Source organism: Leopardus geoffroyi, chromosome A2 (genome assembly GCF_018350155.1).
Source record: "Leopardus geoffroyi isolate Oge1 chromosome A2, O.geoffroyi_Oge1_pat1.0, whole genome shotgun sequence".
In the NCBI taxonomy this organism is placed as follows: domain Eukaryota; kingdom Metazoa; phylum Chordata; class Mammalia; order Carnivora; family Felidae; genus Leopardus; species Leopardus geoffroyi.
In genome coordinates, this window is record NC_059331.1 from 13,170,713 (window position 1) to 13,300,877 (window position 130,165).

Genomic DNA, 130,165 nt, shown 5'->3' on the forward strand with positions numbered 1-130,165 from the left:
AAACTGAGACCTATGTGTTGGGCTTGCTGAGTTGGAAATGCCTGCAAGGCACCCAATGGGAATACCCAGTGCAGGTGACTATTTGAGTCTGAAACTCGGGGCTGGCGATACAAATGGGATAGACATCAACATGAGATGGGTGTGGCCACCTGGGCCCAGAGGGTAGAGAGAGGGTAAAGGGCCCCCTGGCTCCCAGGACCAGAACTAAGACTTCAAACCCAGGGTCCACCTTCCCTATGTTTGCCCATCCCCAGCTGTAGTCCCTGTGACCAGGGCAGCAAGCACTGGTAAGTGCAGGGAACATGGAACTCAGAGCCCCTGGGACTGCCATACCGTCTCATCTCCCCCCAACATTTCTATTGTCAACGGCCTTGGGTACTGGGGTGGGGTGGGAGTGGAGGAGTACTGAAGGAGATGAAGTAGATACAAGTAGGTGATCGTCCATTCAAGGTTCTCCTGAGTGGAGAGGGAAAGAGAATTCAGGCGGTTCCAGAAAGCCTACTGCGTGCTTGGCAATGTCCCGAAATGCCTGACAGATGCTATTTCCCTTAATCCTTTGCAGCCTAACGTGGGAGCAATAGTATGCTCATTTTTTCAACGTTTATTTATTTTTGGGACAGAGAGAGACAGAGCATGAACGGGGGAGGGGCAGAGAGAGAGGGAGACACAGAATCGGAAACAGGCTCCAGGCTCTGAGCCATCAGCCCAGAGCCCGACGCGGGGCTCGAACTCACGGACCGCGAGATCGTGACCTGGCTGAAGTCGGACGCTTAACCGACTGCGCCACCCAGGCGCCCCAAGTATGCTCATTTTATAGACAGGAAGATCGAGTTCCTGAGAGGTTGGGAGGGATGGGAATTGAAGCTGCACCAACTGTCAGAATAGGCCATTTCCGTAACACAGATGCTCATGTAATCCTTCAGTCAATGAACGCGGCATCCACGCACGCATCGTGCCCAATATGGTGACTGCGAGGGGGTGCGGGGCAACAGGACCCAATCTCCAAGGTCAGAGGAGGGACAAAGGAAGGGAGAAGGGATTCTTGGGATGCTGCCAACAGCTTCCTGGAAGAGCAGAAACTGGAGAGTGAGGACATCTCACAAAGGACTGAGAATTAGAGGACGAGCGTTCCTGGCAGAGGGCATGGTGAGTCAAACGTTCGGAGGCTGTGTCACTTGCTGGGCCTACTCTGGGCCTTCAGGCCGGGGGTCACAAAGAGAAACCGATGCGGGCAGTCTTGGTTTATTACGTATAAAACGGGGATTGAAAAGGTAACTGTGACCTAAAGAACTAATGAGAAGAGGGCAGCGCGCGGCCCTCTGCGAGTTCCCAGCCGCGACCTGCACGGCTCTGACAAGGGACTAACTCAAGGAAGCGAAGCACTGGATTGGCTTGCGGAGGGCGGACAAGAAAAAGAGGACGATTGGATTGGTCAAGAGGATGAGGTGGCAAAAAGTGCGAAGAGAGGCGATAGGTCCAGGGGGAGTGGGGGTGTGGCTCCGGGCTCAGAGGCGGGGCTCAGCCTGAAGTCTCCCGAGTGACCAGCAGGTGGCAGTACTGGGCCAAAGAACGATCCCAAGGTCCGGCCCCGTCGCAGGCAGGAACCCTGTCCAGGAGAGCCAGACACTGCCCACTCGTTTAATCCCCTCAACCGAGTTTACCCACCGGGAAGCAGAACGGAAATGCAAGTCACGCGCCCAAGGTCCCACAGCCGGTGAGTGGCAGAGTTGGGATTCAAATCCAGGCAGCGCCTTGGGGCCCTTAACCCCTAGACTCCCAAATCCCCTAAAATGATAGTTAAAACAACAACAAAGATTCCCTCTCAACAATTACTGAGCTCTTCCTGTGTACCTTACACGCCATCCCCCAGATGGCTACATTCATTTCCTTTTTGCAGATGAGGTTTTCCTCGTCTGAAAGCACCGAGGAGGGGCTCGGGGCACCAAGCGGGTTCTGTGTCTAACGTGAGAATCCCAAGAGGATGTGAGGCTCGTCCACTGGTGGCCCTGGGTCCAGCTCAGGGGAGGGATTCGTAGGAACCTAAAGCCTCTGCCCTCTGCAGCCTCCAGCCCGCTGCTGCTGCCACTGTCCCCAACCAAGTCCCTCGCTGTGCCCCAGCCCAGGGCTGCACCCTCATTCATGCCACCCCTTCAGATCTTGCTTCCTCGCTACAGATTGGCTGGAGATCGGTGCCCTTGCACCCAGACTTGGGGAGGGGGAGACGGGTGCCTAGGAACATTCGACAAGGGGCCTTGATGCTTGTCACTTTCACCAAGTGGGAAAACCGCAGATCGGAGACGCCAAGGTATTTGCCCAAGCTGTGCAGGCAGGAGGAGGCACAGCTGGACTTGAACCCAGAGCTGCAAGCTCTCATGCTTCTAGAACTACCATCAAGGTACTGTCAGGCAGGGCCCTGTCCACCCCTCGCTTCTGGAGTTCCCCAGTATTCCAGCATCCTATGAAAATGTTGAGATTCAGCTACCCACACACTGGTTCAGAATGCAAAACACTGCCAGGTCCAAACAAATCGATGTTTAATTACGTTCAGGAACAGGATGTCAGCTTCACTGAGGTTAAGGTCGATGCATCAGAAAACAGGTCTGGGGTTGGATATGGTCTCCCTGGGAAGACCCCAGCTGGGTCACTGCCTCTCTTGAGTAGGCAGCTACCCGTGGCCGGTCGATTTCCGAAGCAAAATGATCAATTGCACGAATAGCTAACCAAGTGAGAGCTTAGCACGTGCAGGACTGGATCCTGCTCCATGTTGTAAATCATTTAATCTCCACAGAGACCCTCCTGGGCGGAAGTTATTATGATACGGTTTCAAGGAATGGGGAAACTGAGGCACGGGACAGTCACACAGCTGGAGAGGGACATAGTTGGAATTTGAACCCCACCAGGCTTGGGATATGCACCGTGACCCTCGTGCTGTCCTCAACCTTATGTTTCTCATTCGGTCATTAGCGGGATGGGAGATGCGGGTACAACTGTGACTTTTTTTTTACTTGGTTCGGGTCTGGATGTAAGGACATGGCTGGCGCTGCCTGGTGGGCCAGATGAGACGGGGTGGGAAACCAGGTGGGGACCTATCTCTGTCCCCTCTAACCAGCTTCCGAGACTGCAAGCCACCCAGGCAGGTCACCTCCTGTTCTGGATCTGGACTCCTGAAATGAGCAGCTCCACCTCTGACTACAACCCCTGTGGCCGCGCTGATTGGACCAAGCCGGGGGTAATTGCTAAGGCAGCTCTTCGTAGAACAGGGACCACCAGAAAGAAGGCTCATTCCGCCCACGAGCTCCGCCCACGAGCTCCGCCCACGAGCTCCGCCCACGAGCTCCGCCCACAAGGCTCTTCTGGCTTCAGTGATTCCGCCCCCTCCCACCCCCAGCCTCCGCCTTGGCCTCCCCATCTCTTACATCGTCCTCCAGACTTGGCCTCCCTGGGTGTCTTTAATTCCTCTGACACCCCTCGCCTGCTGGCTTTTGCAAGCGCTGTTTCACCGCCACGAACCCCCCTTCCCCTCTCTTCTCCTGGGTAAACTGCTTTCTTTCCTGCTCTCAGTTGAAAAGCCTCCTCATCCTGAAAATCTTCCCTGACCCCCAAGACTGGCTGGAGAATTCCCTGTGTTCTCCTCATGCCAGTTTTGTCTCTCTCCCAATCGGGTCAGCAAGCTCCTTAAAAGCCAGGATGGGATCTCGGAAAACGTCGTCTCCCCACTGCCTGGTAGGTGCCGAGGTGCTCAAGAAACATATGTCAAGCGTAATAATTACTGAATTAATCTGGTATTAAAAATTAGGGAGCCCTTGGCCCTTCTGAGAACACTGAGCTAGGCGCTCCTGAGGGCAGGACCGCTGCTGGCCCAGGACAGTCTGGCACACCGTGTGCACTCAGCACTTGTGTGTGGGAGGAGGGAAGGGACGTACGTCATTTCTGAAGATGACGCGTGCTCAGTACTGGCTCGTAGCATCATTTCTTGGTCCTCTGCAACCCCCAGGGACCTAAACCGGTCCAACCAGTCACCTCCCTCCCACTCGCTCTGGATCTAGGGCCGGCCCTCAGGCGGGGTTGGGCGTGGCCTGAGGGAGAGGAAGGGGCGGGAACTTGTGTCCTAAGCCATCATTGGGTGGCCATGGCGCTGTCTCGTCCAATCCGCCTTGGGGGTGGAGTTTGGACAGGTCCAGGGCAGGTGGGAAGAGAGGGAAGGAAATCGCCATTTCTTTTTAAATGTGTGTGTGTGTGTGTGTGTGTGTGTGTGTGTGTGTGTGTTAACGTTTATTTATTTTTGAGAGACAGAGAGAGACAGAGCACAAGCGGGGGAGGGGCAGAGAGAGAGGGAGACACAGCATCTGAAGCAGGTTCCAGGCTCTGAGCTGACAGCACAGAGCCCGATCCGGCGCTCGAACTCACGAACAGCGAGATCATGCCCTGAGTCAGATGCTCAACCAACTGAGCCACCCAGACGCTCGACCTACTGAGCCACCCAGGTGCCCCAGGAAATCGCCATTTCTGGCGGCGTCTTTGAGTTAATTGGGGAGGGAGCGGGAAGGGCTGAGAGTCCTCGCAGAGGACCGGATTATAAACAAACAAAATGCAGCCCCCTCCACGCACAACCCCCTTCCTTCCCGCGCGGCATCCTGGCGACTTTGCGGAACGAACTGATGGCAAGCCGGCCCCCGCCTCCACCAGCCTACTCCCAGCTAAGTGTTTAAGAGCCCAGCTCCCAAAAGGGAGGGCATCTGGATTCAAATCCTGGGTCTGTCACATGCTGTCTGTGTGATATTGGGCATGTCACTTAGTCTGTCTAGTCCTCAGTTTCCTCATCTGTACAGTGGGATGGGTAGTGACATGTGTTAATCTGTAAAATACTTGGAACCATAAAATGTTTGGAACCAGCTCGCAGTTGTTTTTATAGTTCACGTTCCATGTCCCTTCTTATCCCACACTCTCCTTGGCTCCTATGACCCTCAGAGTAAAATCCACACACCTTCCTGTGACCAGGGGGCCCTGTGTGGCCCAATCCCCACCAGCCTCCCTGGCCACACCTTCCTAAATCTCCCTGTCACACCATACAGCCTCTCTGTGGTCTCCGAGTTCTTCCCACACGCCCAGTCTCTTCTGGCCACAGGGCCTTTGCACATGCTGTTCTCCCCGACAGGAAGTGCTCTTCCTCCTCCAGGTGCTCCTTGTGCTGTCCCACACGTGTGCTCAACTCCTCCTCCTCCCTCAGGTCCTGACTCAAGTGCTGCTTCCCCCAGGAAGTCCTCTTAGATCTCTTCAGATCAGGTAAGGACCTCCCTGTTCCGGTCACAGGTCTCAAATGTCTCAAATGCATAGACCTCCATCAACAAGTCCTCCTCCATCACCATCACACCACCAGGCCCATAGGGAAGGGTTATATGTTTTTCCTCCCATATATCTCCCCTAGAGAGACATAAGTTCCACTGGTGGGAGGTGGCTTGGAGGAGGTCCAAGCATCTCTTTGAGGCAGAACCATGTCATCTTGGCCTCATTTAACCCAAACAATATATTCCAAGGCAAAAACATTCAGCACCTGCTGCTTCTGCTCTGGAGGAGCAAATTGGAACCACACCCTCCTCCTAGGAGACCCCTGTTGGGCCCCTGAAGAACACCCATGTTCCTTCCCTCCAGGGCATCTTTATGCTCTACCTCTCCTTGTAGCTCATCCATGACCTTTAGGGAGTCTGTGTCTGGTTCTGACTCCCCCAGCCCGGGGACTCCTTGGGACCAGGCTGGGGTGAGATTGGCACAGAGGTTTTGGCTGGAGGTGTTTGCTGAATTAACGAATACACCTTCTGCCCGGTGAACTCCTATGCACTCTTCAAAAGTCTAGTTCCAATGTCCTTTTTTTGAGGACACCTTCCCTGTCTCCCCAGACAAAGCCCTCACTCCCCCTACTCCTAATTCTTCCAGCTCCTGGCCCCACCCTCCAGCCCAACCCTGACTCCACAGGGCTAGGGGACATCTGTGGACAGCTCTTCCTCCTGCAAACTGAGGTCTCCTTGGGGACCAGGACTGAGACCTCTTAGGGGCACGGGAAAGTTGTCAGGAAGTATTTACTCAGCAGATCAATGAACACATGAATGAGTGAATGAATGAATAACTGTTTCAGGGCTTGGAGTCAGTTGTCCTGGGTTCGCATGCTGGCCAGGGTGCTGGACACTGAATCTGTCCCTTGACCCCTCTGAATCTCACTTCCCCATTTATTAAATGTGTTTACTCAGAGGGGCGCCTGGGTGGCTCAGTCGGTTAAGCATCTGACTTCGGCTCAGGTCATGATCTCACGGTCCTTGAGTTTGAGCCCCGTGTCGGGCTATGTGCTGACAGCTCGGAGCCTGGACCCTGCTTCAGATTCTGTGTCTACCTCTCTCTGACCCTCCCCCATTCATGTTCTGTCTCAAAAACAAATAAACGTCAAAAACATTTTTTTAATGTGTTTACTCAGAGACTTTGCCCCACGTTGCTGCAAGGATGAAATTAACAATACATAAAGCACACAGCCTCGGGGACCTTAGGCTTCCTCCAGTCCCAGCCCTGTGCACCCACGACCAGCAGTTTTGTTCCCCTCCCCAGCGCCCAGAACTAGCGTCCTCGACAGGCACACTTAATGGATGCTGAAGTACAGGGTTGGTGAGAGGGGTAGAGGAAGGAGGGAAGACAGGCAAATATTACAAAGGCTGAAACCTGGAGTGCCTGGGTGGCTCAGTCGGTTAAGCGTCTGACTCTTGATTTCAGCTCAGGTCATGATCTCATGATTGTGAGATTGGGCCCCGCGTCAGGCTCTGTGCTAGGCACGGAGACTGCTTGAGGTTCTCTCTCTCCCTTTCCCTCTGCCCCTGCGCCCTCGAGCTCTCTCTCCTTCTCTCAAGAAAATGCCTGAAACCTAAGGGTTGCTGACGATGGAAGTGGCCTGGCCTCCCTCACGGACCACTTGGGCAAGCAGTCTGGCCGTCTCTTACCCCATCTCCAAGCCATCCTTCCCCTAGGCATTTACTGGGAGAGAATAAGGTGTAGTCACCGTAAGACAGGTACAAAAAAGGCTCAACACAGGTTTATCCGTGATAGCCCCAAACTGGAAACAACCCAAATGTCCACCAACAGGTGAAATGAACAATTAGTGAGGCAATGAAAGTTTTATGGAGCTAGTATTAAGTGAAGGTTATACCACACTGGGAACTAAATGTACTGTCATTGAATGACAGACTTTAAAATCCTTAAAATGATAGGTTATATGTTTTTTGTGTTTTGCCACAACGTTAAAAAATGGTACCCAAGAATACTACAGAGCCATGAAAAGGAGCCACGCCAGCTTCTCACCGTAACATGGGGAACAAGGGAAGCCAGATCCAAGAACAGATACCCTCTGCGATCCCCTTTAATGTGAAGTTCGAAACCAGGTAAAACTCACCTATCATGACAGAGGTCGGGGCAGGGGAGGGGAGAATCAACTGGAGAGCCCCAAGAACTGCCAGGAACTGGGAATGTCCTAGATCCTGACTGGAGTGTCATTGCCCTTGTCAACCTCCACGTTTAACACTTGTGAACTTGACCATGTGTATGTTAAGCCTCAAGAAAAAAAAAAAAATGTTAAAAAGAGAAAAGAATTGCCAGGGTGAGAAGACAAGAATGTCCATCAGTCCTGAGGGCTAAGGGTTCCATTTTCCCCACAAATGCTATTATCTGATCCCTCTAGGGACTGATGACCTAGAAACAGGCCTGGAGCTGGGTGGGGACAAAGGCAGGAGGGCAGTGACCTTAGTCTTGTGCCTGGGATTTCAGAAATGATCCCCAGATGCTTCATCTCTGGGGAGTTGCTTCCCACATTCCCCATACGAGGGTCCCCAGTCTGGATGACATCATGAGACAGGAAATCCTCAGGACTCCAGAACACTCAGAACACCAGCCCCCAGAGTCCTTGGAGAGGACCTTTCCTCCCAAATCAGACACCCTGGTGAAGACACATTCTCACACTTCAGGGCCCTTTAAGACAAACTAGAACTAATTAGCAACAACCATAACTCACAGCCTTGGGCAGAAGGAAGAGCATAGACTTCAGTCAGAAGGTCCTGGGTTCAAGTCCTAACTTAATCAATACACGTGAAGGAATAAATGAATGGTGGAGAGATGGGCTTTTCATCCCCATTCCACAAGGCTTTATTATGCATTTCCAGGATGTTCAGCCTTGTCCTACAAAAGGCTGGGGTCCAGAGAGGCCTCTGCCTGGCCTGGCCTCCAACGAGCTCCCAGCCTAGTAGGGGAGACGGAGCCTGACAGAGACACTCCCATTCCTATTATTGCTCAAAGCAATAATACAAGAAATCACAGGCAGCCAGGACACAGGGGAGGCAGCTAAGAAGGAGGGACTAGGGTAGAGGAAGTATGCTAGGGCCAAAAGAGAGAGAGGAAGTGGAGTACTAGAACATTAGACAGCACGTGGCCAGTGACTGTTACACACTGACCGGGGAGGAAGTTGGGCTGAACGACCCCAGATAATGAAGGGCAGCAGAAGGCCAATCCTGCTTCCCAGGCCTTTTCACCTCTGTCTTGATTTGTTTTGTATACCTCCAGAGATGGAAGCCTCAGTGCCAAGAGAGACGGCCCAGCCCTCCCTGGGCACAGGCAACTGTCAGAAAGTTTGGTGCGACATGATTTTTTTTAAAGCCGTGACCACCGTAGTTAAAAGGGCTGTGTGCGATTGTTTGGGGAGGAAGGGTTACTACCGACGTGAGGCAGGCAGTCGTCACCTGCTGCAGACTGGATTTAAAATCAGACTCCCCTGGATTCAGCTCTCTGCTCTCTACTTAAGGGGCTCATGACTTCATCTCTGCAAGCCTGCTTCTTCTCTGAAACGACCATGATAACATCACCTACCTCATAGGTTTATTCGTTGAGCTAATGGAGTAAAATGCCTGACACATAGGTGCGAGCGTGTTACCCTGCGCCAGGGCCCAGAGTGCTCTGGAATGTGTCCCAACCACAAATGTACTTTCCTACCTCTAAAGCGTTGCACGTGCTCTAACTTGCCTCAAATGCTCTTGCCCCACCCACTCATACCTCGCAAACTCCTACACATTCCTTAAAGCCCTAGCTGTAAGATACCTCTCTTTTCTCTGTTCAAGCCCTGACCCAGGGACCTAGGGGCATGGGGCCTGGTTCTCACTGGGCCCACTCTCACGTGATGAGTTCCCTGAGAACACGTGGTAGGCATGCAGTCAAAGCTTCTCGAATGAACGAATGGATGGATGGATGGATGAATGAATGATCATTTGGGAAGGGTGGTCAAAGCGGAGGCCCAAGAGCCTGTCAACCACTTCGGTGCCCACGTCCCCAGCTCCCAAGACCTGAAGGGGCCAGCGGTGGCACACGAGGGGCGAGGGGGCTTCCGGGCGGGGTCTTCAGGTCTTCCGGTACGGCCCCTTTAAGGGGCGGGGCCAGTGGGGTGGGCGCTCGGAGCGTCAGTGCGGCGCGAAGATGGCGGCGGCGGCGGCGGCGGCGGCGGGCCCCGGGGCGACCCAGGCACCGAGCTCGCTGCTGCTCGTGGTGGGCGGCGAGTGCGGGTGCTCGGGGCTGCTTGCTTATGTGCTGGAGGAGCTCGAACGAGGTCGGGTTGGCCTGGGGCCACGGGGTGCGAGAGGCGGGCGCTGCCGCGCGTCTCGGCCCGAGGGTGGGGGGGGGGGGGCGGCGGCCGGGCTGGGGGCGGGGAGGCGATGGGCGGCGGCGGGATCCTGGGGGCCCAGAGGCTCGGTCTTCCTCACGGTTAGGCTTACGGCGCGGGCAGAAGCCTTGGGCGCGCACGGAGGAAGCGGTACCCGGGCCTGGATTGGGCTGCCTCGCCCCGCCCCGCCTCGGGTGTAGCCCGGGGACGGGACGGGGCCCGGGCTTTGGGACCCGCGCGATTGGGCAACACGGGCGACGGCTCGGCTTCCCGCCCAGTGGGCCCGCTGAGGGGAGGGTGGCGTCGCCTCGAAGCCCCGAGTCATAGCAGCTTGGATGTCCCGGAGGGAGGAGCTGGGATGGAGAGACTGGGCCTGGAGCCCCGGGGCCCACTTTCCGTTGCTCCACAAGGAGCGTGCTAATTGGGGTGTGGGCGGGCGCAGCCTGCCCAAGGGATTTGGCATCTGGGGAGATGAATCATGTAGGTGCACCTGCGAGGTTCACCTGCAGCCACTTGGCACAGGCGTCGTGCACCCCACACCGTGTTTGGAGGGCATTCATCCCCCCCCCCCCATTCAGATGGGCAGGGCCTTCGGTCTGGCGCCTGCAAAATGGAAAGGCAGCGCACATCTCTGCGTACTTGGGAATGTCGTCGTCTGTGCCCATGTCTTCTCCCACCTCCACCCCGCCCCGTGCGCAGGGATAGTGTGGAAACCACAGGTTCAGCTCTGCCCTCACGGTGCTAATAGTCTGATAGGGTGCAGGATCCAAAACGGGTGAGGACAAGTTTTAAGCTCGCAGGCTGTCAGGAGTGCTCAGAAGGATGCAAAGCGCTGAGGGCCTAAAGGGTGGGTCGGGAGACAGAGGGAAGGACCTCCTGAGAGCGGGAAGAGCTGGTGCAAAGGCCAGGAGGTGGGAACATTCCTGGCAGGGCTGAAGGGGCTGTGTGACAGTGGTGGGGGTGGGGAGATGACGGAGGGGACCAGGTGACTGTTCAGGAGGTGGGGGCTCTTTTGTTGATGTTGTGAATCTTCTCTGTGAAATGCCAAATTAACGCTTTGGGTCCCTTGGTGCGGATGCAGAGCACCTTAGGTGGTTTCGAGTCTGCAGGCTGTTGCATACAGGGGCAGGTTGAGGGGAAGGGGCTGGGATGGCTCCCACCTGCCAGATGCTAGTTAACTGAAACATTGCAGGAGCTGGAGAGCCTAGTTGACTTCCTGCCTCACTTCTCCGGCCACCACCCCCCTTGCCCCCAACAGGCATCCGGTCCTGGGACATTGACCCTGGCATTTGCAGCCTTGATGAGCAGCTCAAGATTTTCGTGTCCCGGCACTCTGCCACCTTCTCCAGCATCGTGAAAGGTGAGACTGGAGACCCCCCCCCCCATGTCCCAGCCGCTCCCCTTCATTGGGCAAGTGTTCTCTGAGTGCCAGCTGTGTGCCAGGCATGGGGGAGGGTTCGGATATGGCTGTAAACAACCACAGTAACAATACAGCCGAGATCTGTCAAGTTGGAGCAGGGCTGGGCCCCGACCAGCACTGCTAACTCCCTTGGTCATCAACTCTACACTTGGCAGGAACTCGTATTTTTGTCCCCGTTTTGCAGATGAGGCAGCTGAGGGGTGGGGGACAGGGAGACCTCCAGGAAGTGGGCTTTTTGGATGAGAGGCATCTGGGGGCTGATGTGTCAAGTGGAGGGAAGGGCCCAGGCAAGGTGAGAAGATATTTGGAAAGCGAGGGGCTGCTGAGTGGGCCTGGAGGGTAGAGTGTGGGCCCCGTGTGGCAGGGACTGTGTATGGTTTGTGGCTGTGACCCCTATACAGTAGGTGCTCAGTGGATGGGGAGCTGGGAGAGGAGCAAGATTGAGGGAGGGGTTGGGACGCCTGGGCCAGCCCCACACGGCCCAGGATGACCCACAGAACAGAGCAGCTAGTGGGCGGGTTCCGGGTATCACCGGCAGCCCCTCTTGCCTCAGCCAGCCCGTTGAGTCACCTCTAGGCCGCTGCAGGAGGGGAAGGAAGTGTCCTTCGCCTCATTGTCCCAGCGGTTCCTGGTGGCTTCCTGACCCCTCGCAGGATTTGGGGGCGGGAAGGGGCTGGAAATCCCATCGGTTCTGTGTGACCTTGGCGGCCATTTCCTCTCTCTGTGCCTTGGTTTCCCCACCGGAATGGGGCAATATCCGTGCATGATGATAAGCGTGTGATAAACTGATAAAGGTTGACCAGTGCCGAAAGGTCCTTGCCTCTCTAGCCTTAGGCCTGGTGCTCCATTTCCGAAACCTCTGGGCTCTGAGGGACAGACGAGGGTTCAGATCCCGGAATCATCCCCACTCCCCTCTTCCTGGCCCAGGAGGCCTCCCTGGCCCCATGCTCCCCCATGCTCCCCTCGCTCTAGCTTCTCCCGCCACTTCCTGATCCTCACTCGGAGCCCCGTCCTGCCTCAGAGCCCTTGCCCGTGTTTTGCCCTCCTCCTGGTGTACCTCGGTGGCCCTCCCTGGGCTCAGGCTCCTTACCTGTATGGGGTGACAGTGACGTCCCCCATAGGGCTGACTGCTGTGAATTGGGGCCTGTAAGCAGGGATGGCCTTGTTGTCACTGTTTCCAACGTGAGGCCTGCCAGTGCTGGTTTCCTGTTCTGGCCTCATCCTGACCCGCAGCTCTGCCACGTGCCTGTTGATTCTCAGATGACCCCCTGGCTGGGGTTTCCCGGAAGCAGAGTCCTGGAGGGGCTTGTGGCCGCCTGGGGTCACACAGGGAGGCAGGGCTCGACACCGGGACCGCCTGACCCTGTGCGCAAGGCCCAGCCCCAGACTCACGGAGCCCCATACCCCCACAGGCCAGCGGAGCCTGCACCACCGCGGAGACACCCTGGAGACACTGGTCCTCCTGAATCCATCAGACAAGTCCCTGTGCGACGAGGTAGGGAACAGTCATCCGCAGGGGGCAGGCTGTCGGGACCGGCACCATCCCAAGTCCTGACTTCCTGCGTCCCTGACTTTGTGCTGTTTGAAATTCTCTTGACACTCGGCAGCCTCACCCCCTCCTTCAGGAAGTCTCCCTGGATGGCCTCAGCTTCAGCTTGTCACCCCCTCGGAGGTGACGGTGGGAGGAACAGGTGAAGTCAGGAAAGACTGGAGTTTGCGAGGAAGGTCTGGAGGCAGGAAGGCGGGACTCGGCTGACGTTTGCATCTTGTGCCTCTCTCGCTAGCTGGGCCCCCCAGGAGTTGTCTGAATTGACTTTTTTTGTTGTTGTTGTTTTCTTTGTTTGTTTTTTAGTTTATTTATTTATTTTGAGAGAGAAAGTGCGTGAGAGCACAGAAGGGGCAGAGAGGGGGAGAGAGAGAATCCCAAGCAGGCTCTGTGCCGTCAGCTAAAACGAAGAGTCGGACGCTTAACAGACTGAGCCACCCTGGAGCCCCCGAATTGACTTCCTAATCCTTCTAATTCATGGACATCTTATGCCCTTCTCCTAGTTACCCATAGGAAAAATGAACAAGAGGAAGCCCAGGACGCCCCTCTAGAGACCCCGGTATAGGTAGATTCCTCTGATCAAAAATCCTCCGTTTTGTTCCCTCAAGGAGCTCTGAAGGAGATAGAGCCAGACAGAGATACACTCTTCTCCTTGGCCTTGAGGCTGGGCCAGAGAGAGAGTGGGCTCCAGGGAATCCAGAAAGGGTATGGGGGGCTTCTAGGAAGAGGAGGCCCCGGAGCCTGGCTTTGTAGGAAGAGCAGCAGGAATTTGTTGGGCGAAGGGTGTTGGGCTCAGCAGGAGGCCCGGAGGGTACCCTTCCAGCTTCTAGTTGAGTACTGGGGTGGGGACAGGGATTCGGGTGGTTGTATGTAGGTTTGGGGCTGGGAGCCCTCTCAAAGCAGGGTGTAGGCCTTGTCACGGCACAGAGTGGGGCCTTTAACAGTCTCCCCCTTCCTCAGCTCCGGAACCTTCTGCTGGACCCTGCCCCTCATAAGCTGCTGGTATTGGCTGGGCCCTGCCTGGAAGGGACAGGGGAGCTGCTGCTCCAGACGGGGGGCTTCTCGCCCCGCCACTTCCTCCAGGTCCTAGGGGACAAAGAGGTAAGCCATCTCCTCCTCGTCTTGCTTCCCCTGGCTCTGAGTTCGGGCTGTGTGGCCCTAGTGACCTGTCCCTCTCTGCACCCCATCCCTTCCTCTGTGGAGCAGCAGCAGTGACACATGTCCCTCCCATTGTCGGGCCCCAGTTCCCTCACCCACGACGGTGTGTGGTTTGAGGCTAGGCCTGTAGATCAGCAGACATCCCAGAGACCTCGAGTGGCACCCCAGCTTCCAGGTCCCAGCTGGGTAGGGTCCTTTCTAAAGTCCTTCGTCCGGGTGTGGCAAATGAACAAAGCCAGCCGATAAACCACCTTTTTCCGTTGTAGAGAGTGAGGTGACGACGGTGAGCTAAAAAGCAGAGGTGGGGAGCATGGAAGGTGTCCCTGGAGGGAGCTGTGCTGTAGAGAACAGCAAGTGCAAAGGCCTTGGGGCAGGGAGAGGGGGAGGGGAGGGGAGGGGAGGGAAGCAGGTGGTGAGTCAGGAGCATGTGTCTCTGCGACCGGGGTGGGGGGGATGGCTGGGTTTTGTCGTAATGGTGACGAGGGTCGGCCAAAGGACTCTCCCAGCCCCAGGAATCAAGATGGAGGGGCCCTTGCCCACTTTTCCCGAGGCGCTGGGTGTTGCCCGGCCCCAGGGGAATTCTTAACCGTCACCCCCGCCCCTCTGTAGATCCGGGATCTTCTGGCGTCCACACCCCCACCTGCAGACCTGCCGAAGCTCACCATCACCTGCCCAACCTTCGGTGACTGGGCCCAGCTGGCACCTGAGGTGCTGGGCCTCCAGGGCGCGCTCCGGGTGCAGTGGAACCCACCCGTGCAGCTGCCGGCTTCCGAGGGCCTGCGCCAGTTCCTGGAGTACGTGGCTGAGTCGCTGGAGGCCCCGTCTCCCTTTGAGCTGCTCGAGCCGCCAGCGTCCGTGGGCTTCCTCAGGCTCGCCCGGCCTTGCTGCTACATCTTCCCCGGCGGCCTCGGCGACGCCGCCTTCTTCGCCGTCAATGGCTTCACCGTGCTGGTCAACGGTGGCTCCAACCCCAAGTCGAGCTTTTGGAAGCTGGTGCGGCACCTGGACCGGGTGGACGCCGTGCTGGTGACCCACGCCGGCGCCGACAGCCTCCCGGGCCTCAACAGTCTTCTGCGGCGCAAGCTGGCCGAGCGAGATGAGGCGGCGGCCGGCGGGGGCTCCGGGGACGACAGGCTCCGCAGGCTCATCTCGCCCAACCTGGGGGTCGTGTTCCTCAACGCCCGCGTGGCCATCTCGCGTCTGGTGAGCGGCGAGGACGAGGCGGAGCTGGCCCTGAGCCTCTTGGCCCGGCTAGGCATCGCGCCCCTGACTCTGAACCGCGGGCCGCTCCCGGCCGAGCCCACCGTGCTCTTTCAGAAGATGGGCGTGGGCCGGCTGGACATGTATGTGCTGCACCCGCCCGCGGCTGGTGCTGACCGCTCGTCGGCCTCCGTGTGTGCCCTGCTGGTGTGGCACCCCGCGGGCCCCACCGAGAAGGTGGTGCGCGTGCTGTTCCCCGGCTGCACGCCTCCCGCCCGCCTCCTGGATGGCCTGGTCCGCCTGCAGCACCTGGGGTTCTTGCGAGAGCCTGTGGTGACCCCCCAGGACCTAGTGGGGCCTCGGCGAGCTGAGAGCAAGGAAAGCGTGGGCTCCCGGGACAGCTTAAGAAGAGAAGGCCGGACAACGGCACCGGCCAGGCCTGCCCCGGAGCGCCCTGTGGGGGCCCGGAAGGACCCGCCTCGAGTCGAGGCCCCCCGCAGGGCTGAGAAAGAAGCCAGGCTCCCCCGGGAGGTGAAGAAGGACCCCAAGCCAAGCGTCCCTCGGACCCAGCCCCAGGAGGTGCGCCGGGCAGCCTCCGCTTCGGTCAGCGTGAAGAAGGCGGGTGCCCAGGCCGCCCCCAGGCCCCGCAGGGCACCCAATATCGCCCGCCCGGGCGTCCCGCCGGCGGAGAACGGGCCCCACAGCCCCCCCAGCTTCCGCTGTGGAGAGGCCAGCCCGCCGCCGCCAGAGGCCTGCGGCTCCCCCGCCCCGCAGCTGGTGGCCACCCCCAGCCAGGAGAGCAGCCTGGAGCTGGGGCTGAGCCCGGCCGGGGAGGACGGCGGCACCTTGGAGGAGAAGACGCTGGAGCTGCTTTTGGGTGCCAGCACCCCCCGGCCGCGTACACCCTCGCCTACTGGAGCCCACCAGGGCCCGGCGGAGGGCAGCGGGCGGCTGTCGCTGAGCCCGCTGCGGGGCGGGGAGGCTGGGCCGGATGCCTCGCCCACGGTGACCACACCGTCACTGCCTGCCGAGGTGGGATCCCCGCACTCCACGGAGGTGGACGAGTCCCTGTCCGTCTCCTTCGAGCAGGTGCTGCCGCCGCCGCCTGCCTGCCGCGCGGGCGAGGCTGGGCTGAGCCTCCCCCTCCGCGGCCCCCGGGTACGGCGATCGGCCTCCCCGCACGACGTGGACCTGTGCCTGGTGTCACCCTGTGAGTTTGAGCACCGGAAGGCTGTGCCCGTGGCGCCCGTGCCCGCGTCCCCGGGCAGCTCTGATAGCAGTGCCCGGTCCCAGGAGCGGGCGGGGGCCCCGGGAGCTGAGGAGACCCCACCCACCTCCGTCAGCGAGTCCCTGCCCACCCTGTCTGACTCGGACCCCCTGCCTGCCGCCCCCGGCATCGCGGACTCGGATGAAGACATGGAGGGCGCAGGGGTCCCTCGCCGTGACCCGCTGCCCGAGCCCCTCAAGTTCCCCCCGCCGCTGCCCACCCCGCCCAGCATCTGCATGGTGGACCCCGAGGTGCTGCCCCCTGAGCAGGCCCGGCTGACGGAGGGCCACGGCCGCACCCGGAAGTCCGGGGTTCGCCCTCACCCCAGCACTGCCGCCTCCAAAGCCACTCCCGCGACCACTGCCAAAACCAAGGGACTGGCCGGTGGAGACCGGGCCGGTCGGCCCCTCAGCACCCGGAGCGAGCCCAGTGACAAGGGAGGTCGGGCACCCCTGTCCAGAAAGTCCTCGGTCCCCAAGACGACCACTCGGGGCCCATCCGGTAAGTACCCAGGGGCTGGAGTGCTACAGCAGGGTTACCGGCCCAAGTCATTGTTCCCTGTTTGCTGTGTGGCCTCAGCCACGCCTGCCACCCTCTCTGGGCGTCAGTTTCTCCTACAAAATGGAAGCTCTGGCTCGCTTGTAATTCCGAGGCATTCAAGCAGTGCCACCCACGGAAGCGTAACGTGAGCACATCTGTCATCATGAGGTCGCTAGTGCCACAGCGAGTAGAAACGGGTGAAATTAATTTTAATGGTATATGTAACCTGTTTGCGTAGAGATTCCCAAGCCCCCCACCACCAGGCTCAGTGTTGCAGTCAGGACTCGGGATGCAGTCCTACTCCTGGCTCAGCTGTGTTGGAGCAAAAGGATACAGAACAGAATCGGCAAAGAGAAGGGGCACGGGGAGGGGAGCTCCTGGGGGGGGGAGGGCAGGCACAGGCTTGTAGAGTCATCTCCCAGTGGGGTCCCACCGTGTGCTTAATGCCCGAGCAGCGTGCCCTGGTGACCCATACGAGGTGGTGTCCACCAGGGATGCTCGTTAGAGACTGAGCGCCCAGGGTGTTGCTGGTCGCGTTGGCACCCTCTGCCTGACATGTGCCAACATCCCAGACTCCTCAGCAAGGGTGAAGCAGGCGTTCAGCCTGAGCCACGTTGCTGCGGAGCAAACAGGTGCGGTGAGCCACTCTTGTCACTTAGGGGTGGGAACCTTTCTGAAATCCAGGCTCCCCAGACTCCAGCCAGGGCCACCCCGTAAGCAGACCTATCTAAGGATAGCAGTTTTAGGTACGCTGCGGTAACTTTTCTTCCCGGTTTTCCTTAGTTGTGATGAGATCTCTTAGCAGGACATTTAGCACCTTAGCCATTGCTTAACGCGTAGCGTTAAGTACGTTCGCATTGCTGTGCAACCAGCCCCACCAATTGGTCTCCAGGGCTCCTTTTTCTCTTGCAAAACTGAAACTCTGTCCCCGTTAAAAACTAATTCCCACTCCTCCTCTCCCAATCCCTGGCACCCTCTGGTTCTGCTTTCTGTTTCTATGAATCTGACTCCTCTCGGGACCTCCTGCAAGTGAAATCATACTATATTTATCTTTTGTGACTGGTTTATTTCACTTAGTATCGTGTCTCCATGGTCCATTCACGTTGTAGCCTGTGTCATAATTCTCTTCACCTTTTTTTCGTTTTTAAGAATTTCCTTCCTTTTTAAGGCTGAATAATACCGTGTTGCACGGATGGACCAAATTTTGTTTATCCGTTCACCCACTGATGGAGTCTTGGGTTACTTCTGCCTTTTGGCTACTGTTGAATAATGCTGGTATGAACGTGACTGGACAAATATCTCGTGGAGACCTTACTTTCAACTCTTTGGGGCATATTCGCAGAAGTGGGATTGCTGGATCACGGTAATTCCGTTTTTGAGTTTTTAAGCAACCACTGTGCTGTTTTCGACAATGGCTGCACCATTTTACATTGCCACCAGCCGTGCAAAAAAGGTTCCAGTTTCTCCACATCCTCGCCAGCACTTGTTATTTTTTGAGTTAGCCACCTGATGAGTGTGAGGTGACCCCTCGTGGTGGTTTCGATTTACATTTCCCGAATTAATGACGTTGAGCATCTTTTCGTGTGCTGTCGGCCATTTATATACCTTTTTTTGGAGAAATGTCTGTTCAGGTCTTTTGCCCCTTTTTGAATCGGGCAGTCTTTTTGTTGTTGGGTTATGAGAGTTCTGTATATATTGTGGATATTAACCCTTTGTCAGGTATATGATCTGCAAATATTTTTTTTCCCATTCTGTGGGATTGCCTTTTTATTCTGTTGATCGTGTTCTTTGCACAGAAGTTTGTAATCGTCGTAAAATCCAGTTTGGCTTTTTTTTCTGCCTGTGCTTTTGTTGTCACATCCAAAAAATCATTGCTAAATCCAGTCGGGTGAAGCTTTTGCTTTGTTCTAAGAGTTTTATGGTTTCAGCGCTCACATTTTGTTCCAGGATAAATTGAGTTAATTTTTGTCTGTGGTGCTGAATAAGGGTTCAATTTCATTGTTTTGTACGTAGACCTCCGATTTTCCCAGCACCATTGGTGGAAAAGACGGTCCTTTCTCCTCTGATGGTCTCGGCATCGTTGTCAGAAATCATCTCATCACATACGTGAGGGTTTATTTCTGGGCTTTCTGTTCCATTGGCCTATCATGTGTCTGTCTTTTTTTTTTTTTTTTTTTTTTTTTTTAATGTTTATTTACTTTTTAGAGAGAGAGAGAGAGGAAGGGCCAGAGAGAGAGGGAGACACAGAATCCGAAACAGGCTCCAGGCTCTGAGGTGTCAGCCCAGAGCCTGACGCGGGGCTCAAACTCACGGACCGCGAGATCATGACCTGAGCTGAAGTCAGACGCTTAACCGACTAAGCCACCCAGGCGCCCCTATCATGTGTCTGTCTTTATGTCAACACCACACTGTCTTGATTACTGTCCCTTTACCATAAGTTTACAGATCAGGAAGTGTGAGTCCTCCAACTTTGTTCTTCAACATTGTCTTGCCTCCTGGAATCTGTTGAGATTCCATATGAATTTTAGGATGGTTTTTCTATTTCTGCAAAAAGCCATCGCTGGCACTTTGATCGTGACAGCACCGAATCTGTAGTTTGCCTCAGGTAGTGTCATCGGCTCGGCGGATATTAAGTCTCCTAATCCACAAATATGGGATGTCCTTTCTGTGAATTTTTATGTTTTCATTTCTTTCAGCGGTGTTTTTTAGTTTTCGTGTATTTTGTTTTCTTGGCTAAATTAATCCCTAAGTACTTTATTCTATGTTAATACTATCGTAAAGACAGTTGTTTTCTTAGTTTCCTTTTCAAATCGTTCACCATTAGTATATAGAAGCATAATTGGTTTGTGTGTGTTGGTTTTGTGTCCAGCTACTTTGCCGAATACATCTATCTAACAGATTTTGTGTGTGTGTGTGCGCGCGCATCATCTTAGAGTTTTCTACACGTAAGAGCGTGTCATCTGTGATCAGAGATAACTTTAATTTTTTCTTTTCTTTTTTTTTAAATTTTTTTTAACGTTTATTTATTTTTGAGACAGAGAGAGACAGAGCATGAATGGGGGAGGATCAGAGAGAGAAGGAGACACAGAATCCGAAACAGGCTCCAGGCTCTGAGCTGTCAGCACAGAGCCCGATGCGGGGCTTGAACTCACGGACCACGAGATCATGACCTGAGCCGCAGTCGGACGCTTAACTGACTGAGCCACCCAGGCGCCCCTAATTTTTTCTTTTCTAACATAGATATCTTTTCTTTTTCTTGCCTGATTGCTCTGGCTAGCACTCCTAGTACGGTGTTGACTCTAAGTGGCAAAAGCCAACATTCTTGCCTTGTTCCTGCTCTTAGAAAAAAAGCTGATAGTCTTTCACCATTGGGTATGATGTGAGCTGTGAGTTTTTCATACATGGCTCATGTTATGTTGAGGCAGTTTCATGCTATTCATAGTTTGTTGAGGGTTTTTATCACGAAAGAGTGTTGAATTTTGTCAAATGCCTTTCTGCAATAGTTGAAATGATTGCGTTGTGTTATTCATTCTGTTAATGTGGCCTATTATATTGATTTATCTTTTCCTTTTAAGACTTTATTTTTAAGTAACCTCTACACCCAACGTGTGGGGCTCAAACTCACGACCCTGAGATCAAGAGTCGCATACTCTACCTACCAAGCCAGCTAGGCAGCCCATATGTGTGTGTGTGTACGTACACGTACATACTTTTTTTTTTTTTTTTTTTTAAGATTTCATTTTTTGGAGTGGAGTGTCTGGGTGGCTCAGTCGGTTAGGTGTCCGACCATGAGGTCATGATCTCATGGTCCGGGAGTTCAAGCCCTGCACCAGGCTCTGTGCTGACAGCTGGGAGCCTGGAGCCTGTTTCAGATTCTGTGTCTCCCTCTCTCTCTCTGCCCCTCTCCTGCTTGCATTCTGTCTCTGTCTCTCAAAAATAAATAAACATTAAAAAAATGGTTTTTAATTTCATTTTTAAGTAATCTCTACACCAAACGTGTGGCTATGTTGATTTTTCATATGTGGAACCATCCCTGCATCCCAGGGATTCCCACTTGACCAGTGTCTGATCCTCTTAATATGCTGCTGAATTTGGCTCGCTAATATCTGCTGAAGATTTTTGCATCAAGGTTCATAAGGGATATTGGTCTGTAGTTTTCTTTTCTTCATAGTGTCTTTGACCTTGGTATCAGGGCAACACTGGCCTCCTAGAATGAGTTAGGACGTGTTCCCTGCTCTTCAGTATTTTTGGAAAAGTCAGAGAGGGATCGATGTTAGTTCTTCTTTAAATGTTTGGTAGAAACAGGCTCAGGAGGATTTTGATTACTGATTCAATCTCCTTACTATTGATAGATCTGTTTAGCTTTTCTGTTTCTTTGTGATTCAGTCTTTGGTAGGTTTTGTGTTTCTGGGCATTTGTATGTTTCTTCTTGGCTATGCAGTTTCTTGTTTGTACAGCTGTTCAGAGTACTCTCATCATGCTTTTTATGTCTGTAGAGTAGGTAGTAGTGTCCCCCTCTTATTTCTGAGCTTATCAAGTTGAGTCTTCTCGCTTTTTTCTTAGTCTAGCGAAAAGGCTGTCAGTTTTGTTAATCTTTTTAATTTTTTTTTTTAACGTTTATTTATTTTTGAGACAGAGAGAGAGACAGAACATGAATGGGAGAGGGTCAGAGAGAGAGACACACACACAGAATCTGAAACAGGCTTCAGGCTCTGAGCTGTCAGCACAGAGCCCGACGCGGGGCTCGAACTCACCGACTGCGAGATCGTGACCTGAGCCGAAGTCAGACGCTCAACTGACTGAGCCACCCAGGCACCCCCAGTTTTGTTAATGTCTTTGAAGGACCAACTCGTGGTTTTGTTGGTTATCTTTTGTGTTTTTCATTCTCAATTAAAAAAAAAAATTTTTTTTAACGTTTATTCATTTTTGAGAGACAGAGAGAGACAGAGCATGAGCAGGGAAGGGACAGAGAGTGAGGGAGACACAGAATCCAAAGCAGACTCCAGGCTCTGGGCTGTCAGCACAGAGCCCGATGCGGGGCTCGAACTCAAGAACTGCGAGATCATGACCTAAGCCAAAGTCGGACGCTCAACTGACCGAGCCACCCAGGCACCCCTCTATTCTCAATTTTTAAAATCTCTGCTCTAATCTTTATCATTTCCTCTCCTCTGTTAGCTTCAGATTTACTTTTGTTCTTTTCTGGTTCCTTAGGTTAATAGTTAGGTTGTTGCATGGGGATCTTCTTTTTTAATATAAACATTTATACATAGAAACTTGCCTTTTATCTCTGCTCTCTCTCAAAGCGATTCTCTTTCAGCAGTTGGACTATTCGTGTGTCTCAATGTGTGTCATCCTACTTGGAATTTGTTGAGCTTCTTGGACGTTTACTAACGCCATTCATCAAACATGGGAAGTGTGGGGCCATTATTTCTTCAAATAATCATTCTGCCCCTTTCCTCCCGGGACTCCACATGTGTATGTCGGCCCTCTCGATGGTGTCTCACAAATCCCTCACGCTGCCGTTCACTTTCTTCGGTCCTTATTTTTCCCTGTTCCTCCAACTTGATAATTGCTGTTGTCCTATCAGTAATCACTGTTCACATCATGAATTGAATTCCTCTGGTGAGTTTTTCATTTCGGTTATTGTACTTTTTAGCTGCAGGATCTTCTTTTGGTTTATTGTTAAATTTTCTCTGCCCTTAGTGATGTTTCTGTTTTTATTCACACAACGTTTTCTTGCATGTCTTCCTTTCTGTGAGCATTTTTAAGTTGGTTTAAAGTCTTTGTTCAGTAAGCCCACCATCTGGCCTTTCTCAGGAGTGGTTTCTGTTGATTTTTTCTTTTCTTTTTTTTTTTTTTTTTTTTTTACCTTGGGCTATACTTTTCCTGTTTCTTTGTTCGCCTTGTGATTTTTGCTGTTGTTGAAAACTGGACATTTGAGTTTAATAATGTGTTAACTCCAGAGATCCAAATCTCCCCCTTCCCCAGGGGGAAGGTTTGTGTGGCTTCTTGGTTTAAAATGTTTTTTTTTTTTTAATGTTTGTTTATTTTTGAGAGAGACAGAGTGTGAGCGGGGGAGGGGCAGAGAGCGAGAGGAAGACACTGAATCTGAAGCAGGTTCCAGGCTCCGAGCTGTCAGCCCAGAGCCCGACGCGGGGCTCGAACCCACAAGCCGCGAGATCATGACCTGAGCCGAAGTCGGACGCTTAACCGACTGAGCCACCCAGGCGCCCTTTCTTTGTTTAATTATCATGTGCTGTTTCTGTTTTCATGAGCCTGCACCTTTCTGGGTATGTGTGGTGATTTTCCCAAATCTCCCATATATACAGTGGCTTTTTTTTTTTATTATTAAGTTTTTAATTTTTATTTTTTTTTATTTTTTTTATTTTTAAAAAAAAATTTTTTTTTTTCAACGTTTATTTATTTTTGGGACAGAGAGAGACAGAGCATGAACGGGGGAGGGGCAGAGAGAGAGGGAGATACAGATTCGGAAACAGGCTCCAGGCTCCGAGCCATCAGCCCAGAGCCTGACGCGGGGCTCGAACTCCCGGACTGCGAGATCGTGACCTGGCTGAAGTCGGACGCTTAACCGACTGCGCCACCCAGGCGCCCCAAGTTTTTAATTTTAATTCCAGTATAGTTAACAGCTATATGAGTTTCAGGTGTAGAGGATAACGATTCCATGCGGTGGCTTTTGATTTTTTTTTTTTTTTTTTTTCAACGTTTATTTATTTTTGGGACAGAGAGAGACAGAGCATGAACGGGGGAGGGGCAGAGAGAGAGGGAGACACAGAATCGGAAACAGGCTCCAGGCTCTGAGCCCTCAGCCCAGAGCCTGACGCGGGGCTCAAACTCACGGACCGCGAGATCGTGACCTGGCTGAAGTCGGACGCTTAACCGACTGCGCCATCCAGGCGCCCCCCATGTGGTGGCTTTTGAACGGCTTAGTCCTTACGTGTCTGGCTCCTTAAAAGGGGAAAAAGTGAAAAATGAAGTGGGGAGGGGTAGATGGGAGAAAAGGAGAAAAAAATGTTCCCGTTCTCTCGATCTCCTGGAAGTCAGGGAGAGGCTGCCAGCACGACTCTTGTCTGGAAGGGGAGACGGATTCCCGGTGCTTCCCAGCTGCATCGTCATCCCCTGGGTCCTCCTGCCGAGTTCATACTCTGTACGCGTGCTATGATCGCAGAATATTCCAACATGCCGTCGCTATGAAAGATGACTAGCTAATTCCCCTTCTCGTGGCCACGCTGAGTCTTAGGTGCCTGGTGTGTGCTTTGCACCGAGCCCCAGCTCGTGTCAGCTCGTCCCTGCCACGTTCCGGTGCTCGGTGACCACGGTGGAGGGCACTGCGGGCCTGGAAGTACCAGGGGTGGTGGGAAAGCAGCGGTGATGACTTCAGCTGGTGTCCCCGAGTGCTTGCTCACCGGTTGCAGGTGCCTTGGTGGCCCTGCTCTTCGGAAGCTGACCGATGTCCCAGGCTTCTCTCGCCCCGTGGTTTGTCATTAGTTCCCAGCCTCGGTGCCCCCCCTGAGCCGCCCCCTCTTATCCTCGTTGGGCACTTTCCGGGAGAGACACCTGATGGGCCCCTGTGAGCTTTAGCAGCTCAGGGGTCCCCAGCCCAGAGTGGCTACCCAGGCCTGTGGCCGAGGCTGGCACCTGGAGGCTGGGAGTCATCTGAGCCCCTGTGTGCCTGGGCGTTTGGCCCCTTGAGGGTCTCCTTCTCCCACTGCCTCGGACAGACTGACCCTCTGCTAGTGTCAGCAGACTGTGTCTTAAAAGTGCCAGAGGGTAAACGTTGCCAGCTTTGCAGGCCAGGTGGTCTCTGTCCCAACAACTCGACTCCGTGCCGCGGCAGAACAGCAGCTTCGTATGGAACCCAAAGGGCGTTCCGGTAAAACTGCGTTTACGAAAGCAGGCGCTGCTGTAGTTGGCCGGTCCCTGCCCCACCCCGTCCTCCTGTCCTGTGGCCTCTGCCCATGTTCCCCTTGTCTGGCTGTTCCGCCTCTGCTGCTCCTTTCTCCCTTGGGCTCGTCACGGCCGTGGCGGCTTTCTCTTCTTGAGACTTAAGATCCTCACCGTCACTGTTCCCAGCTATGAGTGAGGGATGCCGCCTGCCCAAAGCTAGGGGATTCACTCACCCCACAGATGCCGCGGCAGCCCTCTGGGCCCACGCCCTGAGCCAGGCAGTGTTTACTGTCCAAAGATGTCAAGCATCTGGCCGGTTTCCCGTGCCTCAGATCCCGATTTGTCCTCAATTGATTATGATTATGAGATACTCGCCTGGGACCGGTGGCCTCATTCCCCTTTGCGTAAGCTCTAGGTTCAGGGCCACGGATGAGGCTCTGAAAGCAATGCCACGTCCAGTCTCCCTCTTGCAATTCTGTCCTTCCCACACCCGCTCTGTCTCCCCATTGCCCTTGGGGGCAGGGATTTTTGTCTGCCTGGGTCACTGGCACGTCCCCAGTGCCTAATGCCCGGGAGGACTTGATAAATGCCCTTTGAGTAATTGAGCAGATGGATGCCGCAGAAGCAGCAGATTGTTCTAGATACTGGCTGCCTTGGGAGCTTAAGCTCTAAAACCCCGTCTTTCTGGAAGCCCTCCCTGTGATTGCCTCCTCCTACCCTCCTTACCTCTGGCCCTGGGTATGTCTGTGTCCAGGGACCAGCCAGGGAGGGTCCAAGCACTGAGGATATGGCCAGGGGTCTTTGCAGAGTTCGTTGAGTAACTTCCCATGCCAAGGAGAGCTTTAAGACAGTGAGATCCTTGAGGAGGGAGCCACTCAGAGAGATGTAGACAGAGGTGGGAGCCCCTTCCCAGGCCCTGGGTCCCAGGAGCTCAGGTCTGACCCTGTCCTTCTTGCCCGCAGGGTCAGCTGGCAGCCGACCAGGTGGGTCAGCAGCCCCTCCCGGCTCCCCCGTCTACCTCGACCTGGCCTACCTGCCCAGCGGGAGCAGCGCCCGGCTGGTGGACGAGGAATTCTTCCGAAGGGTGCGTGCGCTCTGTTACGTCATCAGCGGCCAGGACCAGCGCAAGGAAGAGGGCATGAGGGCTGTCCTGGACGCACTGCTGGCCGGCAAGCAGCAATGGGACCGTGACCTCCAGGTGTGTGACCACCCCGGGGCCCCAGACAGTTTTGGCACGAGGTCTGGCCGCACACCTCCTGGCGTGTTCCTGTTGAACTTAGTCCTGGGAGGTCTGTGTGACCTTCACCCGCCCACAGAAGAGGGAGTAGGGCTCAGAGAGCCCGAGCTGTGTCCCCAAGGCCACGGAAATGAAGGCAGGTTCACGGGTCCCACCAGCTCTCAGGACTCTGTTCCCGTTGTCCCCTCCGTCTGGAGCAGCCTGGATGAGGGTGCAGGACGGGCCCGGTTTGATCCGCTTCCCTGACTCCTGGGCTCTTAACCATCCCAGTCACGAGAATTGGCCAGGAGGAGTAGGCGAGGTGTCCACGTAGCTGCGAAAGTTGAGAATTGATCCTGTGGGCTGGGGTTGTTCCCCAAGGAGGCCTTGAAGCACATCCTTGAAGGGTGACGCAAGTCTGGCTTGAAGGTGCCTGGCCACCCATCCGGCGTGTGAGGTGCCGACGCCCAGCCTCTCAGGGAGCATGCGCAGCCCCTGTTCCCCCCCCCCACGCCCCCTGCCACCGCACAGCTTGTCGGGAGCCAGGACGGAGGGTTCCGGGCACCGGGCGGAGGTAGGGCAAACTCGGTGTGTGCAAGGGAGGAGCCGGAGAGGGGCCCGGGTCCTTTGGGTGCCGTGGGGACAGGAAAGGACCTCAGGGATGGGTGGGTACAGACATCCAGGTGAGAGCTAAGGGAAGCAGAGCAATTGTGGTCAGAGAAGAAGGGTCTCAGATGCCGAGGGTGGAGCAGGGCCTGGGCCCAGAGGTCACAGGTGCTCCCCCTCACCGTCAGCCCGTCTGTCCCACCCACAGGTGACCCTGATCCCCACCTTCGATTCCGCGGCCATGCATGAGTGGTACGAGGAGACACATGCCCGGCACCAGGCGCTGGGCATCACCGTGCTGGGCAGCAACAGCACCGTGTCCATGCAGGACGAGGCCTTCCCCGCCTGCAAGGTCGAGTTCTAGCTCGGCGTCTGACACCCGCCCCCGCGGCCCGGCATCCGCCCCGACCCTGAGATTCACCTGCGTCACAAATAAACCAGGTACTCCACCCGGCTGTGGCCTCAGTTCCTTCCGCTGGCGGGAGACTTGGCAGCCTCCGGGACGGTCACCGCCGCCGTGTCGGCCCCCAGGTCAGGCGTGCTCCGGCCTCCATGTCGCAGGCCGGAAAAGCCAGGCCCGGGGAGGGGGGGTGCCTTTCCGGTAGTGACCGCCGGCAGCCGGTGCCCGCTGCTGACCGCGGCCCTCCGGCCCGACCCGGCAAGCGTGAGAGGCCGATTTTTACTGGAGGGGAAGCTGGAACCCCTGAGGACAGCCGGACTCCACTCTGCCACACAAACCGGCCAGGGACAGGGTGAGACTGGAACCCCAGGCTCTGTGCTCCAAAGTGATAGAACAGGTCACTCTGCGTTCCTAGAGATACCTCATGCTCGTGGCAGGAGAGTCACATGCCACAGGGAGGTCTTAGAGGAGAACCTGAAACCCAGAGATTACAAAACATCCATTCCCGAAGAACCCCTTGCCTGCTGTCTGCACGCATGGAGATAACCTAGCTAGAACGTTAGACGAGGTGCCCTGCGTCCTGGCTTGAACGGCGACCCGAAAAGCGTACGTCTGAGCCCTGACACCTGGTATCTGTGAGTGTGACTGTATCTGGAGAAGGGGATTTTCAGATGCAGTTAAGTGAAGGCTCTTGAGATTCTCTGGATGGGCCCTAAATCCAATGACGCGCGTCCTTATAAGAGACAGAGGAGGTGACACAGAGGGGAAGAGCACGCGGAGATGGAGGCAGAGACTGGGGTGATGGGGTGATGGGGCCACAGCCGAGGAATGCTGCAGCCCCAGAAGCTGGTGAGGAGTGATTGTCCCCTAGAACTTTCTGAAGGAACCGACCCTGTGCACACCTTGATTTCAGAGCTGGGCCTCCAGAACTGCAAGAATGAACTGTTGTGTGTGGCACCTTGTGACGGTCCCGGGAGATGTTCTGAGCCGGTCGGCACACGGCTCGCTCCCCCGGACACGGCGGCCTGAGTCCCTGTGCGTGGCCGTGTAGGTGTCCTGGTACAGACTCCTTCCTCCGGCCGTCTCGGTCCCCGGCTCGGCGCGTCCAGGCTGCTGTGGCACAATACCAGGCGGCTTCCCCGACAGACGCTTCCTTCCCGCAGCTCCAGAGGCTGGACGGTTGAGACCAGGGTGCATCAGGGTGCCAGGGGTCGGCCGAGGGCAGGCCCTCCGGCTTCCAGATGGCTGCCTTCTGGCTGTGTCCCCGCGTGGACAGGGAGGGGGCGTGGGGGCACATCCTCTCACGGCCCCTCCTTCGGCAGCACCAACCCGGGGATGGGACCCCACCCCCCTGACCCCCGCGACCTAACGCTCTCCCGAAGCGCCCCCCTCCAGACACCATCACGAAGGGGAGTGGGGCTCACGCATAGGAAATGAGGGGGTGTTTTGCACTAGTTAGGGCTCAGCCGATCAATGACTAGTGTCGTGGTTGGACTGGCCTTTGTGGTTCTGCTTACAAGACGCCCTTCCGCCGGACACCCATCGGGAAACTGAAAAAAAATAAAGGTTTCTCGCTTACCAGACCTGGAGATCACCCAGCGCCCCCAGGGCCACATAGTGAGAGGGGAAAGGGGGGACTGAGACAGAGCTGCTAGTTCACTGGCTGGGCCTCTGCTCTTACTGGGTCCAGGATGGGAGCCCAGGGTTTACAGGGCTCATTGTTTCTTGGTAAACTTAAAACCTCCCAGTGGGAATTTAAAGCGATGGGAGGGCGCAAAAACAAAAAACGAGTGGCCCCAAAGGCCAGTTACCAAAATCAACCAAGACCTCTAAAACAAGGAGCCACAGTCGGGGCAGGCGGCCTCTTTCTCTAGAGGCGTGGCTGGCGAGTAGGTTCATTCCAGCTACCATCTTTGAAGAGGATGCCTGGGCGATCAAAGCTTACGTCCCGCACTCGCATCACAAGAAGGAAACAAACTGGCCTTACCCCAGAGGGGGCACACAATTCCGTCTGGAGCTGGCAGGGCCTCAGCAGGCAGGGACACATCTTGTCTACCAAGGGTTGGTTTGTGGGACCTGACTGCTTCGTGTGGGAGCCACCGAACCGGCGTCTGGCCGCCTTCCTGTGGGATGTCGGGACTTGACAAGGCCGGGCATCAGGAAGGGCAGGTGGACGCCAAGGGAACCTGCGTGGGCGCCCACAGGGACAGGACCCACAAGGGCACCGTGGGTGAGGCCGCGACCAAGGTCAATGCGCACACGGCCGGGGACAGGTGCGGCAGCCGCCTGGGGAGCTCCCCAGCGCCTGGGACCTGGGTCTGTAACCCTGCGCCCTCCGTCCCGTGTCCCGTTTACCGGGAAAGCGGAAGTGCTGGGATCCGAGCGCCCCCCCCCCCCCCCCCCCCCCCCCCCCCCCCCCCCCCCCGGCCAGGCGTGTCCTTCGCAAAGCTGCGCATGCGCATGCGGGTTAGGGGTACGGCCCGGCCCTTTGTCTTGCCTTTTCCTGTTGCGGGTAAGGGTGGGCTTCTTCGCTCAGGGCCTGGGGGCCGGCCGCTGTTTATAACACTGCCCGAGGTGACATTTTGGCCAGACTGCCCTGTGGCAGGTGCTGCCTCCCATTCTCCATTTCGTTTATCACCAGGGAGGGTTTCGCATTGGTATTGTTTAATTAGCTGCTTCCACTGTTTTATTATAGGTGTTTCTTCTCACTGATACGTCACAACTCTTCTTTTTCAAGAAACGTGAGAAGGTTTTTAATTGTGCTAAAAAACACATAAGATTTACCATCTTAACCATTAAGCTCTTGTGCGGTGAGTTTGTTTCCCTCCCCCCCCCACATCTTTCCACTTTATGAACAGTTTTTCTGTAAGCATTTTGTTTTCATGGTTTTCAAACCACAATCTTTAAAGGTCTTTCTTTTGTGCTCTGAGAGGCCTTCCTCGCGGCTGGCACAAGTTCTCCCATGGTGTTTTCTCTGTGTTTCTCATGTTAACTTTTATTTTTATCCGTCTAGGACTTATTTGGGGATGAAGAGAGATGGAGGGGTTGCCCCAGCCCCAAGGGCCAGCCGATTGTCCCAGGCCTGGTGCAGATTTGAAACGCTCCCTCCTCCCTGACTAAGACCCCAGTGGGTTTGCGTCTGTTTCTACATCTGCTCTAATCCATCACCAGCTTTTCTGGCCCTCTCCCCGCTATTTTCACTGGTATATAGTCTGGTGTCTCTTAATAGCTCCTTAGCAGGTTCTTTCTCCTTAATTTTATTTTTTCCCTTCTTAAATTCCCAGCTGTTTTCACATGCTCCTTCCTCTTGGGAGTTCTAGAATCTCCACAGAGGGGGCCCAAACACATGTATGAGAAATGTCACAGGGGCGCCTGGCTGGCTCCTCTGGTAAAGAATGTGACTCTTGGTCTTGGGGTTGTGAGTTCTAGCCCCATGCTGGGTGTTGAGATGACTTAAAAAATAAAAATCTTTTAAAAAGAAAGAAAGAAGGAAGGGATGAAAGAAAAGAAAAGAAAAGAGAAAAAAAAAAGAAAAGAAAGAAATGTTATAAACTTCTGCTTTTGACCACGTCGTAGACTAGATTCTCAAGCCGATCTTCCAAGAAAAACAGTGAAAACTGCCGAGTAAAAAGAGTTAAATCTTGATGAACGCGTCCGTGGGCAAACAGAGGCGAAGGAGCAGTCAGAGGCCAGAATGTCCACAGAGGCGGGAGGCAGCTTTTGCGTTAGGCTGGGTTTGGTCTTTCGTTTTCACGGACCTTCACGATGGTGGGTCTGTTAAGTCAAGACCTCAAAGGGTGAAGTCACAATCGAAATAAGATCTTCCCAGGAATGGAAAGGAAACTCAGTTATCTCCAGCCTGTCTGTTGGGAGGAAGAGGGGGGTAGAATCTAGTCCAATGATTGGTGACCTCGCTTGAGTTTGCAGCTCTAGCAGTATCTGGGTGTCCAGAGGCCTCCAGTAGACAAAGGAGTTTAAAGTCATCCAGGGTGGTGGTGACCCTGAAGGTTTGCGGTTTGAGCCTCCAACCCCAGCCTTCGAGAACTCCCCCAGTCACGGGGCTGGCTCAGTCGGTTAAGCGTCTGACTTCAGCTCAGGTCATGATCTCGTGGTCTGTGAGTTCAAGCCCCTTGTTTGCTCTGCGCTGACAGCTCAGAGCCTGGAGCCTGCTTCAGAGTCTGTGTCTCCCTCTCTCTCTCTGCCCCTCCCCCACTTGTGCTCTGTCTCTGTCTCTCTCTGTCTCTGTCAAAAATAAACAAACATTCAAAGAACTCCCCTAGTCACGTCCCAGGAACTGCGTATGAACTGGTATCGAAACTCAACCTGTCCACGTGGCAGGGGAGCCAGCGGTCCTGAAGGCAGCAGAGACTTCCAGCTCAGCATCATTAGACCCAGAATTAGTGTGTTTAACCCTGAAGTGTGGAACAAAGGGCAAGACATATGGAGAAGAGCCAAAAATAACTAAGAAATTAGCAAATAATGGAGGTCTCAAACACTGGATGCGGCTAACCATGGATTTGAGCTCTCCGAAGAGAAAACTGATGACTTAGAAGATGGAGCAGAGTGTGTTTCCCAAATACGGGAAGAAAAGGGAGGGTAAGAGAGAAAGAGCAGAGGCAAACTCTGAAGAGGACGAAGGCAGAGAATTTTCCAGAACGAATGCGAGACGTCAATTCACCAGTATTCAGAAAGCCAACTGCGTCCCAAGCAGGGTGTATAAAAAGACACGGCCGATTCAGCGCAGAAAATCCAAGTCAGCAAGAAAAAGCGAGCCTGAGGATGGAAAGCCAGCTTCTCAGACCCAGAGCCTGGAACTCAGGACCCAGAGGGGCACCACGTTCAAGGCTCTGAGAGAAAGCAGCAGCCCAGAAATGCTCACCCGACAGAAATGGTAGAGAAGTGAAGATCCCCGCTGGAACAAATTCTGAGGGAACTGTTTCAGGCAGGAAGAAAATGAGCCAGGTGGAAGGGCTGACACGCAGGAGGAGACAGCAGAAAAGGTGGGAAATGCCTGAGCAGAGGTGAAGAAACATCACCTTCATTAGCAAGAATTAAAATGTCCAATGTGTATGATTAAAGTCTAAATTAGACAACAATGGCAAAACATAGCCGATTGGAGTCAGGCTTTAAAATCTTTGTATCTAGCAATTTTTACGAGCTGAAGGCTTGTAGCAGCCCTGTGTTGAGCAAGTCTGTCAGTGCCGTTTTTCCAACAGCATCTTCCACTTTGTCACATTTTGGTAACGCTTGGTAGTATTTCAGACTCTTATATTTGTTATGGTGACCTGTGATCAGTGATTATTTAAGGTATGTGCATTTTCTTAGGCATAATGCTATTGCACGCTGAATAGACTACAGTACAGTGTAACTATAACTTTTATATGCACTAGGAAACCACAAAATTTGATTGACTTTATTGGAATATTTGCTTTATTGTGGTCATGGTCTAGAACGCAACCCACAATATCTCTGAGGTATGCCTGTATTGTTTGAGGAGAGTGTGACATATTACCCGGCTGAGTGGAGTAGGAACATTAATGGTTGTGGTAAATGATAAGAGACTAGAACTAGTCTATAACTTCCAAACTAGGAAGGAGCAAAAATTAGAATGAAAAGGAAATAATCCAAAATAATCCTTCCATAGGGAAGGAGGGACAGATAGCCCAAAATAAAATAATGGAAATGCATAAAATTTACTAGCGATTACAATAAATGTAAATGGTCAAGATAAAAGACAAAAGATGGTCAGACTGTTAACTTTTTTTTTTCTTCAAGTGTATTCATTTATTTTGAAAGAGACAGAGGGAGAGAGAATCCCCAGCAGGCACCGCACTGTCAGCACAGAGCCGGACCCAGGGCTTGAACTCACGAACTGTGAGACCAGGACCTGAGCCAAAATCAAGAGTCAGATGCTTAACTGACTGAGGCACCCAGGTACCCCAGACTGTTATCTTTTTTTTAATTCAAGTTTTTAAGCCATCCATAAGAAATACCTAAACATTTATGCTTAGATGCTGAAAATTTTAAAGGCAGGGAAAAAAATAAACCTGGCAAATACTAAAGAAAGAAAGCTCACATACATGAGTAAAGTTATATTTTTGTGTATTTTTAGAAATAAGGAATATCAATAAGGAATATCATATCAGAACTTTTAATTCACCAGGAAGATGTCACCATTCTGAACTTTTATGCACCTAATAATGGAGCCTCAAAATAACCCCTGGAGGGGATCATAAGTTTACCTTTTTTTTCTTTTTACCCTGTTAGTAGGTTTTCTAACACTGATCTATCCTCACATTCCTAGGAATAACTCCACTTTGTGTTTTTATTTTAATAAACTGGGAAGGGGGCGGGGCCAGGGGCGGGATCTGGGCTTTTGCCCTCAGTCCTTGGTGGATCTTTCCCTACCCTTCGGATTTCTGATGTTGGCTCATCACCCTCACTGAACCCAGCATTACAGGACTCTTACTGCCTAGAATATCAGGTGGCAAGGCGGGAAAGGAACACGGTGAGTCAGGGCTTCCTACCAGAAAGTGACAATCCCTCTTGTCATTTCGTTGATGGAAGTGGGTCACATGACTCTGCCTGATTCTGGGGCTGAAGGGAACACTCCTCCCTGGATGGAGGAGAATCAGAAACAGTGGTGAAAATCAACTGATTACTGACAGGTCCGTCTTGCAAAGACAGAGTTTTGTCTTGGCCAGGGGCTGGCAAACTTTCCATAGAACCAGTTAGTAAATTTTTTCAGTGTTTTGGGCCATACGGTCTCTGTTCAGACAACTCAACTCTGCTGTTGTAGCTGAACAGATGGAAATGACTGCATTAAAACCTCAATGAAACTTCACAAAGAGGGGACGGGGCGCCTGGGTGGCTCAATCGGTTAAGCGTCTGACTTCAACTCGGGTCATGATCTCATGATTGGTGTGTTTGAGCCCTACATCAGGCTCTCTGCGGTCAGCCAGACCCCGCTTCAGATCCTTTGTCCCCCTCTCCCTGTGCCCCTCCCCTGCTCTCTCTCAATAAATTAATAATAAAAATAAATTTTAAAAAACTACACAAAGAGGCTGTGGACTAGAGTTGGACTCTGGGCTGTGGCTTGCCAGCTCCTGGTCTGGGGCATCCGACTCTTTCCCATCTGTAGCTAGAAGGGGTTGGGGCCTGGGGTCTCACCCCTCCATTTCCCTCTTTCTCCCCTCTCTCTCTTTTCTCTGTGCCTATCTTCTTCCTCCCTCTCCCCACAAGCCGTCCTGACAGCTGTCTGGCCCAGCCTCTGCCAGAGTGTGCACTAAAAATATCCCGGCAGCAGCCAAAGCACCTGGGGGCCCTGGAGCATGCATGCGCCAGGAGCCGGATGTGCGACCTTGGCCCGGGCACTCTCAGCACAGCCTGCTCACGGGCAGCCCCTCCCTGCTTCCCTGAGCCTGGGCCACAACTGCCCCCTGATTTTCCCATGTTCCTTCAGCATCCAGGTCAGACCTCCAGGCCTCTGCACCCACGCTGTCCTCTCTGGGAGGCCACCATCCAGCCATTCATCAGTCAACAAATACTGGGTCCTCACGGGGAACAGTGTCCAGTGGGAGAGTCAGACACGTAGGGCGATACAAGCACCCACGGTGTCAGGGGCGGCGGGGGGGCGGGTAGCATGGGGCCAGAGGAGGACCCACGTGCCCCTTGGGGATGAGAGAAAACCTCGGGAGGAAGCGGAGAATTAAACCACTTTAGGGGGAGAGGAGTAGCAAGCACACCTGGCAGAGGGACCACAGAGGCCCAGGCTCGGTCTCTTAAAGGAATTGGGGGTGGGGGAGGGAAGACTGGTAGTGTTGAAGCTCCCCAGGGGGAGGCTGCTGCGGGGCAGGTGGGCCCTACAGCTGCCCGGCCACCCCCCACCCCAAACACTTGGGGCTTCTGCTTCAAGGGGCTCGGGAGAGCAGGGTGGGGCTGGGAATCTGGGGCATTTTTCTGGGAGGAAGTGGGCTTTTAGGAGGTGGTTATGAAGGAGGGGATGGCTGCCTCTCCTGGGAACAGCAGTGCACTAAGCTCTCATCTTCAAGCCCCACCTGCTAGGACCTCTCCTCCAGGAAGCCCTCCCTGTTCTCCCTCTGGTTCTGTCCTTCCCCACTCCAGGCCCTCCTCTGGCTCTTCCCGACCCACTCCCTTTAAATGCCAAGCTGTCCACCAGAAGCCACCCTCCTCTGTTTCCTTCTCATCTGTAGCCTGGGTTGCAGCCAGGACAGGACAAGGTGGGCACCCATCTACACACGGTATGTGCCTTTACCCTGCCTGGCACATAGTAGGTGCTCAGGAAATGTTGATTGCACTGCTGGTGACCTTGGGGACCTTACTTAACCTCCCTGTGGGCCCCTGCCCCCACCTCTCCCTATCTTAGAAGGAAGAAAATTGGCCTGAATTTCAAGGTGGCCTCAGGGCTTGAGGCCTCCCCCCCCACCCCCACCCCCAGGGCTTCCTTCCCCAACAGACAGTTCTGCATCCTGTCCTTCCCATCCCCACAGCATCGGTTTTTAGGATCCAAGGTCAGGGGCCGGTGAGAGCTTTGGCACCAGTGCACCCGAGTCAAGTCTTGCCTCTGACCTGTCTTCGGAGTGGGACTTCAAAGAGTAGCTTCTTGTCCCGGAGCCTCAGAGCCTCAGTCCTGTAACATAAGAATCACCACCTCCTTTCCCCTGGCCCGGGGCAGGGGGGTGGGGGGCTGTTCAGCATTGGGCCGGAAAGAAGCCTGGCCAGGGCTTCTGTGTGGGAACTAAGAGCTAAGTCACCAGGTCAGATGTAGAGCTGGGAGGAGAGCACTGCAGGCGAGGGAAGAGCAGAGGCAAAGGCCCTGAGGTGGGACTGGTTTTGTTAGGGCAGCAGTGAACAGGCCGGGAGAAATGGGGACAAGGAGGTGCACAGGGCCCTCCTGCATAGGCCTGGAAGGTTGTGGGGAGGGCGTGGGCGTCTTTACTAAGGGTGCTGACCCCTCAGGAGAGGGCTTGGAGCTGGAAAGGAAGGTGATCCGTCTCTGTCTGGAAACTCCGCCCAGACCCAGGGGCACCTGTAAACAATCCTGAAACCACCGTGCCCACACTGGAATGGGGCACTTAAGCAGAGGGTGGGGGCCAGGTTTCTCACTGTCGGCGAGGCATGTTATAGACAGGCAAGGGGAGGAGACTAGAAGGATCCGTCTGCTAACGGATTAGGTGTGGAGACATCTGCATGAGTTCATGTGTAACTTAATATAGACACAGTTACATATGGAGGTATTTACAGATCTGTGTATATACACAGTTAACAGACACACTTTGGATCCTTGCTCCGTCAGCTAGGAGGGCCTAGAAGCAATGACACCCCGGTGGCAGGCCACACACACACCTGCCCAGGTCTTGGTTTATATTAATACAGCACCGCGCCCTTTATCTGTGGGGAATACATTCCAAGATCCCCGGTGGGTGCCTGAAACCACAGATAGTAATGAACTGTATATCTAGCCTATGTTTTCTCCTCTCCATCCATACCTATGATAGAGTTTAATTTCTAAATTAGGCACACGATCACAATTTACTGCGGTCTGTCTCTCAGATTAGCATCTTGTGCTGTACTCGCTCTTTTCGCTCTTCTCGTGGTGATGTGAGATGATAAAATGCCTATGTGAGGAGATGAAGTGAATCGAATGACGCAGGCGTTGTGATGTAGCACCGGGCTACCGTTGACCTTCTGACCATCTGCTTCTGGACCGCGGTTGATCACAGACCACTGACACTGTGCAAAAGGGGAGACTATTTGTACTCTCCAGCAAAAGGCACCAGGGCTGCTCCTTGGAGAAAAGGCCGACGGTCAGAGGGGGGCAGGAAATATACAAGAGGAGCATGAAGTATTTTGTAGGGACAAAGTAAGGAGGTACTAAGAGGGGGAAACCATGGGTGTCATGGGGGCACGTCAAAGAGCCCCGGGAGCCAACTGAATGAGCTTCCGATGGCCAAAGCTGACACAAATTTGAGCAAGAAAATCAATAAAGTAGTATTGGGTTTTAACCCAAAGTAGGAAATAAATATCCATGAGTCCATACCGATGTGAATGATTGAAGAGATAAATAAACAGGGAGAAGAGAGGAACTCAAAATAATTTGTGCAGGGGGGAAACTTGACTCCCCACCCCTTAGGCGTGGGCTGCACACCCCGACTTCCTTCCACGGGGCACAGCGCCAAAAGAGGGAAGAGAGTAACTTTACAGTGGAGACACTTGAGAGATGCCACTTCCGGCAGGTGAGCAAGGTCAACGTCACAGTCAAGAATCACGCTCGTGGCATGTTCTGTGGACTTAGTGTGACAAGAAGGGCACTTCACCTCTGTGGTCTTCCCCAGAGCTGTCACCACCCCCCCCAGGCCAACCATGAAAAAACACCAGACAAATCACGGCTCAGGGATTTCCCACAATACACTTGACCAGTTCTCAAAACTGGCAAAGACATCAAAAACCAGAAAGCCCAAGGGGCTCCTGGGTGACTCAGTCAGTTAAACCTCCGACTTCAGCTCAGGTCATGATCTCCTAGTTCGTGAGTTCGAGACCCCCGTCGAGCTCCCTGCAGCCGGCTCAGAGCCCGCTTCGGATCCTCTGTCCCTCTCTCTCTCTGCCCCTTCCCTGCGTGTTCTCTCTCTCTCCCCAAAATAAATAGTAAACATTAAACAGCTACAAGGAAGTCCAAGAAACTGTCTAAGCCTAAGGAGACCTGAAGACTAGGTAAACATGGAGTCCTGAGACAGAGAAAGGATATTAGGGAAAGTGCAGAAAATCTGAATAATATATGGCCTTTAGTTATTAGTAATGTCTTGGTATTCAGTTCACAATTGTGACAAATATAGCGGATTAATGTAAGGTGTTAATAATCAGGGAAATTGGGCATGGGGTACACAGGAACTCTCTACTATCTTCATCATAATTCTGGAAATCACAAACTAAAATAAACTGCGTATTTTTTATTTTATTTTATTTTTCTTAGAGAGAGTGTGAGCGGCGGGGAGCAGCGGGGGAGAGAGAGAGAGGTAATCTTAGGCAGGCTCCATGGTCACCACCCTGGGATCATGACCTGAGCCAACATCAAGAGTCAGGCTGTTTCGAGGGGACACATGCACCCCCATGTTTATAGCAGCACTAGCAACCATAGCCAAAGTATGGAAAGAGCCCAAATGTCCATCGATGGGTGAATGGATAAAGAAGATGTGGCCGAGGGAGTATTACTCGGCAATCAAAAAGAATGAACTCTTGGGGCGCCTGGGTGGCTCAGTCGGTTGAGCATCCGACTTTGGCTCAGGTCATGATCTCGCAGTTTGTGAGTTTGGGCCCCTCATCGGGCTCTGTGCTGACAGCTCGGAGCCTGCAGCCTGGTTCGAATTCTGTGTCTCCCTCTCTCTCTGCCCCTCCCTTGCTCACACTCTGCCTCTCTCTGTCTCTCAAAAATAAATAAATGTTAAAAAAATAAATTTAGGGGCGCCTGGGTGGCGCAGTCGGTTAAGCGTCCGACTTCAGCCAGGTCACGATCTCGCGCTCCGTGAGTTCGAGCCCCGCGTCGGGCTCTGGGCTGATGGCTCAGAGCCTGGAGCCTGTTTCCGATTCTGTGTCTCCCTCTCTCTCTGCCCCTCCCCCGTTCATGCTCTGTCTCTCTCTGTCCCAAAAATAAATAAATGTTGAAAAAAAAAATTAAAAAAAAATAAATTAATTAAAAAGAAAAAGAACTCTTGCCATTTGCAACTATGTGGATGGAATTGGAGGGTATTATGCTAAGTGAAATTAGTCAGAGAAAGACAAATATATGACCTCACTCATATGAAGACTTTAAGACACAGAACAGATGAACATAAGGGAAGGGATGCAAAAATAATATAAAAACAGGGAGGGGGGCAAAACAGAAGAGACCCTTCAATGTGGAGAACAGAGGGTTACTGGAGGGGTTGTGGGAGGGGGGATGGGCTAAATGGGTAAGGGACATTAGGGAATCTACTCCTGAAATCATTGTTGCACGATATGCTAACTCATTTGGACATAAATTTTAAAAATTAAAAAATTAATTAATTAATTGATTGATTAATTTTAAAAAATAAATAAATCAATGGGGAAGAAAAGAGTCAGGAACTCTACCAACTAAGCCACCCAGGCGCCCCTAAAATAAATCGTGTATAAAAGAAAAAAACAGAACCAAACAAAAACCTTATCGTTGCCATGGGAACAGGGACTGTTCTGGGCAGGGGTGGAGGCAACCAGAGGCCCAAGTAGGAAGCCAAGGCAGCATCCAGGCTGGAGATGACTCGGCCTGACCTTGAGCCACGGGGTGAGGAGTTACAGGAAAATGGACAAATTGGGGTGTTTCAGAAACACAGGGCCAGCAGGACCAACGTGGATGACAGGAAGAAAAGACTATGGGACTCGGGGCGTATGCTCTTCGGCTACCCTTACTGAGCTAGGGGAGCAGGCCTGGGGCCGGGAGATCATCCTAGTGTTCCAATGGAGGGCTGAATGACAGGTGCATTGTATAAATCTCATTTTATGAGGGCCCAGGTGAGGGGGGCGGAAGCCTTTCTGATTTGTGACATGACAGCATTCTTGGGGATAGTTCTTCCCAGTCCTGGGGCCAAGGATGCGGACTTGCTGTGTGGCCTCCGAGGGAGTTCTTCCCTTCTGAGTCTCATTTTCTCCATCTATAAACTGAGAATCAATAAGGTCCGATAAGGTTCCGCCCACAAGCTTGTCGGTGGGGGACATCAAATAGCCCTGTTCAGTACCTGGCACACAGTGGGCCCTCAATAAACTGTGGTCACCCCCGTCCCTCTCCCCCTGGGTCTCAGGTGGCGGGAGAGGCGCCTGTTGCTTTAACTTATGCAAATAAACTGCGGGTGGTGGAAGGGGGGGGGGGTGATGAAAAAAAAAGGAGCCGCTCCTCTGGATCAGCCAATCAGCTCGCCGGACCGACGGAGCCAGCCGCCTGAATGGCCCAATGGCGGACCGCGCGGACTCTAAGCCCGCCCCTGCCCCCGGGCGCCGTCGGGTGGGTGGGGACTCTCTACGCCACGCCCCGGGGGCGGAGCCAGGCGGCCGCCGCGCCGCAACCGCGGAGGTAGGGGCGGGGCGGGCTCGGGTGTCAGAGACCGAGCCGCAGGTGGCGGCGGGCGCGGGGCTCGGCCAGAGCTCGGGAGGTGAGTGCAGTCCTCGGGACCCCTCGAATCCCCTGGCCCGGGCACTCCCTCATGCGTACCGCGCCCAGTAGCCCAGGAAGCCACTGGGGGCAAAGGCGCGGCAGGGCATGAGGGATGGCGAAATTGGGGGTTGGGGGCTGCGCGGTGGGCGCCCGGCCTCCCAGCGGCCATAATCGGGGGTCTTTGGAGGGAGATAGGGACCCTTCTCCAATTCCCCCGTCTCCTGGCCTAGAATCGGAGCGTGCAGGAGGGCGGCTATCACGTGAGACCCCTCCCCAAATCTCTTTATTCTAAGCCTGGATTTGGGTGCAGGTTCCAGGGCTGCAAAGATGGGGGCGCCGCTCTCCCTCCAGCCTGGGACCCAGGACAGCCGAAGTGGAGACCACTCTCAATTTCCCTCTTCCCAGCTCTGGTCTGCAGACCCCTGAGGACAGAGATGAAGAACCCCCTTCCCTTTTTTCTCCACTGTGAACCCTGATCTGCCTGGAGGAGGAGCTGGGGGGTGGGGGGTGGTCCCCGGGCCCCTCCCCTGGACTGTTCTATCCCAGCCCCCTACCGCAGGGATGAGGTGGGGGGCGTTTCACGGGCATCCTCTGCAGGGACCCCCCCAAAGTTGGAATTCTGGGGAGGGGTCAGCATGGGGACTGGCCAGGCAAGGCCTGGAAGGGCCTGGAGCACGGACTTGGGGGTGGTCCCTGTCTCAGTGGGGGGTGGGCAGCCAGCATCTGTTCTGGAGATTAAAATAAATCGAGGTAAATTAGGATCTTGCCGGAGGCTGACTGCGAGTGGGGTGCGGAGGAGGGTTGTGGGGTGGGCGGCCCCTCCATCTGCCTCAAATCTGGGAGTTGCCTGCCCCAGCCGCAGTGGGGACCAGGAGGCAGCTTTGATGGACCTGCCTCACTGGTGACCTTGGGCAGGTGACAGCACCTCCCTGAGCCTTGGTTTTCTCCTTTGAGAATGGGGCTGAGGGCTTCAGAGGCTGTATTCCACAGATTCTGAAACCCACACACTCCATCATTAGCCAAACTAGAACTTCCCCTTTTGCTTAAGATGTCAGTGGTTTGGGGCTGAGAGGGCAGTGGGTTGGGAGACCCCCTGACATGCCTTGCTGGCCTCTGAGCCTCAGTTTACTGCACCGCAAAATGGATTCGTGGTCACTCTGGCATTGCCGGAAGGGCTATTCTGCCGGACGGTAAAATAGATTACCAAGCTGCGATCATTGGAACAGGGGCTCCACCACCCTGGTCTTACCGGTGGGACTGCCTGGGGCACACCCTGACCCACATATTGTCACCCACGCCAGGGGTAAGCCAGTTCCTGGGTGGGGTCCTGGGTAGGAGGAGGTGGGAGGCACCAGGCCAGCCCATCTCTTGTCTCTGCAGTGGACACAGGGGTGAGTGTGGGCCTGGGAGTCCAACACCCCCAGGTTTAAATTCGACTCCCCCCCACCCCCCACCCAGGGACTTGGCGTGTTCTTCTGTGAAATGGGCTGAATCCCCCTTGGAAGATCATAAGAGACGTGGGAAGATGGGAGCGCTGTAAATACAGACATGGTCATTATAATACTATTACAAAATTAGTGATCATAAATGGGGTCACAGCTGCCTGGGAGCAGGGAGGAGAGAGGAGAGTCTTCAAGGGTGTTGCCTGCTGTGTCTCTAGAGCCCGGCAGCCAGGTACACAGTTGGTGCTCAATAGGTGTTTGCCAAATAGATGACAAAGAGGGAAGAGACTAGTGGAGAGGACTGAAAACTTCCCGAGCCTGACAGTTTGGGCGCCGTATGACATGGGGCGTGTGCCTCAGTTTCCCCAGCGGGGTAATGGCCACGCTGAGACACTGCCTTGAAGCGAGAATCAACCCAGATTGTGCAAAGGTCACTGGTGGCTGGGCCTGGGAGGGAGGAAGTTCATGACAGAAGATGGTCATTGAAACAGCAGGGCCAAGAGGCCAGTCACAGGAAAGGAAGAGAAAAACCCCAAACTGGCCCTACTGGGTACAGAACTGGAGTCCGCGGGGAGCAAAATGTCAGAGCCTCTTCCAGAGGACCCTGGACGCCCAGAGGTCAGGGTAGGCCCAAGGTCACAGCAGGAGGTCAGGCACTTTGGACAGGTGGCTTAGAGTTAGTGAGCCCTGCCTTCTTTGCTGACTCTATTCCTGTCTTGTTTTATCTGCTCCTGGGTCTGCTCACATGCTCGACCCAGTGCAGAGCCCCAGGTTTTGGGGGGAATTGGTGCTGGCAGCTCCTGGGGCAGGCGTCAGACAGGCTCTGTTCTCTCCTCCAGGCAGCCAGAGGATGGGGGCATCCCGGTCAACTGACAGCCTGCTGTGTGACCTTGGGCAAGTCCCTGTCCATCTTTGGGCTTTGCCCTGGTGCTATGGACCTCTTTTCTCCATCAGATACAGAGGCCACCGTGTCTCAGACACGATACTTTGAGAGGTCCGTGGAAGTGTCTTAACCTCTTTCAAAATCAGAAGGGAAGAAGATGAGCTTTGGGGTCAAAGAAGACATTGTAACATGTAATATTAATATACACATTTCTGTGCCAATGCAATCGTAACATGTAGTTTAAATTCTTTTTTTTTTTTTTTTTTTTTGCTAGGGGAAGGGGCCCGTGAAAGTTTTCACGCAGCCCTGCGTTTGAGCCTCGGCTGTACAAACACGAGCATGTGGTCTCCCCCCCCCCCCCCCCCCGAGCCTTGGTTTCCCCTCTGCGAAGCAGGCATCATTAGCCCACCTCAGGATGGGGAGATGTGGAAAGCTTAGCCCAGGACAGATGCAATTTAGGGCATGCTGTTATTTCACAATTGTTGTCATGATTGTTATTTGTTGGGTAATAACAGCCCCAGCCGTGGGGCCCCAGGTTCAGGTACCTCAGTTTACCCGTCCTCGGCCGGCCCAGTTCCAGGGAGGTCCCAGGGGTGCTGGTCTGGTGGGGGAGGTGAGATGGCGGTTGGGAGGTAGGCGGGGCAGGGTAAGCTTCCTGTCCCCCAGGCACACAGGCCTCCTTGGGGCTTGGTGCTGACTGACGGAAGTGGCAGGGGCCCGCGTGGCTATCTCCTGGTGCCCACCCTGTCTGTCGGGGGGCCCCCAGCCCCGCTCGCTGCCCTGTCTGGTGAGTTCGAGCCCTGCCAGGAGGTCCCCATTGCCCCCCTTAGGAACAGAAGTTGGTGGCGGGGGGGGGGCTCTGCCTGGCCTGGGGTTTCTGGAGAAGCAGCAGGTGTCACTTCCTGGGCCGGGCAGGAGCTTGCGTGGCGGCCACCTTTCGCTCTGCCCCTCTGCCCCCCATTATGGTTCGGAGTGGTGGGCCTGGCTGTGGGGCAGTAGGGGGGGACACGGACCCCCAGAGCCGCATGCGGTGGTTCCAAACGAGAGTTCTTTGGCAGGCAGGCCAGGGACAAAATCACAGGGACCTCGGGACAGTGAGTTCTTTCTCTGTGGCTCAGTTTCCTCATCTGTAAAGCTGGGGTTGAGCCCCATGGTGTGGCTGTGAAGGCTGAATGAACGGGTACCTGTCGGGGGGAGCTGGGTACCGACCCACAAACATACTGGCTCTCGGCGCGTTGTGGGGGGAGGGGCAATCTAATCGGAGCTGTGAAAACAGTTGAGATTCTCGGTTTCTGAGGAACTTGGGCCCGGGGGCTCCTAGGATCCTCTAAGCAACATCTTCTAGCAGAACTTTCTCTCTCTGTGCTGTCCGATATGGTGGCCACCAGCCCTGGAAGCAAGGTTGGCTCCAAGGAGCTGGGATGGGGAGGGGGGCTGGAGGGGGGGGGGGGCGTTCATTGTATTTCATTGCACTTCGTTTGAAATTCAGTTGCCACGTGAGGTTAGTGGCTCCCATATCACTCAGCTCAGCCCTAAGGGATCTGGAGATACTCCGGGTCCAAATCGTGGTCAGGAATGAAGAAATGAGATGGGAATTTAGGGCTTTTCCCCCTTGGGAGGTCAGCCTAGCTCCGGACCAGACTGGGTTTCCTCAGGGATGGCACAGTGACTAGGGTTTCTCAAGGTCCCCAGCATCACCCGGCACAGGGCGGTTATTGGAAGTAAATATTTTTTTAATACACGTATTTTTAAGTTGACTTATTTATTTTGAGAGAGACAGAGACAGCATGAGCGGGGGAGGGGCAGAGAGAAACAGAGAGAGAGAGAGAGAGAGAGAGAGAGAGAGAGAGAGAGAAAATCCCAAGCAGGCTCCGTGCTACCAGCACAGAGCCCAATAGGGGGCTCGAACCCACCAAGCCGCGAAGATCGTGACCTAAGCCAAAACCAAGAGTCCGACGCTTAACCAGCTGAGCCACCCAGGCGCCCCGGGAATATTTGCTGAATGGAATAATTTTTTGCCTGGTGAACTCCTATCCATGCTTTAACCTCCCACCTCCCATGCCCCCCTCCTTCAGTCCAGGCTCCCACAGTCCCTTCTAACGTTTGGCCCAGCCCTGATCCTGCAGGACTGGTGCGTCTGCGTCTGGCTCTACACCCCTAGGCTGGGGGCTCCTCAGGGACCAGACCCAGGACCCAGACCTCGGGTCCCTCTCGTGGACCCTTGCATTGCCCTGGCCACATGGGTACATGGTAGGTGCTGGGTGACTTAGAGAAGTCAAAGGACCTGGGGCTAGACGACAATGGTTCAAATTAAACTCACTTTTAAGATTAGCTAAACTGAGGCTCGATGAAGGCAGCCTTGTCCAAGGTCCTTGCTTGGTCCTTTCCCAGTGAGGCCCAAGGAGCTTTCCCTTTTGCGGTCACCAGCCCTGTCCCTGCTGCCACTGTGCCTCCTAGGCTCCCAGCTGCTGCTGAGCTGCCTGAGGGGTCATGAATTATGGATGAGGCCTGCGGGCTCCTGTGACAAGCCCAGCGTCGAGAACGTGCCAAGGACACCAAGTGTCCCTCCTTTGCCAGGCAGCTTGGCCCAGCCCCCCTCTGCGGGGAGGCCTGGGTTCCCCCAACAAGACCCCTTCTAGGCATTCCCTCTTGTTTTGCAGATGGGGAAACTGAGGCACAGAGCTGGATAGTGACTCAGACACCAGGTGAACAGTGGCTTCTGGGAGTCGGGCTTGGGACCCATGGGGGCCCCACTGCCGGCTGGGTCATCATGGTGAGGGGTGAGCTCTCCGTTCCAGAGCGTGCATGAGATGCGGACTGGTGTAGAGGGATTTGGGAGACCCCCCAGGGGTCCTTGGGGACACTTCAGGGACCCCAGCCCCCATGTGGCTGATCACAGTCCCAGTGTCCATTTCTCAGCAGACCCTTTCCAACAGGAGCTGCCCAGCGTGGAGCTGAGTGCTCAGGTCTCGATTCAGCTGGCCCAGGGTGAAAATCTGTCATTTCCTGGCTGTGTGACCTTGGCAAGTGGCTTCCCTCTGCAGGGGGCGGGGGGGTGGGGGGTGGGGGGCTCAGTTTTTCCATCTGTGAAATGGCCCTGAGGTTTTCTGCTCAGGCTGAGGGGCTCATCCAGTATTCCAGCCCCCAGTGAACTCCTATTTGTGCTTCAAAACCCCTACTCTTGTGCCTTTTCCTCTAGACCAAGCTCCCCAGCCCCTATCCTTCTATCTAGCCCAGCTCTGACTGCACAGGACTTGGGACATCTCTATCCTGATCTGTCCCCGCTAGAATGGGGGCTACTTTGGGCCAGGCCTGGGGATGAATCATCTCAGGGGCCCTGGCATGCCAGCCTTGGGGCTTTTGGTTCCTCCTCCATCCTTTCTCTTCCTCTTCCACAGGGAGGATAGTTGGAATTTCCCCTCTTAGGCCCAAGCTGGCCATGGCTTTGTAGCTCAAATTTGCCTCTCTTTGGACAGGCGCTAAACAGGAACCTGCGGGGGTCTCCACAGAGGCCATCAGGATGTCGTATTTTGGGGAGCATTTTTGGGTAAGTAAGATGCACTTTTATTTTGATGGGGGCTCCTGGAAGGGCTGTGGGGACTTTTACAGAGCTGGGGGTATGTGGCGGCCTATGGGCAGAGCCTTGGACAGGTGGAGGGTCTGCAAGGTATCGAAGTTAATGTGGGAGGAGTCAGGCTGGATATGAATCCATACCCTCAGACCTCATGGACCTTGTGACCTTGGACAAGTCCCAGCTTCAACAGGGAGACTAAGGCCCAGAGTAGGATTCTCTTTCCTAAAGTTGCCTAGTGAGAGAGTGCAGAGTCGGGGCTCAAACCCAGCGCCGGACTGAACTTCCAGGATCCAGGGTCATTGCAGCCAGGGAATTTCCACGTCTTTCCCACCCTGGAGAGTTGGGGGGTTTCTTGACTTGGCCCCTAGTGGCCCCCCTCAGCCCTGTGCCTTCCCGTCTGGGGACCACATACTGTGACCCAAGGGGGCCAGTGAGACAAAGTTGTTTTCATTCATTCATTTGCTCCCTCCCTCCCTTCCGCCATTACTCTACACCCAACCTACTGTGGAACCTGAGGAGGCCCCCAAGAGGCTTCATCCTGGCTCTGACCCCAAGAAGCTCCCAATCTGGGAATCATAGAGCCGGCCAGAGATCCGCAGCCCTGCAGGGTCACGGCTGGGCCCCCCGACTTGGGGGCAACCAGAGGAGGGCTGAGAGCCATGTTTCCCATGGGCTTGGAGGGCTGAGATTTTCCAGGATGCAAGAAAGGCATTCCAGGCAGGGGGAACAGCCTGAGCAAAAGCCCAGAAGCGTGACAAGGTTGACTAGTTGAGGGCACAAGGGCTCCTCTTCCAGGGCCAGACCACTGGGCAGCCACAGGGAATGTATGAACAGAAGAATCTAGGAAGGACCAGGGCAGAAAGCCCCTTCCCCAGTTGCACGCCCTGAGCTTGCCAGAGGAAGCTTGTTGCTAGGTAACTGGTTGCCCCTGGCAACAGGCCTTCTCCCTCCCTTTCCCCTCCCCAGCTGGGGCTCCTCTTACTGCCACTTGCTTTCTTAAAGGGGCCTCACCCCCTTGCCACCTGCTGGGAGGGAGTGGGGGGAGGGGGCAGAGGGGGGAGGGAGCCTGACCTCCACCGGCTCCCCAAGGGTCAGATTCCCGGGATTTGTCTCTGAATAGCTATGTGACCCCAGCAAGGGGCCCCGCTCCTCTCTGAGCCCCTGTTGGTGCCTCTGTGTAAGGAGGTGGACTGTTTGCTGATCAGTTGTTGCCCACGTTTTGGAACCCTGACAGCGGCACCTACATTTATTTTAAATTCCACTTAATGGCATGAGGCACCTACATTTATTTTAAATTCTTTTTAATTGCATGAGGCATGCAAGCTTGCTGCAGAAAATCCAGATCAGCAGAGAGAAAATAGAATCCACCCCCGATGCACTCCCCACCCAAAGATAGCCTGGTGCAGAGTGGATAAGGGCTTTGAGTTCAGGATTTGATCCGGGGCTCTGCTGGGAGCCCTTGGGCAAGTGACTTTGTGTCTCCAGGCTTCAGCTTTCCCATCTGGGAAAGGGGATATAATTCCTGCCTCCCAAGAGGACTCAGGGAGTACCCTGGGATGTCTTTCACTGGCAAGGTTTCTTTTAATCAATTGTCTGTATTGGTGGCTCTTTGCTTTGTATTGGTGGCTCTTGCTGTATTGGTGTCGCTGGCCTGAAGGAGGCTCCTCCAGGCAGGGGAGATCAAGCCAGAGAGGGAAGCCCTGGTCCCACTGGGCCAAGGCAGGGCTGGAGGCATAGAGGGCACTGGGGAGCCATGAGGGAAGTGTGAGCAGGAGAGGGACATCATCAAGCTGTGTTAGAAAGATCCCTCTGGGGTTGGCCTGGGGGCAAGACTGGAGTCCAGAGAGGTTCTGATAAGAGACACAGGCCCAAGACACCCCCTCCTAGGACCCTCGCCAGCACAGCCTGAGAGAGGCAGATACCACTGGGGGCCTTGCCAGGTCTGGGAAACGGGCCAGTGGTTGGCTGCAAGTCAGCCCCAGATGCTGGCCTGGGCAGCGGTGCCTGGTGCAGCCTTACTCGAGGATCCCCTGGGTGGGGCAGGCGGGGGTGGGGGTGCTGCTGGGCCTGTTTGCTGAGCCCTCCCCACCGTGCAGGAAGCCCTGTGTTCGGCACGCTGCGAGCCTCATCCCACCGAGACCTGTGGGAGGTGGGTGCTGTCCTTGTCCCCATTTGTCAGATGAGGAAACGGAGGCCCAGAGAGGTGAAGTTACTAGCTCAGAGCGACCCAGGGCACAAAAGGAGGCTCTGAGACACATCCCTGGGAAGCAGGAGGGGGCACCACTGAACATTCAGGGAAGTGAGCCTCCGAAGAGGGCGGGCCTGGAACTGATCCTTGACAGGCGGAAGGATTTGGATGGATGGGAAGAGAGGCACCCTGGTGGGCTGGAACAGCCCAGGCAAGGGGACAGTGGTAGGAAGGCACGGTATGTCTTTGCACTGTTTGCCATTTTCCTGGCGAGGCCAAGAGGAAGAAGCTGGGGGATGAGGTTGGAAAGCCAATTTTGAGGGGCGCCTGAGCGGCTCAGTCGGTCAAGCGTCCAACTCTTGGTTTCAGCTCAGGTCATGATCTCACCGTTCACGGGCTCAAGTCCCGCGTTGGGCTTCGTGCTGACAGTGTGGAGCCTGCTTGGGATTCTCTTACTCTCCCTCTCTCTCTCTCTGCCCCCGCCCCTCTCTCTCAAACTAAATAAACTTTAAAAAATGAGGGGCACCTGGGTGGCTCAGTCCGTTAGGCTTCTGTCTTCAGCTCAGGTCATGATCTCATGGTTCGTGAGTTCGAGCCCCACACTGGGCCCTCTGCTGTCAGTACAGAACCCGCTCCGGATCCTCTGATCCTCTGTCTCCCTCTCTCTCTCTCTCTCTCTCTGCCCCTCCTCTACTTGTTCGTTCTCTCTCTTTCTCTCCCTCTCTCTCTCTCTTTCTCTCAAGGCCCCCAAGGGGATAGACAGCAGGCTGATTGGCTCAGGCCTGAAGCAATCCCCGCCGCCAAGGGGTTGGGCTTCCGCTGGTTGGCTCCTCCGGCCACGCCCCCGTTGCTAGGCAACCTTTGATGCCTCCTCCACCCCTTTTCTCAGTCTCCACGTCCATCCCCCGCAGGGTGAAAAGAACCATGGCTTTGAGGTCCTGTACCACAGCGTGAAGCAGGGGCCCATCTCCACCAAGGAGCTGGCCGACTTCATCCGGGAGAGGTGAGGATCCCTAGGCTCGGTCCGCATCTGGCCACGCCCCGCAGCCCAGTCAGCCCCGCCTGCCTCGTGGCCCCGCCCTGGCTCCGCCCCACCTCTCCCCGGCCCGTCCCACCGCCTCCACTCCACACCCTGCCCAGCCTGCTCGAACGCCCTGGAAACCAGCGGTTCTCAACACTGTCAGCCCTGTGCCCGCTTGTCAACAATTCCCAGGTTTCTGACGCCTCCTCCTGAAGAGACGGTGATATGACCTACTTACAAGGGGAATTCTGAAAACTCAGTCTCATGCCCTGAATATGATAAAACAGACGTATGAGGAAATAATCGACATTTCGGCATGGAAATGCTCATGCTCCGACATCTATATCCCAGAAAACATAATACATTGAAATTGCAAGGCAGCCTTCTGCCCCCCCGGCCACTCGCTCGCTGAATGCGCGTTGAATCCGGGCAGAGTTCAAAAGATTATAACCAGGTTTTTCTCTTTGTGGCTGTCTAGCGAGACCTGTCTGCGCTGTCTAGGACAGGGGCCACTCTATTTAGAGAGCCCTCCCGGACCCATCCACGATTGCCCGTGGTACCCTCTGGGTGCCTCTATCAAAAAATGAGCCCATGGGCAGTTGGTTTTCACGGGGCATATTGTGGCCCCAAACAAAATCGAGGTTCTGTTAACCTGGACAAAAATGTGAGTGGAGATTAGGCAGGCATTAGCGGTGTCTGTCCAGAGGGAAAAAGGTCATAGAAGTTCGTCTCCCGCAGTTAAACAAGACGAAGCATATAAAGCATTTGTAGTATGTGTTCAAAAATTTTTTTATCTGATGCTGCTACTGCTGTTACTCCTGCTGTCGTTAGTAAAGCACATTACTTAACCTTGCCCGTGACTTTCCAAAATGCCTCCTCCATCCTCCTTGAGAGCTACCGCTCAGCTGTCCGAATGAGGAAACTGAGGCCCAAGGGGATGGAGCGTCTCCCAAGGGCGCCCAGAACCTTCTGCATCTTTTCTCCGTTCTATCCAGGGCCACCATCGAGGAGACCTACTCAAAGGCGATGGCAAAACTTTCCAAGCTGGCCAGTAACGGGACCCCCGTGGGGTGAGTGGGCCTTGGCTGAGGCAGGGGTCGCCAAGGATGCAGGGTCCTGGGGTATCAGGGGCCTACTCTTGGGTGGACAGCTCTTCACACAAGTGATGTGTAGAATAGGGAGTCAACCCTCCCCCACGCAAGGGGCTAATTGGACAGGAGAATATAAATCATTCATTCGCTTCCTCCTCATTCATCCATTCAACACGTATTTATCCGTTGTGTGCCAGGCACCATTCTAGGTACTGGAGGCCCAGGAGCGATCAAGACAGATAAAACCCCAGTCACCTGCATGCCACGTTCATGTAGGGCGTGCGGCAAGATAGATGTTAACTACAAACATGAACAAAGTCCCTTCCTGGGGTGAACAGCTCTAGGAAGGGGATGAAACGGGCGTGAGAGGTCAGGTGCTTCCTCTGGGGTGGGCTTGGTTCCGTGAGCTGAGACCTTGATAGCGGCGTGGAGCCAGCTACAGGGGTGTCTGGGTCAGAGACCCAGGCAGGCAGCTGAGCCAGTGCAAAGGTCCTGAGGCACCCATGGGTTTTGCATGTTCAAGGAAGAGCAAAGAGGCTGGCTGCAGGGTCTGGGTGAGGGACAGATGAGACGGGAGGTTGGACAAGGCGGGGGGGGCGGTGCACGCCCGATTCACAGGTGACGTGGTCCCATTGGCATCTGCAGGATTTCCTGGGGCTGCTCTGGGGCTCTGGGGGGGAGGGTGGGGGAGGCCAAAGAGGTCTTCTGCCGATGTAGGAAAGCCCTATGAACTTGATTTGGGCAAGTTGAGCCTTAGCTGCCCTTGAGTATCAGCTGGGGCCTGGAGTCCAGAGTGAGGATGCTGGGGCCTCAGAGCCTGGGTTCCAATTTCCTAAGGAGCCTTAGGTGAATTGTGGAGCCTCCTATGCCTCAGTTTCCCCATCTGTCACAGACCTGCCTCCTAGTCGTGGTGCAGCTGCCTCAGCAGGGCCTGGGGTGCGCGGTGGGTTCTGGCAGTGCTGTTTGAGGGGAGCCCCTGGGGGGTGGGCCCCGCCGGACCCTGGGTGTGTGTGACCTGTTTCCAGGACCTTCGCCCCGCTGTGGGAGGTCTTCCGCGTCTCCTCAGACAAGCTGGCGCTCTGTCACCTAGAGCTGACACGGAAACTACAGGACCTCATCAAGGACGTGCTCCGCTACGGCGAGGAGCAGCTCAAGATACACAAAAAGGTGTGTGTGTCGGCGCGGGGCGGGTGGTGACAGTGGCAGGAAGGACCCCAGAACTTAGGGGGCCTTTGAACCCCCGGCTCCCGGCGTGTGTTCCTCCGCGAATTCAGTCGATTCCACCACGTCAAACCCAGAGTCCCACAGACCTGACCCCGGCCAAATTTCAGGCTCAAAATTCTAGACCAGGGGTCTGCACGCTATGGGACACCGACCAGATCCAGCCTGGTTTTGCACAGCCTGAGAGCTAAGAATGGCTTTCGCGTGCTTTTTGTTTGTTTGTTTTTAATTTTATTTGTTTGTTTAGCTCTGATTTATTTTTGAGAGAGAGAGAAAGAGACAGGGAGTGAGTGGGGGAGGGGCAGAGAGAGAGAGGGAGGCACAGAATCCGAAGCGGGCTCCGGGCTCGGAGCTGTCAGCACCGAGCCCGATGCGGGGCTCGAACTCGTGAACCGTGAGACCGTGACCTGAGCTGAAGTCAGATGCCCAATCGACTAAGCCACCCAGGCGCCCCTGGTTTTTACATTCTTAAATGGCGAGGGCGGGGGAGTCAAAAGAAGAATATTTCATAATAGGTGAAAACTCTATGACGCTTAGATTTCAGTGCCAGTAAATAAAGCTTTATTGGCCTAGAGCCGCATCTATTCCTGTCCAAAGAGGGAGTTGGGGGGCTGCCTGGGTGGCTCAGTCAGTTAAGCATCTGACTTCAGCTCAGATCATGCTCTCGTGGTCCGTGGGTTTGAGCCCCACATCCGGCTCTGTGTTGACAATGTGGAGCCTGCTTGCGATTCTCTCTGTCTCTCCCTCTCTCTTTGCTCCTCCCCTGCTCTCTCTCTCTCAAAAGAAAGAAATAAATACCCCCCCCCCCAAAAGAAATGTTTTTTTTAAAAATGGCTAAAATGTAGATTTTATGTTATGTGTGTTTTACCCTGAGTTTTCTTTCTTTCTTTCTTTTTTTTTTTTTTTTTTTTTTTTTGGAACTGGGGGACAAGGAAGTTTTCCGTGGGCTAATACAGAATAACCTTGGGAATAGATTATTAAGCTGAACAAGCTGTGACTTAAACAGAGGTTGCCCCTACTTGTCATTAAAAAATGGCCTAGAACAAACACATCTGCTTGTCTATGTGCTGATTATTTCTGGAGACAGATCTACTCCTAGGCAGAGGCTTGGGAGGCTGGGGATCAGGGAGGGGTAGGTTTTTCCCTGAGCTCACCCCGTAAATCTTTCTGAAATAGGAACTATGTGTAACTCTCCCCTATTTTAAAAAGTTAAAACTCTTGAAAGCAATAGAATACTCAGAAAAAAGTAATCTGTGGAACCTGGGTTTAAGAGCCCGGAATTTCCCAGTGGACACCTGCTGGGGGCTTCAGGGCCTACCCATGCTCCCCCTGCCCCCACCCCCTGCAGTGCAAAGAGGACGCAGTGGGCACCCTGGACGCCGTGCAAGTCCTGGCAGGTGTCAGCCAGCTCCTGCCCAAGTCCCGCGAGAACTACCTGAACCGTTGCATGGACCAGGAGCGGCTGCGGAGGGAGAGCACCAGCCAGAAGGAGATGGACAAGGTGGGCCTGCGGCTGCGGGTCCCCGGCTGCCGTCGGCCCTCTGCAGACCCAGGGGATGCTTGTCCCCTCCCGACCTCATCCCCTCCCTGTGCCTCCTAGGCAGAGACCAAGACGAAGAAGGCGGCAGAGAGCCTGAGGCGCTCGGTGGAAAAATACAACTCAGCCCGCGCAGACTTTGAGCAGAAGATGCTGGATTCGGCTGTGGTAAGAAGCAGGCATCGGTACCTTGGAGACCCACACATCCCGTGGCCCAGGATCTATGGGCGTCGGAAGTCCAGAACCTCTGAAACCCTCGCCTCCCGGGAGCCTTAGAACCACAGGTTGAAAGGCATAGAATTCTAGAGACTGTTAGCTGTTGTGGTGCTGGTTGTTGTTGTTGGCATTATTATTTCAAAAGCCAAATCCTTTTTGTGCCTTGGGTTCCCCATCTGTAGAATGGGAACCGTAACAGTACCTGCCTCACGGAGTTTTTGTGAAGATTAAATGAGCCGCTCTGTGTGATGTTTTCAGACTCGTACTGGGGGCATGGACACCTCTCTAGAAGAGATTACAGTTTCTACCATTACGGATGAGGTTTTTGAACAGGGCAGGGCCGGGTTTAGAAGCCAAGAGCCTCCTGAGGGCTCATGGCGGCTGAAGGACCTGGGTTCCGCCCCAGTCTCCATTCTTCACCAGCTGTGTGACCTTTTTATAAGACGCTATGCCTCTCTGGAACTACTCAAATGTGTGAAAAGCAGATTGGAATGTCAGGATTAGGAATCGCATTTTTTTTTTTTTTTTCTGACTTTCTGTCTGCAAGTGATAGAAAGTTGCAAATGATAGAAACCTTCGTTCAAACCGACAAGGAAGATTAAAGGCTCAGGGGACTGAAAAGTTTGAAGGGAGAGCTTCAGGCATGGCTAGATCCAGGTACTCAACTGGTGTTAAAGTTGTGCCTCTCTGCTTTTTGAGTCTGTTTTTCTCCCTGGGGACTTCACTCCCAAGCAGAGATGCCCCTCCTGGGTGTGCGTGGGTGTGTGTGTTTGTTGCGGGGGGGGGGGGGGGCAGTGGCACACCCTCGCAGCAAAGTGGCCACCTGCAGCCTCCACATGGATCCCACCATCTCATTGACTCAGGGTATGAAAGTGTCTCTTTTCCCATAGTTTTAGCCAAAGTCCCAGGGAAGACTCTCATTGGCTCTTCCCTGCCCAGTCACTGAGGCCAGGGGGGTTGGAACGTTCTGATTGGTCAGGCTGGGTCACCTGGCCACTCCTCATGGCCTCCACCTTCCTGTTTGCCCCTCCCCTCCCGGCTCAGCGTTTCCAAGCCATGGAGGAGACCCACTTGCGGCACATGAAGGCACTGCTAGGCTCCTACGCCCACTCCGTGGAGGACACCCATGTGCAGATCGGGCAGGTGAGTGGCCCCAGGGGTGGGAGGCGAAGCAAAGGGTGCCAGGCAGGAGGGCCCCGGCCGTGCCTGGTTACACGCTTCCTCCGCCTGGCCCAGGTGCACGAGGAGTTTAAGCAGAACATAGAGAACGTCAGTGTGGAGATGCTGCTGAAGAAGTTTGCAGAGAGCAAGGGCACAGGCCGGGAGAAGCCTGGTGAGTTGGGACATCGTGGGGGTTGGGCTCGGGGGCCACAACTACAGGGAAGGAACAGGACTCAAGAGGCAGGAGACTGAACCTCCCTGCACCTTGGTTTCCTCATCAGAAAAACGGGCCGATGACAAATCTAACTCTGCAGCCCACATAGGAACAGTATTTGATGCCCCATCTTTTTATTATTATTTTTTTTTTTTTAATTTTTTTTTCCGTTTATTTATTTTTGGGACAGAGAGAGACAGAGCATGAACGGGGGAGGGGCAGAGAGAGAGGGAGACACAGAATCGGAAACAGGCTCCAGGCTCTGAGCCATCAGCCCAGAGCCTGACGCGGGGCTCGAACTCACGGACCGCGAGATCGTGACCTGGCTGAAGTCGGACGCTTAACCGACTGCGCCACCCAGGCGCCCCTATTATTATTATTATTTATTTATTTAAGTAATCTACACCCAGGGGTGCCTGGGTGGCTCAGTCAGTTGAGCATTGAATATGGGGCTCGAACTCACGAACCGTGAGATCATGACCTGAGCTGAAGTCAGATGCTTAATTGACTGAGCCACCCAGGCACCCCTTCATGGCCCATCTTATGTGTAAATCTCTTACAACCAGATACCAGAGGGACCTTGAAGGCCAGGCCCAGCCTTTCATACTTTACCCTGAGGGCCCAAGGGAGCCATTGAGGACTGTTGAGCAAAGGACCAATTTGAAAAAACAATGTCCAAATGAGAGGTCAGGGAGGAGTTGAGCAAAAGTGTTGGGGTCAGATCTGGGTTTGTGTCTGTTTCTCACTACCTGCTATGTGACCTTGGATGTCTGTCTTGACTTCTCTGAGCCTCAGTCCCCTGTACAGACTCACGGTCCATCCCCTGACCCACTCAAGTGCCTGTGAACAATGCCGGAAGTAGAAAAAGTAACTCGGGCATCGCTCTGTCCGGTGCATCCCCAAGGGGGACCTGAACCCCTGGCCCATCCCACTCATGACCATCTCTGGGGCTGGCTCAGCCCCTTGGCTTGCGCACTGGATGCCCGCTGGCCTCGAGCTCCGATGCGGGTGCCATTGTGAGCCCGCGGGTGCTTCGCTGCCCTTCCCCGGGCCGGGTCTCCCAGCCAGGCTGAGTTTCTCCGTCTCTTCCATTCCAGGGCCTTTGGATTTTGAGGCATACAGGGCAGCTGCCCTGCAGGAAGGCAAGTACGTCTGGGCCTGGATGCCCAGGCTGGACGGACGCTGGGGGTGCGGGAGGCAGATCTGAATGGGAAGGGGGCACCCCCAGGGCTCAGCTGCACCCCGTCATCTGTTCTCAGCAATGAAACGTTTGCGGGGAGCCAAGGCCTTTCGCCTCCCAGGACTGAGCCGGCGGGAGCGGGAGCCCCCTGCAGCTGTGTGAGGAAGCACCCCTGCCCAGCCCTGGCCCAGGCTAGCCCGGGATCCCTTCTCCCTTCCCAGGCTATCCCAGAAGTCCCCTGCTGAGGGTAGCCCCGGGAGAATTCCTGTCCCAGGCTATCCCGGAACCTCTGTCCCCGGCTAGCTCAATTTGCCACTCCCCAACCTAATCCCAAATCCTTCCTCTTGTCAAGGTCAGTCCTGGTGGTTCCCTGCCGAGGCTAGCCCCTCCATTCCCGACCTCCTCGAGCCAACCCCTCAGAGTAGCCCCAGGTTCCTCCCCTGCCAAGCTGTTTGCGGAGACCTTGTGCTCAGCCAACTCCAGACTCACTGCCCCCAGCCCCAGGCAAACCCCTGGGTCCTATCACCGGGAGGACCAGCTCAGGACATCGTGGCCCAGGGGCCACCCCCAGGCGCCATGTCTAGTGTTGGGGGGTGGGGGGGTCGGGAGCATGCAGGTGAGGTGGGAGAGCTGACATCGGTATCTCTTTCTCCATCCCCAGAGATTCCCTGGAGCCCGATTCAGGGGTGAGTACCGGGCTGCGAGTGCGAGGGGTTCAATCCCACCTTGGGCCCCAAGCCTGGAGCTCAGGGGGCTAAATCTCATCCCGGCTGCGTGTGGAGCCATGTGGGAGGGACTGATGTCCCCACTTAGCTTCAAGGTGCCCCTCAGTCTTACCGCCATGGCGTGCTCTGTTCCCTCAAGCCCCTGCTTGCACCAGGGAAGACTGTTATTGCCACTGGGACTGTTTTTAGGTCTGAGTCCGGGCCCAGAGGTGGGAGGGGCCGTGGCAAGGAGAGACGGGAGGTTCGGTGGCGGGGAGCCTGACTCCCTGCCTGTCCCCGCAGACGTGTCCAGAGGTGGATGAAGAAGGTTTCACTGTCCGGCCTGATGTGACCCAGAACAATATCCTCCTGGTGCCCCCTGGCGGCAACTGTGGGCACAGCAAGGACAAAGCGCTGTGGGGCAGTGATCCCTCCGCGAATAGCGACCCTCTCTGCGTACATCCTGGGGAGGGGGGGGGGGGGGCCTTCAGGGTAGACAAAGCAGATTGAAACGAAGAATCCTCAGGGCTGAGGAAGAGAGGCAGGGCGAGAGCCAAGGGGGCTTCCTGGAGGAGAGGGCACCGGTGTTGGGGTTTAGCATCAGACCAAGAGTTTGCTGGTTAGGGCCGGGCGTGCTTGTGCAAAGACTTGGGGGCACAACCGTGGTGTCGAGGCCGGGGTGGCAAGTGGCGATAGGCCGGATTGTGCAGGGCCTTGAAGGGTTTGAGCAGGAAGGGGTGGGTGACCCCCGTGTCGGGATCCGCTTGGCCCCTTGACTGCGGTGCACGCACGGCGGAGCCCTCCCGCTTTTCCTCCAGCGACTCCGACTTCGATGATGAGGAACCCCGCAAGTTCTACGTGCACATCAAGCCCGCCCCCGCCCGCGCCCCGGCCTGCAGCCCCGAGGCAGCTGCGGCGCAACTCAGGGCCACGGCTGGCAGCCTCATCCTTCCCCCCGGCCCAGGGGTGAGGCGTAGGAGGGGTGTTCGCGGGTGGGGCCGGTGGGGCTGGCTGGCTGCGCCCGACCTGACGCCACCCACTTTGTCCACAGGGCACCATGAAACGCCACTCTTCACGTGAGCAGCCTCCGAAGGGGTCTCGGGTGTGGGGAGGAGCACGAAGAGGGGAGGCTGGGCCTGGAGTATGAGTGTGGCTTTGAATCCCAGCCCTGCCGTGTAAGCAGGCTGCTTACCCCTTCTGACCCTCAGTCTCTTCTTCTGTGACATGGGGTCATTGCGAGAGTTAAATGAGAGCTGAGACAGGTTGGCTCGGGCGCAAAGCCCTCTCTGCCCGACTGGCTGATCACCTTGGACAGCTGGCTGGACAGACCCAAGCCTTAGTCTCTTGGTCTGTGACAGAGGGGGGCACTGGAGGCAGGGTGACAGGAAGGCTCAAGGTGGTGTATCTCTCATAGGGGACGCTGCTGGAAAACCACAGAGGCCTCGATCTGCCCCAAGAGCCAGCAGGTGGGTCCTATAGCTAGCGGGGGGGGGGGGGGGGGTTGATGGGGACACACTGGGCCAACATGAATGAGCAGGTGGGGGCTGTCCCTGACTCCTCTCCCCTCTTCCCCTGCTGCCTCCCTGTGTCTCTGCCTCCCCTCCTCTCACCCTGGCAGGGAGTTGAGGGCATGCTGTATCTGAGGAACCACTTAGTCGTTCCTTTGACGAGCATTTATTGAGCACTCGCTGTGTACTCCTTCTATTCTGGGTTCAGAGACATATGCCCAAGATAGGTCTTCCTTCTCAGATTCACGTTCTCGTAGCCCGGGTTTTTTTTTGTTTTTGTTTTTGTTTTTAAGCGTTTATTTATTATTGAGAGACAGAGAGACACAGAGCATGAGCAGGGGAGGGGCAGAGAGAGGGGGAGACACAGAATCAGAAGCAGGCTCCGGGGCTCCGAGCTGTCAGCGCAGAGCCCGACGCGGGGCTGGGACTCACGAACCGTGAGATCATGACCTGAGCCCAAGTCAGCCGCTTAACCCACTGAGCCACCCAGGCGCCCCATTGTGGCTCGGGTTTGAAGAACAGCAAACAAGTTAGGGCACGTTGGATACTTCCAGATGCTGTGAAGAAACTAAAGCAGGCCATGTGGTGGGAGATACCAGCGGGCAGCTTTAGTTGAGGCCCTGGAGGCTGCTCTGGGATGGGGGTGGGAGGTTTTGAGCCCAGCCTTGAAGACGGCAGGATGTGGCCTCAGGGAGGGCTGGGGACACAGAGCTCCGGACCAGGAACGGTCTGTGCACGGGCCCTGAGGAGGGGAGGAGACATGGAAAGGATAGAAACCATCCCTGTGTTCCTCTCGGTCCACAGCTGTGCGGAGAAGCTGCAGTCAGATGAGCAGTTTTCCAAGAACCTCTTTGGGCCTCCCCTAGAGTCGGCCTTTGACCACGAAGACTTTACAGGTGATGGGGGTGGGGACTTCGGGGCCACAGGCTTGGCTAGCGAGATGGGTGGGTCCATTGCCAGGGCAGGTTTGGCGGGGGACAGGCTGGAGGGAGCACTTGGGGGTCCTGTGTAGGCAACTGAGAAGATAGACTTGGCAGTGAGATGGTGGGCGGGGCCGACGAGAAGGCGGGTAGTGTAGGTGACAATGGGCAGATGGGCGGAGCATCGGTGGAGATGGAACTGACCAGAGGGCCTGGCCTGAGGGGGGTGGGCCCCTCCTCGGCGTGGGCGTGGCCTGCAGGAGGAAGGAAAGGGCCTCCGTGTGGGCGGGGTCTGGAGCTGGCGCCCCCACCCCCCCCCAACCCCCCCTCTAGGCTCCAGCAGCCTCGGCTTCACCTCCAGCCCCTCACCTTTCTCCTCCTCGTCGCCCGAGAATGTGGAGGACTCCGGCCTGGACTCGCCATCCCACGTGGCGCCTGGCCCCTCCCCGGATTCCTGGGTCCCCCGCCCCGGCACCCCGCAGAGCCCACCTAGCTATAGGGCACCGGCCTCCGAGTCGAGGGGGACACGGCCCCTGCCAGCATCGGACTCGCCGCAGCCCCTCGCCCCATCCCCGGGTCCCTGGGGGCTGGAGGCTGTGGCTGGAGGAGGTGAGTCCAGGAGTCTGAGAGTCATCAGAGCCCTGGGTGGGGAAGACTGAGCGCCTACTGTGGCCAGGGCCTGAATGGGCGGCTGGGGACACAGCCCAGAACCTTCACCCTGGCAGGGACAATAATGAGATGGACATTTAACAAAGTGGAGGTGGCAGGTGCCTGGTGAGGGCTCAGAAGGTTGGAACCTCCCTGAGGAGGTGACATTTGAGCTGAGATTTGTTGGAGGTGAGGAAGGAGCCATTGGGATGTGGTGGGGGGTTGGGGGGGGGTGCTTCCCAGCAGAGGGCGCATCCTGTACAAAGGCCTTGTGGTGGGTAGCTGCCTAGGCCCTCTGAGGAACAGCTCGGGGGGCTGGGGGGTGGGCCGTGAGGCCAGAACAGAGTGATGACCCGGAAGCGGAGGGAGAGGAGGGAGTGATGTCAGCAGGGAGATGGGCCCGTGCGGGGTCTGGGACCTGATGGGAGTGATGTGAGCTTTACTCCTAGCAAGGTCTGGGCCACAGAGGGGCTGTGAGCGGAGGAGTAGCGGCACCTGACTCAGATCGCAGGCTCCCTCTGTCCACCTGGGGGGCGAGGGTGGGAGCTGGAGACCAGGGACGGGAGTCCAGGGAGGTGGGGAGACGCGGGCGCGAGGGCACAGGGCGGAGACAGCAGAAGGGTCAGGGAGGAGGGCTTGCGGGCAGCTGGCTGTTCTTCCAAGAAGGGGCAGGAGGGGCAGGGAATGTGGGGCGGAAGAAGCCCGGGGCGTGTTGGGACTGGGCCTTTAGATGTCAGGCGGACAGTGGGCCCTGAGTTCGGGGGAGTCCAGCTTGGGGCACCCCAGGCACAGCTGTGTGAAGCGGGAGGGGAGGCCACCCGGGAGAGGGCAGGGCCTAGTGCTACAGGTCGGAGGAAGAGGCAAGTGAGGGGGGTGGGGGATGGGCTCTCCTGGGGGCCTGAGTCAGAGGGCTGTGGGCTTCGACCCCATGAGGTCCCCAGAAGTGGTGACAGGGGTGCTTGGCACCATCCTTGAATAGAGAAAGAGCCGGTTCGGAGCTGGGTCAAGGAAGGGCCCAGGAGAGTGAGCGTAGACCACGGTGTAGACTAGTCCAATTGAGTTGTCTGAGCGGCACTATGGAATTAGGGCTCTCAACCAAGCCTGTTCTGCCCCCTGGGGGACACTTGGCAGTGTCACCCGTGATATTAGACTGTCACCACTAGGGGGGGGGTGGGTACTAGGGACATCTGCGGTGGGTGGAGGCCAGGGAGGCTGGTCAGCGCCCCACGGTGCCCAGGACGGTCCCCCTGGAGAATGCTCCAGCCCCAGGCGTCAGCAGCGCGGCTGAGCAGCCCTGGGGAAGAGAGGAGCACGTCTCGGGAGTGGGTGGCAAGGGTCACCGAGGAAGCAGGGAAACGAGAGGAAGCTGAGTTTTATGCAGTCACTAGTTAATCTTAACGGGTGAGACTCGGACAGAGGCCAGGGTGGGAGGCTACCTCATCCTCACAGAGAGGATGAAGGTCACGGAACTGCTGATGTTGGATGAAAACGCCTGCCACGTTCCCCCCCCCCCCCCCCCCCCGGACTGTGCCTGCCTCCTGAGCATCCAGCCCTTGTTTGCGCGCTCCCAGTAACCTCCCGTCGGGCTGGTGTCTGGGAGGCTGGGGGTTGTGGATGGCCTCTGCAGTCCTGTCCGGCAATTCTCTCCGCGGCCCCGAGACCTCAGACCCAAGGGGTGTCCCCAGAATAAGCCCGACTCCCAGTCTGGGGCCGAGTCCCTTCTCTGGGGCGGCCCGAGAGGCCCACGGCAGCATCTGAGCTCTGTCTGTCTAACGCTCGCTCGCTCCCCAGACCTGATGCCTGCCCCTGCTGACCTTACAGCCAGAGACGGTCTGGCAGCCCCGCCCCGGAGACCCCGCACCAGGAAGGTGTCCTGCCCCCTCACGCGCAGCAACGGGGACCTGGTAGGGTGAGGGGGCGCGCGGCAGGAGTGGGGCTGGGGGCGCCTCTGGTGGGGGCACGGGCAGCCCCAGGGCACTGCTCCCGGGTGATCGCAGCCCGGCCTGTCTCCTCCCCAGTCCCGGTCTCTGAGCCCCTCCCCGCTGGGCTCCTCGTCCGCCAGCACCATCTCGGAACGGCCTAGCTTCTCGTCGCAGGCAGGACACGGTATGGGGGGCGGCCCTGGGCCCTTCTCGGGCATCACTAAGTGATGCGTTGGAGGCCCGGCGGGCAGAGGGTGGGTTCTGGAGCCTGGGACCCGTGCCCACTCTGTCTGTCCCTGTCCCCTCCCCTCCGCCACCAGGAGTCTCCCGGGGACCCAGCCCTGTGGTCTTGGGCTCCCAGGATGCCCTGCCTGTGGCTACAGCCTTCACCGAATACGTCCACGCCTACTTTCGAGGCCACAGCCCCAGGTACGCAGTGGTCGGGGAGAGTACAGACAGTGACAGGGACAAACAGGACTCTCTGGGGCCTATGCGTCTAGGCTCCAGGAGAAACAGCCTTCCGGTGTGTTTCCTGACCTGCTTTACCACGGAAGGGCCTTGAACTCTGAGCCAAGCAACCAGGCCCCTGTCCCGAGGGCAGTGGGAACCACAGAGGGTGTTTGCACAGGGGCCAGGCCTTGCTGTAACCACAGTTGAGAGCAAGTCCCCTAAGGCTGCTGTGGGCATCACACTGAAGGGAGCAAGGCCCTTGGCGGGGTGGGTTAAGGGTGAGTTGAGGGGCCAGGAATAATCTGGGAGCAGTGCTCAGCAGGAAAGATCAAACCACACATAGGAGAGAGTATTAGGCCTGAAACCCAAGCTGAGGACCGTATTATAACTGTTTTGCTTTGAGCTTCCTGGCGGCCTAGAGGAAAAGAACTAGGGAAAGGGGATGTTTCTGCCTTCTTCAGCCCAGTGTGGTTTCTCCCCGGTGCCTGGATGGCTGTCCAGGCAAGGACACAAGGAGGGGAGGCTGGGAGTGAGGATGCCGGGCACGGTCAGGGCCTTGCTTCTTCTGGGGAGCCTGGGGGGCCACAAGCTGCAGCAGAGCCAGGAGAGAGGGGAGGACGAGGTACCAGGCAGAGCCCTGAGCCAACACGCAGTCTCCTCACCGCCCCCCCCCCCCCCAACCTCAGCTGCCTGGCTCGAGTAACTGGGGAACTGACCATGACCTTCCCTGCTGGCATCGTGCGTGTGTTCAGCGGGACCCCACCCCCACCCGTCCTCAGCTTCCGCCTCGTGCACACGTCCGCCATTGAGCACTTCCAGCCCAATGCTGACCTGCTCTTTAGGTACTATAGGGGGAGTGGGGGGGTCAGAGGCAGGGGGGCCCCGGAGCTCCCCGGCGGTGAATTCCTGCTCTGCCTCCTGGGATTTGCTGTGTGGCCCTGGGCAAATCACTGTCCCTTCTGAACCTCATTTTTCTTTTCTCCTTTGCTTCCCATCCCCCCCCCCACTCTCCCCCCGGGGGGTGGGGGGGTCATGCTCTACTGGCCCCAAGGTGAGCCAGGGAATCTGCATCTTTAGGAAGCCCTTGGGGTAGGTCAGATGCCGAGGGCCTTGGGGAAGGGGCCTCCCAGGGGTTGGGGTGATTATTCCTGGTCTCTGTAGTGACCCCTCCCAGAGCGACCCTGAGACCAAAGACTTCTGGCTCAACATGGCGGCTCTGACTGAGGCCCTGCAGCACCAGGCAGAGCAGAATCCAGCTGCCTCCTACTACAATGTGGTGTTGCTAAGATACCAGGTGGGCCGGGTGGATGGGCCCTGACGGAGGGAGCAGGGAGGGGCGGGGAGGGGCTGGGCTGGCAGGGAGAGCAAGCAGTGGCAATGGGGGGGTGGGGCGGGAGGGGGTAAAGAGAGCAGAGGGAGCAGGGGAGGAGTCAGGGAGGGAGCCAATGAATGGTGGCTGGGTGGGCGTTTGCCGCGGTGCAGATGGCACCATTATGGAAATTAGAAGAGGGCCTGTCCCAAGGACCCTGCCCCAGCACCTGCCCACCGCTCCGTCGAAACCGGGCGCTCTCTCGCCCTCTGCTGGAAACATGGCGTCACGCGGACCCCGATCTGCGGTGTCTCTGAGGGAGAAGGATTAGGCCCCACCGAGTGGTCTATGCAGCGGTGACGCTGAGCTGGGTCTGAGTTAGGTCCTGGTGGAACAGCACGTGCTGGGGCAGGACCGGAGGGCCTCAGCTGTGTGCTGTCTCCTGTTCTCGCCCCTCCTAGTTTTCCCGCCCGGGTCCCCAGTCTGTGCCTCTGCAGCTGAGCGCCCACTGGCAGTGCGGGGGGACCCTTACTCAGGTGTCGGTGGAGTACAGCTACCGGCCCGGCGCCACGGCCGTGCCCACGCCCCTCACCAACGTCCAGATCCTGCTGCCCGTGGGGGAGCCCGTGACCAACATCCGCCTACAGCCAGCCGCCACCTGGTGAGGGTGTGCGGGAGGGAGGCCGGAGGAGGCTCAGCACTGGCCCAGGACCCTCCCGGGCCTCCCCTCGATGCAGCAGCTAAAGGGTCCCCCGTGGGTCCAACCGTTCCGTGTGTACTCGCCTTGCTTAGAGCCGAGGACGACACGCTGAACCATAATAATGTCGGACACCAAGGGCTTCCTGTGTTCCACGTGCCCCATACACGCTGACCGGCTCAGGGCTTCTAGCAACCCCTTGAGGTGCAGACTGCCGTCATTCCCACTTACGGAGGCAGAACTGAGGCACAGAGGGGCCGAGTCGCTTATCTGAGGTCATACCAGGATTTGAACCCAGACAGCCCCTCTCTGCCCTGGGCTATTTTTCTGGAAGTTTCTCTCTTTTGAGAGAGAGAGTGCACACGGGCGTGTGCGCGAGCGGGGGAGGAGCAGAGAGAGAGGGAGAGAGAGAATCCCAAGCAGGCTGCACGCTATCAGCACAGAGCCTGACTTGGGGCCGAACCTCAACGAACCGTGAGACCACGACCTGAGCCGAAAGCCAGAGTCTGCCGCTTGACCGACTGAGCCACCCTGGCGCCCCTGCCCTGGTCTCTTAGTCGCCACGCAGTGTGGCCTTTGTTTCGTGCCAAAGCTAGAACCTGGCGCAAAGAAGCCAGGCTTAAAGGACTGGAGTGTATGATCTAAAGATGCTGCGAGGCCCTGGGGTCCCCGGGGACCAGCTGCTCCGTACCCCACACCCATTTTACAGATGGGGAAACTGAGGTGGGGGAGAGGGGACCTGGCTTGCCGGGGTCGTGTAGCTTGAGAGGTGACCAAGCTGGGACCCTGGGCTCCCCGTGTCCTCTCGGGGAGAGAGCTGACCAAGCTTTTTCTTGATGCCAGGAATCTGGAGGAGAAGCGGCTCCTTTGGAAGCTTCCAGATGTGTCTGAAGCAGGGGGTGAGTTATGGCTGTGCAGGAGATCGCGGGGGTCTCGGGTGGGAGGGGCTTATTGAAAATGGGGGAGAATTGGGGATGTGCTCGGGGTGGAGGAGCGTGGGCACGAAGGAAAGCTTGAAAGGGCTGTGACAAAGCTGTGAGGGAGGACATGGCGGGAGGCAGGCATAGCACGTACAAAGGCCCTGAGGCAGAACTGCTTTGCAAATTACACATAGCCCCACGGGGCCAAAGGAGGAGGGTACCGGGGCACAAGAGGAGGTCAGAAGGGGCAGACGGCGGCCACAGATCAAAAGGCCCGGGAAGAGCCCAGGTCACAGCAGGACTCGACTCGGGCTGAGGCTGGGGCACGGCTGACCTCAGGCCTCCCCAGGCTCTGGCCACCTATCCGCCAGCTGGGAGCCCTGCTCGGGGCCCAGCACGCCCAGCCCTGTGGCCGCCCAGTTCACCAGCGAGGGGGCCACTCTGTCTGGCGTGGACCTGGAGTTGGTGGGCAGCGGCTACCGCATGTCGCTGGTAAAGAGGAGGTTTGCCACAGGTATGCCCCCCCCCCCCCCCGCCATCCGGCCGCTGCGCATCCCTGGAGCCGGGCCCCCTGCTTCTGCCAGGGTGCGGGGGGAGGGGGAGGAGTTGGGGCGTTTGGGAAGGTCGGTGGGCGTTGGGCCCTGGAGGCCCAGGTTGGTGGGCACAAGTGGGGAGGGGTAGCAGGGCCCCAGCGGGAGGGGTCAGGAAGGGCCCCCCCATAGGGTGTCCTCGCCAGGACCCAAGGCAGGAGGCCAGAAGCCCCACTGCCACGCGGCTCCCAGCCCATTCTCCTGCCGCCACAGGGGCTGCTGGGGGCCCACGGGGCACCCGGAAGAGTGAATTACAGGGGTGCTTTGAGGAAGATTGGGAGGTCCCAGGGTAGGGGCGAGGGACCCCCCTCTTCCTCCCTGCTCACGGTGCCACCCGCACAGGGATGTACCTGGTGAGCTGCTGAGCCCGCAGAGGCCGACCGGCACCGCTGGCCCCAGCTCTGCACGGTCCTGGTGCTCGCTGACTGATCCCCGCCTTCCTGCCGGACCCTGGGCGCGCCCCCCCACCCCCTGACTCCGCGGAGAGGAGACCCACACCCAGCCTGGCTGAACCTGAGGGTCACTCCTGCTCCAGCCAATTCTCACGCGGGTCCTCGGACTTTTAATGTTCTTTGAATAAACACTTTATTTTCTAATAAAATAAATAAGCCTTTTCCTGCTCCAGGAAATTTCCTTCACGTCGCCGGGAGAGGAGAGGAAGGGAAGATGGCTGGATGGGTGGGGAAGATATAATAGCCCTAATGTTCCCTCCTCACCCCACCCCCTGCACTATGCAAGGCGGCACCAGGGGGAGAAAAAGCCAGACACAGGCGCCCCAGGCTTCATGGACACCTGAGCTAGCAGAAGGGACTAGAGGAACCCAGAGGGGGATGTCAGATTCTTCCTAAGGAGAGGGCATTATAAATGGGGCTCTGACGTATGAATAAGAGTTTGCAAGATGGGGATGGGCATCCCAGGCAAAGGAATGGGGACTTGTGAGTCCTGAGAGAAATCAATTAGTCAATCCACAAACATTAATTGACTACCTACTGTATGCCAGGCTGTATGGGACGTGGCTGTAAGACAGTGCTCTTGGAAGCTATGAGGCTCTGAAGCCAAAAGGTCTGGGTTTAGAGCCTGCTTGGCCACCGGTGGCCGTGTGACTTTGTGCGAGTGACTTAACCTCCCTGGCCTCAAGTTTCCTCCCCAGGAACCCACCTCAGTCGGAGGCTGTAGGGAGGTTGCACAGTTTGAAGACCACCTGACACGGAATGAGCTCCCCCGCAGGGCTGGGCTGGCAGCTGATGGGAGCCAGGGCGGAGGGCGGCACACATGGGCAAGGGGTGTGGCCTGAGTGGGGCCCGGGTCAGTCCGGGTGGACACGTGAGGATCTTGAGCCCACACAGATCCCGAGGACCAAGCCGGGGCCGGATGGTCCTCCCACTTGGTCCTCCCAAGACACAAGGCACCGACCATGTGTGGGCAGGGGGGCGGGAGAGGTCTGAGTGTGCCTCAGTTTCCTCATCTCCAAAATGGGGGAAAAGCCTCTAGTTGGGAGACGTCTGGGGAGCATCAATCACCCGGTGCATCATCGTCGGTGCCTGCATGGACGGCAGTTTACAGGAGTCGCTGTAACAAACGGGGGCGTTCCAGGCGGCGACGGCTCCAGGCTCCAGCGTGCTCACTTTGTCGCCTCAAACAGGTACGGCGCTGAGACTTCAGAGCCAACTGGGGCGCCTGGGGGGGCTCAGTCGGTGAAGCGTCCGACCTCGGCGCAGGTCATGATCTCGCGGTCTGTGGGTTCGAGCCCCGCATCGGGCCCTGTGCTGATGGCTCACAGCCCGGAGCCTGCTTGGGATTCTGTGTCTCCCTCTCTCTCTGCCCCTCCCCTGCTTGTTCTCTCTCTCTCAAAGATACATAAACTTTTCTTAAGTGAACGATTCAGTGACGTGGCACAGCCACAATTAGTACAACCATCACCTCTATCTAGTTCCAGGACATTTCCATCACCCCCCAAAAGGGGACCCCGTCCCCATCAGCTGTCACTTCCCCTCCCCCTCCCCCAGCCCCTGGCAACAACCAACCTGCTTGCCGTCTCTGTAGACCTACCTGTTCTGTACGTTTCCTATGAATTGAGTCGCGCACTGTAATGCCCGAAGTTCCAAAACCTCCCACAAAAGACCACCAGAGTCGTGAGTCAAAGCCAAGCGGCAAGGGGCGTTTATTGCAGGTTCGAACCTGGACCTCTGCGCACTCGTTGCCGGTGACGCTAAGAGGCCTCGATCAGGGTCGGTACAGCGTTTTTATAGACAGGGACAAACAGCATAGGTGAGGTTTCAAATTACGAGGGTCCTAATTGGTCGATTTTAAAGTAAGGACATTTGTTGTTTTCTGATTGGGCGTCCTTTGTCTGTCCTTTGGCGGGAAGGCTTTGTCCGTTAATTGTGGCGGGAGAGAAAAAAGGGGAAGGGGGAAGGGGAGGAATGTGTTAAGCAAGCAAGATTACAGAAGCGAGAGACGCCAGTTAGTTTATGTACAATCACTCATTTCATTACATACCAGACTACATTTAGGAAGGTTTACAACCCATTCTACTACACAGCGGGTTACATTCAGGAAAGGTCTCACAATGCTCATAGCAAACAGCAAGCAAAACAGACTTCTCAGCAATTGTATTTCTTATCAAAGATCCATAATAAGCAGAAGAGAGGACTTAGCTTTAAACTAAGGCAGGGCTGTCATTTGGATTGTTCCTTTCATTCTTTCACGCACTATGTGTGGCCTTTTGTGTCTGGCTTCTTCCACGCGCCGTGTTTTTGAGGTTCAGCCATGTCGTAGCGTGCCAGCGCTTTATTCCTTGTTATGGCTGAGTAATAGTCCATTGCAGGGGTTGCTAACCTTAAAAATAAGACAGCAAATATTTTACCAGCAAAATGGGTTTATTCGAGCTCAACAGAGGAACTGCAACTTGGGGACACGAAAGCTACGGCAAAACCTAAGCATGTCCAAGAAACAAAGGAGAGGTATGTTGTTTCATAGAGGAGGAGGAAGCCGGGATGGGGTTGGACTAAAGTCCACTGGAGAGAAGTGGGAGTTGAGGGGACAATTTCTTGTAGGAGGTGCAATGCCCATCCTTTCCTGTTGGGGTCGCTAGTTGATGATTCTTTCCCCTCGAGGATTCTTCTGTCCTGAGTCTGTAATTGACCGTCCTTCCGGTCACTGACGTTGAGGGGTAGGGCTCCCTCTCCGGGGGCCACTTTTTGTTTGTTTTGGGTTTTTTGTTTCGTTTTGCTTTTGTTTCAAGGTTTCCTTTAAATTCTAGTTAGTTACCATGTGGTGTAAATTTGCCCAGATCTGAGAGTAGCCAACTAAAAATATTTATTGGCACAGGGGCTCCGAGCCTGAGACTTTTGATCTCGGGGTTGTGAGTTGCAGCCCCATAGTGGGTGCGGAGATTACTGAAAAATAAAATCTTTAGGGCACCTGAGTGGCTCAGTTGGTTAAGCGTCCGACTCTTGGTTTCAGCTCAGGTCATGATCTCATGGTTTGTGGGTTCGAGCCCCACGTCGGGGTTCTGTGCTGACATTGCAGAGCCTGCTTGGGATTCTGTCTCCCTCTCTCGGCCCCTCCCCTGCTCACTCTCTATCTTTCTCTTTCAAATATAAATAAACATTAGAAACAAAAGAATTTCTAAAAAAATAAAATCTTAAAAAAAAATTTATCGCGGGGCGGGGGGGTGGCGCCTGGGTGGTGCAGTCGGTTAAGCATCCGACTTCAGCCAGGTCACGATCTCGCGGTCCGTGAGTTCGAGCCCCGCGTCGGGCTCTGGGCTGATGGCTCAGAACCTGGAGCCTGTTTCCGATTCTGTGTCTCCCTCTCTCTCTGCCCCTCCCCCGTTCATGCTCTGTCTCTCTCTGTCCCAAAAAAATAAATAAACGTTGAAAAAAAAAAAATTAAACGTCTGACTCTTGGTTTCCGCTCAGGTCATGATCTCATGGTTCGTGGGCTCAAGCCCCAAGTTGGGCTCTACGCTGACAGTGTGGAGCCTGCTTGGGATTCTCTCTCTCTCTCTCTCTCCCTCTTTCTCCCTGCCCCTCTCCTGCTAGCACGCACTCGAGCTCTCTCTCTCTCTCAGAATAAATACACTTAAAAAATATTTTTTAATACAAATAATTTTAAAAATTAATGTATCGGCACCTATTCCAACAGGGGAGAAAAGTTCTCTCTATGGAGGCAAACCCAGAGTCGTGTATGCCTCCTGGAAGTCCCTGCTTAAAGCGGGCATGACAACAGAAGAGTGACTACGGCAAGAGTATGCTGAAGGAATTTACCAGATGCATTTGGGAAGATACGGGGCAGGCGACAGCTAGTGAACTTTTTGCAAAACAGCACAACTTCTAAGAAAAGGTATGCAGGCCGGCTCCGCGGACATCGTGGGGAAGTCGTCACGTCAGATGTCACCGGCTTCGGTTCTGGGAAGTCTTTACTTACGAGTCACCAGATGGTACGCAGGCCCAGCCAGGGTTAGACAAGTCACGTGAACCCATGCCTGTTCTCTGTGGCGTCTGGTGGCACAAGGGTGGTTAGCGGTACCTGAGAAGGGCCTTCCCAGCGAGGCTGAAGACCGCCTCCCCGGAGGTGTCTCTTCCAAGAGGTGAAATCACCAGGTTGGCAAGGGGTGATGCTCAAGGTCGTCGGCCCCCGGGGAGCGGGCTGTGAAAAGATCTTTCTACCACAGCAGGGTTAGTTTCTCCTAGAAGCTATTAGGGTTTCACAGTTTTGTTTTGTTTTTTTTTAACGTTTATTTATTTTTGAGACAGAGAGAGACAAAGCATGAACGGGGGAGGGTCAGAGAGAGGGAGACACAGAATCTGAAACAGGCTCCAGGCTCCGAGCTGTCAGCACAGAGCCCGACACGGGGTTCGAACTCACGGACCGTGAGATCATGACCTGAGCCGAAGTCGGCCGCTTAACCAACTGAGCCACCCAGGCGCCCCTACAGTTTTATCAACTGTAGGGCCAAAAAGACAGCGGTCAAGTGCACTGGACATCCTGTGACTATCTCAAAGGGTGACCGTCTAGGAGTTCCAGAGGGGGTGCACTTGAGATCTCAAAGACCAAGGGCAATGTTCTCGGCGCATTTGGAGAGTCTCTATGAATTTTGTGTCTTAAATTGAGTCTTTTTTTTTTTTTTTTTTTTTTTTTTTTAAATAACTTATATGGCCAACGTGGGCCTTGAACTCATGACTCGGAGATCAAGAGTCACATGCTCTACCTACCGGCCGAGCAGGCCGGGTGCCCCTTAAATCGAGTCTTAATGATGCTGTTAGTGTTTTCCACTGACCCTGAGGCTTGAGGATGCTATGCACCGTCAAAGTTAAACCAGCCAAACAGCGGACTGGTTGTTGAGGCACCTGACTGGTAAAATGGGTTCCCCGATTGTTATGGAGTTTGAGAGGAGTCCCCAGGTGGAGAGAATCTTTTCTTTTTTTTTTTTTTTTAATTAATTTTTTAAAGTTTGTTTTTTTTTTTTAATTTTTTTTTTTAACGTTTATTTATTTTTGAGACAGGGAGAGACAGAGCATGAACAGGGGAGGGTCAGAGAGAGGGAGACACAGAATATGAAGCAGGCTCCAGGTTCTGAGCTGTCAGCACAGAGCCCGACGCGGGGCTGGAACTCACGGACAGTGAGATCATGACCTGAGCCGAAGTCGGACGCTTAACCGACTGAGCCACCCAGGCGCCCCTTAAAGTTTGTTTTAATGTCAATTATTTTTGAGACGGAGAGAGAGACAGACAGAGACAGAGAGACAGAGCTCAAGCAGGAGAGGGGCAGAGACAGCGGGAGACACAGAATCCGAAGCGGGCCCCGGGCCCCGAGCTGTCTGCGCAGAGCCCGATGCGGGGCTCGAACCCACGAACCGTGAGATCATGACCCGAGCCGAAGTCAGACGCTTCACTGATTGAGCCACCCAGGCACTCCCTTTTTATTAATTTTTTAAATGTTTGCTTATTTTTGAGAGAGAGCGGGCACTGGAGAGGGGCAGACAGAGAGGGAGACAGGGGATCTGAAGCAGACTCTACACTGTCAACGCAAAGCCCGATGCAGGGCTTGAACCCACGAGCATCGGAAGCTGTATGAAATCCATTGTGCAAACAGGTTTCCCAGGATTGTATTTTGAACAGGTGAGACAAGCGAGATAGGCACTTTTGGTGGCTTTATTGCCATTCCCCACCAGCACTGGTTCATGGATGCTCTCATTTTGTCAAGAGACCAATGGCTTAGTGCCTATACAGTGGTAACTCGTGGGAATTTCAGGATTTCTGCTAGGGCCGAATTCCTTGGTCCAAACCAGAGTTCTCTCTTTTTAGCAAACCGACAATTATTAGATTCCCAATATTGTTTTTTCCTTTTCTGGAGCCAATTATTGGATGTCTCTGGTCAGTCGTTTCCAAATTATCGTGTGGGAGAATGTCCCTTTGGACCATGACAGAGGTTTAGCTATTGGCTTTCTGGAGAGCAGCATTTGGGGCAGAAACATCAGCGAGGTGGTTTATGTTGTCCTCCAGGGATTTGAGTCTGGAATGCCTGGCCATCTTTTTTTTTTTTAATTTTTTTTTTTCAACGTTTATTTATTTTTGGGACAGAGAGAGACAGAGCATGAACGGGGGAGGGGCAGAGAGAGAGGGAGACACAGAATCGGAAACAGGCTCCAGGCTCCGAGCCATCAGCCCAGAGCCCGACGCGGGGCTCGAACTCACGAATCACGAGATCGTGATCTGAGCCGAAGTCGGACGCTCAACCGACGGAGCCACCCGGGTGCCCCAGGCCTGTTGTTTTTTAGTAAGCCATATGGCGATTGAGCTTGAAGAGAGAAGTCTGGCACCCAGTTCTGCCAGTAGTCCTCCAGTCCAAGAAAGCCTTGTAATGGGCACTTATTTTCAGGTTTGGGGAAATTGAGGATGCCTTGAAGGCTGCCTGGATCCTAACTTGTTCTGAGATCAAGGGAGCGAATAGCAATTTTTCTTTGGAGGCTTTATGGCCCTTTAAGGTCACAAATGTTAACAGGTGGATGCTGTCTTTCTGTGAAGAGGTTTCAGAAGGGGAGCAGAGAGGCAACTCCTGGGCATATGGTAACAAAGCAGAACCTTCAGGAAAGGTTATGGTCATCCAAATCAGCTGCGAAGATTTGTGAAAAGTAAGAAGGACCCTCTGCGAAGCCGTAGGCATTCCTGCCCAGGTATATTTCCATCCTTCCCAAGTGAAAGCAAAAAGATATTGGCTTTCCTCATCAATTGCAATACTCAAAAAACTCACTGAGGGATGCCCGGGTGGCTCAGTGGGTCAAGCATCTGACTTCAGCTCAGGGCATGGTCTCACGGTTCATGAGTTCGAGCCCCGCGTTGGGGCTCTGTGCTGACAGCTCAGAGCCTGGAGCCTGCTTCGGATTCTGTGTCTCCCTCTCTTTCTGCCCCTTCCCCGCTCTCTCTCAAAAATAAATAATAATAGGGATACAGGAGTGCTGAGGCATAGGGGCACTTGTACCCCAATGTTTCTAGCAGCACTTTCAACAGTAGCCAAACGATGGAAAGAGCCTAAATGTCCGTCAACTGATGAATGGATAAAGAAATTGTGGTTTATATACACAATGGAATCCTGCTTGGCAATGAGAAAGAATGAAATCTGGCCTTTTGTAGCAACGTGGATGGAACTGGAGAGTGTGATGCTGAGTGAAGTAAGTCCTACAGAGAAAGACAGATACCATAGGTTTTCACTCTTAGGCGGATCCTGAGAAACTTAACAGAAACCCATTGGGGAGGGGAAGGAAAAAAAAAAAGTTAGAGAGGGAGGGAGCCAACCCATAAGAGACTCTTAAACACTGAGAATAAACTGAGGGTTGATGGGGGGTGGGGGGCAGGTGATGGGCATTGAGGAGGGCACCTGTCAGGATGAGCCCTGGGTGTTGTATGGAAACCAATTTGACAATAAATGTCATCTTAAAAAAATAATAAATAAATAAATAACAAAACATTAAAAAAAATTCGACAACTCACTGAATAAATCAATTACAGGGGCGCCTGGGTGGCGCAGTCGGTTAAGCGTCCGACTTCAGCCAGGTCACGATCTCGCGGTCCGTGAGTTCGAGCCCCGCGTCGGGCTCTGGGCTGATGGGTCGGAGCCTGGAGCCTGTTTCCGATTCTGTGTCTCCCTCTCTCTCTGCCCCTCCCCCATTCATGCTCTGTCTCTCTCTGTCCCAAAAATAAATAATAAAAAAAATGTTGAAAAAAAAAATTAAAAAAAAAATCAATCAATTACAGAGGAAAACATTGGCTTTCAGTGGGAATGGGTGTCAGAGAACGGGAGCCACAGGGTGCTGAGGGGTGACAATGCCATTTATTGCTCCGAGGTCCCGGACAAACCTCTGCCCTTGGCCTGTTGGGTTTTCTCTCAGGCAAAATAGGGGTGTTACAGGACGCGTGCAGCGGATAATGAGGCCATGAGCCTTGTAGTCCTCTATCGTGGGCCCGATGATAGGCTTATTATCATTATATATCATTATTTATAGGCTACTCATTAATTCCAGGGAGAACTTTTAAGGGAGCTATTTGAATCTCGCCGCGAGGTGCTGTGAGTTCGGTGGCCATCAGTTGAAGATCTGGCCCGGGGAAGAGGACGCAAGCTGTTCCCAAAGGGACAAGTGCTCAGTGCCCGCAGACTCCACGGGTCGTGCTGTCAGACGCGGAGCAAATAAAAGATGTCAAAGGGTCCTCTGGTCCACCTGCTGGGTGACTTTGACTACCACTGTCAAATGCGAGAGTTATATCCCCCTGTCGGACGGAAGAAATCCCAGCGTGGTACTTTTCTGAGAAATCTGGGCCCAACACATGAATGGGAGCAGAGGGGCTAAGGAGAAAAGGGTGTGCGTCTCTCAAAGGGCGCAAAGGGGATAAGTTCAGAGACAGGAACATGTTGAAGGCTAGCAGAGCCCCGGACTACGTGAACTGCTCTCTAGTCCTCCCAGGCAGGGGCTGCTGGAGAGCAGCGGGGTTGAGCTCTAAGGGTGGCTCTGGTGTCCGTAAGGACACAGAGAGATTCATTCCCCAACTGGAGACAGGTTTCTCTGAGCCAGTTAAGAGGGAGGACTGGGAAGAACCCGGTGCCTGAGAATTAGAAGGGTGTTGGAAAGGCTGGCTGGGGGCTGAAGGCGCCTGGGCACTTAAATTGGTAACAATCTTTTTTTCCAATGTTCTAGCCCTTGGCAGTAATAGGGGAAAATGGCGGGGCGGGGGTGGCGAGGGAGGTTGGTGTGGGTTGGGGGCCTTCATTTGCTGGAGCTGAAAATTGAGAATTAGCAGGCTTTCCTCTGGCTGACTCATCTAGGATGCCAGAGAGGTGGTTTGCCAAATTAACTAAATCTGGAGCGGAGACAGATTTCTCCTTCCATCCTGGTCCTTTTAACTGGTTCAGCCCATTAATAAAACAAAGGGTTGGGGCGCCTGGGTGGCTCAGTCGGTTAAGCGTCTGACTTTGGCTCAGGTCATGATCTCGCGATTCATGAGTTCGAGCCCCACATCAGGCTCTGTGCTGACAGCTCAGAGCCTGGAGCCCGTTTCAGATTCTGTGTCTCCCTCTCTCTCTGCCCCTCCCCTGCTCATGCTCTGTCTCTGTCTGTCTCAAAAATAAATTAAAAACATTAAAAAAAAATTTTTTTTAACAAAAAAACAAAGGGTTAAATGCTACCTGGGTGGATCCAACATCTAAAGGAAGACCAGAATTTTCTTTCAGGACAATTTAAGTGGCGCCCGGGTGGCTCGGTCGTGAAGTGTCTACCTTCAGCTCAAGTCACGATTTCACGGTCGTGGGTTCAAGCCCCACGTCGGGCTCTCCGCTATCAGGGCAGAGCCCACTTCAGATCCTCTGTCCCCCACTCTCTCCGCCCCTCCCTTTCTAGCTCTCAAAAAAAAATATGTAAGTAAATAAATAATAAAAAAAAAAAAATCAATTCGACATTGATTAAATGGCCCTGAACAGGTTCACCAGGCTTTTACGTACAAGCCTGAATTTTGTTCCAAAAGCTACTATAATTACTCAGTGGAGATTTCCAGCGAGAATTCTAGCATCTTGCCACAAGTTAGGGGTCTGTTTCTCCAAATCCCTTTCAGGATGTTCTCACCAGGCTCGTGTGTGTCATCCAGTGTTTGGCCTGGCCCTCACCACCAAGCATGTGGATTAATTGGTAAAAATCTCAGAAACCAGCTTGGTAAGTTTTGAATAACGAGGCTAAATTCATCAGCAAACCTATGGGGTTCCTCGGTCACCTTGGGAAACCCTGACCCTGGGGGCGCCCGGGTGGCTCAGTCGGTTAAGTACCTGACTCTTGATTTTGGCTCAGGCTGTGATCTCACCATTTAGGGGTTTGAGCTCTCACAGCAGAGAGAGCCTGCTGGAGAAATCTCCCTTTTTCTGACCCTCCCCTGCTCACTTGCTCTCTCTCTTTCTCTCAAAAAAAAAAAAAAAGAAAGAAAGAAAATGGGGGGGAACTTTTGCTCATAGTTCATACTTAATCCAGAGAACTGTAAGAAATTTGGGGTTTCTTTGGTTCCTCACTTTCATTATTATTTTTAACGTTTTATTTACTTTCGAGAGAGAGAGAGAGAGACTGAGCAGGGAGGGGCAGAGAGAGAGAGGAAGACAGAATCAGAAGCAGGCTCCAGGCTCCGAGTTGCCAGCACAGAGCAAGACACGGGGTTCGAACTCACGATCTGTCAGATCATGGCCTGAGACGAAGCTGGACGCTTAACCCACTCAGCCACCACCCAGGTGCCCCTATTTTATTTTCAAGTTTATTTATTTTTGAGAGAGAGAGAGAGAGAGAGAGAAAGCAAGTAACAGGCAGAGAGAGAGGGAGAAGTGCGGAGCCTGATGCAGGGCTTGAGTTCACCCAACGCGAGGCTCGAACTCACGATCCAGGAGATCAGACCGGAGCTGAAGTGAAGCCGGATGCTTAACCGACTCAGCCACCCAGGCGCCCCGGGACTGCACTTTCTAAAGTTAAAACCGGCCGGGGTCCCAGTAAGGGGAGCTCACAGCATTTTGATGACTAAGATCCCATTTCTTAGAAGTTTCCTCTAGAGCAAGAAGAAAAACTCCTTAACAGCCCAGCTTCAATAGGAATAGCCCAGTTCCAGAAGGAATCGGAACAAAGGCCAGTACAGTTCCAATTGGAGCAGCTCAGTTCCGAAAAGGTGGCAGCCCAGAGGCGTCAGTTCCAATAGGAACAACCTGGTTCCCGAAAGGATACAGACCAAAGGCCAAATGAGTCCTCTCAGAAAAGACAACAGATCCTGAATGAAAACCCGGAGAGCTCAAAACACACAGACAGCAGAGCTTAAAATCCAGGAGAGACTTACCCTCCATGGTTGGGAAGAAAGTATTAGGGCTCCGTTGGCTTTGTGGGTTCTGGCACCTCTTTGCTTACCAGCCTCAGGATTGTTGGGGTGGGGGGGGTTCTTCTCTGGATCCCACTTGTGATCACCAAATAATGTTAATCTTAAAAATAGGGGCGCCTGGGTGATTCAGGTCGCTGAACATCGGCCTCTTGATCTCAGCTCACTTCATGACCACGGGGTCCTGGGAGCAAGTTCCGTGTTGGTCTCTGTGCTGAGCATGGAGACTGCTTGGAAGTCTCTTTCTCTCTCTCCCTGTCTCCCTCTGCCCCGCGCTCTCTCTCTCTCTCTCTCTTAAAAATAATTTTTAAAAATAAAATAAAAATTAAACAGCTGGTTAGTTTACCAGCAAAATGGATTTATTCGAGAACAGCAGAGAAATCACAACTTGGGACAAGCAAGCTCTGGCATAACTACGGGCATGTCAAAAAACAAAGGAGAGGAGGAACAGTTGTTTTATGGAGAAGGAGTTAGTTGGTAGGGGTTGTTTTGAACTAAAGCCCATTGGAGAAAAGCAGAAGTTCAGGGTGATTGACGGCATTTACTGGCTGAGTTTGACACGCTTACTGGTCGAGGGCCAGGGGTAATTGATCCCCTTTAGGGCCTGCCATTGATAATTCTTCCCTCTTGATGGCTCTTCTGTTGGATCTGTAATTGACAATTCTTCCTGCAATTGACGAGTGGTATGGCTCCCCCTTCCCAAGTGACCTTAGCGAGGTTTCCCTTTATTAACTTTCACAGAATAGACACTGTGTCCATCCACTGGTCTGTTGATGGACTCTGGAGTTGTTTCCACCTTTTGGCTACCGTGAATAGCCCTGCTAGGGACATGCATGTACGAGGATTTGCTTGAACACCGGTTTGCAGTTCTCTTGGGTAGCTACCTACCAGGAGAACTGCTTGGGTGATGAGATACTTCCTTCTGGGTGCAACGTGAACCCAGGCCCTGCAGCACCCTCATCTGCCCGGGAAGATTATGGAGTCACTCCTGCTATCTCCATGCTTCCACCTTCAGACCTGGCAGGCCTCAGTTTCCTGCAGCCACTGGGGCTGGGCGTGCCTCAGCTGACTTCCTCCACCCTGATTCTGAACCCAAGATGACACCTAAGTAAGTTTCCAGGGCAAGGGATGCAGGAAGTGTCTGTTGCAGAGGGGATGGGAGGGGCCGCTCCCTCCAGATCAGGCACCTGATGCCAGCTCCTTGTGGGGCCCATGAATTCAGAAAACCCAAGGGACCCCATAAGGTAAAAGCAAGGAACCTAAACTGAAACCTGAGCTGACGCTCCCCACCCCCAACCCCGGGGGGGGGGGGGGGGCGGGGAGAATTGACCTCAAAAGGCTCCAAAGTTACAGCATTTTTCCTAGCAAAAAAGTGTGGGTGGGCACCCAGTGCAGCATGAAATGCCCACGTTTGGTGCAGTGACATTTGATGCAATGGCCCTTCATACCCGCAGTGTATGGAGGTGACGCACGTGCTCTGTGTTGACCCTGCTCCCCAGACCTCTCCCAACGAAAGGAGCCAGGGCTTAGTTCCTCCATTTTCCGCGGCAGGAAACTGAGGCACACCCACCCAGGACGCGGCCCCCTTTCCTCCTTGGGGCGGGGAGGCAGGGGGTGACTCGAACCATCACCTGGTTCACACCTACGGAACTGGTTCTCCCCCAAACCAGAGCTCCCGACCCCAACGTGTCAAGACTAGAAATTTCAGACGCGGCGTGAGGCAGGATTCGGATCTTTACCAACCCCAACCGCAAGAACCTTCAAATCCGACTTCCAACTTCCAGAACCTCTCCCATCCCGAGGGCTGTGGGTTCAGGACAGGCTTTCGGGTTGCGGAGTCTTCAAACCCCTTGCAGAGATCCGAGGAGCCCCTGGGCTCAACCTGCTTTGCTGTCGCCCTTTCCATCATCTCTTCATCGAACACAGGGTGGATCAACCCTGCACGGGGCCCCGTGCCAGGGGCTGGGAAGGCGCTGCTTGCACACCTCCGGGCCGCGGGGAGCTCACTCTCTGGCTGGTGGGGGCGGGTGGGGGCGGGTGGGGGGAGGGCGGGACCCGGCGGGACCCAATTGGGGTTGAGAGCCCCGAAGGGGCGCGGAGGAGGTGGTAGAGGACGGTTCCGGTGGAAGCCGGCGGGCAGAGGTGAAGGGGCGGGGGCGGGAGGGGAAGAAGGGAGGGGCCAGCGGGGTGAATTTCTACTGGGCTATTAAGCAGCTCGGCCAGGCTCGGAGAGGGGAGCCTGGAGGGAGGTGAGGCTGGGAGGAGGCAGGAAGGAATTAAACCTGGGTGGGGGGGGGGGGGGGGCGGACGGAGGAAGGTAGGCGGAGGCTCGCGCGCAGGTGAAGCTCTCCCTCCTGCTCGCAGCGCAGAGGAGCCAAGAGGTCAGAGGCTGGACCGTGGTCCGGGGTGAGTGTTGGGGGCCCCTGTGGACCTGGCGGACCTCCGGGGTGGGGAGAGGAGAAGTCGGGGCTCTAGGGAAGCCCAGGCAGGTCCCTGGGGTCGGGTCTCCACCGCGCTTACCCTCAAGATGCCGGGAGATCCCGGAGCCCCAGGTCTCAATGACTCCGTGGCCCTCACCCATCAGTGATAGTCGCCGCCGGCATCTCCAAGACCGGCTCGAGCCTGGCGGGCAAGGAAGCCTCTCCTGGCACTGTCCCGTCGCAGCTCTGGACATAGGGAGGCGTCCCTGGACCCCTGTCCCCACTCCCCGACGCCCACTTCCCAGGAAAGGGCTGAATCAGAATGGAGAAGTGGAGGGCGCTCTTCAGGCTCCGGCTGTCACTCTTAACTGTCGTCGTTTGTGCCGAGATTGTTGGCACACTGATAGGGTCTGGCAGGAAGAGCACCCTGGTGCCCAGGCTGGGGTTTTTATTGTTTCTTGAGGGAACCACCGCTGACTGCCAGCCTTCCCAGGCGCTGGGGACCTCAGCTCACGGCTCCCTCTGGGCTTCCCAACCCTCCCTGTTCCGCCAATGCCTGGCTCTGTGGCCTGGGCAGGGTGCCCCTGGTTTCTGAACGCACCTCAGTGTCACCTCCCTGACTGACTAGGACAATGACTCAGCTTCCATTTGGTTGCCCGAGATGTCCGGCCAGCGGCAGTTTTTATGACGGGGGCCCCCTGACCCCTGGGGGACCTCAAGAGAGTGACTTTGGGTCTCTGAGTTTCCGTTCCCCTATGTGTGAAGGTGGGGCGGGTTGGAGGGGACTGTGGGGAGGGTCAAGTACATGGGCTCGCACAGCAGCCGTGGAGGGAGTGGACATCCAGGGAAAGCCAGCTGTCGCTATATTAAGTATTACTGTATCATTAGCCACCCTTCCAGGTTCCCCGGGGGTGCAAGTTGTTTTATGGCCATTTTTCAGATGGGGAAACTGAGCTCTCCCACTTCCCCTCCCCCCCAGAGCCTCCTGTAGTCCAGCTTTGGGGCCAGCCCTGGGGCTACGGCGTCCTCACACCGCCCTGCGGGTTCCTAAGGCGGCCACCCGGCCAGGCAAGGGCTGAGGAGTCTAGAGAAAGAGGTGTGGACCCTGCGTCGGGCAGCGGGGGCCCCACTCAACCCAAGTGAGAGGATTGTTCGTCCAACCCAGATGGGTACCTTTCCCTTTCTCCCTCACCCGTCGGGTGTGGCAATTCCTTCCAGGTGCCCTGGGTGTGGGGGAACCAAGGAGGGGCCTCGAAACGTCCCTTCTCCAGGCCAGAGCTTGAGGGATTCAGACAGGCTTCCTTGGCCCAGGAACCCCAGGGCTGGGCTAGGTGAGCCTTGGAGGAGGAGGGAAGGTGTTACTGGACGCCTTCTCTTCCTGCCACTGCCTCTGAGGCCCAGAGTGGGACAGTGACTTGTCCCCCCACTCCCCCATGAATCAAGAAGGCTACCCACTGTGATCCGGCCCCCTGATGGGAGTGTGGCTCAGCTTGATCCCCGTCATGGGGAGCTCACTACCAGCACAGCAAACTAAAGGAAGCCTCATCAGGCAGGGATTGAGGTCCCACGTGACCTTCCTTGGATGAGGGCTCTGTGCCTCAGTTTCCCTATCCGTAAAAAACCAGGCCAACAAAGCCCTCCCTGCCAGTCGCAGGTGTGGTGGGTGGAGAGCAGGTGGTCCAAATGGGACCACACACAGGGCTTAAGAGGTGTTAACAGGTATTAACTCTAATCTTGACTGAAGGAGGGCATGAAGGTGTGGGGGGCTTTCGGGAGGCCCCCAGAGGAAGGTCCCATGAGACCTCGATTCCTCCATCTAGGAAACCAGTCCAAGGATGTCCTTTGAGGCTCGGCTGGGGCAGGGCCGGCGTTTAGTTCGAGGCCGCAGGTCCCCACCTGGCCCATCCCACGTACCCTGAGCAGTTTCTGAGGTGGGCTCTCCCAGGTCACCTCCTCCACGGAGCCATCCTCGACGAGCCCTTTTTTCCTGCCCCCCGCCCCCCCCCCCCCCAGCCGCTCTGCTTACAAAAATAACTTCTATTTCTTGCGAAAAGGGACCGGTCCATCATTACTGGGAGGCCTAGCTGGTATGAAATCAGTGATCAGGGTCCAGCAGATCAGGGTTCAAATTCTAGCAACCACTCTTGGCCTTGGTTGGCCGTGTGACCTCTGGTGGGGGGCGGGGGTGAGCGCTCCCTTTCTGGGCCCAGCTCAATCACCTGGGAACCGGAGATTAGGTTTGCCTGGAAGGTAGTTCACGGGCTTCACAAGGACAGTCACGCCCAGGCCTCACACCCTCTCCTGCAAATACCCTGAGTCCCACCCTTGAGTCTCTTCCAGGAACTTCTCTAGAAAGTTGTCGCATTCACTGCCTTTCTGCCCCTGATTCACACATCAGCTCCGTGAGCACGGGCGTTTCTTGCAGTCATCTTGGCCGCGTGCCCAGAACGTATACCAAGGGCATGGCACACACTAGGTGCTTGGCGGTGGCTCAGCAGTCACAGCGTGTATGTGACAACGGTCACCGACGCTGATGTTAACTGGTCCTTGTTGGCGCTTCCTAAATGTGTGGTTTGGCATACAGCCTGTCTCAGGACCCCGGTCGCCACACGCACAACTGGGGTTCTCCTGTCACCACCACCCCCCCCTGCCCCTCCCCTTGCCTTCTGGAAGTCCCAGAACGTTCCATGCCCTTTTCAGAATCCCAGCTGAGCCTTGTCAAGTTAAGTACAGCATGAGGAAGACCCCAGTGAGGCCGGTATTCATTCGCCTGCGGGAAGTGAGCCATGGGTTAGCAGCCGACAGCATCCGGCTTTGCAGATGAGGCCCAGAAGGGACCCGCTACCGGCCCCGGGTCCACCGATGGGGCCGCCACAGCCGACTTCGGGGGCTGTCGGTCTTCCCGGCTGCTGGGCGAGGGTTTTAGCCCTCACTTCTCTGATTCAGAAACTGAGACCCAGCGACTGGGGCAGGGAGTGTGTCTGACGGGCCCGGAGAGCGGTCCAGGACTCACCCTCTCCGGGCCTCAGTTTTCGTCATCTGGAAAGTGGGCGCATCACGCGGGGAATCCCCTTGATTTGATGGGACCCTCCAAGCCCGTGTCAGGCGGGCCCGCCATGGTCTCACAGGAGCAGGCGTCCTGAGCAAACGAACGAACGAATGAATGAATGAATGAATGAATTCTGCTGAGTGGGCAGCCCCTTCTGTACTTCCCGTGTCTCATCAATATTCAGTGAATCCTTAGTATTTAGTGCTGCGCATTTGTGATGAATCGTGGCCACCCAGCGACTGTATATTTTAGTCTCAGGACCCTTCAGTGGCTGGTTCATGTTCATTGTCATTTGTGTTAATGTTCACTCATGCATCACGAATGCGAACGTGTTCCGTCGTATATTAGAACTCCTGGGTGCTTCCCGCGTATTTAGCCGGTTCTTGCTCATTAAATGTATCATGAATATTTCAGCGCTGCGGAGATTTGGCTCTTTAGTGGATTAGTACCTCTTGGTCCTGTCTCTGCTCTACAGGCACTTGCTAACTCACCGTGACTGAATCGCCGTCGTCCCCCAAGGCCTGTAGGACAGACGGGGCCGTGGCACCTGTCACATGCAGCGGGCTTTGGGCTGAAATGAGGCATGAGGAAATTGTTGATATGTGGGCCGTTGTCCAGTGAGCGTCACATGGGGACACAGCTGTCGGGGGCGAGACCCCTGGCCCCACCTCTGGGGCTCCAGGCCGGTTGGGGAGATAAACAGGAGAGAAGTGAGTAGATTTCCCACGTGCAGTGGTGGTGAGAGCGGCAGAGAGAATCAGAGCCGGGGGCAGGGTGTGTTAAGCTGGGAGGTTGAGGCCCTTCTGAAAAGGCAACATTGAGGGCATCTGGGTGGCTCAGTTGGTTAAGCGTCCCACTTCGGCTCAGGTCATGATCTCGCGGTTTGTGAGTTCAAGCTCCGTATCGGGCTTTGCAGTGACAGCGAGGAACCTGCCTTGGATCCCCTGTTTCCCTGTCTCTCTCTGTACTCGCGCGCACTCTCTCTCTCTCTCTCTCTCTCTCTCTCTCTCTCAAAGATAAACATTAAAAAAAAAATTAGAAGGCAGCATTGGGCTGAGCCTAAAGATCAATGGGGAAAGAGCAGAAGTCAAGCAGGTGCAAAGGCCCTGTGGCAGGGCTGAAAGAAGCTGACAAGGCTGGAGCAGACCAGGAGGCAATGGTTGTTAGGGGCGGGGGAACAGGAGCTGAGAGGTCCCATACCTGGCAGCCACACCCCAGAGGGAGGCTCTTGGATCTTGAAAACGTTGAAACAAGTGGCTTTTCCGTGTATACTAGAAGACGCAGGCTCTGGGTGATGGCGAAATCGCACCAGTGTCTGGAAGGCAAACGGCCAGGAGCAGGATCAGCTGTTCTGGCAGTGAGGGTCCCTGAGAGTCAGCCCAGACGTCACTGCTGCGACTCTGTCCACGGCCGCTGTGTCTGATCTGCAGGGAAGAAGCATGAAGGAGGCCTTGCCGTGGGCAAGCAGTGGAAAGATGTGCTCCTCCATCAAATACCTGCCGGGCCTTCCTGGTTTACCTGCCATCGTGTCCCCACAGCTCTTGGCTGGACACCACACCGAAGTCAACCACTGCCCCAGAACATCCCATGGGAAAGGCTCCCAGGCTTTGTACACTGTTCCTCCCGATCCTTCCTTCTCTGCCTCCCATGGGCTTTACCCATTGATGACTCCCTTCATCGTCTTTCCTGAATCCGCTCCCCTCCCTGCACCTCGCTGACCAGCCCCTGTCCAGGCCCCCAGATTCTTCTGCCTGGTTGCTGCCTGGCCTCTACTCCTGCCTGATTGTCCTTATCCCCTCCGTAGCCACAGGGGGCTTCTTAAAAGCATAAATCGATCTTTTCCCTCTCCTGCTCAACACCCCCTCCGTGGCTCCCGTTGCCCCTCACATGTGCCAACATAAGAGGTTCTTCGTGGCCTGCCCCATTTCCCCCCACCCTCCCCCTGGCATGGTCTGACAACCCACCATCGTCTCCCTCCTGTCGCCCTGTTCCAGCCACAGGGCCTCCCTCTCTCTGCCTTCGGCACCTTACATTTGGGGTCTGACCCTTTGCGCTTGCTAAGCCCTCAGCCCAAGATGCCCTTCCCCCAAGACTTTGACCTTTTTATCTTTCCTTATTGTCTTTATTATCCTTCAGGAGTTCCCAGGCTGATCAGGTGCCCCACCCATGGGCCCGCCCTTCTCCCACAGTGTTAATCAGGATGCTACAAAACGAATTCCCTCCTTCCGGTGTTAACGTCGGAAGAAAGGGGCTGGTTTAGTTATACCTGTTCATAGGTTTCACTCGCCTGTCTGCACCCAGGGTGGCCCAGCAGCGGAGTGTTGGCTGACCTGGGCTCCGGTTGTCTGTCCTTTGTCAGGTGTTTAAGTGCGTGATTCCTTTGACAGATTCTGGAAGGCTCTGAGGTCCGGGTGGGGAATCTCCCAGAAATTCTCTACGTCTCGGGAAGAATAGGATAGACGGACTCCACCCGTCGGAGTCCTGGGCTCCAATTCTGCTTCACGCTGAGTCTCAGTGTCCCCATCTGCAAGCAGGGACTCTAGGGGCACCTAAGGAGCCAGTACAGTGACGAGGTCACTGAGTGGTTACCACACAGCCAGTGTGGTTAAAGCCAAGCCCTTTAACACACAATTCCAAGTGACCTCGTTGCGGGTGGGTGTCGGGGGGCTCAGCACTGCCTCGTCCCAAGGGAAGTGGCTGGCCAAGGTCAATTTGGGGCTGAGGTTCAGCAACGAATCGGGCTTTCCCACTCCTTGTTCGCATACCCTCTGTGGCTTCCCCCGACCTCCGGGAGATAGCCCACTTCTCAATTTGGCATTCAAGGTCTTTACAGGGTCTGGCCCCACTCCCTAGCCTCAGAAATCACCCCCTCCCCAAATTCTGCTTTTCAGTAAAATAAACCACAGACGATACCTTGAATAGGCCTGTTTTCTTTCCCTTCCATGCCTTTCCGTTTGCTCTTTCTTCTACCTGAATTCCCCTCGGTGAGCTCCTATGCATCCTTCAAAGCCTTAGCTTCAATATCCTGGTCCCTTCTTCTGGCCCCAGGCCTGATCCCACATGTACCTGGATTTGTCTCCCCCACATTGGGAGCTTCTGGAGGGGCCGGCCCCAGGGTTGAGGCTTCTCAGGTTCCCCAGACCTATTTCTTGAATGAATGAAAGAATGCGTGAATTGGGGCGCCTGGGTGGCGCAGTCGGTTAAGCATCCGACTTCAGCCAGGTCACGATCTCGCGGTCCGTGAGTTCGAGCCCCGCGTCGGGCTCTGGGCTGATGGCTCAGAGCCTGAAGCCTGTTTCCAATTCTGTGTCTCCCTCTCTCTCTGCCCCTCCCCAGTTCATGCTCTGTCTCTCTCTGTCCCAAAAATAAATAAACGTTGAAAAAAAAATTTTTTTTAAATAAAAAAAAAAAAAAAAGAAAGAAAGAATGCGTGAATGAATGAACGGTTTTCATATTATCGGTTTTTGGGGGCTAAGAGCTGCTGAGACCCTTCTCAGGACTGAAGGACCTGGAGACAAAGCAGGTTGTTTCTGTGGTGACATGAGGTACCCACTGGGCCACCCTGGGATCACTGTGAGCTCCGCCTCCCCATCTATGAAACAGGGGTGGTGATTTCCCCAGGGTTATTCAAAGCCCATGGACTTCACTGAGTTAGCAGCTGTTTGGACTTCTGTAAATCCAGTCATTCCGTACAATGAGGACTGGAGGGGGTGGACAGCAGGGCCTTGGGTAGGGGTCAGGGAATTGGACCCAGGCCTGCAAGGAGTTTCTTTCTCACCAGCTACCTGGCCCACCCAGCAAAGACCTCAGGCTGCCGCTCAGTAGCTTGGAGGAAGTAATAACCAAACCCACAAGGACAGACCCGTGACTACCTAAGGCACCACCCGCAGCGGCACCCAACAAGGTTTACTAGACCAGTAAGTCTTCTGTGCTCTCAGCCTTGCTGACAGGGAGGCCCAGAAGTTCTTTCCTCTGCCTTGGTGGATGGCAAAAGGAAGGGGGTCTTGGATGCATTAATGGAGGTCTATTATAGGGAGGAGGGGAAGTGGGTCTCCCTCCTCTGCCTCGAACTTGAGCTCTCAGACCCTAATCAGGAATCTCATGGGGGCTGGGCTGGTAGGGTAAAGTAGCAGAATCCCTCCGTTTAATTTTTCTTTTTTAGTGTTTATTTTTGAGAGAGAGAGAGACTGAGTATGTGTGGGGGAGGGGCAGAGAGAGGGGGAGACACAGAATCCTAAGCAGGCTCCAGGCTCTGAGCTTATCAGCACAGAGCTAGATGCAGGGCTCGAACTCACAAGCCTTGAATCATGACCTGAGCTGAAGTCGGACGCTTAACTGACTGAGCCACCCAGGCGCCCCAGAATCCCTCCATTGAGAGAAACCTTAGACCTGGGGAGAAAAAAATGGGGAAGGCGGGTGGCTGTCGGTTAAGTGTCCGACTCTTCGGTTTCGGCTCAGGTCACGATCTCACCGATGAGGAGTTTGAGCCCTGCTTGGGATTCTCTCCGTCTCCCTCTCTCTCTGTACCTCCCCTGCTTGTACTCAGTCTGTCTCAAAAATAAACAAACTTAGAAAAAATAACAGTAGAGCGCAAAACTCCTCCATATGATGAATTTGTATAAAAACCCATCGCAAGGTTTTGTGTTCCACCCTGAGTCTCCACTTCCAGTCTTCCCTCGTTTTGAGTTCTCTGTTCTGGGTTTCTCTTGGTTTAGACCAGGATATCTCAGCCTTGACAATGTTAACGTTTGCGGCTGGATGATCCTGCAGGATGTTAATTGCAACAGCATCCCGGCTTCCACCCACTTAATGCCATTAACAGCGCCATGCCTCCACCCTTGGCAAATGGTAAGGGCCAGGAATGTCTCCAGATGTTGCCAAGTGTATCTTGGGGACAGAACCACCTGTTTGAAAATCCCTGATTTCAGCTCTAAACTGCAGATGGCGGGGGGTGGGGGGGGGGTGCACCTGGGTGGCTCAGTCGGTTAAGTGTCCGATTTCAGCTCAGGTCATGATCTCACCATTAGTGGGTTTGAGCCCCGTGTCGGGCTCTGCGCTGACAGCTCAGAGCCTGGAGCCTGCTTTGGATGCTGTGTCTCCCTCGCGCTCTCTGCCCCTCCCCCACTCGCACTCTGTCGCTGTCTTTTGGAAATAAATAAATGTTAAAAAAAAATTTTTTTTTAAATAAAAAAATAAAGTAAAAATAAACTGCAGGTGGGGAAAGGGGTGAATCACTTTCTAAGATTTTATGGGCCCTTAAGGAGAGGGTCTCTTGCCCAGGAGATAGGTTCTGAGGCGTGCCGTTGTTTTCCAGGATCTGTGGGTCTCCAGCCACAGGGGTGGCCCAGGAGGACATTGTGGCGTTTCTAGTCTGATTTCCTTTCTGATGACCTGGGCTTTCTATTACAGCTCATGAGGTTTTGTCTTGTTTTTTCTGTCCTTTTTCTTTTTAAAATTTATTTATTTATTTTAGAGCGAGCGAGCATGAGCAGGGGAGGGACAGAGAGAAAGGGAGAGAGAGCATCCCAAGCAAGGTCCGCACTCTCGGTGCAGAGCCTGACTCGGAGCTCGAACTCACGAGCCACGAGATCGTGACCTGAGCAGAAACCAAGAGTCAGAGGCTCAACCCACTGAGCCACCCAGGCACCCGTTTTCTATCCTTGTAGCTCGGGGTTTCCCTGGGAACCACACCTTTCCCGTCGTCCATCCTAAACTCAGGCTTCTCTTCAGTTCGGGAAAATGTCCTTCCGGGATTCCATTCACTCTTGGGCCTCATCCATCGGTGCACGGTTTTATCCCAAGGTTATTTGCCTTTTGGGGTCTCCCAGACCTGCCTTCCAGCAGCCTAACCACCGCCCCCGCCCCCAGGCCTGGCAGCCAAGCTGGCATGTCGCAGCGACAAGACAGGCCCTATGCCACCCGCGGACAGGGTCCTGAAGCTGCTGAGGCTCCGCCAGCTCCGTACACCTGCCCTTCCCTCCCCTGCGACCTTGTCCCCAGACCTCAGCCACCCTGGCTCTTCTCTGCCACTCGCATCCAGCTGGCATGCCCGCCAGACCTCAAAAGCCACACCTGCCACCAGGCCCCATTTCCTCCTGTGCCTTTTGTCACCTCGTGTCATCTCAGTGAGGTTTTAATTTGGCGTTTGTTCGCCCTCAAGAGCGAGGGTTCCATAGTGGAGACGGTTAGGTACCCCGTGCCTGTGGAAATCCGGCGTTCATTCGTTCCTCGTCCGTTCAGCACCCATTTAGCGCCTACTGCACACCAAGCACAGTTCTGGGGGCTGGGAATAAGATGGTGACCGAGACAGGAGCTCAGGAGATGGATGAGAAACCATATATATACTTTTTAATGTTTGGCTTGATTTTTGAGAGAGAGTGTGAGTGGGGGAGGGGCAGAGAGAGAGAGAGAGAGAGAGAGGGAGACACAGAATCCGAAGCAGGCTCCGGACTCCCGAGCTGTCGGCACAGAGCCCGCGGCAGGGCTCGAACCCACGCACCGCGAGATCACGATCATGACCTGAGCCGAAGTCGGACGCTGAAGGGACCGAGCCCCCGGGGGGGCCCTGAGAAACAACACATTTTTCAAGTTTCATCATATATTTTAGGAGATGTAAAGTGCCGTGGAAGAAAAAAAAAAAAGTAGAACAGGGTCGGGGACCAGGGCTGCTAGTGAGATAGCGTGTCCTGAGGAGGGCACGTTGGAGCAAAGACCAGAAAGGTGTGAGGGAGGGAATTGTGTGCACGTCTGGGGAAGAGTATTCCAGGCAGAGGGAATAATCTGTGCAAAAATCCTGATGCAGGATCATACCCAGCGTGTTTGAGGTTAAAACCCCCACAAAAACACTCTTACGTGGGGTTAATTCTCCCCGTTTTACATGGAGGCTCAGAGAGGGCAGGCTTCTTTTCCAAAGTCACACAGCAGAGCCTGTGGGGTAAGATCTGAGCCCTGTTTCCGGGAGACTTCTGGCCGGAGGGGCTTGGCCGGGCAGCGTGCAGACACATTAGGGAAATGGCCTCGCGGATCCAGGAGGAAGGCACCCTTGCCGGCTCTAGATGGAAATGGGAAGCCGCTCTCTTCTTTGCTTCCAGGCCATAGCCGGGTGGGGTCGCTTGGGGCAGGGGGAGCCTTCCGGAATCCACTGACTGTCTCACATTTTCCAGGTGCCGGTGGGCAGAACAAAGAGACCCCAGAACAGCACAGGCAGCCTGAGGTAAGTCCTGAGGTCCACATGTTCATTCAACAAACACTCGTTGAATGCCCACTGGGTGCCAGGTGCTGGGAGCTCCCTTCATCCTTGCACAGTCCTGTGAGTTGGAGGTGGCTCAGATGTCCCCTTTTATAACTGAGGAAACCGAGGCCCAGGGTATAGAGGGCGCACGGGGAGTGATGGCAGTGGGATTGAAACCTAGGAGTGGGGCTCTGGAGTCTGTACCTCTCTGGGGTGAGTCACCACGACACGCATCTGAGAATGGGTGAGTCCTGCCTTGGGTCTCATCCAGGAGGTTCGTGCTGCGCCGGAAAACAGACCTTCGCATTTAGGACTCAAAAACACTAGAGACACTACCTCTCCAGACGAAAGGACGTTAAGGGAATCCAGGGAAGCCCGGGAAAGGGATCTGGAAGGGAGACCGAGGGCTCTGCCTGGATACGGGGAAGGAAGGCTTCTAGGAGGAGGCGACATGAGAGCTGGGGTTTCGAAGGATGAGTCAGAGTTTACCAGAGAGAACCTTCACGAATTTACTTTTATTCATGAATTTATTCATTCAAACACTCCCTGCTTCCCCCCTGTGTCTGCCCCCTGCTGGGCAATTCAGGGACCCTCAGGAAGTCACCAGTCTTAGAAAGACAAAGCTAAACGCAGACACCCCCGTGGGATCAAGACTGGACCAGAGAGGGGTAGACAGAGCTACAGGTGCCAGACAGAATCAGGAATGTTCCCGAGGGGTTAAAGAGGGCTTCCCAGGGGCGCCCGGGTGGCTCAGTCGGTTAGGCGTCCGACTTCAGCTCAGGTCACGATCTCGCGGTCCGTGAGTTCGAGTCCCGCGTCGGGCTCTGGGCTGATGGCTCAGAGCCTGGAGCTTGCTTCCGATTCTGTGTCTCCCTCTCTTTCTGCCCCTCCCCCGTTCATGCTCTGTCTCTCTCTGTCTCAAAAATAAATAAAACCTTAAAAAAAAAAAAAAAAAGAGGGCTTCCCAGAGAATGGATCGTTAAAGCTGGGTTATAAAGGAAGAATATGAGTTTGCTAAGGATCGTAGCTTCGTTTGAAATGTGCTGGGCCTGAGGGATCTGTGGGGAGCCAGGTGCCATACTAGGTCACAGGACCATTAAAAATAGTCCAGGGGAGGGGCGCCTGGGTGGCGCAGTCGGTTAAGCGTCCGACTTCAGCCAGGTCACGATCTCGCGGTCTGTGAGTTCGAGCCCCGCGTCGGGCTCTGGGCTGATGGCTCAGAGCCTGGAGCCTGTTTCCGATTCTGTGTCTCCCTCTCTCTCTGCCCCTCCCCCGTTCATGCTCTGTCTCTCTCTGTCCCAAAAAAATAAATTAAAAAAACGTTGAGAAAAAAAAATAGTCCAGGGGCAGGGCGCCTGGGTGGCGCAGTCGGTTAAGCGTCCGACTTCAGCCAGGTCACGATCTCGTGGTCCGGGAGTTTGAGCCCCGCATCAGGCTCTGGGCTGATGGCTCAGAACCTGGAGCCTGTTTCAGATTCTGTGTCTCCCTCTCTCTCTGCCCCTCCCCCGTTCATGCTCTGTCTCTCTCTGTCCCAAAAATAAATAAAGGTTGAAAAAAAAAATTAAAAAAAAAAAAATAGTCCAGGGGCGCCTGGGTGGCTCAGTCAGGTAAGCGTCCAACTTCAGCTCAGGTCACGATCTCACAGTTGACAAGTTCGAGCCCCATGTCAGGCTCTGTGCTGACAGCTCAGAGCCCGGAGCCTGCTTTGGATTCTGTGTGTATGTGTGTGTCTCTCTCTCTGCCCTTCCCCTACTGCCATGCTCTGTCTCAAAAATAAACATTAAAAAAAATTACAATGAATAAAATAAATAAACATTAAAAAAACATAGTCTAGAGAATGTCGGTGATGGTGTGTATCAGAATCCTAGAAGCTCGGAGCTTCCTAGTGGGGCAAGTGAAAAGGGAAGCAGGAAGCATCCTCATAGCTCTCAACGGATAAAGCGGGAATTCTTTGGGTTTCTGGGCCATTTCTGAGGCAGGGACGTGAGGAAGACCAGGTCAAAAGCGGGGGGGATTGCGGGCACACCGAGCCTGGGAGGCTCACCTTGGCATCTCCAGGCCTCGGTTTTGTCTGTAAGGATTTAATCCCCCGCAGGGCCCGGGCACCTGTCAGAGCCAACGTGGGTTGAGGGGCGGGAGGAGGTGTGGGGTGTGGGGGGGATAGGAGAGGGTGCGTTTCGATATCGTACCGACCGGAGCGACTGTAGGGCTGCACCCAGGTGTTGGGGTCCACAGGTACCTCAGGGAAGGTGCTCGACCCATCTGGTATCTTCAGTGCCTGTCACTCCTACCAGGAACCACCAGGCCGGCCAGGATGAGATGTTCTCGGCCCCGCAGCACAGAGGTGGCCCTGCCTGTAGCTCTGAGCATCGTCACCCTCTTCTTCTTCAGTCTGTACATGTCATCGCCTGCCTTCCAGAGCCTGAAGGAGCCCCGGGACAACCCCGTGGCCCTGACCTGGCCCTCTCTACCCTCTCGGCCCGCCCCGCGCCCCCCGCCCGCCCCCTGCAGGGCCAACGCCTCCGTGGCCACCCTGCCCAACTTCGAGGGGCAGCCACAGCAGGTGCGTGACTTCCTGCTGTACAGGCACTGCCGTGACTTCCCGCTGCTGCAGGACGTGCCCCTGGGCAAGTGCGCGCCGCCTGTCTTCCTGCTGCTGGTGATCAAATCCTCGCCCAGGAATTACGAGCGGCGGGAGCTGGTGCGGCGCACTTGGGGCCGCGAGCGCCAGGTGCGGGGTGCCCAGCTGCGCCGCCTCTTCCTGGTGGGGACGGCCCCTAACCCCCTGGAGGCTCGCAAGGTCAACCGGCTGCTGGCGCTGGAGGCACAGGCGCACGGCGACATCCTGCAGTGGGACTTCCATGACTCCTTCTTCAACCTCACGCTCAAACAGGTGAGCCCGCGGGGAGTCACCTGATGAGGGCCACCCCCTCCTCCCTGCCCCCTCACCACCGCCTCCTCTGAGGGGCCCGGGGGCCCAGAAGTCCCCATCCATCCTTCCCCGCTTTCTTCGCTGCCCTCACGGCGATCGGCGATCCGAGTCGCTAAGGGAGGCGCTAAGGGAGGCGCTAAGGGAGGCGGGGAGAAAGGGCAGGGTGACCCAATGCACAAGCCCGGCTGGCTCTCGGAGCCTGAGGCCCTAGGTTTGACTGCTTGCTTGGTAATCATTTACCACTCGGGGCTTCCGTTTCCTCATAGTTATCAAGGAAATGGGATTGCTTGGATCCGCCCACCTCCCTCCCAGGGCTGTTACGAGAATTACAGGAGATAATATTTACAAAGCTTCTAGAGCAGTGCCAGATGTTCAAATGACGAGCGGGGGTTCGGGGCGCCGGACGGAACATCTTGTTGACTTGTTCTGTCTCCCTGTGAGGCCCAGGTCTGTGCCACGGGTGCTCAATAAAGACCGTTTTGGTGGACCAGAACCCACAAGAAGTAGAGAGAACCCTGCCTTGACCCAGATAAAGGAGTAGGCCTTAGGTGAGCCTCCCAGGCTCGGTGTGCCCGGAATCCGCCCCCCCCCCCCTTTTGACCTGGTCTTCCTCACGTCCCTGCCTCAGAAATGGCCCAGAAACCCAAAGAATTCCCTCTTTATCCGTTGAGAGCTATGAGGATGCTTCCTGCTTCCCTTTTCACTTGCCCCACTAGGAAGCTCCGAGCTTCTAGCGTTCTGATACACACCATCGCCGACATTCTCTAGACCAGAATTAGAATGAGATTAGAATTAGAGGCTCTGAGGACCTACCCAGGAGTCGAAGGGGACCCAGTGTAGGTCCCCGCTTACAGTTGGCACAGACGGGTCTGGGCTCAAGACCTTAAGTTGCTACGTATCTGTTGTGTGACCTTGTCCAAGTCACTTTATCTGCAGAGCCTCTATTTCCTCATCGGTAGATGGGGTTGAAGACCACCCCTGCTTGCAGAAGAGACTCCAGGCAGGGCGGTGCCTGGCATTGCAGCAAAAGTTATTACGGAGGAAACTGAAGCTGAGGCGGTTAGAGGGCCAGAGCCTCTCAACCTGCCACGTTCTTCATTCAAAACACAAAAGCATGTAAAAATGTCAATTTGACAAATCTGAATCCAGTACCTACGAAGCGATGACCCCACACTGGGTGCTCGGGAGATAACACGGGAGAGACACAGTCCACCCCCACCCCAGGGGAAGCCTAGAGTCTGGTGGGGGAGGTAGATGTTAAATAATAGACAGACGAGTAACTATTTACCAGCAGTGCTTGGCCAGGCAGAGTCAGAAGGAGCTACAATAAATGTAAATGTGACAATTTTCCAGCACTTGTTGGCGCTTTACCGAGCATCATCTCCGCAGGTCCCCAACACTCCCGGAGACAGGTCCTCTGATGAGGTCTGTCCGGAAGGTTGGAGACTGAAGCTCAGGGTGGGGCCTCAAACCCATGCTAGTCTGGCCCGGGGACGCAGCCTCGTCTGGGCTCCTTGGGCTGGGCGGCCGGCCGGGACCCACAGCTGATTGCCCCAGCCCTCAAGCTCATGTGCCCTGTCCGCCTCGCCTTCAGGTGCTCTTCCTAAAGTGGCAGGAGACTCGGTGCACCAATGCCAGCTTCGTGCTCAATGGGGATGATGACGTCTTCGCACACACAGACAACATGGTCTCCTACCTGCGGGACCATCATCCCGACCGCCACCTCTTTGTGGGGCAACTGATCCACAGTGTGGGGCCCATCCGGGTTCCCTGGAGCAAGTACTATGTGCCAACAGTGGTGACACAGGAGGAGCAGTACCCTCCCTACTGTGGGGGGGGTGGCTTCCTGCTGTCCCGCTTCACGGCCACTGCCCTGCGCCGGGCCGCCTCCACACTGGACCTCTTCCCTATCGATGATGTCTTCCTGGGCATGTGCCTGAAGCAGGAAGGTCTGAAGCCCGCCTCACACGGCGGTATCCGCACAGCTGGCATTGGGGCTCCCTCGGCCCGCATATCCTCCTTTGACCCCTGCTTCTACCGGGAGCTGCTGTTGGTCCATCGCTTCTTGCCATACGAGATGCTACTCATGTGGGACGCCCTGAGCCGACCCAACCTCACCTGTGGCCAGCAGATGCAGGTCTACTGAGGTGGGATCAGGGCCCGCAGCCTCTAGGCTCTGGTCTCCACCCCCACTGGAAGGGGCTGCGTCTTCCTCCCGGGAAGCAGAAAGCTCTGTTCTCCCAAGTGGGCCGGGCACAGCGGAGCGCCAGGGCGGGTTTGATGAGCGACTAGTCTAGCTGGCAAACTCCTAGACGTCCTGCAAAACCCACCCGGTCCTCGAACCTGTGTTCTATCATCCTCCCTAGCCTCTCAGCTGAAGGGGGACAATCTCTTCCCAGGGCAGCGAAGTGCAGAAGCACTTCTGAGTCAAGGTCCCATTTCCCAGCTCCGACCTTGATCATGGGACGGACCTTCCGTGGTGGCCAAGCCCTCCTTGGTAGTAAAGCCACAGTGGTTTAACGGTAGGTGAGTTCCAGCCATGGTTCACGGTCCGTTGGGAACCCTAGGTCCACGTGGAGCTGAAGTGAGAAGTATTTGGCTGGCTGGGAAAGGGGTTTTGTTCCCTCCCTCTGCCTCTCCCCCCCCCCCCCACACCCCGGGGTCTCTGCCCACCTCTGACCTCGGATGGTAGAAGGGGCTGGAGAGCCCCGTGAGTGGGACCACCCCCCTCCCTGCTCTAACGGTGGAAATGTCGGGCAGAGGAGGCAGACGGCTGTCTGACTCAGGCTGTGAGAGCTCGGACTTCCTGGAGTCCCCGAGAGAGCCCAGCTCCCATATTTGTGCTCCCCCCAGATCCCGGGAACGAGATCAACACACGCACTCACCCCGGTGCCCAGAGAACGGGGCGATTCAAGCCCTTGGGTGTCTCTGAGCTCTGGGGACCCAAGACCGGCCCCTACCCCAGTATGTTGGATTGGGGAGATCCAAGCAGAAGAGTGATACCCCCCACCCCAGCCCTGCTGGCTCTGGGCAGATGTCGGGGGGCTTGGACTTTGTAGGCTTCGGAGCTGTGCTTGGGAGGGAGGAAGGGGGTACCTCGGCAGAGTGAGGACTGGGGAGTGGGCCCTCCGGGAATAAAATGTTTTGTGAGGACCTAAGTTTTGGGAGTTTTGTTGTTTTTAAAGCGGTTTGCACGTTTTAACTGAGACCAGTCTACGATCTGTACAAGTCATGTTTGCAGTAGAAAACACACCAACAAAAATGACTTGGATGAACAGGAGTTCCTGTCAACAGGTCTGACGTCATCCTGCCCCTGCTCACGTACCCTTGATGGTTCCCTATCACCCTCAGCTCATGTCACCCCACCCAGACTGGGTCTCACCTGCCAGCTGGACAGCACGCTCAGGGGGAGAGAGAGGCACAGGGGTGAGACTGCTCCTGGCTGCGGGCCTCCTGCTTCCGGCAAGGCTCTTTCCAAACACCACCCAGCCCCTCTCCTCCCCAGACGCCCCTCCCACTAGGATTGTGGCTCCGCTGTCCTCTGTCCCACTTCCTGCTCTCCCTTCTTTAAGGATTTGTGCGCCTCCTGTATGCTGCACACCTTGCCCTATATTCCTGCTGCCGGTGCTGTGTTGGCAGATACCCACCCTGTAGTGAGAAAACAAACCTGTGAACAAATAGGAAGTTACCAGAAGTGGTAGGAACTTGGAGAAATCAAGCAGGTGGACACACAGGGATGGGAAAGAGTATTAGCTGCGAGATCAGGAGACTGGAGCTGGGACCTGCGGAAGGAGGACATGGCCCTGGGAGGAATCGGGAGAAGGGTGTTCTGGACAGAGGGCACGGCATGTGCAAAGGCCCTGTGGTGGGACAATCCGGAAATGTTCAAGTTGCAGCGAAAAGGCCGTGGCTAGAGGTAGGTGAGTAAAGGACGATATGGAGTAAGGAGGGACGCGAAGTCACAGGGGCTGGCCACATGGGGACTCGTGGGCTGGGGTGAGGAGAGAGAGAGGGTGTTCTTTTGAGAGTGATGGTACCTTTGAGCAATGAAAGGACATGATTGTTTTTTAAGTTTTAAGAAGCCCTGTGGCTGCCATAGGGACTGCTGGGAAGGGGGGTGACCGTACCATCCAGGCAAGGGAAGGCAGGCCCGGATGACACAGGGGCTGCAGGGATTTCTAACATGTAGGTCAGACCTCATCCTGCCCCTGCTCACACACCACAGGGAGAGAGTCCTGCTCCCCTGCTGCCCCGGATTGAGCAGGATACAGCCCCCCGGAACCTTAGAATAGGGCCCTTTTTGGAAGTAGGGTCTTTGCAGATATAATTAAGGTAAGGATCAAGGTAAGATCATCCTGGATTAGGGATGGGGTGGGTCCCAAACCCAATGAAGGTGTTTTTATAAGAGAAATGAACACAGACACGGAAAAGAAGGCCACGTGAAGGCAGACAGAGGGGCTCCTGGGGGGCTCAGTCAGTTAACCGTCCGACTCTTGATCTCAGCTCAGGTCGTGATCTCACAGTTCATGAGTTCAAGCCCCACATCGGGCTCTGGGCTGGCAGTGCAGAGCCTGCTTGGGATTCTCTCTCCCTTTCTCTCTGCCCCTCCCCTTCTCTCTCTCTCTCTCTCTCTCTCTCTCTCCCTCTCTCAAATAAAAATAAACATCGTTTTTTAAAAAGACAGAGGGGCACCTGGGTGACTCAAGTGTCCCACTTCGGCTCAGGTCATGGTCTCAAGGTTCATGGGTTCCAGCCTCGCCCTGGGCTCTGTGCTGATGGCTCAGAGCCCGGAGCCTGCTTCGGATTCTGTGTCTCCTTTTCTCTCTCTGCCCCTCCTCCGCTCGTTCTCTCTCTCTCTCTCTCTCTCTCAAAACTAAGTAAACATTAAAAACTTAGAGAGAGAGAGCTTGGAGTCATGCATCTAGGAGCCAAGGAAGGTCAGGGATTGCCAGTAGCCACATGGACCAGGTTCTTCCTCAGAGCCTTTCGAACAGAAACCACCCGGCCACACCTCGACTTCTGTCTCTGGCTCCTAGCACCATGAAGGAAGAAATTTCTACTATTTTAAGACTCCCGGTCTCTGCTAATTTGTTCTGGCAGATGTAGGGAAGTAAGACACGTGCGGCAACTGGATGGCGTAGTCAAATGCTTGGTCGTTTTCGCTCCGGAGCCCTATCGTACCATTTCCATCTCAGGGTGACTGGAGGTTGCAGGTGAGAAAAATGGTCAGAGTCGGAGACAGTCAGTGGCCACTGTGACTCATTCTGGCGTCCATATGTTTGTCCGCCGTTAAGGGGACGTTCGGTGACATGAAGCCCGCCCCCCCTCACGGGTCTTGACAGATAACCTGGATTCAAATCCTGCTCTTGGCCATTGCCTCTGTGTCTGACCTTGACAAACAGCCATCTCCCCCGCGCTTTAGTTTCCCCCCCCCTTTTTTTTTTTTTTTTACTGTTTATTTATTTTGAGAGAAAGAGAGAGAGCGCGCATGCGTTGAGCCAAAATCAGGGGTCGGATGCTGAGCCAACGAGCCACCCAGGTGCCCCTTGTTTTTTCCCACTTCGCATTGTGAGGATTCACAAGTTGCCATCACGCTCCTGAAAGTGATGGGTGGGTCCCCGTGGGTCCCCGGCTGCCGGGGTACGACCCACCCATGCAAGGGCTGACCCAGGCTTGTCCCTTTTTCCTTGAGAAAAATGCAAAAGGCTGCTTCGGATTCTGCAGGAGCTTCATTTATTTACTATTAGGGAGACATCAACGAGGGTCAGTGTCACGGATATGGGGTGGGTGGCGCCTGGGGCTCCTCAGAGGTGAGAACATTTGGCCCTCAGAGTCTGGCGTCCCCGTGAAACCAAGGACCCTCCTGGCCAGGGTTGAGGTGCGATTTTTTTTTTTTTTTTTTTTTTGCAGTTGGCCCCACAGAGGAAGGTGGCCTGGGGGAGGCGGTGAGTGCTGGGAGGTGATCCGCCCTGTCCTCCCAGATGGGGCTTTATGGTGCTCCAGGAGCCCGCCAGACCCGACCCCTGGGGGATCTCTGGATCCTCTGAGGCCACACCCAGGCGGGTTCAGTGAGGACACAGGATCAACAGGTGCTGCCGGGTGCAGCCACTGAGGCAGCAGAAATGTGCAGGGTTGGCGGCGGCTGCCCGGCGGGGGCGGTGACGGCGAGAGGCCTGGGGCAGGGGCTGTGGCACGACAACCTGCGTGGGGTCCCCATCGGCCGCCAGCCCGTGGAGATGTCGTCCTTCCAGCCACTGCAGCAGCTCACCTGGGGACGGAGCAGAATTCAGCACGGACAGGGGACCCTAGAGGACCCCTCCCCAATACGTGCAGACAGCTGCACGCTCACGTTGTGCCGTGACCCACCAGACACTCAGGAGGTGCACAAATAGAAAGGGAGCGACTGCTAAGTGCCTACTGTATCCGGAGCACGGACATAATCCCCCATCCAGGTGTGTGCACTCTCGAGCGGCGCTCACGGGTCGCCGGTTGTGCACGTTTCCACGAGCCACCTACCACACAGACGCGCAGACGCTTCACAAAGCCGAAGACAGCAGAGGCGACATGTGACATAGACGCACACGCACACACGGGCACACAGCCTCGTACCCCTTCCCAGTCTCCCCCTATGGGTGCCCGCCTGCATCTGGGTCGCAAAGACGCACACATCAGGACACACACGTGTGACGCACGTGGGCACACAAATCTGCTTTCCACCCTCCGCCCCAGGGCCCGCAGCAGGATGAGAAGAGCGAGAGCTGGCCTCAGTGCGCAATTCAAGCGGGAGCCTAAACACTCAACGATGAAGATTAATCCTCTTGCAATGCACTGTTCTTAAAGACCTCAAGTAACGCCCCAAATCGCGAAGATCAAAACGCTGGAGTCGTAAATAAGGCAGGCTCTGACCGTGCGCTTCTAAGACTCCGCCTCGCTCGCCTCGCATCGATTCCGGCCCGGCAGGGGACGCATCCAAGTGGACCCCCGGGACGCGCGTTGCAAACCACCCGCCTGCCCCCGCCCCGACGCCAGCGCCCGCGTGCACCTGCCCCAGCTAGAAACCCCGGAGCGCAATCGTCGCGCGGCTGCACTCACGGTCCCCGCCAGCCACTCGCCGCCCGTCTTCGGAGGACCAGCGCGGGCCCCCGCACACCCGCACCAGCGCGCGCACCAAGTGGTGGCCGCACAGCTTCTCTGGGGCTTCCGGAGCAGGCGCGGGGCCCAGCGCGAGCGCCAGACCGGTGCCCAGCAGCACCAGTGCCCAGGTGAGTGGGCGGCGGGGGTCCATGGCGGCAGGAGTCCGGCCCCAGCGGGGATCCCTTCTTATAGGCGGCCAGCCAGCCCCAGCTGGGGGACCTTGGATGGGGGACAGAACGTTCCGCGGGACGGCTCAGGGAGAAGGTCAAGGGTGGGGTGAGTGCAAGTGTAGTGTAAGCCCCAGCAGGTGTGTCCCTCCTCCACTCCCCCCCCCCCACCCCAGTAATCTCTATGCCCCAAGTGGGGCTCCAACTCGAGACCCAGAGATCAAGAGTCACGTGCTCCACCGCCTGAGCCAGGCTTTGGTATAGTACCTGACTTAAACTTTTGATGGCCCATCTTCAAAGGTGGCTATCTGGGGACGCCTGGGTGGCTCAGTCGGTTAAGTGACTTCAGCTCAGGTTATGATCTCACCATTGGTGGGTTCGAGCCCTGCGTGAGGCTCTGTGCTGACAGCTCAGAGCCTGGAGCCTGCTTTGGATTCTGTGTCTCCCTCTCTCTCTCTCTCTCTCTGCCCCTCCCCAGCTTGTGCACGTGCTCACTCTCTCCCTCTCTCTCTCAAAAATAAACTTAAAAAAAAAAAAAAATGATGGGTCTCTGGAATAAACCTATTTGCCAGCCACACGACTAGAGAAAGAACCAGGCTGCCTTCCCCCCCCCCCCATTTCTTCCCCTCCTGGGGCTTTAAATTCCCACTCGTATGTTTTGTTTTGTTTTTTAATTTCTTTTTTAAACGTTTATTTATTTTTGAGAGACAGAGAGCGCAAGCCAGGGGGGGGCAGAGAGAGAGGGAGACGCAGAATCCGAAGCAGGCTCCGGGCTCTGAGCTGTTAGCACAGAGCCCGACACGGGGCTCGAACTCACAGACTGCGAGATCACGGACCTGGGCCAAAATCAAGAGTCAGACAACCGACTGAGCCACCCAGGCGCCACCCCACCCCTGCCCCCGCACCCCCCACTACTCGTATGTTTTAAGTTTACCAAGAAACAATGAGCCCTGGAAACCCTGGGCTCCCATCCTGGACCCAGTAAGAGCAGAGTCCCAGCCAGTGAACTAGCAGCTCTGTCTCAGTCCCCCCTTTCCCCTCTCACTATGTGGCCCTGGGGGCGCTGGGTGATCTCCAGGTCTGGTAAGCGAGAAACCTTTATTTTTTTTTCAGTTTCCCGATGGGTATCCGGCGGAAGGGCGTCTTGTAAGCAGAACCACAAAGGCCAGTCCAACCACGACACTAGTCATTGATCAGCTGAGCCCTAAATAGTGCAAAACACCCCATTTCCTATGCGTGAGCCCCACTCCCCTTTGTGATGGTGTCTGGAGGGGGTCGCTTCGGGAGAGGGTTAGGTCGCAGAGGCCAGGGGGGTGGGGTCCCATCCCGGGGTTGGTGCTGCCGAAGGAGGGGCCGTGAGAGGATGTGCCCCCACCGCCCCTCCCTGTCCACGCGGGGACACACCAGAAGGCAGCCATCTGGAAGCTGGAGGGCCCGCCCTCGGCAGACCCCTGGCACCCTGATGCACCCTGGTCTCAACCGTCCAGCCTCTGGAGCTGCGGGAAGGAAGCGTCTGTCGGGGAAGCCGCCTGGTATTGTGCCACAGCAGCCTGGACGCGCCGAGCCGGGGACCGAGACGGCCGGAGGAAGGAGTCTGTACCAGGACACCTACGCGGCCACGCACAGGGACTCAGGCCACCGTGTGGGGGGAAGCGAGCCCTGTGCTCCGAACATTAAACTCCCGCTCTCTGTCTTAAATCCACCCAGAAAGAGTGAGCCGGGGAAACCCTGGGCCCCCACCCTGGACCCCAGTGACAGCAGAGCCCCAAGCCTGAGTTTGCACTCTGTTCCTACAGGTGACCTCCATGTGTGGCCTGAGGCCGTGTACCATGCGTGTTGCCGAAGGGCATCTCGCAATTGTAGGAAGAACCCCAAGAGTGGTTGTAACCTCCACACTGGTTACCGATCAGCTGAGATCTGCATGAGACAGTGAGGGGCCCTCCCCCTGGGCCAGGGCCGTGGGCGTAGCTCCCCCAGGAGGAGCAATGGGGGAGCAGTATTTTTAAACACCACCACCACCACCATTTTATTTATTAAAAAAAAAATTTTTTTTAATGTTTATTTTTGAGAGAGAGAGACAGAGCGTGAGTGGGGCAGGGGCAGAGAGAGACGGAGACACAGAATCCGAAGCAGGCTCCAGGCTCCGAGCTGTCAGCCCACAGCCCAACACGGGGCTCGAACGCACGAACTTCGAGATCATGACCTGAGCCGAAGTCGGACGCTTAACTGAGCCACCCAGGCGCCCCCTTATTACTGTATAAATAAGGACACCGAGGCTCAGAGAGGGGACCGCCACACTTGCCCATGGTCACAGGAGGCTGGGCCTGGGGCTGGGGCTGTTGGCCGGCTCTGTCTCTCCCTTTGGGCTGGGCAGGGACTGGTGGGCCCAGAATGAAGCTGGCTCTGCTCGGCATCTGCCTGGTGGCAGCCTGGTGCCCAGGAGGACTTAGGACCTCGTTTTACCAAGGAGGGCAAAGATGCAGAGACAAAAGAGGGCCCGGGCTGAGAACCGTATCTTGCTTGAGCCCAAAGCAGCCCCCTTCCACCTTGCACCCAAGCAGATGGCTTTCCCGGGGCTAAGACAGCAGGTGAGACAGAGAGAGAGAGACAGAAGAGAGACACGGTGTCTCTCCTGCCCTTTCTGAGTCTGTCTCTCTCTCTCTACTTCTCTCTGGGCCTCTTCATATCTCCCAGCAGTCCCGACGGAGACTTGCTTGGCCCCCACTGATGTCAGACCCCCTCCTCATAGCCTAGCCCTCCCAGCCCAACCTTGCCCTCTGACCCCCCCCCCACCCCCCACCCAGAGCAAACTGTTCTCTCCACCCACCAGGAAGCCGTAATCAGCTTCTCAGGACAGAGCCAAGGCCAGCAGCTGGAGCTTTCCATCCCCCAGCCCTAACCACATTCCTCCCCAGCTTACAGCCTCCCATAACGCCCCATCACCCCAAGTCCAGCAACTAAACCATTCTTCTCGCTGAACTTTATTCATTCAACAAACATTCCCAGAATCCCCTTTGTGGCCCCCCCCCCCCCCGCAGCCCAGCCCCCAGGGAGCCTCTGGGTGAGAGGACCCAGATCTGGACAGACACCCCAGCCCTAGGATCAGAGGGAGAGTGATCGGCCGGTGAGAAGTGGTGGGAGCATGCCAGGGAAGGCTGCAGGGAGGGGATAGCTGGGGTTTTGAGAGATAAATACGTTTTCCAGGGGGCAAAAGTGGCAGAAAGGACTGCAGGCAAGGGAGAAGTGGGGGTGGGGGTGGGGGTTACTTAGCCTGCCCAAGATGCTTTCTCACAAGGCTCTGGAAACTGTACAGCAGGAGGCCAGCACCATTAATCTGTCCATTATACAGGAGACCCAGAAAGGGGAGGCAACTTGCCTGCCATCACACAGCAAGTGAGTGGCAGAACCGTGGGCTCTTAACCTCTGTCCTCTGAGCCTCCTCATTCTCACCATGTTGTTCCCTCTGCCGACAATACCTTTCCTTCCCTTAGCTGCTGCAAGTCTCCAGGGTCATCAACTGTGTGACCCTCCGGTCAGGACAGAAAGGGCCCCGGTGTGCAAGTGGGCCAAGAAAGGGCCCCGGTGTGCAAGTGGGCCAACGTGAAACCTGACACGCTCTGGTACATTTAGAATGGACTGTGAGCCCAGCCTCTCCTGGCCCCCAAAAGCAAATTTCCAACCAGGGCAGCTGCTCTTGTCTGTGACTCACTCCAGCACAAGAGGGAGGGGGGACAGAAGCCTGGGATCATATATTTAAAGCTATGCCACGTCCTCGCTGCGCCAGGAAGCCCAGGACCAAATCCAAGAGGGCAGGAAGATGGGAGGGGCTTCAGTCTGGTTCCTCAATTGCCATCGCAAGGCACAGCCGGCCACACCCCCAACCGAGGGATTCATCTTGAACCTTTTCAAGTTGCTGAGGCCACAAGACGGTTGTTGCCCCCCAACAGGGGTGGGTAGCCCTCCCAAAGGCAATGTCATTGCCCCGTGGGGATCTCTGTGAAGCAGGAAGCCCAGAGAGTGGCAGCTTCCTGCCGAAGGTCACACGGCCAATCCACAAAGACCAGAACCCAGAGGGGTGCGTGCAGCGGGCAGGAGAGAGAAAAAGGAAGTGCGTGGGGCTCTCCCTGCGGACAAGCAGGGCAGGCAGTGAGTCTCACGCTCTATGCTACCCCCCGGCTTCCACTCCACAGTGTATCCAGCTGGGGGCCCAGGGCACTGAATGTTGGCCGATCTTGCGGGCTCGGGGCCCAGCACAGCTTCATGAGCTCATGAACCTGAGGGGGTGGGAGGAGACAACAGGGTCATACGTGCAACTCCTATTCACCGTTTTAAAATGTAAATTCACCTCCATCCCTCCTCTGCTCCAAAGCCTCCCACGTCTCCCTACAGAACTTCGAACAAAATCTCATCCCCTCCCCTGTCTCCCTCCATCACCTGGTCTCTTGTTTCCTGCAGCCGCATCTGCCCCCATCTCGTTATTTAAATGCACCAAACTCATTCCCACCTCAGGGCCTTTGTGCCTGCTGTGTCCTCCACCGGAGAATGCCCTCTCCCGGCTCTCCCCAGGGGTGGGCTCCTCCTCCTCCTCTTTCAGGATCGCCCCCTCTAAGAGGCCCTCCCGGACTTATCACCCACCCTCAATGTCCCCCTGTTCCTCTCTTTCCAGACACCGATAACCACCAGAATGTTCTTGTTAGCCTCTGCTGGTTACCAAGAGGACAGGGTAGTATCTGTTCTGTCCTCTGCTGGGTCCCCAGCACCCCAGCACAAAGCCCAGCACGCAGCCAGCACTCCGTAAACATTTGGGGCCTGGGCAGATCAATTTACGGATGACCAGCCTCACGTCATACACTTCCGCAAAAGTTGTGATGATCAACTGTAAGAGTCATTAACGTTTATGGACTCTAAACTGAGTACTGGAGAGGTGTTGACTTGCTTGACCTTCCCCCACCCCATAAGGCATTGTTACTCCCGTTTTGGAGATAGGTAAACTGAGGATCTGAGAGTATTTGTGACTTGGCATACAGCCACAGAACAGCCAGAATCCCCTTCAGCTTCACGCCCCAGGGTATGCTCTCAATCAAAAGGCAGCGATGGGTGGGGAAGTCCAAAGGGGCCAGCTGGCTGGTCCGGGGAAAATCTAGAGTGGGAAACTGAGGCAGGCCCTCCAGCGCTCACCTCACCGGGGCAGGCAGGAGGCGCGGGCAGCCTCTGGCCCTCAGCCAGCAGCTCCAGGAGGCGGCAGAGGGCGGGGACGTCTCGCTCACATCCCATCATCCGGAGGAACTCCTAGGGCCAAAGGGAGCACCCGTGGTGGGGGAGGAGCCGCCCGAGACTGGGGCCAAGGGGCAGCCATAGTGAAGGCAGGGAGAGAATCACCCGCGGTGGAGAGAGAGGGCCTCTGTAAGGGAGAAGGAAGGGTCATCTGTGATGGAGGCAGAGGGGGCTGCCAGTGGTAGTGGGGGTCAGCCATAGTGGAGACGTCCTCCCCATTATAGACGGCCTATATAACGCTGGGACCAGTGACTGAGCAAATAGGGCACAAACAGGGCAGGGACGGGCCAGGAAGGGATGAGGGAGAGGAGGGTTACTGGGGATCCAGGGGGCGCTGACTCACGGCTGAGGGGCTGCAATTCTTGTTGCCGTAGGTGAAAAGCTCGTACAGGACGACCCCGAAGCTCCAGACGTCCGACTGGCGCGAGAAGATGTTGTCAGAGAGGGACTCTGGGGCGTACCTGGAGGGGGGGAGGACAAGGAGGTCTTGGGATGCGAGAGTGAGGCAGAGGACAGGAGAGGGGACAGCCTTGGGCTAGGGGAGCTGGTCAGTTGTAGGTGGGGTCATTCCCCCCCCCACCCCCGCCCCTGCAATGTAGGAGGTCATTCCCGGCTCCGGGGTCAGTCTTCTCCGCCTGTGGGATGGGGTATTCATTCACCAACCCAAAGGGGGGGTCTGGGCGGGCTCAGGTCGGAGAGCCGTGGCTCCAGGGAGAGGGGCCAGGACAGTGGGGCGGAGCGGGGTGGGACCAGGTTGTGTGGAAGGGAGGGTATGCTGATAGGAAGGCCAAGGTGGGGGGGGGGGGGGGGGGGGGGGGGGGGAGGAGCCAGGACGGTGGGAGGGGCGGGGCCAGGACTGTGAAAGCCCCGGAGGGGTCAGGGGAGAGGGAGAAGCGGAAGGCCTGGGCGGGGTCAGGACGGGGTCCTGGCTCCAGGGGGAGGGGCGGGGCCGATGCCGAGGGGGCGGGCCGGTGCGCTAGGAGGAGGGGCCAGGACGGCGGCAGGTGCGGGGCCGCGGCCGGCCCCCGAAGGCCGGAGCGAGGTGGGGGCCAGAGCAGTGGGAAGGAGAGGTAGGCCGGGGCAGGATCCCCACCAGAAGATGGGGCTCTGGCCGGGCTCGCGGACCACGTAGTAGTCTTTGTCGAGCGGCAGCAGCTTGGCGAGGCCAAAGTCGGCGATCTTGACGTGCGTCTCGCTCTCCACCAGGATGTTACGGGCCGCCAGGTCGCGGTGCACGCAGCGGCGGGAGCCCAGGTACTCCATGCCCTGCGGGCGACCACGAGGTGCGGACCCCGGCATAAGCCGCAGGGGCCCCAAGCCTGACCTGGGATCCAATCCCGCAGACCCCAAGCCTGACCCTACCCTGGACCCATCCTGCACTCCAGCGCTGACCCTAGCCCTAACTCAACCGCTTCTCCGACCGGACCTGGGCTCCAAACTTCAACGTGCAGCCTTCCCCGCGACTCCACGCACACCCCCACCCGGGCCTAGCCACCTCAGGCCCCAGGTCCCCCCAGGCACGGCCCCGCACCTTGCAGATCTGCGAGGCGTAGAGGAGCAGGCGGCTGGCGTCGAGGCGCGCGCGGTGTCGCTGCAGGAAGTCGCGCAGGCAGCCGCTGGGCAGGTACTCCATCACCAGCCGCAGGCTCTGGCGGCCTGGGTGAAGCGGGGAGAGGCTGGGGGGAGTCACCACAGGGCCCAACTCTGTCCACCCCCCCTCTCCATTCTTCCTCCCGGGTCAGAGTATGATCCCGGGCCCCTCCCAGCCTCGGGATTGCTTTCTATACGATGGGAACCCCAACAACAACGCCTTTCATGGCCAATGGCTCTTGAGTACTTTCTACAATATACATGGATTCCCTTTAAACCTCATAATGACCCCTTTTCCGGGTGTGGAAACGGAAGCTTCCACGTTTGGGAAGTGGCTCACCCGGGCCATAGCTGACACCGCGGTACTTGACAATGAAGTCGCTGTGGAGGGCTTTGAGGATCTGGATCTCCCGCTGGAAGTCCCTCTGCTGGTCTGGCCCGCTGTGCTGAAGCTGCTTCACAGCCACTAAGGCCCCCGTGTTGTCGCCCAGCGGGTCATAGCGGCACAGCTCCACGCTGCCAAAGTTGCCCTGGGGGACAGCGGGGCTGGTGTCCACGTGCAGGGGTGCTTCCCCGCCCAGCCCAGCCCAGCCCAGCCCAGCCCAGCCCACCTCACCTTGCCCAGCTGTGAGATGTACTTGAGATGTCTCTCCTCAAAAATGGTAGGGTCCTGGCAGGCGTAGAGCTGGGCGCCATTCCACAGCCCATCACGGGGCGCCAAGGCACCAGGTGTGGGGTCTGAGAGGAGCTCATAATCTGCGGGGCACAGGTAAAGTGACCAGCACATTGAGTCCTGGGTCCCGCTCCTAAGCTGACTTGCTGTGGGACTTCGATCCGCCTGCTTACCCTCTCTGTGCATTATGGCAGGGCCACCGCAAGCCTGAGGGTACTTTGTGGGGGCTGGAAAAAGATGCCCGCTGGGCAAAGGCAGCCCCCTTAGGTGCCATGCAAGCCGTGCAACTACCCATAGCTCCGGGGCACAGGTAAAGCTCTGGAGAAGCGCTGGGTGCTCCTTCAGGCCTGGCCCATGGAAACCCAACATGGGGACCCTCCACAGTCTCCCTCTTGTCTGCAAAGGATCCGGCACGGGATGCATCACAAAGGGAGAGGTGCCTATTGACCCAGACACCCTCATTGAATGAAAAGTAAATATCCATCACATTCAACCTAGAGCTGAGACGGGGAGGGGTCTGTTTGTTACAGCAGCCGTTGAGGCTCATGCTGACTGTTACAGTCACCAACCACTCCAACCAACCTTGCCAAGCACATAGGGCAGGCTGTGCAGGCAAATCTCCCTTCCTCCCTGCTCTGGGCGCGATATGACCTGCCAGCCCCGCCCACCCTGCCCGGCCCAGCGGGCACCTGAAGTGATGAGGCTGTTCAGGTCACGGATGATGGCGCGGAAGGAGGGCCTCTGGCCTGGCTCATAGGCCATGCACTGTTGGATCAGTGTGGCCAGCTCCATCCACTTGGGGGCAGGAAGGTGCTGCCGTTCCTCGTAAAACTGGAGCTTCTGAGGGTGGGTAGAGTGGCTGGTCATTGCCAGCGCACCCTCAGGAGGCCCCTCCAGACCAGCCCATCCTCCCCAAGCTGCCAAATGGGGGCTTTGGAGGCCACCACTGGTGCTCTGACCTTGGCAGGATCCAGGGTACTGATGGGCATCGGGATCCCGCTGAACACTTCCCAGACTGTGGCACCGAAACCCCACTTGTCAGCTTCCAAGCCAAGGGTCCGGGCCTCCTGGAGACACTCAGGGGCCACCCAGGGGATCCTGTCAGTGAGCACTGGGGAGCGGGGCTGGGGTCAGGGATCTGCTCCCCGGCCCCACGAGGCCCCTCCCTCCACCCTTCCACACTTACTCTCCAGGCTCAGCACAGTGGGGCTGACGCCAGGGTCACTCAACTTGATGAAGGGCAGGTTCCCGTCAGCCCCCTCCCGAGCCAAGAGCACCTTCCGGGCCGAGACATTGCCATGGGGGAGGCCTTTGTCTTCCTAAGGGGGCCGGACACAGAGAAATGCCAGGGAGGGTTTGATGGATGGATAGCCTGGCTGGAGAACTACCCCGCATCCTTCAAAGCCCACCTGTTACTGCCGAGACCTCCTGCTCTTACACCTCTGAGCCTGTATGAAGGCTGTTCCCGCAGTCTCAAGTGCCCCTCTTGGCCTCCTTGCCAAACTCCTACGCATACCACAGAGCCCGCGCTCAATTCCCCCTCCATTCCATGAATGGAGGGTAGAGCGGGCAGAGGAACACTCACCAGATAGTTGAGGGCATAGGCCAGCTGTTTGATCACCTGCAGCTTCCAGCTGGCTGGTACCAGGTGGCCAGACTTGCGCAGATATGTATCCAGGGCTCCCAGGCGCACAAATTCCTGCACCATGACACCTGGTGGCAGCGGGGCGGGGCTGGGAGGCGGGACTGCATCAGGGGTCCCGCAGGGTCTCAGTTCGGACTGTTCCCTCCATCCTTACTCTGTGCACCCGTCCTCCTCCTTACTTCCCATGAGAGCAGTATGCCCGAAATGCCTGGAAGGCGGTGAGCTCTCCCCAGAGCTCACTTCCGGCCCTTTGCGCGTTCCGCCGGGAACATGCCCCTTCCTCCTCTCCCCTCGTCCCTACTTACCCTTGCCTTCTCTGCCTCGAACTTACCCAGAATCACCGTCTAACCTCCAAGCCGGGCTAGCGGCCTCTGACCACCCACAGGGCGCCGCCCCCAACCCACATGATCCCGTATCCCCCTGTCAAGTTCCCCGCTATGCGCCCCGTGGGCAGGGGTGGGGACGAGGGTGGTGTCTCACTGTCTCCCGCCATGCACACGCCGTGGAGCAACACGAGGTGCTGATACGACACTTGGCTCATCAGGCTCGCTGCTTCCAGGAAGGACTGGGGAGAGGAGAAGGGAGAGTAGGCCCATGGGTTCCTCCCGCTCCAGGGTCACACCGAGGACCCCATACTCGCTGCTCGCAAATCGGCCTCAGGAAGAGACCTCGTCCCAAGCCTCCTTTGACCTTGGAGTCTGTCACCGGGGTACACAGCACTCTGTATCAAGGTTTTCTGGCGGGGGGGCTGGAAGTCCCTGCTGCAAAATCTGCGTTGGGTCTCTCACACAGAAGTGGGACATTTGGGGTTGAAAGCAGGCTCAAGCCTTCCCTGGGTGGCCCAGTCCCTGCTGATACTTCCGTCTACCTCACTCCCCTCTTCTCTATCCACTGGCCTCTTCACGGTTCCTTTTTTTCTTTTTTTCTTTTTTTTTTTCCAGTTGTATTTATTTAAGTCATCTCTACACCCCACGTGGGGCTCAAACTCATGACCCCCAAGATCGAGAGTCGCATGTTCTTCCAACTGAGCCAGCCAGGTGCCCCCTCCTCACTGTTCCTTAAACATGCCAGGCACAACCCTGCCTCAGGACCTTTGCACTGGCCGTTTCTTCTGTTTGGTGTACTCTTTCTGTTTGCGTCTAAATCCCCTGACCCCTTCTGTATTTCATGGTTTGGAGATGCCGTGGCTACATTTCTGTCGTTTTAAGACCTGTGTGTGTTTCAATTTCTCTGCATCTACAACGCTCTCTCCAGCCAGTCCCGACCCCACACTCATGGTCCCCATCACCCTCACCTCCATGCAGTTTTTGTGCTTGGCATCCATCACTTTGAGTAGCACCTCTGTCTCCCGGGCTTCCCCGTCCACAGCCTCATGGCGACAACCTCGGTAAATCTTGGTGAAGGACCCATGACCCAGGTTCTCATGCTGGAAGAGTAAGGGGGCTCCTGGTGGGACCCTGGCCTCATTTTACAGATAATGAAACAGAGGCACAAGGAGGTCATATCACATGCTTGAGGCCACACAGCAGAGGGTGTAGACAGGATGGGATGTGGACCCCAAATGAGGCTCCCCCCCTCCACTTCCGGGGGCCACTTACCCACTCCAGGCTGTCAGCGGGGATCTTGTGAAACGTCATCTGACTCAGCTGGCACTGGGATTGGGGCCAAACAAGGGATGATGTGGGAGTGCTGCAACCTCTCCGCACCACGATCAAGTTGGACTTTTCTACGGGGCGGAGGTAATGGGAGAACAACCAAAGGCCAGAGGTGAAAGACCCCCTAAGGTTGGTTCACGCCCTGTCTTAGTCTGGGGTCTCCCCCAGAAGCCAACCCTGAGGTCAGGACTCCAGTACATGATTTCTTTGAAAGGAGGCTCCAGGGGCCACCTGGGTGGCTCGGTTGGTTAAGTGTCTGACTTCAGCTCAGGTCACAATCTCACTGGGTTCGTGAGTTCGAGCCTCCCATCTGGCTCACTGCCATCAGCGTGGAGCCTGCTTTGGATCCTCTGCCCCTCCCCCCCTCTGCCCCTCCCCCGCTCTTTCTCTCTCTCTCTCTCTCTCTCTCTCAAAAATAAATTTTAAAAACCTTTAAGAAAAAAATGAAAGGAGACTCCAGGAAGCCCCAGTAGGGGGGCAGGGGGGGGGAGGTGACCCTGTGAGCCACCTAGTCTCAGTCCTGCTAGAGATTCTGGAAGACTCCGAAGAACCCACACCTCCAGTTGTCCCCGCCAAGGGGTTTGTCTGAGAGTGAAAGTCACCCAGAGGAGGAGGCAAGAGATGGACGGAGAGAGACTCCGCACCAGTGACATCTCTCAGAGCCCGCCGCGTCTGGACCTAGTGGTACCTGAAACTAACATCCATTCCACAGGCCAAGAAGTCACCTTTTCTTCCCTAACCCAGGTTGACGGGCAATCTCTGCCGCTTGCCACACACGAGGCAGGGCCCCCGATCGACTGCGCGGCCCAGGGGAGGGGGCGGGCTCACCTTTGGGTCTGGGGGCGCAGCAGGAGGTGAGATTCAGCGCAACCCCATCCACGTGCAGCCCAGCATCCCAGCAGGCTGCCAAGAGCTCTCGAAGACTGCTGTGGGGCCGGCCGAGGCCAGCCAGGGAGAAGGTTCCCGTGGGGTCACACCGGATGAGGCAGCCCTTGTAATCAGGACCCAGGGGGGTCTGCAAGGAGGAGTGGTCCCTCAGTGGAAGCGGGCAGCACCTTCCTCCCCCTCACCCCCCTCTCCCTGGAGCACCACTGGCTCATTTCCAAGCCCCAAGCCTTTGCATATGCTGTTCCCTTCTGGGAATGCCTCCACCGCCCACCCACCCCCCTTCTTCGAGGAGCAAATACTGACTCTATTTTGGGTCTCAGCTCAAATGTCGTTTCCTTCGGGAAGCCCTCCCTGCCCACCTGGCTCCCGGTGGCGGACCGACCTGGACGCAGACAGTGAGGAGGAAGCTGTCGAAATCCTGGGGGCTGCGGCGGAGAACATAGGAGCCGGGAAGGGAGCCCCCGGTCTTGAGCTTGTTGATGGCAAAATCCAGGCTGTGGAGAAAAGGTGGGAGGAAAAGACGGCGGGAGACATAGAGACGGAGGCAGAGAAACCGAAGCCAGACTTCGGTTCTAACCCTGGTCCCTCGGAAGCCCTGGGACCCTCACCAGCTAACATCCCCTGTCTCCTTCCTATTTATAAAATGTGCCAAAAGTTGGGGCTCCTACTAGGGGATTAAAGGGGAGGCTGCAGGTGGACCCTGGTGCCATGCATCCCCAGGAATGGGCGCTGGGGCCCTGAGGAATCAGAGAGAGGGACGCCGCTGTCCCGGACAGCAGAAGGGGGACCCCAACCTCCCTGAGCGCCAACCATGCCCCAGGCGCTGCTCCAGCCTTGTCCAAGGCTCCCGGGAGGGAAGGGCACCGAGGCACCGAGAAGGGGAGTGGCCGAGACTCGAACCGAGTTCTAGCTGCGGAGGGCGGGCATGCGGGGCGGCCCCTTACGTGATGGGACCGTGGCACTGCTCGGCCACCTCCTCCAGCAGCCGCGGCGGCGCAACCTCCTTGCAGAAGAAGTGACTGGAGTCGGAAGTCAGCCGGAAGTAGCCGTCCACGAGCGCCACGAAGGACAGGGCCGCGGGCAGCCCCGGGAACTCGGCCTCCTGTGAGGATCCGCGTCAGCGCCCCCCCCGCGGCCCGGACGCGACGGTCCCGCGTCCCCGCGGTCGGGGTAAGGCGGGAGGGGAGAGGGTCCAGCACCCACCAGGATCTGGTTGTCGGTCCTGGTGACGGTGACCAGGCGGTGCTCCCCGGCGGGGCCAACACGAGGAGCCTGCTTGATGCTGATGTCCACAATTTCTGGAAAGTCGCAGAAGGGCTGGAGGGCCTGGGAACGAGGGGGAGGGCTGAAGCTGGGGGTCCTGTCCCCTCGGGGCCCCCGATCCTTCTTGGAAGCCTGGACCCCACAAACCCACACCATAAGCCCCGACCCTCTCGGCCTCCCCCAGCCGCACCCCCTTCCCACCTGGCGCCTGTCAAGCCCAGGCCCCTTTTATCAATCACACCCCTTTCAACCCCCCCATCCCCAAAGTCTCCCACCCCACCTCTGCTAAACCTCACCTCCCTCTGTCGGTGGGTCCCCTCCCTGAGCCGCGCCCCCTCTCAGCTCCACACTCCAACTCCCAGTCTCCCGCCCCTTCGCAGTCCTGACCCCTCCCCTCCCTCCAATTAGCCCCGCCCCATCTCTGCCCACCCAACCAGTCCCCGTCCTCTAAGCCCCGCCCGTTTTTTTTCATTCCCGCCCACTCGCCCAGCCCCACCCCTCGCAACGGGCCCCTCTCGGAGCTCTCCCAGTCCTTCCACGCCTTCACCCCGCCCACTCTCCCGCCCCTCCTTCCTAGGCTCCTCCCCTGCCGTCGGTCCCGCCCTGCGGCCTCCCACACCTCGTGTCCTCCCGGACTCCAGTGGATGCCGCTGTCACCAGCCACTCGGAGCAGCCCCGGAGCATCCTGGCCACCAGCAGCCCCGGGGAGGCTCACGAGGAAGGTCTCGGCGGCCCTGGCCGGGTCCAGCCTCTCCAGGTCCATGATGTACTTGGCCATGAGCGAGTGCCTGTCAGCCTGGCAGGCGGTCACGCGGCCCAGGGCCCGGCGCACAGTCCTCCGGATACGCTTCCGCGTCACGAAGCTCAGGCCCTGGATCAGGTCGCGCAGATCGGGGGGCAGGCAGGCCTTGTAGCTACGAGTGGGGGGTAGCAGGCCGTCACTGGGGGGAGGGATCTCCACAGGTATGGACAGGGCCACGCACAAACCCAATTTTAGTTGAGGGGCTGGCGTGTGGCCTCAGTTGGAGGGCACGAGGCACACACGGGCGGGGGGGGGGGGCGGAGAGGACGTCAGGGTGGGGAGGGCTGTAGGCTGGGGCTGGGGCTGGGTTGGTGGGGTCCTGAGTCACATGAACACACTGCAGACTTGTAGGTGGGAGGCCTCGGGAGGCCTCGGGAGGCCTCGGGAGCCCGGGCTCCGGCAACGCCCTGGTGGAACCACGTTTTCTGACTCCCAGGCAGAGGCTGGGTATCACAGCCTGGAAGCCCTCACCTGACGGTCTTCAGCAGCTCCTCAGGCTGCTGAGCCTGCTCACGGGCCATCCGAGCCAGGTCCAGCACTGCCAGGCTGAGACATTCACCCTGCTCCTTGAGACTGAGGCCCACGGCGAGGCGGCCGCTCACCAGGTCATTTCGGTGCTGGGGGCCGGTCACAGCCCGACTGTGAGCCCTGATGTTGCCCTACAGACCCCCACCCTTGGGCCGACTCCCACCCCGGGGCTGCTTCAGAGAGGGTCAGCCAAAGCCACCCAACCGGGACCCGTGATGTTGCCCTGTGGATCCCCCCCACCACTCCCCCTACTCCGGGCTGAGCCCCATGCGGACCCCTACCTGGGCGAAGAGATGCTCCAGGACTGGCAGGTCAAGGATGGCACTGGCCAAGTCCTTCCGTAGCCCGAAGCGGTGGCATTTCTCCAACCCAAACCAGTTGGGGAAGTAAAAGCTGTTGGGGAAGGGGAAGAAGCCTGGAGTAGGAGTATAGAGGGCTGGAGGACGGTGCCAAGACCTCACAGAGCCCAGGTGGTGCCGCTGACTTGCTACGTGCCCTTGGACAAGGAACCTACACTCTCTGGCCTGAGTTCCTCATCTGCGAGATGAGCAGTGATCACATCCTCCCTGGGGCACCCACCGGGAAGCCCAGGGAGATGAGAAGGTTGTAGGATCGCTGTGGCTTGATTTGAGTTTTGAAATTTCTTTCACGTTTACTTATTTTTGAAAGAGAGAGAGTCAGAGCGTGAGCGGGGGAGGGGGCAGAGAAAGAGGGAGACACAGAATCCGAAGCGGGTTCCAGGCTCTGAATTGTTAGCACAGAGCCCGACGCGGGGCTGGAACTCGTGAGTCATGAGATCGTGACCTGAGCTGAAGTCGGACCCTTAACAGACTGAGCCACCCAGGTACCTCTGATCACTGTTGTTTTCAACTCCTCATGCCCTTGGGGCACCTGGGTGGCTCTGATTTCGACTCAGGTCATGATCTCACCGCTCACAAGGTGAAGCCTTGCACCGAGCCTGCCCTGACAGACAGAGCATGCTTGAGATTCCCTCTCTCTCCCTCTCTCTTGGCCCCTTCCCTGCTGATCCTCTCTCTCTCTCTCTCTCTCAAAATAAATAAATAAACATAAAAAAGAAAACAAAAACAAAAGCAACTCCCTTGTGCCCTCGACCAAAGTCACCCCCTCCTGGTAATTTAACCCACCCCTGCGGGGGTCGGGGTGATGTGTTTCTTACCGGAGCCTGTAGAGCAGGACTTGGGTGTTTGCATCCTCCACGGAGAAGATGTGGCTCGGGGGGTACCAGTAGGACAGGTCCTCCGTGGCCAGAGCAAAGAGGGAGTGGTACACAGGCAGGATGCCTGAGGGAATGCCCCCATCAGCACCCTCCTAAGCTTCCCCCTCTATCCCCTGCAGGGCTGGCATGGTTACCTAACCCCATGCAGCCCTACAGGGCTCTTTTCCCACCTTCGGCTCTGACACTGCGTCCCACCCCTGCCCACACACACTCCAGAGCTCCCTATCGCCCTTAGGAGAGAATCCACACACAACCTACTGCCCGCCCCTCTCCCCAGAGAGCCTCCTCCCGCTGTACATTTTACCTCAAGGGATGACCAACTGTTTCCGCTCATGTGCCTCTGGGTCTTTGCACAGCCTTTCCCTGTGCACCTTCTTCCATTTCCAAACCCTTCCTCATCCCTCAAAGCCCCAGCTCTAATGCTGACTCCACTTGGTAGCTATTCCAGCTCCCAGTCTGGGCCCCCCACAGCCCCACCCCGCTCTTTGGCCCAGCCATCTAAGGACCGACTCACCACTGGCCTTAGCAGCCCAAACACATAGCTCTTCAGCTGAATGGTCCCCAAAGGAGAAGGACAGGCGTTGTGGGGGTCCGGGGCCCCGAGGGGGCAGCAGCACGTGCAGGGCACCAGCCTCTGAAGACGAGAGGCTGCAGGAACGCTGAGGGATCAGGGGCGTCTCCTCACTTGGAGGCGCCATGGGTGTAGCCTGTCTGGACACAGAGAGAAGCAGCCACTCAGGTCTGGCCAGAGGGAAAAAGACTACAAAGCTTCTTGGGGTGTGGGGGAGACGGAGATGTTGCTGGGTGAGGTAGGGTTGAAGCTGGTGAAAGAGGGAGAGAGGAACAGAGAGACAGACAGAGAAAGACAGAGATGGAGAAAGAGAGGTGGGGAGCTGAGTGTGCAAGGAGGGTGAGGAGCCAGAGATCCCCAGGCAAGGGCTATGCTGGGGGCTGGAAGATACTCTACACCCTATGAATTCTTTTTTTTTTTTTTCTTTTTTCTTTTTTTTTTTTTTTTAGTATAGTTAACACACATAACAGGTGTGAATTCTTGTCAGTGGCCACGGCAGACATCTCCAATCAATCTATAGCCTCCACATATACCTTAGGGCAGAATCCCTGCCCCTGGCAGGCATGAGCAATCAATCACAGATGCACAGATTTGCTGACCGGGGAAACTGATGGATGCTGGCTTGTGTCTATGGGGATTTAAGGCGACAGTGATGGACCATCACTTCCTATGGATCTAGGAGACTCAAGCACTTCTGGGGCTGGGGCTGGAAGTGTTTGCATATGATGCAATGCCTGATGGCATGCATCAGATCCAGACTGATGTTGACTCAGTTGATAGGGACCTCCGTCTTGTCTGCCCACCACCACTACCATCCCTGTCCCCTTTATCACTCCCACTATTCCTCCCCGGAATGGGCCCAGGAGGAAACTGCCCCTCATCCCTTATTCCCAAAGCTCAGGACCCCTGGCTAGGCAGAGGGAACGGCTGGGCTTTGGATCCTGCAAGAAAAGGGGAGTAGATGGACAAGATCCATTTACATTATTGACTCGAATAAAGGAGACACAAAGAGAATATTGGTTAAAAAAAAAAAAAAAAACTACAACACAAAACTATGTACCAGAATAATAGTGGGGGGGGGGGCAGCATTAATGAGCTTTTAACACACCCAGCATATAAGCCTAGAACTGGCATAGGTGAAGACCCTAAGCTCTGGGTTCAAATCCCAACCCCACCATATCCAAGCTTTGTGACCCTGCCAGGGTTCCCATTGCTAGGACTCCACTTTCTCAGCTATGAAATGGGCTGACTCCCCGCCTGCCTTGGTTTGCTGAGCTGAGCCCCAAAGTATCAACATTTTTGATTCTCACTAACTGGCACAATCCTTGGCAACATGCCGAGGGAGCAGTTAACAAAAGTCAGCTAAACCAGACAGGAAGGTCCCGTGGCAGGGCGGTTTAGCGGTTCCTATGGGGGAAGGAGGGCATGGGGGGAAAGAGATCTTTCCCGTAGGGACACCCCAGTGTCACTAGCTTCCAGACCTGGAATCAGGACTTTCCCAGTCACTCTCCCCAGAGGGGATCACTTCCTATTTCTTTTTTTTTTTTTTTTTCCTTGAAACATTTGTTTATTTATTTATTTATTTGAGCGAGACAAAGTGCGAGTGGGGGAGGGGCAGAGAGCAAGGGAGACAGAATCCTAAGCAGGCTCCAGGCCCTGAGCTGTCAGCACAGCGCCCAAGGCGGGACCCGAACCCACGAACCGTGAGATCATGACCTGAGCCCAAGTCGGAAGCTCAACCGACTGAGCCACCCAGGCAGCCCCTACCCCCCTTCTTTTTTGATCACTTCCTAACAGCGACTTAATTGTGGTCTTCGTGGTCTTTCATGTAAACAGAATCAGGCAGTGTATCTTTCGTTTAAAATAAATCTTAAAGATACAGCCACATTTTAAATATTGGAGGTAAAAAAAGAAAAAGCCAGAGGGGGTGCTTGAGACCCGGAAAAATGCCCTTGTTTTAACTCCAAAAGTCCCATAGCCCCCGCAGTGGGTTGGTCACCCACTGCTCTGGCCTGGGGCCTGGGAGGGTGGAGGCTGGGAACTGTCCCTCCAGGGACGATGAACTCCAGGCTGGAGGCACAGTGATACATTCAGGTCCAGAGAGCTTGGAATTTGGGGTCTCATGTTATGCCGAACAAAGCTGAGGCCCAGAGAGGAGAGCGTTTGTCACAAGCCACAGAGCCAGCCCTCCCAGCTGTCTGTCTGGCAGCTTTCCTCAGAGGCCTTTCCTTTGTCCCCAGCCACGGCTATTCACACACTCCCCCCAACCCCCACCCCAGAGCCATGTGGCTCTGCCAGCTCTTACCTGGCAGCGGGGGACCCTGGGCCAAGGACCGGAGGGCAGAGCCGGGAGGCAGCAGGAGGAAAGTCCCACCGGGCTCCTTCCTGTGTGGGCCCCTCGGCTTCCTGAGCTGCTGTCACTTACTGAAAGTCATGGCCATGTGGGGGATGGGGACGGGGAGGCAAGAGGGCTTGGCCAGGGAGGGGCAGACAGTTCCAGAAGCCTCCAGAGCCCGGTGGCCCTCCTCAGACAGGCTGCTGGAGACCCTAGACCTAAAGGAAGGAGCGACAGGACAGAGAAGGGCCCCGGTCACAGAGAGGCTCTCAGCTGGCTCCGGACTCACTCACCGTGGGGCCCTGGAAATGCCCCAGCTCCTAGGGCCTCAGTTTACCCATCCATAGCACGATGGGGTTGGGTATGCAACAGGACTGATTCTGCACCCAGGAAGGAAACAGGGAAGTTGCCCCAGATAAATGTCAAGTTCTTCTTCAGGGTACTTTCCCCATGAGACCCTAGGAGGAATAATGGGCCCCTTTCGTGCACCACGCTTTCTGCACAAAGCTGTTTGCTCTGTGCACAACCCTAGCAACAGCTCTAACCAGGCAGACCAGGCCTGCCTTCAGGCTCACCTCACCCTCTGGTGGGTCAAGGAGACGATTACTAATTACAGATAAGGAAGAAAACCAGGGTGGGGCACCCGAGTGGCTCCGTGGTTCTGGTTAAGTTCCTCCGTTGGAAACCAAGGTCTCAGTTGGAAACCAAGGTCTCAGCTCAAGTCGTGAACTCTCGGTTTGTGAGTTCAGGCCCCCATGTTGGGCTCTGTGTTGACCATGTGAAGCCTGCTTAGAATTCTCTCTCCCTCTCTCTCTGCCCCTCCCTGGCTCTGCTCTCTCTGTCTCTGTCTCTCTCTCAAAATAAATAAATAAACTTTAAAAAAGAATAAAAGGAGGAAGAAAGAAAACCAGGGTGATGAGACAGGCACAGGGTGGAGCTGGGGGCAGGGAGGTGCCTTTTGCGCAGAGGCCACGATTAATTGAGCTGCGATGTGAAGCAGGACAAAGGGCACTCCTGGTGGGAGTAAGTGCAAAGGCCCTGAGGTGGAATGAAGTGAGCAGTCCGAGGACCAGAGAGGAGGCAGGAATGGCAGGAAGAGGTAAAAACGGAGGGGGAGGCAGAATGGTGAGCAGGGGTCAGATCTGACTTACTTTTTTTTTTTTAATTTAAAAAATTGTTTTAACGCCCTGGAAGCTGTCATGAGTGGAGGAGGCAGGAGGCTAGGGCAGCATCCTTGGGGAGACCCCAGAAAATAGAGTTTAGGGGATAGACTTTAGAGGACTCTTTCTATAATTCCATCACATATCCTGGCACAAAAAAACGGCTTTGGTATGTATGTATTTTGTTGACTTTAGTTCAATCACCCACGGAAACTTACCAGGCACCTCCTGTGTGTGGGGCACTGGGGACACATCGGGGGACAGAACGGACCCAGTCTCTGCCTGGTGACCATGGGGGGGGGGGGGACATGATATTAAACTGTTACACAATAATTGTTTCAGTTGCCCTCGGGGCTGGGCTGGTAAGAGACACCCTGAGTCTGCAGGGCTTCCTGGAAGAAATGACTTTGATACTGAAATCCAAGGGCAAGTGGGATTGGCCAAAGAGTGATCTGGAAGTGTGGGGAGTTCCTGCAGAGGGAACAGCCCAGGCAGAGGCCGGGTCACAGCGTTTCTGAGAAGAGCAGGATGTCAAGGGCAGAGGGCTCGGAGACTTGCTAGGAAGCATCAGCGGGGCCTTGCGGGTGGAGGGAGGGGTAGGAGGGTGGCCTCAGTGGCAGGAGCCCCAGCAGGCTAGTGGCAGGAAGTGCCGCTGGGGGTGGGGGGACTTAGCTGTGGTATTTTTCATTTACTTCCTGGGTGGCTTTGGCAGAAACCAATGTAAGCATACTCCCATCCCTGGCCCTGAGACAGAGGCTCCAGTCCTCCAGGAAGGACGGTGAGTTTCTAGGGCCCTGAAAACTTCAGTGTGACGGTCACTGTGGTATTTTGAGAGTGAGCAGGAAGGGAACAGGGGTGGGACAAAGGTGACATCCTCAGCCCCAGAGAGGGCTGTGTGAAGGGGGAGGAAGTTTCAAGGAGGCAGAGCCCAGACCTTGCTCAAGAATAAATTGGAGGGCGCCTGGGTGGCTCAGTCGGTTAAGCGGCCGACTTCGGCTCGGGTCATGATCTCGCGGTCCGCGAGTTCGAGCCCCGCGTCGGGTTCTGTGCTGATGGCTTGGAGCCTGGAGCCTGTTTCGGATTCTGTGTCTCCCTCTCTCTGACCCTCCCCCGTTCATGCTCTGTCTCTCTCTGTCTCAAAAATAAATAAACGTTAAAAAAGATAATAAAAAAAAGAATAAATTGGAAACTTTAGTGAGGCAAATATCTCAATTTTTCTGCTGCCAAAAAGCTCATAAATACAGTCAAAGAATGAATAAGACTGGAAACAAACGTGAATTCATATTGTGGATAAAATCTCTTCATTATACAAGCACTTCCTGCGAAACAATAAGAAAACACCAAAGCTTAGCAGGATATGAACCCAGAAGTCACAGAAAATGAGGCACAGATGGCTCTTTTTTTTTTTTTTTTTTTTTTATATAAATGGTTCTTAAACCCGGGAAAAGATGCTCAGCTTCACTCATAATAGGAAATGCGCAAATTTAAAATTTTTTTTAAGGTTTATTCATTTTTGAAAGACGGAGAGAGACAGGCTGCAAACGGGGGGGGGGGGGTGAAGAGAGAGGGGGACACAGAATCCAAAGCAGGGCTCCAGGCTCCGAGCTGTCAGCACAGAGCCTGACGCGGGGCTCGAACTCAGGAACCACGAGATCACGACCTGAGCCCAAGGCGGACACTTAACCAACTGAGCCACCCGGGACCTCCAGAAAGTGCAAATTTAAAGCACAGTGAGGGGCGCCTGGGTGGCGCAGTCGGTTAAGCGTCCGACTTCAGCCAGGTCACGATCTCGCGGTCCGTGAGTTCGAGCCCCGCGTCAGGCTCTGGGCTGATGGCTCAGAGCCTGGAGCCTGCTTCCGATTCTGTGTCTCCCTCTCTCTCTGCCCCTCCCCCGTTCATGCTCTGTCTCTCTCTGTCCCAAAAATAAATAAACGTTGAAAAAAAAAAAATTTAAAGCACAGTGAAACCACATGATCATTTCAATGGATGTGGGAGAGATTGGCCAACACTCAACACCTCTTCATAAAAACGTCTACCAAAGTAGGTGTAGATGAGAATGTCCTCCACCTGATAAGGAGTGTCTACAAAAAAAATCTATGGGTAATATTTTACTTAATGTGAAAGACAGAATTGTTTCCTCCTGAGACTGGAACAAAGACAAGGAGTCCATTTTCATCATTTCTATTTGATGTTCCTCCGGAGGTCAAAGTCATTACAATGAGGGTAGAAAAACAAACACAAGGCATAAAGATTGGAAAGGAGGAAGTAAAACTCTTCCTATTTGCAGATGGTATGGTTATTTACAATGTAAAAAATCCAAGGGAATCTATGACAACTCCTGGAATTAGCAAGTTCACAGGTTAAAAAGTTAACGTACAAAAGTCAACCGAATTCTTATATACCATGTATTCTTATATAAGACCACACAATTGGAAAATGAAATGTTTAAAAAATCCCATTTGCAGCAGCACCAAAAAAAAAAAAAAAATTAAGTATCTAGAGATAAACCAAACAAAGGAAGTCTAAGCCCTCAGCACTAAAAACTACAGGTATTACCGAGCAAAATTCATGAAGACTGAAAGAAATGGAAAAATATACCATGTCATAGATTGGCAGACTCAGTGTTGTTAAGATGTCAGTTCTCCCCAGACTGATTCATGAGTCAATGTAATTCCAATGCATGGGGCGCCGGGGTGGCTCAGTCGGTTGAGCGGCCGACTTTGGCTCAGGTCATGATCTCACCATCCGTGGGTTCGAGCCCCACGTCAGGCTCGGTGCTGACAGCTTGGAGCCTGGAGCCTGCTTCGGATTCTGTGTCTCCCTCTTTCTCTGCCACTCCCCCGTTCATGCTCTGTCTCTCTCTCTCTCTTTGTCAGAAATAAACATTAGAAAAAAATTAAAACTGGGGCCCCCGAGTGGCTCAGTCGGTTAAGCGTCCAACTTCGGCTCAGGTCACCATCTCATGGTCCGTGAGTTCAAGCCCCACATCGGGCTCTGTGCTGACTGCTCAGAGCCTGGAGACTGTTTCAGATTCTGTGTCTCCCTCTCTCTCTGACCCTCCCCCGTTCATGCTCTGTCTCTCTCTGTCTCAAAAATAAATAAACGTTTTAAAAAAATTAAAAAAAAAAGAAAAAAATGAAAATTAAATTCATCAGGATTTTTTTTTTTTTAGAAACTGGCACTGACTTTAAAATGTACATAAAAAATAAATAAAGGGGCGCCTGGGTGGCGCAGTCGGTTGAGCGTCCGACTTCAGCCAGGTCACGATCTCGCGGTCCGTGAGTTCGAGCCCCGCGTCGGGCTCTGGGCTGATGGCTCAGAGCCTGGAGCCTGTTTCCGATTCTGTGTCTCCCTCTCTCTCTGCCCCTCCCCCGTTCATGCTCTGTCTCTCTCTGTCCCAAAAATAAATAAAACGTTGAAAAAATTTAAAAAAATAAATAAATAAATAAATAAATAAATAAATAAATAAAATAAAATAAAATAAAATGTATATAGGGGCACCTGGGTGGCTCAGTCGGTTAAACATCTGATTTCAGCTCAGGTCACATTCTCATGGTTTGTCAGTTCAAGCCCCGCATCCAGCTCTCTGCTATCAGTGCAGAGCCCGCTTCAGATCTTCCGTACCCCCCCTTTCTGCCCCTCCCCTGCTGGTTCTCTCTCTCTCTCTCTCAAAATAAATTAATCAATTAAAAAAATAATATGGAGGGCGCCTGGGTGGCTCAGTCGGTTAAGCGCCCGACTTCGGCCCAGGTCATGATCTCACGGTTCGTGGGTTCGAGCCCCACGTCGAGCTCTGTGCTGACAGCTCGGAGCCTGGAGCCTGCTTCGGATTCTGTGTCTCCCTCTCTCTCTGCCCCTCCCCTGATCATGCTGTCTCTCCCTGTCTCTCAAAAATAAATAAATATTTAAAAAATAATAATAATAATATGGACAACAGATACGAATAGACGTTTCACCAAAGCCGACAAGCACATGAAAATATGCACAAAATCATTAGCCATAAGGTAAATGCAAACCTAAACCAAGGTGAGATAGCACTATACAGTCGGCAGGATGGGCAAAATTAAAACGACAGACAAGTGTTGACGATGTGGGACTGGCCGGGGGAATGCAAAAAAAAGGTGCAGACCCTGTGGTGAAGTTTAGCGGTTTCTGAAACCATATGAGCCAGCCATTTTCCTCCTACGTGTTGAGAGAAGTTAGAGCATAAGTCTATATAAGGGCTTATAAACGCATGTGCTCGACAGCTTCATCCGTAATGGTTCTAAATTGAAAACAGCCCAGATGATCACTCACGTGAATAGATACACAACCAGTGGTCCAGCCATGCAGAGGAATACAACTTGGTTAAAAAAGAAAATAAAGTAATAAACTAGTGAAAGACGCAACAATATGGGACAATCTCAGAATCATCAGTGATGATCAGTGAGTGAAAGCAGCCAAGCACAAGGCTTACACGCAAAATTCTGGAACGTGCAAACTATTCTTTTTTTTTTTTTTTTTTTTTTTTGGGGGGGGACAGAGAGAGAGCATGAACGGGGGAGGGGCAGAGAGAGAGGGAGACACAGAATCGGAAACAGGCTCCAGGCTCTGAGCCATCAGCCCAGAGCCCGACGCGGGGCTCGAACTCACGGACCGCGAGATCATGACCTGGCTGAAGTCGGACGCCCAACCGACTGCGCCACCCAGGCGCCCCTGCAAACTATTCTTAATGGCAGAAAGCCGATCAGGTTGCTGCCAATGAAGGTGCCGAGAGGAAGGCATCGTGAAGGGGTGCAGGACCCCGCTGGGGGTGATTTTTAAACATTCATTTTTGAGAGAGAGAAGGAGGGGCACCTGGGTGGCTCAGTCGGTTAAGCGTCCGACTTCAGCTCAGGTCATGATCTCACGGTCTGTGGGTTCGAGCCCCGTGTCAGGCTCCGTGCTGACAGCTGGGAGCCTGGAGCCTGCCTCGGATTCTGTGTGTGTGTCTCTCTCTCTCTCTCTGCTCCTCCCCCACTCATGCTCTGTGTCTCTCTCAAAAATAAATAAACATTAAAAAAATTTTTAAATAAAATTTAAAAAAAGAAAGAAAGAAAAGTATAAGACTTCAGCGTATGCTCAAGGATCTGCGCAAATTCTCATCGTTGCCGTCACGAGTGGAAATGGCCCAGCCCTGTGGAGGGAATCAGGCAGAAGCTGAAGAAAATGCCCTAGAACCCAACAAGGATCCTTCTAGCAAATCGGCCTTCCATGAGTGATACCTATACAGAGCTAAGGATCCATCATGGCACACTTTGTAACAGCAACGAGCTGGAAACGACCTAAATGCCCAGCCACAGGGGATTTGCTGTATAAACATGGCTGGTCTCAGCAATGAATATTACACACCTGTGCAAAAGAACGCACAAGGACAAGGCAGCACAATGCTGACAATATGGGAAGACCTCCGAGATATTTTGCAAAGGCAAGAGCAAGGTGCAAACCTGCCTGGGGAGGAAGCTTTGGTTTGTGTAGAAAGACGAGAGATGATGAGGATGGGTAGACCCTTTGCAGGGAAACATAGACAATAAATAACTTGTTCCCATGGTGGCCACTGGGGAGCCATGGTAGGCAAAGGAGGGAGATAGTTTCTGTCATTTACCTTTCCATGCCTGTTGAATTTTGTATTTGTTAATAGTGTTTAAAAGTAAGTGTTTGATCAAAAAAGGAAACGTATAGGGGTGCCTGGGTGGCTCAGTTGGTTAAGTGTCGACTTCAGCTCCGGTCATGATCTCACAGTTTGTGAGTTTGAGTCCCGCGTCGGGCTCTGTGCTGACAGCTCAGAGCCTGGAGCTTGCTTTAGATTCAGTGTCTCCCTCTCTGCCCCTCCCCTGCTTGCCACCCCCCTCAAAAATAAAAACATTAAAAAATTTTTTTAATTAAAAAATGCATATCCCTTGCGGAGAAAGAGGATCTCTTTTGCATTGTTGGTGGGAATGCAAGCTGGTGCAGCCACTCTGGAAAACAGTATGGAGGTTCCTCAAAAAACTAAATATAGAACTACCCTACGACCCAGCAATGGCACTACTAGGCATTTATCCACGGGATACAGGTGTGCTGTTTCGACGGGACACATGCACCCCCATGTTTATAGCAGCACTATCGACAATGGCCAAAGTATGGAAAGAGCCCAAATGTCCACCGATGGATGAATGGATAAAGAAGATGTGGGATATACATACAATGGAGTATTACTCGGCAATCAAAAAGAATGAAATCTTGCCATTTGCAATGACGTGGATGGAACTGGAGGGTATTATGCTAAGTGAAATTAGCCAGTCAGAGAAAGACAAAAATCGTATGACTTCACTCATATGAGGACTTTAAGAGACAAAACAGATGAACATAAGGGAAGGGAAACAAAAATAATATAAAAACAGGGAGGGGGACAAAACAGAAGAGACTCTTACATATGGGGAACAAACTGAGGGTTACTGGAGGGGTTGTGGGAGGGGGGATGGGCTAAATGGGTCAGGGGCACTAAGGAATCTACTGCTGAAATCATTATGGCACTAGATGCTACTAATTTGGATGTAAATTTTGAACAGTAAAAAATAAAGTTTAAAAAAATGCACATCCTTAAAAAAAAAAGAAAGGAAACATTTAAGCACTTGGGATGGGAGAGGAAATAGTAACTAGAGCTGCTGTTCAGAGGTTGACCGTGAACCAATGCAATCATATTGATCATGAGAAGAGCAAACACATCCCGCGCTCAGCAGTGCAATCTGGCTTTGTTTGCTTACCTCCCCCGCTCCCCCAGCTCACAAGGCCCTAGGATCATCCTCCAATGAGGCTGAGAAAAGGGAAATGGGATCTGGCCTCTGGCTGGGGATGGGGGGGGGGGGTTGGCGATACTTGCACGGAGCCTACGGAGACCCCCTTCCTGTTTATTTTTCTCCCTAGCACACATCGCACTGTGTTGTGGTGCCTCTTTTTCTTATTTATCTTGTGCTTGTCCATTTCTCCCATTGGTATATCAGCTCTCAAAGGGCTGGAGTTGGTTGTCTTGATCACTGCTGTGTCCCCAGTGCCTGGCCCACAATAGGTGCTGGAATTCATTCATCCATCCATTCATTCATCCATTCCTTCATTCATCCATCCATTCATTCATCCATTCCTTCCTTCCTTCCTTCCCTCATCCATTCATTCATCCATCCATTCCTTCCTTCCTTCCCTCATCCATTCATTCATCCATTCCTTCCTTCCTTCCTTCCCTCATCCATTCATTCATTCCTTCATTCATTCATCCATTCCTTCCTTCCTTCCTTCCCTCATCCATTCATTCATTCCTTCATTCATTCATCCATTCCTTCCTTCCTTCATTCATCCATTCATTCGTCCATTCCTTCCTTCCTTCATTCATCCATTCATTCGTCAATTCCTTCCTTCCTTCCCTCATCCATTCATTCATTCATTCATTCATCCATTCCTTCCTTCATTCATCCATTCCTTCATTCATTCATCCATTCATTCATCCATTCCTTCCTTCCTTCCCTCATCCATTCATTCATCCATTCCTTCCTTCCTTCCCTCATCCATTCATTCATCCATCCATTCCTTCCTTCCCTCAACCATTCATTCATCCATCCATTCCTTCCTTCCTTCCTTCCTTCCTTCATTCATCCATTCATTCATCCATTCCTTCCTTCCTTCCTTCCTTCCCTCATCCATTCATTCCTTCATTCATTCATCCATTCCTTCCTTCCTTCATTCATCCATTCATTCATCCATTCCTTCCTTCCTTCCCTCATCCATTCATTCATTCATTCATCCATTCCTTCCTTCATTCATTCATTCATCCATTCATTCATCCATTCCTTCCTTCCTTCCCTCATCCATTCATTCATCCATCCATTCCTTCCTTCCTTCCTTCCCTCATCCATTCATTCATTCCTTCATTCATTCATCCATTCCTTCCTTCCTTCATTCATCCATTCATTCATTCATCCATTCATTCATCCATTCCTTCCTTCCTTCATCCATCCAACCATCCATCCATGCATCCATGAATTTGAAGAAAGAACCTTAGGAGGGTTGGGAGCAGGAACAATTAGGGGCAGGAGACAAGGCGCAGGAGGCCGGGGACTGAACCTTGTGGCATCTGGGTTCCATGGGAGTGAGTGGCTTGGGTCATTTGCAGGATAAAGTGACAGGAGCAGAATCTTGGGCCACTGCATGGAGCACTGGAAAGACAGAGGTGCTGGTGGTCCAGATGGAGAAGGGGGTGAGCTGGATGGGAGCAGCTGAGGTGGTGACTGCCAGGACAGCTGAGGAAGGGTGATGATCCAAACTGGGGTGTGGCCAGAGTATGGCCCAGGAGCCAGGATTAAAGCCTTCAAGGTCTCAAGGAGGAAGAAGGACAGTCAGGGAGGGGGCAGCCCAGGGGTGGCCCCGCCAACCAGGAAGTCAGCCAGGCCTAATTGAATGGTGGTAACAGAGAGGAAGGGATGCCTAGCCAGGACCAGTTGACCCAGCTGGGCTTCCCTGGGTGGGGGCTGCCAGGAACAGGAGCCAATAGATGGAGGGGGGTGGAAGGGCAGGAGGGAGGAGCAGGGGCTCAGAGGAGGGGCCAGGGCAGCATTCCACAATAGAGTCAAAAGGGGGGCAGGGAAGCTTAACAAACGTTAGGACACACCCCCTGCCCCCCCCCCCCCCCGTTCCTCCTTCTGCTCCAGCTGAAGCGTCACCCTGACCTACCTGGCTCCAAAGCCCTGCTGAGCCTGGGGCCTTTCCTTCCCATTCATACTTCCCCCTGTCCTCCCTGCTCCCCCTCCTCTGGCCCCTTTCTTGCTCTCCCAGCACTCATTTTCCAGGACTCCTTTCTACCTTCCCATTTCCTGCCCCCAGCCTGGGGAAACTGAGGCCCAACGCACGGAGTTCACCCGTGCCCAAGGCGCACAACTCCAGGGCTGGGGCTTCTGCCTCCCCAGTCCAAACATTCAACGCCATTTAAATCTCATAACCCCAGGAGCTGGGGACTATTATTAGCCTCATCTTACGGATGGGGGAACTGAGGCCCAGAGAGATGATGTTCCAAGGCACTATTAGTGGGATTTGAACCTGTTCCTGCCCCACCCACACCAACGTCCAGGCTCTTGGTCTCAGCCCGGTGGAGACAAAGCGAAAGGTCTGCTGCCACCTGGTGGACAGTCCAGGCAGCGCCGTTTGGATGGGGTCGTCTCTTCCAGAGAAAAGGGCCAGAGCCGGGAGGAGGCAGGCCTGGTCCCTTGACCACACTCCACCTCTCATGCTCCTTTCCCGCCAATTTTCCGAATTTTCAACACCTACGTGTCCATGAAAAAGGCACAGCCTAACCCATTTCCTGCTCACGACTTCTTTAAGTGCAGAAAGACCCTGGATGTCAATTCTAACACACGTGAAAAATGAAAGACCACAAAGACAATGCTGTAATTATAAAAAACAGCACAAATGCACTTTTTTTGATCTCTTAACTGATTTGGAAAGCAATTGTAGGGGCGCCTGGGTGGCTCAGTCGGTTAAAATACCAAATTTGGCTTAAGTCATGATCTCCCGGTTGAGGAGTTCGTGCCCTGAATCGGGCTCTGTGACGGCAGTATGGAGCCTGCTTCAGATTCTCTCTTTCCGTCTCTCTCTCTCCGCCCCTCTCCCGTTTAGATTCTCTCTCAAAATAAATAAGTGAAACTTAATAAAAAGCCATTGTATAAAAATTATATTAATTCCATCGTTAGGTCTATAGCATGTAGGCATGTAATATATTTGACGATAATACAAAAAGAGGTGAGTAAAGCCGTATAGGAATGAGGACATGACACCAGGTAGTAATGCTAATCCACAAACACAAGTGGAGGGAACCAGAAATGCAAATGGAGAAAATTAATATAACAAACTTTATAAATACATACTTGTCCTCCTTTAATTTCTCATGATTCTTTAACAGACATACGGTTGTAAGTAACACTCATAGCAATGCGTTGTTAGGTTTGTAACACATAAGAGACATAATATGTATAGCAGTAATAGCACAATAATAACAATAATTTGGGACAAAAGGGGGAAGAGGAAATGAGCTCTATAGGAGCTACTGTAGGAGTAACATTTTGGCATCTCATTAAAATTAAGGCAGCATAAATCGTAAATAGATTGTGAATTAAGATGTATGTGTTAGGGGCGCCTGGGTGGCTCAGTTGGTTAAGCATCCTACTCTTGGTTTCAATTCGGGTCAAGATCTTGAGGTTCGTGAGTTTGAGCCCCATGTCAGGCTCTGTGCTGACAGTGTGGGGCCTGCTTGGGATTCTCTTGCTCTCTCCCTCTCTCTCCACCCCTCCCCTACTCTCACTCAAAATAAATAAATCAACTAAAAAACAAAAAAACAAGCAAATAAAACAATGATGGATGTGTGAAGCCCTAGAGCATCCACTAAGGAAATAACTTAAAAAATACAGTAGGCTTGAGGGTGCCTGGGTAGCTCAGTCCGTTAAGCGTCCAGCTTCGGCTCAGGTCATGATCTCACGGTTTGTGGGTTTGAGCCCCGCGTCGGGCTCTGTGCTGACATCTCACAGCTTGGAACCTGCTTTCGGATTTGGATTCTGCTTCCCCCTCTTTCTCTGCCCCCCTCCCCTACTCATGCTCTATCTCTCTGTCTCAAAAATAAATATATATAAATATATAAATAAATACACATACACATATACACACACACACACACACACATAC

The 130,165-nt window shown here is 55.2% G+C and overlaps 5 protein-coding genes across 13 annotated transcripts; 3 read left to right on the forward strand and 2 right to left on the reverse strand.

Annotated features, from left to right (window-relative positions):
- Positions 1-9,457: 9,457 nt before the first annotated feature.
- Positions 9,458-27,694, forward strand: MAP1S (microtubule associated protein 1S). 2 transcript variants are annotated; one of them, XR_006716721.1, is made up of 8 exons: positions 9,464-9,619; positions 10,932-11,033; positions 12,506-12,588; positions 13,600-13,740; positions 14,407-16,765; positions 25,672-25,907; positions 26,740-26,972; positions 27,347-27,694. XR_006716721.1 is itself a non-coding variant. In XM_045496577.1 (7 exons), the coding sequence occupies exons 1-7, from the start codon at positions 9,490-9,492 to the stop codon at positions 26,893-26,895; spliced, it is 3,207 nt and encodes a 1,068-aa protein (XP_045352533.1). In that variant the 5' UTR covers positions 9,458-9,489; the 3' UTR covers positions 26,896-26,980. The 2 variants fall into 2 exon arrangements, 1 of the variants encoding a protein (XP_045352533.1); XM_045496577.1 differs by lacking the exon at positions 27,347-27,694 and having other exon boundaries at positions 9,458-9,619; positions 26,740-26,980.
- A 12,340-nt stretch (positions 27,695-40,034) lies between these two features.
- FCHO1 (FCH and mu domain containing endocytic adaptor 1) lies at positions 40,035-66,120 on the forward strand. Of its 6 annotated transcripts, none has more exons than XM_045496578.1 (29): positions 40,040-40,109; positions 45,097-45,141; positions 45,373-45,459; positions 45,913-45,983; positions 49,110-49,201; positions 50,215-50,289; positions 51,336-51,477; positions 52,880-53,032; positions 53,132-53,236; positions 54,329-54,427; positions 54,521-54,617; positions 55,757-55,801; positions 55,919-55,997; positions 56,501-56,525; positions 56,847-56,904; positions 57,331-57,509; positions 57,595-57,619; positions 57,958-58,009; positions 58,856-58,947; positions 59,305-59,580; positions 61,411-61,523; positions 61,638-61,725; positions 61,862-61,970; positions 62,678-62,833; positions 63,153-63,285; positions 63,762-63,961; positions 64,841-64,896; positions 65,267-65,431; positions 65,850-66,120. In XM_045496578.1, exons 4-29 carry the CDS (start codon positions 45,957-45,959, stop codon positions 65,870-65,872), a joined length of 2,664 nt encoding a protein of 887 aa, XP_045352534.1. In that variant the 5' UTR covers positions 40,040-40,109; positions 45,097-45,141; positions 45,373-45,459; positions 45,913-45,956; the 3' UTR covers positions 65,873-66,120. The 6 variants fall into 6 exon arrangements, with proteins under 6 accessions (XP_045352539.1, XP_045352534.1, XP_045352537.1 ...); XM_045496579.1 differs by lacking the exon at positions 40,040-40,109 and adding an exon at positions 43,155-43,223; XM_045496583.1 differs by lacking the exon at positions 45,373-45,459 and having other exon boundaries at positions 40,035-40,109.
- Positions 66,121-79,089: 12,969 nt separating this feature from the next.
- B3GNT3 (UDP-GlcNAc:betaGal beta-1,3-N-acetylglucosaminyltransferase 3) lies at positions 79,090-95,099 on the forward strand. Its single transcript, XM_045496585.1, has 5 exons — positions 79,090-79,144; positions 89,528-89,621; positions 89,741-89,808; positions 91,890-92,488; positions 94,122-95,099. Exons 2-5 carry the CDS (start codon positions 89,596-89,598, stop codon positions 94,671-94,673), a joined length of 1,245 nt encoding a protein of 414 aa, XP_045352541.1. The 5' UTR covers positions 79,090-79,144; positions 89,528-89,595; the 3' UTR covers positions 94,674-95,099.
- Positions 95,100-98,243: 3,144 nt separating this feature from the next.
- INSL3 (insulin like 3) lies at positions 98,244-99,836 on the reverse strand. Its single transcript, XM_045496586.1, has 2 exons — positions 99,620-99,836; positions 98,244-98,795 (listed from the first exon to the last, which is right to left on the reverse strand). Exons 1-2 carry the CDS (start codon positions 99,810-99,812, stop codon positions 98,593-98,595), a joined length of 396 nt encoding a protein of 131 aa, XP_045352542.1. The 5' UTR covers positions 99,813-99,836; the 3' UTR covers positions 98,244-98,592.
- Positions 99,837-103,403: 3,567 nt separating this feature from the next.
- On the reverse strand, positions 103,404-118,587 carry JAK3 (Janus kinase 3). 3 transcript variants are annotated; one of them, XM_045496588.1, is made up of 24 exons: positions 118,260-118,578; positions 115,898-116,090; positions 115,324-115,447; positions 114,428-114,539; positions 114,090-114,235; positions 113,436-113,730; positions 112,757-112,879; positions 112,498-112,655; positions 111,936-112,047; positions 111,494-111,680; positions 110,609-110,736; positions 110,305-110,436; positions 109,491-109,575; positions 108,951-109,078; positions 108,552-108,684; positions 108,325-108,476; positions 108,055-108,205; positions 107,309-107,448; positions 107,033-107,222; positions 106,634-106,758; positions 106,196-106,368; positions 105,446-105,563; positions 105,007-105,117; positions 103,404-104,102 (listed from the first exon to the last, which is right to left on the reverse strand). In XM_045496588.1, exons 2-24 carry the CDS (start codon positions 116,079-116,081, stop codon positions 103,989-103,991), a joined length of 3,321 nt encoding a protein of 1,106 aa, XP_045352544.1. In that variant the 5' UTR covers positions 116,082-116,090; positions 118,260-118,578; the 3' UTR covers positions 103,404-103,988. The 3 variants fall into 3 exon arrangements, 2 of the variants coding, with proteins under 2 accessions (XP_045352544.1, XP_045352543.1); XM_045496587.1 differs by having other exon boundaries at positions 115,898-116,094; positions 118,260-118,577; XR_006716722.1 differs by lacking the exons at positions 103,404-104,102; positions 105,007-105,117; positions 105,446-105,563 and having other exon boundaries at positions 106,252-106,368; positions 106,634-106,778; positions 115,898-116,094; positions 118,260-118,587.
- Between the last annotated feature and the right edge of the window lie 11,578 nt (positions 118,588-130,165).

What these genes read in the sequence shown, in the direction of transcription:
- MAP1S (XM_045496577.1), top strand. Translation starts at nt 9,490, where the DNA reads ATGGCGGCGGCGGCGGCGGCGGCGGCGGGCCCCGGGGCGACCCAGGCA. An exon ending in ACAAGTCCCTGTGCGACGAG is followed by an intron (nt 12,589 to 13,599) that starts GTAGGGAACAGT and finishes CCCCTTCCTCAG; the next exon opens with CTCCGGAACCTTCTGCTGGA. An exon ending in GACCACTCGGGGCCCATCCG is followed by an intron (nt 16,766 to 25,671) that starts GTAAGTACCCAG and finishes TCTTGCCCGCAG; the next exon opens with GGTCAGCTGGCAGCCGACCA.
- FCHO1 (XM_045496583.1), top strand. Translation starts at nt 45,957, where the DNA reads ATGTCGTATTTTGGGGAGCATTTTTGG. An exon ending in CCCATGTGCAGATCGGGCAG is followed by an intron (nt 54,428 to 54,520) that starts GTGAGTGGCCCC and finishes CGCCTGGCCCAG; the next exon opens with GTGCACGAGGAGTTTAAGCA. An exon ending in TGGTGTTGCTAAGATACCAG is followed by an intron (nt 63,286 to 63,761) that starts GTGGGCCGGGTG and finishes CGCCCCTCCTAG; the next exon opens with TTTTCCCGCCCGGGTCCCCA.
- JAK3 (XM_045496588.1), bottom strand. Translation starts at nt 116,081, where the DNA reads ATGGCGCCTCCAAGTGAGGAGACGCCCCTGATCCCTCAGCGTTCCTGC. An exon ending in GGACCGACAACCAGATCCTG is followed by an intron (nt 112,656 to 112,756) that starts GTGGGTGCTGGA and finishes GGATCCTCACAG; the next exon opens with GAGGCCGAGTTCCCGGGGCT. An exon ending in CCTATGCCCTCAACTATCTG is followed by an intron (nt 108,685 to 108,950) that starts GTGAGTGTTCCT and finishes CGGCCCCCTTAG; the next exon opens with GAAGACAAAGGCCTCCCCCA.
- INSL3 (XM_045496586.1), bottom strand. Translation starts at nt 99,812, where the DNA reads ATGGACCCCCGCCGCCCACTCACCTGGGCACTGGTGCTGCTGGGCACC. An exon ending in GCGAGTGGCTGGCGGGGACC is followed by an intron (nt 98,796 to 99,619) that starts GTGAGTGCAGCC and finishes CTCCGTCCCCAG; the next exon opens with GTGAGCTGCTGCAGTGGCTG.
- B3GNT3 (XM_045496585.1), top strand. Translation starts at nt 89,596, where the DNA reads ATGTTCATTCAACAAACACTCGTTGA. An exon ending in ATTCAACAAACACTCGTTGA is followed by an intron (nt 89,622 to 89,740) that starts ATGCCCACTGGG and finishes GGGTATAGAGGG; the next exon opens with CGCACGGGGAGTGATGGCAG. An exon ending in TCAACCTCACGCTCAAACAG is followed by an intron (nt 92,489 to 94,121) that starts GTGAGCCCGCGG and finishes CCTCGCCTTCAG; the next exon opens with GTGCTCTTCCTAAAGTGGCA.